At 40.0% G+C, this 144,179-nt stretch overlaps 4 protein-coding genes and 2 long non-coding RNA genes across 7 annotated transcripts; 4 read left to right on the top strand and 2 right to left on the bottom strand.

Annotated features, from left to right (window-relative positions):
- The first annotated feature begins 1,841 nt into the window (after positions 1-1,841).
- On the top strand, positions 1,842-6,614 carry ltb4r (leukotriene B4 receptor). Its single transcript, XM_039821507.1, is given in 5 exon segments — positions 1,842-2,095; positions 2,489-3,029; positions 3,825-3,994; positions 3,997-4,100; positions 5,356-6,614. Coding segments are annotated over 4 exon segments (1,143 nt in total). The 5' UTR covers positions 1,842-2,095; positions 2,489-2,550; the 3' UTR covers positions 5,746-6,614.
- A 1,430-nt stretch (positions 6,615-8,044) lies between these two features.
- On the bottom strand, positions 8,045-22,628 carry LOC120572266 (kelch-like protein 33). Of its 2 annotated transcripts, XM_039821504.1 has the most exons (8): positions 22,573-22,628; positions 21,432-22,111; positions 13,016-13,458; positions 12,287-12,529; positions 11,918-12,168; positions 10,787-10,957; positions 10,013-10,102; positions 8,045-9,454 (listed from the first exon to the last, which is right to left on the bottom strand). In XM_039821504.1, exons 2-8 carry the CDS (start codon positions 21,985-21,987, stop codon positions 8,926-8,928), a joined length of 2,283 nt encoding a protein of 760 aa, XP_039677438.1. In that variant the 5' UTR covers positions 21,988-22,111; positions 22,573-22,628; the 3' UTR covers positions 8,045-8,925. The 2 variants fall into 2 exon arrangements, with proteins under 2 accessions (XP_039677438.1, XP_039677439.1); XM_039821505.1 differs by lacking the exon at positions 10,013-10,102.
- Positions 22,629-31,638: 9,010 nt separating this feature from the next.
- LOC120572264 (solute carrier family 12 member 3-like) lies at positions 31,639-65,985 on the top strand. Its single transcript, XM_039821501.1, has 28 exons — positions 31,639-31,683; positions 33,915-34,095; positions 34,764-34,917; positions 35,461-35,592; positions 35,726-35,801; positions 37,618-37,713; positions 39,603-39,742; positions 40,326-40,436; positions 40,542-40,653; positions 40,789-40,919; positions 41,019-41,103; positions 46,238-46,395; positions 47,476-47,583; positions 47,914-48,037; positions 48,246-48,347; positions 48,960-49,115; positions 49,243-49,342; positions 49,519-49,630; positions 52,535-52,669; positions 52,997-53,103; positions 53,299-53,381; positions 53,503-53,571; positions 54,151-54,255; positions 55,515-55,626; positions 62,527-62,613; positions 63,444-63,555; positions 63,739-63,806; positions 64,478-65,985. Exons 2-28 carry the CDS (start codon positions 33,956-33,958, stop codon positions 64,614-64,616), a joined length of 3,054 nt encoding a protein of 1,017 aa, XP_039677435.1. The 5' UTR covers positions 31,639-31,683; positions 33,915-33,955; the 3' UTR covers positions 64,617-65,985.
- On the bottom strand, positions 56,222-60,683 carry LOC120572271. The gene is made up of 2 exons (XR_005641412.1): positions 60,638-60,683; positions 56,222-56,555 (listed from the first exon to the last, which is right to left on the bottom strand). It is a non-coding gene; the product is annotated as an uncharacterized LOC120572271 (long non-coding RNA).
- Positions 65,986-71,038: 5,053 nt separating the features above from the next.
- On the top strand, positions 71,039-116,419 carry LOC120572263 (solute carrier family 12 member 3-like). The gene is made up of 28 exons (XM_039821500.1): positions 71,039-71,061; positions 86,119-86,279; positions 86,637-86,790; positions 86,923-87,054; positions 87,187-87,262; positions 87,818-87,913; positions 93,620-93,759; positions 94,063-94,173; positions 94,274-94,385; positions 94,511-94,641; positions 94,735-94,819; positions 98,267-98,424; positions 102,805-102,912; positions 103,310-103,433; positions 103,525-103,626; positions 109,272-109,427; positions 109,564-109,663; positions 109,817-109,928; positions 110,119-110,247; positions 110,513-110,619; positions 110,848-110,930; positions 111,052-111,120; positions 112,239-112,349; positions 112,810-112,921; positions 114,458-114,544; positions 114,882-115,008; positions 115,195-115,262; positions 116,279-116,419. Exons 2-28 carry the CDS (start codon positions 86,137-86,139, stop codon positions 116,415-116,417), a joined length of 3,072 nt encoding a protein of 1,023 aa, XP_039677434.1. The 5' UTR covers positions 71,039-71,061; positions 86,119-86,136; the 3' UTR covers positions 116,418-116,419.
- An 18,849-nt stretch (positions 116,420-135,268) lies between these two features.
- On the top strand, positions 135,269-139,484 carry LOC120572272. The gene is made up of 4 exons (XR_005641413.1): positions 135,269-135,301; positions 137,363-137,580; positions 137,954-138,041; positions 139,159-139,484. It is a non-coding gene; the product is annotated as an uncharacterized LOC120572272 (long non-coding RNA).
- Positions 139,485-144,179: the final 4,695 nt, after the last annotated feature.

The raw sequence follows: 144,179 nt of genomic DNA on the forward strand, positions 1-144,179 counted from the left end.
TTACTCAATATATACAGTGCCTTGCGAAAGTATTCGGCCCCCTTGAACTTTTTGACCTTTTGCCACATTTCAGGCCTCAAACATAAAGATATAAAACTGTAATTTTTTGTGAAGAATCAACAACAAGTGGGACACAATCATGAAGTGGAACGAAATTTATTGGATATTTCAAACCTTTTAAACAAATAAAAAACTGAAATATTGGGCGTGCAAAATTATTCAGCCCCCTTAAGTTAATACTTTATAGCGCCACCTTTTGCTGCGATTACAGCTGTAAGTCGCTTGGGGTATGTCTCTATCAGTTTTGCACATCGAGAGACTGACATTTTTGCCCATTCCTCCTTGCAAAACAGCTCGAGCTCAGTGAGGTTGGATGGAGAGCGTTTGTGAACCGCAGTTTTCAGTTCTTTCCACAGATTCTCGATTGGATTCAGGTCTGGACTTTGACTTGGCCATTCTAACACCTGGATATGTTTATTTGTGAACCATTCCATTGTAGATTTTGCTTTATGTTTTGGATCATTGTCTTGTTGGAAGACAAATCTCCGTCCCAGTCTCAGGTCTTTTGCAGACTCCATCAGGTTTTCTTCCAGAATGGTCCTGTATTTGGCTCTATCCATCTTCCCATCAATTTTAACCATCTTCCCTGTCCCTGCTGAAGAAAAGCAGGCCCAAACCATGATGCTGCCACCACCATGTTTGACAGTGGGGATGGTGTGTTCAGGGTGATGAGCTGTGTTGCTTTTACGCCAAACATAACGTTTTGCCATTGTTGCCAAAAGTTCGATTTTGGTTTCATCTGACCACAGCACCTTCTTCCACATGTTTGGTGTGTCTCCCAGGTGGCTTTTGGCAAACTTTAAACGACACTTTTTATGGATATCTTTAAGAAATGGCTTTCTTCTTGCCACTCTTCCATAAAGGCCAGATTTGTGCAGTATACGACTGATTGTTGTCCTATGGACAGAGTCTCCCACATCAGCTGTAGATCTCTGCAGTTCATCCAGAGTGATCATGGGCCTCTTGGCTGCATCTCTGATCAGTCTTCTCATTGTATGAGCTGAAAGTTTAGAGGGACGGCCAGGTCTTCGTAGATTTGTAGTGGTCTGATACTCCTTCCATTTCAATATTATTGCTTGCACAGTGCTCCTTGGGATGTTTAAAGCTTGGGAAATCTTTTTGTATCCAAATCCAGCTTTAAACTTCTCCACAACAGTATCTCGGACCTGCCTAGTGTGTTCCTTGTTCTTCATGATGCTCTCTGCGCTTTACACGGACCTCTGAGACTATCACAGAGCAGGTGCATTTATACAGAGACTTGATTACACACAGCTGGATTCTATTTATCATCATTAGTCATTTAGGTCAACATTGGATCATTCTGAGATCCTCACTGAACTTCTGGAGAGAGTTTGCTGCACTGAAAGTAAAGGGGCTGAATAATTTTGCACGCCCACTTTTTCAGTTTTTTATTTGTTAAAAAAGTTTGAAATAGCCAATGAATTTCGTTCCACTTCATAATTGGGACCCACTTGTTGTTGATTCTTCACAAAAAATTACAGTTTTATATCTTTATGTTTGAGGCCTGAAATGTGGCAAAAGGTCGAAACGTTCAAGGGGGCCAAATACTTTCGCAAGGTACTGTATACTTTTAAGGTTTTCTCTTCACACACAGTCCTCAAAGCAAAGAGCGAAGCTTGGGAGCTAACAGTAAGGTGTACAATAGATGGAAATTGGTAAACCTTTGGAGTGGATTGATCGTTGCCGCCTTTAAAAAAAAAAAAGATCAGCAATTTAAGGTCAGTGAAGTTTTAATTTAAAAAAATAACTTTGAAAGTATACAGTGCTCCACTGCCTCTTTCGCTTCTTAGTCAGTATGTGGCATAAAGCAGAACTGTTACATTAGTTCCTATTACTTGCCACACACGTTGTGCTGCTTCATAAGACATTTACGTTCTCAGATTAATTTGGACAACTGAGGGAGAATGGACTGTATTAGAAAAGAGGGGATTTTTAAAAAATACATCAGAATTTAAATCTATCCCTTTTGTCTGGACTTATTTGGCCAAACAAATGTCAACAATGGCACAAAATAAACCATAATCAAAAGGTAGGTAAAAATACAAAAAGTACAAATATGAGTAGTGAGTTTGTTTGCCATTGCAATATTACTGTACTGTAATTTCCTATATCCTTGCTGCACAAGTCTTACACAATAAAATGTACACGTGTTTTTCACATATTAAGAAACGTACCATATCAATTCCTAACGTCTTTACAGAGACGGCTCATGACTTTTGGCCTCTCTTATGATTCTCTACTGATTCTGGCAGCTCTGCTGTAAACTACACTCTAGAAATATGTTGTGTAGAGAGACAGTGACACATATAACACAATATATTGTGCAATATTCAGCCAGCATTGACACACATGCACGTCTCACAAACCTTAATACAACATATCCTGTTTCCTGCCTGTTTGTCCGTTGAAAGGTTTTTCTCAGATTCACAGCTGCCGAAGCCAAACTCTGATTAATTAGAGGCTTTCCTGATGGCATCCAATATCACCACCACAACCACCTCCCAGCCCTCCTCTATGCCCATCAGCCACCAAGTCGGCATTGCCATCCTGACCCTGGCGTTTGTGCTGGGCTTCCCCGGGAACCTGTTTGTGGTCTGGTCGGTGTTCTGCCGAGTGAAGAAACGCTCAGTGACCTGTTTGTTGGTGCTGAATGTGGCTATGGCGGACGCTTTCGTGCTGCTCAGCGCCCCGCTTTTCCTGCGCTACCTGGCTGGCGGACGGGGCTGGGAGTTTGGCTCGGCCGCATGCAAGCTGGTGCATTACCTGTCAAGTGTGAACATGTACGTGTCCATTTACCTCATCTCCCTGATGAGCATGGACCGCTGGCTGGCCGTAAGTCGGCCTTTTCTGTCCCAGAGAATGAGAACCAAGCGCTCCCTGCTGATTCTACTGCTGGTGGTCTGGGTGTTAGCGTTCCTCCTGTCACTGCCGATGCCTTTCTACCGAAGGTGAGACTAAAGTTCTCTTTGTACATTTGGATCTATTACGTTTCTCATTTTCACCCTTTCTTAAACAAAACCTGCAAAATTGTTGGTTCTCTTCGTTATGTGTTGAAGGTGTCATTTCTAATGTTAACTTAGGTATCCTTTGTGGAACTGTTGTGACAATTTAGAACTTCATAGAGAATAGATTATAAAGATATGGCTTTTTTTCTGGCAGCGAAATTATTTTTGAGAACGATGCTATCTTATCTGAATTTCCCTTTTTTTCATAACAAAATGAACTGTAATTGGAAAGATATTGCTTGATTTTATTTCCCTCTTATTTTTTTAAAGTGTGATGCAGTGTAGCAGGCAGACAGCATGAAAGTGGAATTATATTAACAACAAAACTATTGAGTGGGGCAAATCAGTGACCATGAACGATCATTACATAAACCACAACTGTATAAAAAAGCAAACGAAAAGACTGGGAGTTAAAACAAAACAAAAACATGGCGTTTTGCGTTTGTTTGGCCTCTTGCAAGCTCAAAACTTCTGTAACACTTGTGTGTTTTTACTTCTTGATTTGTTTTAAAGTTGCTTAATAGTTTTGTCACTAATGAACTTCCATACATAAAGCTAAATTAATGGTGAAACCAATTTGATTGCTCTGTTTCTTAATTGACGCACACTAGTATTAATAAAAATGCTGATATATCTGCTATAATTTATTGAAACATAAATTACATTTTATGTATCCATATCTGGCTGGTATATCTAGTGTCATATTCAATTTGTGTATTTCTTCTTGTTCTCGGACAGTAATCTGAAGAAGACCCTATCAAACAATATCACCTTAAGTTTTTGTGTCCCGTACCACTGGAGGAGCACGGGTCACCGGGTCTTCCAGTACCTGTTTGAGACCATCATGGCCTGCCTGTTGCCTTTCTCCCTCATCAACACCTGTTATTCCTCTGTCATCTGCCGTCTTCAAGCGCCAAGTTCCAGCGCAGAGGACAAGGCAGCCGCCTCATCCTGCTAATCATCTCTGCCTTTGCAGTATTCTGGCTGCCCTATCACATCGTCAACATCATAGAGGTGATTTTGTTAAGTTCAGAGTTTGACCTACATGGGCTAGAAACTGCTACTGATTCCATTAGATACCAAAAATGTGCAAGTATTTTGGGGGTAAAATGCTCGTATAGAAGGACAGTTTAACACATGTTGACCCAGAAAGTTATGACAGGTAAATTAAGAGACATTACTGTCTTTAACCTTCCAAAATTCCTTTTGCACATGGGACTACCAATTTGTTTGTGATGAGTTTGCGATAATGTGAAACCATTATTTATCATGATATGTCAACAAACCTACTGACATTTCAGTAAAATATTGAAAATAAATGCTATGCAATGCTCTTTAAATATACATTTTCCATTTAATATGTTCCATCACTTCAGTGCTGCTTACTCTGACATATGTATCATTTATGATATCATTTTTTAAATCTTCATCTACTGTAAATGTACTGTTCTTTATCACTTTTTAATTGCAGTTGGTTCTACTTTGCTGTTTTTTGGTTCTGAGTTAAGTAACTGTCAATGAATGTCAACTCTCCCTGCAGATGTTTCACGTTAAAAGTCTACTCGAATGGCATCAAACATCACTTTCCTCACAGCTTTTAATGTGAAACTGCTGCCGGAAATGTTGACTTTCAAGGACAGTAGCTTAAAGCTTTAGTGCGTAACTTTTTGACATTAATGAACGTCTGTTACATTCAGGCCGTTGCCAAATGAGTTGCTACAAAGCTAGTTAAGACTATCAGCTCCACACAACTCTCTCTGTATTTCTCAGTATGGCTATGTTCAGAAGATTGTGTCATCCGGTGACTTTCTCAAGTGAAGATAATTACTTCTTCTGAAGAGTCCAACATGTTTTTTTAATCCTCCCTGTCTTCCTTGGTTACAAGCAAATGTGTGAAGCGGGCGTGGGGGTGGTGCACGATCACTTAAGACTTGTATCATGTGGACACACCGACATTGCTTAGAATTTCCTCATGGGGCTGGCAAAAACTATGCACTATAGCTTTACCACCAAGTGTGGCAAGTAGAACTGACTGTGATTGATTAGCAAGAGTTCCTACTAAAAGAAAAACCTCAGAGCCACAGAGTGGTGAGTTTGACACAACTCTGCTGCTGTACTGATGGAATTAGTGCTGTGGAAATGTACATACTGAACTTACCAGAACCATTATAGAGCAGGTGATTCCACCTGCAGACCTTTATTTGTGTGCACTGGTTTTGCTGTTTCCTCTCTTCCTCTAACCTCCCTCTAACCCCTCTCCCTCCTCCAGGTTGCCGGTCTGTTGCAAGGCAGTGAGCCAGTGATCAAGGCCGCCCTTGTAGCCCGTCCAAATGTCACGGCCTTCGCCTACTTCAGCAGCGCTGTCAACCCCATTCTCTACGTGTTCGCCGGCAGCTCCCACATCCGCCAGGCCGGCCTCAGCTTCATGGGCAAGCTCTTCGAGGCCACAAACTCGGAAAGCAGGAGCATGTCTACCCGTAGCGGCCGCATGAGCCGCAGCAGCTCTTCACCGGATGAAAGCTCTGTCCTGCACACGCTGTCAACCAAACTGGGAAGTCCTTTCAAAGGCAAGAACAAGTATAGGAGCAGCAGTGTGGCAGGCAAAGAGGTCGATCAGCCAGAACTCAAGACTTTGGCCAGTGTTGAGTTGATAGAATAGTGCTTAAACTCCAAACCCAAGCTTTTTTTCCTTGGCCTACTTTCCCTAACTCATTGATTAGACACAGACTGTGTTGACTCGTAATTTGCATCATCAAACTTTACTTACATGACTTTTATATCAGGGAATATTTCAACAACTATTGAATGGATTTCCATGAAATTTGGTACAAAAACTAAATAAGATGATTTGATGGATTGGCGCCCAATTTTGTACAGACATTCATGGTCCCCAGATGAGGAATCTAATGACTTTGGTGATCCCCTGACATTTCCTGTAAAGCCACCACAAGGTTTGACATTTGTGGTTGTGGATGAAATGCCTCATCAACTATTGGATTGATTGCCATGAAATTTCGTACACACAATAACATTTCCCTCAGGATAGACCGCAAGAAATGTACCCTAACTTACCCTGGTACCATTATCAGATGTAATTTAGAATTTGTCCTGTACTTTTATTGTGACCAAATACCTGCAACATTGATTCCCATCAGCTGTACTTTCTGTTTAGTGCTAAATATTGAATGCTTGCATGCTAACACGCTAAGTTAAGATCGTGAACATTAACTTAAACCACCAATGTAAGTAGTATGGCTGTGTCAAAAAAGGTGTTCACAGGTAAAAACCACCTTTTCTACATGTCAAGTCTAAAAATCAATGTTTGACTTAGCTATGGCAGTGACTTCATATACATAATAATTGATGTATATATGGCTATTTAAATGATCAGATATATTTTGGATGTGTGAGAATATTGTTTTACATTTAATAGTAACTTCTATGGCCATTAGTCAAAAAACAAAAGATGTTGTTTAAAAACATTAAAAACAATGTTTGTTAACGTAATAAAGCTTTTTTAATATTGAATCTCTTCTGTTGTGTATTTTAACAAGAGTTCTAGATGAGTACATGAAGTACTGGCTTGCAAAATGAATTGTTCACTTATGCAATGTTCAGCAGCATGAGCAGATCATTGCATAAGAAACATTTCACAAAAGCAACCTTCCTTTCATCTCTGTCCACTATTTCATAACAGAAACAGCCATGTTACAAGATTTCATGTGGTTAATCTTGCCTCACATTTTATTTGAAAATCGCTGAGCAAAAGACAAAAAGGGATTTTTCTACAGGAAACATGAGTCATATTTAAAGCAGCTGAGTGACAGAGTGAATCGACATCAAGAGATATTTTAGTATGACAACATCCTTGAAACGCAAGTATAGTACAGGATGATGACAAAATCCTGGTGGCTTAGTAACAGTGTCAACTCCTAATGTTGGCAACCAAGAGGCCAGGTGCTTTGAGAGCCACAGATGTTCAATAACAATGTCAAAAATCCCTGGATGTAAAAAGGTCAACACACACTAGGATAGACTTTATTGATCCCACACTTGGGGAATCCCCTATCCTTATATACCGTAGTTGTTATAACCCTTCAAAGACGATGATAAATCTCAACCTCAAAGGTTCATTCTTGACCATGGAAACAGCCGTTGACAACAACACATTCTCTAAACTTTGGACCTTGTTGTGTTTCTGATGCTTTCTGCCAGACAGAGGGTTTAAGATCTCCCCCACATACAGTATACAACTACTTTTAATCATCACAGTATTGAAATGTCATACTGAGGTCACTGATGACAATGAATAAACAATTTCCAAGCAACTGAACAAATTCGTCTACTGAGGAAGTTTGAATTAAGTATAGGTATATGGCTTTGAGAGCCCGTTTTGACTGGCAAAGAGCATACTGTATGGACCTGAATATCATGCAAGCCTCCTGTTTTCTAAAAGGGAACTAATCCTGTTTTTTAAAAGCCTATATGACGTCCCTTTGGACTGTGTCTTAGCCCAGCCGATTAGAGGAGTTTGACAAAGAGCTGAGGAGTTGGTGTTGGCAAAGTTGTATTCACAATTTTAAATTGACAGGAATCAAAAAATTTTACGACGTTTGAGTTTGACAATTACTTCAGACTAGAGGACAGATCCTCTGTCTAATCCCCCCTTTTTAAATAATCTTTTGTTATGATACTGCACTGAATATCTACTGTATTTAGTTTTGTGTGTCTGCAGAAGGACCAAAAGACAAAGTACGCCCATGAAGGAAAACAGAAGACTGGGTGGAGAAACACAAGGTAAAAGATTATAAACCTGTGGGCCAAAAAGCGAAAAGAAAAATAATTCTAATTCAGGATTAGAAAAGAATTGCAATTGTTCTATTGCAATTCAATTATGTGTGGGATAATAAAATTGCAATTTTATTATCACACACACACACACACACACACACACACACACACACACACACACACACACACACACACACACACACACACACACACAAACACACACACACACACACACACCATTCTAACTTTAGTCGACTGACGACAGGAAGCTGTTTATGAACAGATAAATAGGACAAAACTGTTGTGAAAATCAGAAGCCTAACCCATTGTTGTGGTTTGTGTGAACTGGTTGAGCATCATTTTGGATTGCTGTGGTTGACTGAAGTATTGGAGAGTCAACTGGTAAACATTATTTCACATACTTGGAATTTACATAAATGTAATTTGACGTTGATTGCTGCTCTGGGGCGTACATGGCCACGATATATTGTTTAACCAGGTCAAGGTCTCATTCAACATCTCCCTTTGTACTTAATTGGGGCTCTGCTGGTGTTCACATTTAGATAGCTTTGACCTAATTTTACATTTGACCAGTACAGCAAGAATGAATTATTCAGAATACAAAATAAACACAATTTAAAAATATACAAACTCACACACACAAAAGTAGCCTAACCCTTATTGTTTAAAGGGGCAGTCCAGCATTATTTTAATGTAGGGGGACCCACAAGAGACACATGGAAATCATGGTCAAAATTACCCTGACTTTTAGTATGGGTAAAACTCCAAAAACACTGGATCCTACATTTCCCATAATGCAACCATCTGCATCCGACCCTCCCAGCCTTCCTGCCCACATCTTTCAAACTCAAAGTTTGTATTGCATGATTTCTGATGACATCATGTGTCTCTGATGTAAATATAATAGGGCCTGGTTGTCCTGTAGCACCTACTATACATCTAGCTATATATTAGAGTTGCTTCAACATAATTACATCTATTAAAGCTCCTTGGGTTTACCTGAGCCAGAAACAAAATCAACCAGTGCTTAAATGAAAGACTCAGGAAATGGCATGGAACAAACTGCCAGATTTGTATATGGGTGTGGCATAGACCCCAAGTTTTCCCAGCACCCCTCCATGGGATCATAGCGATGCACCCCCTTGTTATCCCTTGATGTATCTGTGTTTGCTGAAGACCCTCCCACCACGTATAACCGTCCACCAAGCACAGTTGCCCCTGGTGACAGATGAGGGCGAGGCAGGGCGGGGATGGATGACCAGGAGTCATGCGTGGTGTTGTACAGCTCACAGAAGAGTTGGTCTCCGAAGCCCATCCAGAGCGGCTGCAGCCCTCCAGCTACCACTAAACCCCTGCCCAAGGCTAACATGATATGGCCCGCACGACCCGTTCCCACAGTCATGGGGGCTCTGGGTGAACAGCCACGGGAAGGATGGTAGTGGCACATAGAGGAAAGGCAGTGCTGATGGCGGTCACAGCCTCCAGAGATGTAAATCTGTCCATCCAGAACAGCTGCTGCGTGGCTGCACACTGCTGTGTCCAGAGAGTGCGCCCGCCTGCAGGGGAGGACAATAAGGGTTATGAGTCAGGGTGTGTTCTGTGTCAGAGAGAAGTGATAAATTACACATATTGTTTACTTGTACTAACCTCTTTCCCCCAAAGTTCCCTGTAGGTAGCTTTAAAGTGAGATATAACAGTTTTTTCTACTTTGTTTCAAACATAATCTTTATCTGAGATCTTCAAAAGATGTTTTTCATGACTGCACCTTTACGTGAAATAGGAAATTCATGTATTTAAACACTTCCCTGTAATTTAGGGTGGGTTCAATTTTACGTTCAGAAATGTCAGATTCGGCCTCGAAGTTCAAATAAAGTAATGTAGCTCAGCACAAATTCTTTCAGGAAGACCTAACAATAATCAGTTCTCTCCCTAAAGCGAATCAGCGCTGGAGGCTTTCACCTTTCTGATAAGCCAATCAGAATCGGCCACGGATTCCATAGGCCAGTCACAGCGTCACAACACTGCTTTAAAATCTGCTTCTCTCCCTGTGCTATCAGCTGTCATTTCAGGAAAGGCGTTCATCCCTCCTCCTCCCCTTCCACCTCCTGTCATACCAGTGCCTCCTCGGTCTGGTCTTCTGGCCCTTCTCCGCCACCACCGGTGTCTGGATTCCATCGGGGGGGTTACAGCATGGTTCACTACCCCTATATTAAATGTATTAATTTAACGATGGAGTTCAATCTCCAATACTCTGTACAGCTACATGCTCTTGTACATTAAACCTTTTGCATATCTGCAAAAAGTCTTTCCTGATTGAAATGTGGGTAAGTAAAGTTTCCCTTTTAAATACAGCCAGGTAATAAAGAAAATCTAACAGCATTTCATTTCAACAATTGTTTTTGCATTAGTAAAGATGTAGTATGGATGCATACTGTACAGTACAGTGCATATGCACGGTATTTGTAACTGTACTCCTTATACAATAACTTCACTTTTATGTTCACCTTTATTTGTCGCTGACGACAAGTGGTTTTGCAGCATCAAGTGCAACATACAGTACATACCGTAAAGCAAACATGAAATAACTGACTCAGCAGCACTGCATCAATAAACACGGATAATCATCGGAACAGTAATAACCAATATGACCAGCATATTATTATAATCAAGATCAGAATATGCCAAGAGAGTCGTCCAGCAGCAACAACATAACGCCAAAGATCATTTCAGTAGATTGTATGCCAATGAAGACTTAGAAAGAGGGCAGATAGCAAGAGCTGTATAACTTGTTACATCCCAGCCCAAGTTTATTAAAGTGCTAAATACAGCTCAGAAATGCGTGCCGCTTCAGGTTTTATTAGTGCAGTCTCTTTAGTGTTATACTGTACCTCCAGGTGTTCTCCTCAGGAGTGTAGTACTCCACAGCATCCAGGTATTGGCTGTCGTCACAGTTACCACCCAGAGCAAAGATCTTACCTTCCAGACACACAGCAGAAAAGTAGTCCCTTTGACACAGCATGTCAGGTAGTCGTTCCCATTTACACTGAGACAGGTCAAACCTACACAGAGAGCGAGAAACAGGACTATGAGTAAAAAATTAAATATTATTGCAATAAAAATGTATTGTCATTGCAGTTTTTCCTGACTATTTACTGTTACTGTGGAAAGTGAGGAATCTGACAATGTTGTTGTATGGGCAGAGTGTGTGTAGGAGCAGACTAGAGGATCATTAAAGGATGGTTGTCTCATAATTAGCGGCTGATAGAAAACACCTTGATCAACTGAGGAGATGTAGAGTTGTGTCAAAACGAGACGTTCCTGAAAGGGTTTATTTTTTGGTCTGTGTGACAATTTAGGAATCTCCCCTTAAGCTGTGAATTAAAACCTGACCAGCCAAAATCAAAAGAGAAGCAGGCCATATCAGCCAGAGAAACTATCACCAGTGGGTTTGCAGAAGGATGTTGCGTCACATCCGTGATCCAGATCTAATTCTGCAGCTGTGGGTGAGTCAAATCTGTCCCCCAAATCTCCTGCAGTGTCCTAGTTAATATTTTCACAAAGTAAAGCTTTCCCTGTAATTGAGAACATGTTGTCGTTCACCCTGTCTAATTAATTACAAGAACAACAATTTTGTTAGTCATTTTTTCAACAACAACATTTACTGATCTAGTTTCATAAATATTAATATTTTACTTTGCTTTGCTTTTGACTGTTGGTCAGACAAAACAAGCTGTGTAAGGATGACATTTTTCACAATTTTCCTGACTTAAATCAAAAATTTGAATTAACAAGCAGATTAATCGATAATAAGAACAACCGTTGCAGTTGTAGTCCTAGTGAAGAATATTAGTGTCAAATTATTGTCTCATTGCCCTTTTAGAGGCATGGGACATGGAATCAAATTTGAAGATACTGAAAATTTGCTGCAATATATAAACTATCAGTAGCCTCCCCCTCTCACACACACACACACACACACACACACACACACACACACACACACACACACACACACACACCTCAAGGCAGACTTAAGGATATCCAGTGCTCCGTAGTACTTGCGTCCTCCCAGGACATAAAGGTTGTTGTTGAGGAGACAGACACAGTGTCTGAACCGGGGCGGTTCAGGAAGCTTGGTGAATGGCCTCCACTCTATGCTTCTGATCAGACCATGTCCACGGTGGAACTGCTGAGCGAACCACAAGGTCTGGCTGGGAACCATCTTCATACATTCATCATCAACAGTGTCCCCACCGACCAGAACCAGAACCTTAACCAAGATATAAGGCATTTCTAAAGCATGAGTATCGAATATATTCTCAAGGAAGATTGTACTGGAAACGTGTGTGTGTGTGTGTGTGTGTGTGTGGGTGTGTGTGTGTGTGTACCTGGTTTGGGTTGCGAGGTCGGCACTCAGGCCCTGTGTAATCCTCCTCCAGGAGGCTTTGGAGAGCTTCCAGTGATACTCTGGCCCCTGGGCTCCTGTAGAGGAGCCCGCAGCTTAGGGCCTCCTGGAGCTCAGAGTAGCTGAGGAGGGGGAGACGAACACGGTGGAGCAGGTCTGGCAGAACTGGTAGTCTCTCTTTAGGGCTATCCTCCACCCAGTCAACTACTGCCCTGAACACCACTATCTAAGTATAAGGAAGAGAAATTCATAATTTACAGGTTCCCCGTCTCTGTTGAAATAGAAGATTTAAAAACTGGCCAATGGTCAGGATATACATAGTAGGCATCACATTGTTATTAGTCATAACATTATTGAGTGAACTAAATCCTGGTTCTCAAATTTGTAGATGTAACTTTTTTTATTCATGTATGGATTTTTCTTAATAAACTGATAGATTTGAAGTTTATTCTATACATTTTCATAGGTCCAAAGTTTCCTATTTCTTATTTCATCCTAAAAAGCCCAAAAGTAAAGTGCTTGCAATGTTATGAAATGAAAGGAGATCCTCTCATTTCAGATGCTGGAACCAGCGATTGTTGTTTGCCACTAGATCGTTCTTTATAAAAACCACTAGATGGAGCCAAAGTGCCATATTTTCAAAACCTAATCTGCCAAACTACAGGTATTAAGACGCAAGAGGATGATCAACAGAATAAGAAAAATATATTACCTCACTCTCTACATACAATGAGTCCTTCTCAAGCATCTTCTCCAGGAAGGAACAGGGGACATCCTTGAACTTCTCCCCAGCAGAGATGCACTGGAAGTGGGCTAGGATGTACTCCTCTGCAGCCTGCCCCAGCTGGACCAGCGCATAGGTCTCAGCTAGGACCAGCACATCCAGACAGGTGCTTTCATCCATTCTGTCCCGTAGGAAGTCGATGCACAGTGAGAGCGCCTCCTGCAGCTGGAACTGACACAGTGCATCTGTCAGCTCCCAAATCTGGCTCCAGCCCATTCTGAGCTGACCCGTGTAGATGAAGCCTAGCATGGATTCAATGACCCAGGATGCCACGCCTCGCAGGCACACAATGTCCTCACTGGTTTCCCGTAACCCTCCACAGAGGAGTGCCCGGAAATAGTCCCCACCTGCTGCTAACACCACACGGTGTGCTAAGACATAAAGGAAGGATAAACAAAAAAAAAGAGGCATTGACAAAACTACTCCAGAAATGTCAGTGGATGACTGTCTCTTACTGCAGGGCTGGACCAAGCCCCAAATTGTGATGCCACCCATGGACGGCCCCTAAATGCATTTACAACTTATTCACCAACATCTGCAGCTGTCAAATACAGTAATTGTTATTTTGCACTTACAACAGTCCATGTTGTGCCAGCATGTGTCATTAGGAAATACTAGGAGGCTTGTTTCAATCTTGTTTCAACCTAACACAAGACATCTGTTGTACTTTATACAACTGAGTCCCCTATCACTGATACTACTTTCTTCTATTAACTGGACAACAAACAGCTGATGGCAACATGCTTATGAGCTATTCTGAGAGGCATTACTGGGAAATGTCAAAATGTAAATGAGGGAAGCACGTAAGCGTTTTTAAGTAGATATGAAATGGGTCACTATCTTGTACTTTACTTGGCTATTTTCTGCTACTTTATACTTTTTACTCCACTACATTTTAGAGGGAAGCGTTGCACTTTTTATTCCACTACTGATCATTTGACATTTGATCAAACTAAGGACTTTCACCCAGGAGACTGGGGTTTGTGTCCAGTTTGAACATAAAAGTTAATGGCAAGTTTAAAAAAAAAAAACTTTACAGAACAGAGTTGCGTCATGTTCTGCATCATGTGCCTAAACTTAAATAGTATAAAAGTCTATATCCAAGACGCCACAATCTTAATGTCATCTTAGTGTTGAAGAGTTAAATAGGGAACTATTGTGGCGTTGCTTTTTGTGTAGTATATTGACGACGTTCCACTTCCGCGATTACTCAGGTGCCGCTGGATATTCCGCCGAATGTCCCTCATTTAGGCCAGATGTCCGTTACCTTGGGCATTCTTTGTGTTTGCATTTTAAACTACGGTCGATTTATGAGGACTGTGGTTAACTGCTCCTCAGATCTCTGCAGGGTAAATCCAGACAGCTAGCTGGACTAGGGTGACCATATTTTGATTTCCAAAAAAAAAGAGAGAACACTCTGCCCGGCCTCGAGACAAATCCTGACAGGCTTCTCAGAGGTTAATGAAGATGATTTATTATGCCTCAATGGTGCAAAAATAACTTCTGTAATAAAATAAAATCTGTAACAAAATAATAGCTCTCATTTAAAATAAATAATATGAAATAATGTTCTAAATATGACCTCTTCTGTGTTGGAAAATCCAGCTTCAACAAAATATCTTTTCAATGTCATAAGATAAATAATAAAGACACGAAACATATGTGCCAGCTTTGCACACGGTGCACTCCGCCTCCCACTTGTCCGGTCCCGACCGGGACAGTACGTGGGACAATTTATTTGCTGTTCAACTGTGAAGCTGCCCTAGCTGCACTAGTCTTGTTTTATGGCAGGCTCCATGCAGAGCTTTCGTCGTAGCCTACGTAAGTGGCCTGATGTTTATACTGGCATGTGCGTCAAGCCGGTATGTGTGCGTTTGTGTGTGTGGGGACTGGGTGATAGAGCGAGGGAGAAGTGAGAGTGACAGCGAGTAAATATGACTCTAGAGTCTGTTATGTCTGTCTTATTCACTCCAGAACAGACGAGACCGTCCAGCTAGCATCAACATTTTTAACTTCCTTCTTTTATTATTTTCTTCTTCTCTTTTGTTCTTACCAACATCCAGTACAATGTATTGTGGACTACAGCGCCCTCTAGTGGTTAAGCCGTAACTCAATACACAACATATTTCCCCTCTTGTTAAGGAAGCTTACCAGGTAAAATAAAAAATGAGTAAGCCGCCTCTGAACTCACTTAGACCTCGGCTGTAATATAATGCAAACTTAAGTTTTTTTTTTCTTTTTTTCTACTTAACATTAGCATCCTTTTCTTTCCAATAGTAGCATCAATTTAACTGTTACAGCATGCAACATTACGTTTATCAAACCTCTAACAGAAGCTTTAAACATAAGTGAAATTAAGCAAACAGTTTCACTAGCAAAACAGCATTCAGATATTTTCAATGTTTTTTTTTTTTTTCACAACTCACATTGTCATTATCATTCCCTCTTAGTTCCCCCCAAAGTCCATGAGCAGGATTAATGTACATAATCACTTAGCCATGCCAGCTTCTTCCTGACCCTGGCAGACATCCGCACGTCCCCATCCAGCCGTTGTGCAGGTCCCAACTCAGGTGCTGGAACATCCAGCATTTGTGCAGGTTCCGGCACCGGTACAGGAACAGGACTGTCAATGGTGTCCGTTACACTGTCAGGGACTAGCGAGAGATGAGTAGCGTTCCAGGTGCGTCCATCTTCCAGCACATATGCATTTGCACCAGCTCTCCGTACCACTCTGGCAGGTCTATGGAACTTTGACAGTCCTTTTTTACATGGAAGGGTTTTCGCATTCTCTTACTAGGCTTCCCTCTTTGATCTTTGGTACCTGTGCACCTCTCCTCACATCTGTGTAAGCTTTTGATGCATTTTGTTTAGAGGTGACACGGTTGCGCAGTTGCTTCTCTGTCAGCAGAGTAGATTTGCTTGCTGGACCGATGTTCACCTTTGTGCGCATTTTCCTGTTGAACATGAGTTCATATGGTGACACTCCTGTCGCACTGTGTGGAGTTGCACGGTACGTGAGCAAGAAGTCCTGTATAAATGGTTTCCATGGTTTCCTCTCTTGCTCGGCGGTAAGAAGTGACTCTTTGAGAACGCGGTTCCAGCGTTCAATGGCTCCGTTTGCTTGTGGATAATACAAAGACACTTTCCTGTGTGTAATGTCCCTCACTGCCAGAAATTCTGCAAACTCGTTTGAGGTAAACTGTGTCCCATTATCACTAATGAGTTCTGTGGGGTTGCCGAAGCGGGCAAACACAGTAGATAGGAAGGTGGTGACAGCCGTGGTTGTGATTGAGTGTGTGAAAGCCACCTCCGGCCACTTTGTATAATAGTTAATCAGCGTCACCGCATAGCGGCAGTCCCAGTTTGCTGACTCGAAAGGTCCGACGATGTCGATTCCCACCTTCTGCCATGGACCGTCTGGCAGGGAGACTGGCTGAAGTGGGGCAAAATGCGTCTTAGCGCTTTTATCATTCATCTGGCATGTCACACATGCACTAATGCTGTCCTGCACTGACATGTCCATGCCGGGCCACCAGTATAAGTCACGTAGCCTCTGCTTGGTGCGCACAACACCCTGGTGGGTTTCATGTGCCAGGTCCACCAGCTGTCTTCTCAGGGTCACAGGCACTAGCCGTCGGTGAGGGCCCCTGTATATTGTCACATCTTGGACTGAGAGTTCATCTCTAGTAGCAAAGTAGGGTTTGAGCACTGCCGGTAGAGACTTTGCTGTTTTAGGCCACCCTTTTTTCATCTGTGCCCTGATGGCAGTAAGCTCCGGGCATGCCTCACATGCCACAGCGAAGTCCTTCACAGAGAGAGCTTTCAGTTCTGTGTCCAGCAGAGCCACAAGTTCAGGCTCAGTCACTGGCTCTGCATTCTCTTCTGATGGGAGAGGCAGACGGGAGAGACAGTCAGCAGCATAATTTTGTGCTCCTGCACGATACACCACGTCATACGTGAAGCACAGAAGTCTGGCTGACCACCGGGCAATACGCATCCCTGCGCGTCCCAGTCCTTTTGTGTGTAGCAGTGTGGTCAGAGCCTGGTGATCTGTAGCGCGGGTAATAGTAAACTTGTCCCCCATAAGAAAGTCCTCCACTTTTCCGCTGCCCACACACAGGCTAACTCTTCCTTTTCAACAATGGAGTACTTCCGTTCAGCAGGGGTAAGTGAACGTGAGGCAAAAACAACTGTGCGCTCAGTGTTATCAGGGTGCATTTGTGTCAGTATGGCCCCCAGACCATAATCCGAAGCGTCTGTAGACACAATTGTAGGAAGGCTGGGGTCAAAGACTGATAGCGCTGAACTAGTTACAATGCGAGTCTTGACCGTGTCAAAGCTGGACTGTGCTGCTGCTGTCCACTGAAATGTGTCGCCACGCAGGCAGTCTCGCATGGGCTCTACCAGAGATGCATAGTTCTGCACAAATTTTGCATACCATGCTGTGAGCCCCAGGAATGAGCGCGCGTAGTGTGTATTGTAGGCGCTGGAGCAGCTGTAATAGCCTTGAGGTGATCTGTGTCTGGCAGCAAACCCTGGGCAGAGATGGTGTGTCCAAGGAACCGTAGGCTGGTCTGGTTGAAGTGGCATTTTTCATTGTTGAGCTGGAGGCCAGCTTTCTTTAGCGCAGCAAGCGCCATCTGCAGGTTACGATCATGCTCCTCCTTTTCTGTGCCATAAACTATGACATCATCTAGGTAGTTCTGGACCCCCTTGAGGTCTTTCAGCACCAGAGACATCATCTTGGAGAACGCACTTGGGGCAGAACACAGTCCATATGGAACCCGACAAAACCTGAAGAGCCCTTCGTGAGTTATGAATGCAGTCATATCTCTGCTTTCCTCTGCCAGTAACACCTGATGATAAGCATTTGCCAAATCAATGGTGGAGAACACAGTGGCTCCAGCGCATTTCAGAGAACAGATCATCCATATGGGGAAGTGGGTGACTGTCCATCACTACAGCCTTGTTTGGTTCACGTAAGTCCACACATTCTCACTGAACCATTTCTTTGGTCGCGTGACAACGATGGGTGATACCCATGGAGATGCGTCAATCCTCTCTATCACATCCATTTCTAACAGTCTCTCCAATTCAGCAGAGACAGCCTGTTTAACAGAGAGTGGGAGTCTCCGCAGCTTTTGTTGAACAGGCTGGACGTCTTCCTAACTTTCACACGGGTGAATGAAACCTTTAGCAAGACCTAGCTTCTCTCCAGTCACTGATCCGGCGTTGATCTCTCTGATCTCTGTCACTGGGCCCGCAGGTGAGAGCACCATGTTGTTGTCAATAGAAAGTCTCAGTGCCCTGAATAAGTCCATTCCGAGCAGAGCTGTGCCTGTCTTCACGACGCACGTGTAGCTGGTACTGTAATGGTTGCATACCTCACTGTAGCTGGCAGGCAACCCAGCACTGGAACATCAGATTTGGTGTAAGTCACTAACCTTTTTTCTGGTTCAGCAACGCGGCCCCCACTGAAGTTCGCCCTATAGAAGTGCTCAGGAATGATTGACACAGCCGATCCCGTATCCACCACTAGCTCCACAGTACGGGAAGTTGCCTTTGCATTTATGGCTACTGTGCATGTAATTTTGTCATCCAGTTGTCCATTTTCTATCATTCGCACTGTATTCATTTCCAGAATAACCACTTCTCCTACCTTGGCCGTGGTTTGCTTGGACTTACATACACGGGCAAAGTGTCCGACCTTATTGCAGTTTCGGCAAGTCACTTTCCTTGCAGGGCAGTGCTGGGCATTTGCCAGGTGAGCTGCTGATCCACATCTAAAACAGCTTTGATCCTGTTTCAGTGCTGCTGCAGGCTCGGTGGGGTAACTGCTCTTTGCTCTGTTTCTGAATGGACGTTTTGGTCTCACCTTCACCACGTGCACTGGAGCATGCGACTCCGAAGCTAGAGTCTGGGCGTGTCCGATAGCTGCTTCCACTTGAGACGCCAACTTTACTGCTTTATCCAGAGTGAGATCTGTCTCAGTTTGTACTAACAGTTTCTCACGTATTTTCACACCCCCCGCATGCTCAATCAATTGGTCCCGTATCATTTCATCGGTGTTCCCAGCAAATCCACACGTTGTAGCTAACTCACGTAGCGCGCCCACATACTCGGCTACAGTCTCATGTGGTCTCTGTACTCTCTGTCTGAACTTGTGTCGTTCCACCACAACATTTATTGCTGGACTGAAGTGTGCACGCAGTGCATCCACTGCTGAATCATAGGTTGTACCTACATTCGTGAGTGTATAAAATACACGTTGGCCTTCGGTGCCCAGGCAGTGTAGGAGAATTGCACGTTTCCTCGTGTCGGGCCAGTCGTCCCCCTCCGCGTGAATAGCGAGCAGGTAATTCCCGAACATTTTCATCCACATATCGAACGGAATAGTAGGTTGTCCGGCGCATGGTAGGAACAACGCAGGGAGAGGCACACCGGCAGTCGCCATCCTCGTCGCCAATTTGTTATGTCTCAGTCTTATTCACTCCAGAACAGACGAGACCGTCCAGCTAGCATCAACTTTTTTAACTTCCTTCTTTTATTATTTTCTTCTTCTTCTCTTTTGTTCTTACCAACATCCAGTACAATGTATTGTGGACTACAGCGCCCTCTAGTGGTTAAGCCGTAACTCAATACACAACAGAGTCATAGTGAGAGAAACAAAGTGTCTGTCAGTACCCGATCCGTTCCACCTGCACAATCCGTTCTGCGCATGTGCAAGATGACACGTATGCCATGACGTAGGCGCAGATGATAATGCTGCGTTCATTCCACCACCACCTTGGAATAATGGCACCGCTTCCACCTGCACGATCCGTTCTGCGCATGCGCAAGATGTTCACACGCTAGCCTCCAGCTAACGTTAGTTAGCTAATAGCTAATTCGGCGGACCGCTAGGTGATTATAGCGGTCTGCCGTTAGCCTCCCCCGGGAAGCTAACGTTAGTTTAGCTAACGGTTAATTCGGCGGACCGCTAGGTGATTATAGCGGTCTGCCGTTAGCCTCCACCGGGAAGCTAACGTTAGTTTAGCTAACGGTTAATTTGGCTAACCGCTAGCTGATTGCAGCGGTCTGCCGTTAGCCTCCACAGTTAAGCTAACGTTAGTTTAGCTAACAGCTAATTCGGCTAACCGCTAGCTGAGACAGCATGTAAACTTTAAAAGACCCTCAAAATAAAACTTGAAAATAAACGTTAACATATATAACAGCTGTTACGTCAGTTCTACTTTACTTGTGCTCATTTAAAATACAATCACTCAATACTTGTCTTTATTGTTATTACTGTAATGTCTTAATTTAGCTGTAGCCTGCTTTTCCCATTAAGTTTGACTTAACGTTATTTTAGACTGAATCTAGCTGCAGAAACAACGTAACCAGTGGGGCGGTGCCTGTTATTTCGAGGTGGCATGAACGCAGCATTATCATCTGCGCCAACGTCATGGCATACGTGTCATCTTGCACATGCGCAGAACGGATTGTGCAGGTGGAACGGATCAGGTACTGACAGTGTCTCCCCTGTGTTTTCTGACCACGGTGGGAAATCTTTAGCAGGAAACGCTTCGGCATTTTGCGTGCAACGCTGCTCCGCTGTCTGCTCTGGTCCCTGCCTATGTGCGCGTTGCAGAGCCGCCCACAAGGCAGCCTCTCGGGAATTACGTCACACAACAAAGTACGGTAGTATTGTGTCAATTTAAGTACATATTGTGTCAATTTAAGTACATGCTTAATGGTCCCATGAAAAACATTTTCATGAATTTATAAGCAAGATTATAAATGAGGTAACTTTGATTTGATTTTAACCCATACCACAGTCTTTTTCTAAACTTAAATAAGTAGTTTTGGTACCACAACGTGAACGTGTTAAAAGCACCGCTGTTACGTTATTTGGTTTAGACATGAGGACGGAAAACTCTCCTGCGCTCCTGCCACCGCTAGGAGTGCTAATTTATAAAACATTCCTGTGGCTCGTATTAGAAAGTAAGAATAAACTACCTTTCATCATCATCATCTTTTGGAGGATTTGTTGATTTAAAATAAGTCTTGAAAGTGCTCATTTTTAAACTGGTTCAACTTTTGCCACCATGCGTCATTACCATCATCTGGCAATGCCCTGCAGTGGCCATTCAAATTCATGTAAATGCACATTCCTGTTAGATTACTTTTGTTAAACATTGCACATTAATGTTGTCTCATAGACACCTGTAGCAGCACGCCCCCACCAACACATATTGCGTCTAATGTCACTCTACTTCCGCCTTTGACAACAATGGTAATTCACATATGGTCCTTTTGTCAGGAACAGTCTATACATGTAGGACTTCTCTTGTTTTTGTCTTACCTGAGTAGCTCTCTCCACTCTCCGCTTGTATTGTGAAGTCACAACCAAGACCTCTCTCCCACATGATCTTAATGTTAGCCAAGCTCTTCTCTCTCTCTGTGGCCGCAGAGGTTTTGACTTTTGACGTGCACCTTTGACTCAACCTCTCCATCTCTAGGAACCTGCAAGCATGCAGCACCTCCTCCATTACCCCTTTCTTACTCAAGTCTACGGCTACATTTCCACAGTACGCAAAGTCCAGAACAGCACTTAACCCAACTGGGGTCAAACAATGTGCTATATTCTCCACTCCAAGCCCACATTTGAGTTTAGAGCCAAAAAATACATCAGGGGTTTGACTGGCAGCTGCCAGAACAAGTCTGTGAGCTTGGAAAGATTTGCCTTGGAGGGGGAAAATGCAGTCCAGAAGTAGATCTTCCTCCTTGAGGCTATTTAGGCGAGTGAAGAGGGTATCAGAGTGTGAGGGAAGGGTGTAAGAGAAGAGATCTTCTGGAGAAATTAAGGGGGGATGGTGAAGAGGGTGGTTTTGATAGAGAGTTTGCCTAACATCATCCATATCTGTTTTACCTTTTCTCTCTTCCTCTTCTTTTTCCTACTTTTTATTTCTCATCATAATGTCTTGCTGTACCCACTTAGACTTGGCCCACCTGCTTGTCACGATGCGGACAACCAGACATTTCCTGTCAGAGGGCATAAAGGGAGAGCTGTGATAACAAAAGAACAGGGAAAGTAGGGAATGCTGCATTGCTGGAATTGTCACATACATAGTCATTGTACTTATTTACTTTGTCAGCAGACACACATCACTTGTCCTTGTGACCCCAAAGGTGTCTTCTTATGCTCTCTAAATATAACCTCACCTTCAAAATGTAACTGTAAACAATGTCATGACCAACCCAAGTTCACAAAAGGGTTCAGAGCATTCAGTCAGTCACTCGCTTTAGCAATGCTGCAAGATAATGTGTCAGTAAACAAATGTTGCTCTGTTGCGCAGTCCTAATGTTGATTTGAAAAGCACTTTGTATTTCTACAATTTGCGACATGATACACCAGCATCACACTAACTATTGTGAGTTGAATCTTCACTTTTAACAAATGGTTAATATCCCATTTTAGAACAAGAGTCTGCATAGACACTTACCTTAGTAATTCCTCTACCAGTGTGGGTGTAGCAAGTGACTTTGACCAGGGCACAATAGCATTGAGAGCATGTGGGTGCATGTTTAATAATAGCTGGGTACTGGCACTATGACGAATACACTGCAAGAAGTATTCTACTTTACATAAGTCAGTCAGTATAAAATCTAAAAGCTTGATCTTTTTAGTTCAAACGGAAAGCAGGTAGACCTAGAGTAACTTTTTCCTTTTTTCAATGCAAATACAAAATTTATACTTTTTTTTTTTTTAATTAAAGGAGTAGCATGTAGCAGGATCTGTTAATAAACCTACATAATTAAGGTTAAGTGTAACCTTATCAACCTTTATTAATTCTTTATTGAATTTTCTTGCAGTGTATAAGCGTCAGTGTCAACAACACAAGTCTGCTTCTACTGTTATTCCTCACTAGTACCCTATTCTCTTCAGCTCTGTTGGATATTTTAAAGCATAAAAAACAGTTTAAACTTGTGTGGATGTAAGGAGCCAAGTTCTTATTGTACTGCACGATCTGTTTAGTACACAATATGTTTAAAATTATTTGTTAATGGATGTTGATTGACATTGTTGGGTGTCTTTTAGAGAGACATTTGACTAATGAAATAGTAAAAGCAAAAGGTAAGACATAGAATAGAAGAATATATTCATTCCATCATACTTTTTTAGCATGCATCTTGTAAAAGCAGAGGAGGAGTTGGCTCCTGTTTATTGGGAAAACATTACTGTTGTGTATTGTCAACAAAAACTGAAGAAAAAACAACCACTAAACAGATCAGCAAACAGCTGTTATCTCCGGACATCTAAAAATGTGCATTATTCATGATAATTGTATTTACTTTTTTTTTTGAAGCAGTTAGAAATCATGTATCGCTTGGCAAACATTTGAATAATACTAGTTTTACGAGCATCTTTTTGAGTGCCAGAATAAATGGAAATAAAATATTCTGAACAGAAATGAGTAAATGATGAGTAAAGACACCAAAACATTATAAAAATGTTCATTTTAATGTCATTTTAGTGTTGAAGAGTTAAATAGGGAACTTGTGGCGTTACTTTTTGTGTAGTCTAAACAAAAAGTAATGTTGAAGAATATACTGTAGATAGACTCTATATCAACGATGTTCCTCTTCCAGAATTGCTCAGGTGCCGCCGGAAATTCCGCAGAATGTCCCTCATTTAGGCCGGATGTCCGTTACCTTGGGCTTTCTTTGTGTTGGAATTTGGCATCCGGTCGATTTATGAGGACTATGGTTAACTGCAGGTCAGATCTCTGTAGGGTAAATCCAGACAGCTAGCTAGACTAATTGTCCTTTCTGAGTTTTCTGTTGCATGACTAAAACTTTTGAACGTACACATGTACACATGTTCCACCCAAACAAGTTCCTTCCTGAAGCTCTTTTGCTTCTTTTTTTTTTTCGCGCCACCCAAGACGATTGTGATTGATTTAAAGAAATGCCACTAAAGCACGTTTTTCTCCCATCCCAAAATGCTGTGTTGACTAGCCAGACCTTGCTTCGCAGCGCTGTGGAGGAGGGTCTGGCAATGCAAGACTACTTTTTGTGTTGCTGGTTTTTCTTGCCAAGAGTTTTGTGTTAAACTATAATTAATGTAACTTTTGCCAGGCGCTTAAAATAAAATCCAAGACAGGGTTGTACTTTGAGTTTACAGTACATATCTTTTTTTTCTTTTTGAAATCTGGAACCACCCACTTGCTCGTCTGTTTCCTGCAAACTTTGCTGTTGTGGCCGCCACAGAACAGCTACCAGAAACTAGATATGGCAAACCTAAAATACAGTGCCTTGCGAAAGTATTCGGCCCCCTTGAACTTTTCGACCTTTTGCCACATTTCAGGCCTCACACATAAAGATATAAAACTGTAATTTTTTGTGAAGAATCAACAACAAGTGGGACACAATCATGAAGTGGAACGAAATTTATTGGATATTTCAAACCTTTTAAACAAATAAAAAACTAAAATATTGGGCGTGCAAAATTATTCAGCCCCCTTAAGTTAATACTTTGTAGCGCCACCTTTTGCTGCGATTACAGCTGTAAGTCGCTTGGGGTATGTCTCTATCAGTTTAGCACATCGAGAGACTGACATTTATGCCCATTCCTCCTTGCAAAACAGCTCGAGCTCAGTGAGGTTGGATGGAGAGCGTTTGTGAACAGCAGTTTTCAGTTCTTTCCACAGATTCTCGATTGGATTCAGGTCTGGACTTTGACTTGGCCATTCTAACTCCTGGATATGTTTATTTGTGAACCATTCCATTGTAGATTTTGCTTTATGTTTTGGATCATTGTCTTGTTGGAAGACAAATCTCCGTCCCAGTCTCAGGTCTTTTGCAGACTCCATCAGGTTTTCTTCCAGAATGGTCCTGTATTTGGCTCCATCCATCTTCCCATCAATTTTAACCATCTTCCCTGTCCCTGCTGAAGAAAAGCAGACCCAAACCATGATGCTGCCACCACCATGTTTGACAGTGGGGATGGTGTGTTCAGGGTGATGAGCTGTGTTGCTTTTACGCCAAACATAACGTTTTGCATTGTTGCCAAAAAGTTCGATTTTGGTTTCATCTGACCACAGCACCTTCTTCCACATGTTTGGTGTGTCTCCCAGGTGGCTTTTGGCAAACTTTAAACGACACTTTTTATGGATATCTTTAAGAAATGGCTTTCTTCTTGCCACTCTTCCATAAAGGCCAGATTTGTGCAGTATACGACTGATTGTTGTCCTATGGACAGAGTCTCCCACCTCAGCTGTAGATCTCTGCAGTTCATCCAGAGTGATCATGGGCCTCTTGGCTGCATCTCTGATCAGTCTTCTCATTGTATGAGCTGAAAGTTTAGAGGGACGGCCGGGTCTTCGTAGATTTGTAGTGGTCTGATACTCCTTCCATTTCAATATTATCGCTTGCACAGTGCTCCTTGGGATGTTTAAAGCTTGGGAAATCTTTTTGTATCCAAATCCGGCTTTAAACTTCTCCACAACAGTATCTCGGACCTGCCTGGTGTGTTCCTTGTTCTTCATGATGCTCTCTGCGCTTTACACGGACCTGTGAGACTATCACAGAGCAGGTGCATTTATACGGAGACTTGATTACACACAGCTGGATTCTATTTATCATCATTAGTCATTTAGGTCAACATTGGATCATTCAGAGATCCTCACTGAACTTCTGGAGAGAGTTTGCTGCACTGAAAGTAATGGGGCTGAATAATTTTGCACGCCCACTTTTTCAGTTTTTTATTTGTTAAAAAAGTTTGAAATAGCCAATGAATTTCGTTCCACTTCATGATGGTGTCCCACTTGTTGTTGATTCTTCACAAAAAATTACAGTTTTATATCTTTATGTTTGAGGCCTGAAATGTGGCAAAAGGTCGAAACGTTCAAGGGGGCCGAATACTTTCGCAAGGCACTGTATATTAGGTTACCTTGACATAAATAAGAAAATATATTGCCAATGAAAACTGCTAAAATATTAAGCATTTTCACTCAAAGGCAATCTTTATTCACATACAGTATGTGAACATGATAAGGTAAAGGTGTGTGTGTGTGTGTGTGTGTGTGTGTGTGTGTGTGTGTGTGTGCAAAAGGGGGCTCAGTTTTTTTAAAGTTTACAATCATTTGTAGTTTGGCCAATAAAGTGTTTGTTTGTCTGACCTTCATCTTTTTCTTAAGAACGAGCCAACTTGTAACGCCATACATTAAGAAATATGCATTATTTATGTTTTAAAAAGAACAAATTCAATTTATGTTCATACTAAACAAAAACAACTGTATATATAAAAAAAATACCAGATAAAACATTTCTCTTGGAATCTTTTTTTGAATAGTACTAGTTTTACAAGCATTTTGAGGGTCAAAATAAGTGGAAGTAACACATTTTGAACAGAAATCCCAGGCTAAATAATATATACGAATAAAGACACTAAAATGTAATAAAAACGTCGATCTGTCATCTCATATTAGTGTTGAGTTAAATAGGGAAATATTGTGGTGTTACTCTTGTGTCTTGCTGTGTCTTGTGTCTTGCAGCATAGATGCAGGGCAATGAATAAAGAATAATACAGGTTTGTAGTTGAAATACTAGTCAGCCTTGGGGGAAGATGCAGAGAGGTTTAAACATGACTTTGTGGACGTGTTCACACAGTACCCATGAAAGTACATGTGCACTTAGACAACAAATCAGAATGAATTTATACAGTCAGACTTTTCCTACTGAATTCCTAGGTTAACAGCAGAGCTGGAGTCATTTCAAAACCATATTTTGATGTATGTCAGTAAGTACTTCAGCTTCAGCCCTCCAGTCTATGAAGCACAAATCTTACTGGCTGCCCTGGACTACAACCACCATGTTCACAGACAACCAAAGAGAAGACCTGACGGCTCCATAGAGTAAGTTATGAACATGTTATCAAGATGTGAATATATAATGGGGTGTGAACTTCTTCAAAGTTGCATTGTGATCATCATGTAGTAAAAGCATGATGCACAAAACAGGAATTTGCAGGCTACAAATGCCAATGCCAGTGTTGGTTCCATTTTCCCCTTTATATTATCCTACAACAAGATTATCAAAAACTCGTCATGTTTGTTTTTTTGTATTTCTGTCCCATGTCAGATATCGGAAGCTCTTCAATAATAAGTCTAAGAAGTGGAGCTGGTACGCTATAAAAGACGACAAGGACTATAAATACATTGCAGATCTTCAGAGGGCTGTAGTGAGAAAACTGCTGTCCTCAGGACGTGGTCTATCTCAACGGACAACAAAAAGGCCAGATGACCCATGTCGTCATGGAGTGCTGTCTGGTGTGCCAGCTCCAACTATATCCAGGATCTCTTGGAGACACAAGTCAGCCGGGGTGATGGTAAGACCTACATACCTTATGGCTGTATCATTGGAAAAACAATCGCTAGTATTATTACTTTATGTTTTTGACTGCAGTCAATTGGTCAGAGTATGACAGAAAGATACCGCCTTCCCTATTCACCCTCAAAAACTAGTATTTCCACCAGGGAGATCATTTCTAAGTTCTAAATTCTTCATGCTCTTTCCACAGGTCACAGATTGCCACAGACATGCAGACACCAAATGGACCTTGGTGTTTTCAAAGATGATCAATGCAATTTATATTATAATTTGTGAAATGAACAGTGCTATTTCAAAATGTCTATAATTTCCTTGTTTTGACCATGAAGGTTTATTTCCAGTCCTGAAGCATTCTAATTGCCCACAAATTAAACTTGCATTGTTATTGGATTGGTCCTACAGGTATCCTCATAATAGTGCATACTGAAGTGATGAATTTGTTTCAACATCGATGTAAGAAGACACAAAGCACTTCAGAAAAGACTCTTTATTGATTTGTAAATAATTACTTTCTATATAAATATATCATAACTATAAACATAATATGATATATAAATTATATTGCACAGCACACAAACTAGTTACATGGTGACTGCAGTTACACTCTTCTGGGAACAAACCCCTTGCACTGTCCATGCGGATCTGGGAAACGGTCCCGAACTGCCCACACACAGAAGCTGGGAATAACAACTCTGTGTCCAGCACCTAGAGCCCCGCACTGCCAAGCAACAAATTGTCTGTAAGCTCCATGCCTAAATTGTCTGTTGTCTTCCCCTTCATCTGGAAGATCAGCCACTGCACGCAGGTCATTCCAGAGCCTTCTCGCGAGGCGAAACACTCCTTCATGTAAGACATAGGCGTCCATGTGTGGCAGTGTTGCTATGCAGTTAGTTGGCTGTTGCTGGCAGCATTTCCTCTCGACCACTGTTGGCATTTCTCTGCACCTCTGGCAGACGCACCATGATGTTTGGCCTGGGACAGGAGGTACAGGTGTAGGAGAGGCAGGCAACTGGCTAATTACATCAAAGATGAGGCTGGGGTCCCATGTCAGACACTGCTCCAACACTTGGTGTGCCTGACATGCATCCAATTCTTGAATTTGGCCCTGGTAACAAAATGCAAATGTAAGAAAAACATTTCATACATATATATATCTATAAAGGTCCAAACATCCACTGCTGAAACAACTATTATGTGCAATTGTGAATACTTTGTATTGAAACAAGGTCATGTACCACATAACAAATGGATAATGTCGAATAAAACGCCCCCATAAAACTGTTATTGATAGCAAACATCACCTAAATAAACAGTACTTTCGGAAACATCCCAACCTTGGTTTTATCCTAAAGTTGACTATTGCTAAATAATTTCACCTAAAGTATTACCAAGCAACGGTAATATAAAACATATTTTATACAGTCTCACTGTTACATCTGGCTAGTTCTTATATCGGTGTGTTCCATGCTTGGCTGTTTATTACAAACTTTCTGACTTAACCCTTGTATTGTCCTTTGTGTCATGGGGACTTGGTTAGTTTATTTACATTTTGTATTAGCCTGTCCAAACGCGTTCGATCACAGCACGGGTCTCTGGGACCCCCCCGTGCCAGTTCATGTGAAATGACATCACATAGTACGCAAGGGTCACCGGGGGAACCGAAGCTCAACGGCAGGCCAATGCAAAAATGTCAAATAAACTGAACGGGTTCCGGGGACCTGAAGGACAACACAATTAAATGCATGATATTTTGTTTGGGCACTTGTACTGAGGGCCTTTGCCCTCTTGGGGAACTTTTCATCTACTGAGCTGGAGCTCAAGAAGAAGGAAAATGTGACAGGCTATGCAGGCTTCCTTCAGCACACACTTAGTAAAGTGTTCAAAGGTTGGATATTCTCCAGATGCATCAAGCTGCTCTACTACAATTTGGCTCCATTTGCGTACAATCCAGTCCGGTAATTTTTTCAAGAGCTTATGATTTTTTTCCTTTCCTTCATTTAAAATGGCCAACCCTTTGACGCTGGGCATAGCTTCCACACAGCTCTTTAAAAAGGCAGCAAAATCTCTAAGTGCCAGAGAATCATTAGGACCAATCTTAGACCATTCCATCAGCTTATCTCAAAATTCTTTTCTGCACGATAAATGGATTTCCACACCTGTCCTTTAAAACTGCCCAAGCACCTTCATATGCATCCTCAGAGCTCCTGTGAGGTAGCTTTTCAAGTAAAGCATTTTTTTTTGCTAGCAAAGATAGGTTTCCTTTCAATTAGAGTTGTGAATGACATCCAGAAGTCAACAAATTTCAAAGGATCACCTTTGGTTAGGATCAAAGGATCATGGTTGGTTCAGGAACAGGCAGACGATTTAGACTTAATGAGCTTGCAATTGCTTCAGCTTGGCTGTTACACTCAGAGATGATGGTTGCGATTGGAACAGGGAGACTCCTGTATCTAGTTGTCTGTTTGAATACATAGCCGGAGTGGTTCTGAAAACAGAGGCTGTATTAGGTTCTCCCACTAAGTTCTCCACATCACCTTCCAGTTTATTGTAGTTTCTGACTCGACTCGAGCTGCAGCCACTTTCACATACATGCTTGCTCGCAACATTCTTAGCTTTGTTTTCTCCGCCTCTAACTTCAGCTCCACTTCTGCTTTTTTCTGCTTAATTTCTATCAACATTTGTGACTCATGGAGTTTCCATTCACTTTCCAGCTTAATAAGTTTGGTCTGTTGAACATGTATCTCTTCTATAGACTTTGCCTGTTCTAATTTAGCTGCAAGATCTGCTTCCGCATCTGCTTGCCTACTAGAAGCCTTAAAGCTTGTGATTGACAGGTTATCTAATTTTATGGATTCTTCTGAAATAACACTTTCAGTGTTTGTCCCACCAAAGACAGATTTATATTCATCACAATTTAAAATCATTCGGACTCTTTATTTTTAAAGGTCTCTTGAACTAGGCCTACTTTCAGCCATTTACTTACAAGGTCACATATTTCTGTTGTCAGTATGTTACAAGCATCCAATTTCTGCACAATATCTGGTGTGCTAAGAGAATTGCGTTGAAGTGGCTCATAATTTTGATTTACACGGTCGTATCCACTCTGAATGTGTTGGTTTATTTTGTTAAGATCCTCCTTCAAACTGAATTTCTTAAGCCTAGTTCTAGCTTCTTGTGCTATCTGCTTCGAAGATTCATAAGATCTCAAAAATGCTTTTACGTGCCTTTTAGCTTCCTCTTCACACATATATTTGCCTTTTTCTGTAAGCTTTCGTTCACAAGAGACTGTTTCTTCTGGGCCTCTAGATTTCTGTTGAAAGTTCATCATCAGGGCTTAAATCTTTCTCTTCAGTGGACTTTTCCTTTCCTCCTGACACAGACATGTTTGTATCGCTAATTGATCTATGACTAGATTGTATTCCTTTACAAGGTAAAACGTTTCTCGAGTGCCAGAATAAAGGATGAATAAACATCCTAAGACATTATAAAAATGTTCATGGTGTTAATGTTTTGTCTTGCTGTTTTTTTCTTGGCAAACGTTTTGTGCTAAACTATAATTAATGGAACATTTTTGCAAAGCGCTTCCAATAAAATCAAAGATAAATCAAAGACAGGGTTGTACTACAGCACATAGTACATACCCTTTACTCTTTGAAATCTGTTCAGATGAAACCACCCACTGGCTCTTCTGTTTACTCCAAACGTTGCTGTGTGGTCGCCGGAAACCTGCTTCCCCTCATTTATTTTCACAGATAATTAATTTTCACGGATAACATAAAATATAAGAGGTTACCTTGGAAAAAATATTGTCAATTGGCATGGTGTTAAAATGTTCTGCATTTTCATTTAAATGTAATCTTTATTCTCATATGTGAAAATGATATTAATAAAGATGAGTGTGTGAACCAATTAGTTTAACACCAAAAGAGTCTTTATTTCATCATAAAATGAGTCATATGCTTTATTTGAAATATCAGAATTTATGGCATAAACTAAAATCACATCAGAAAGAAGCATAATTATCATTGATGAAATTATCTTACATTCCTTTCAGTGCACAATAATGTGTGTGTCTATGATGGGGAGGAAGCTGAGATAAATGGGGCGTGAATGTCCGCTACCTTAGTGAAGGTATAAATACAAAGGGTGCCAGTGTAAAATGAAAGAGGGAACATATTCATCCATCGACAACAGTTTATTCATCTGGAATAAAAAGAACCTTTGTGAGTATACTTAAGCCTTGTTTTTTTATTGTATTTACTAAATAGTATAGTCAAGTTGATTTATTTATATTGCACATTTTTTATGCAATGTTATCTAAATGTGCTGGTCGGTGGGGACACTGTTAAGGGTTACACATGCAACCCTTTGTAAGAAAGTATTTTTGTTTATTCGTTGATTGACTGATTGTTTGAAATTAATTTCAAACATGTAAAATAAGACAGAAAAGATCATGCAGAAAATAATGATATGACAAACACTTGATACTATTTTTTGACATGCCTGAAAAAGTGGGAAGAAGTATGCACGTATTTAATCCCACACCTTCTCCATTCGTCCGTCATCGTTGTTAATTAATTAACAAGCTTCCTCAGTCATTTTCTTTTACTCATCCAAATATTTAACTTACTTTAGATACCAACTATCTTAGAAAATATCAAATATATATTGTAATTGCTTGCACATTCATTTATTTGCTCAAAAATGATAAATTAATGATATATTTTAATATCAAAATATGAATTCATTCAGAAATTCAAAAAATAAGTAAATAAATAAAATGAAAAAGGGAACCAAAGAATGAATAAATAATCTCAAAACTTAACAATAAACCAATAATGATAATCCAACACCTTTATTCCTGTACCCTGTGAGAAATATTTTACTTATATCTCTTTTTCAAATGTTTCATGTTTGGACATGGATTAATGGTGATGAATATGACTTGCACATTCATGAAGGTGCTTCATAGATAAGCTAAGTATCTAGTAGAAAAGAAGACTCCCACACACTGCCCTGCATTCAAGACTTATTTATTTATTGAATTAGTAATTAGTCAAATAAGTTCCTTTAAACAGTATTTACAATGTACTTAAAGCTGCACTGATAATTAGGGTTGGGTACCAAATTCTGTACTTTTTTGGTTACCGATCGAATTACATCACGTTAAATCAAACGGTGCCAAATTTCGGTACCTGAGAGCTGACACACTAACATGCAGAGGTGCGCCTCTGCAGTTTGTATAAGTCACAGTGAGTCACGGCAATGCTGGTAAAGCGGTTACAGTTTTTTAAAACTCAAAATATAATATAATAGCGTCATTGTGTGAATGTGCCGGCTGGCAAGTAGTTATCTGTCTGTGAATCTGGGGGCGGAGCTTCTGAGGGGGGCATAATATGCAAAATACAAGAATAAACGTTACAGTGCAGTGTAATTATAAAATTATTAATAAAATGTTATTACAGAGGGAAAGTACAGAAAAATTTACCGTTGGGTACCAGAACTGAATTTGAGAATTTGTGAACAGTACCCAACCCTACTGACAATTGTTTGTAAAAGGGGAACTCAATTCACACATCAAAGTCTGTTTACAGGTCTTATGGGGAGTGCTACTCCGTATTGGAAAATTATTCTATAAAGCCTTTTGAGCTCCAGGGGTAGCAATGCAAAGTCTGACAAATTGCGTCAAGGGACGTGACTTGAGTCAGCATCAGCTGGGGCTGAAGATAACAAATATGAAAAGAATTCTGGGGGTTGTGTAGTTAGAAAGAAGTGAGTTAGCCAGACCTAGACCTATAGTCTGCTCCTCATGTCTGCTTGGGGGTAGCAGCTTGAGGCCACATTAGCCACTACTGGCATAACACACCCATATCTTAATCAGTGGTTGGGTAATGTGGCTGCCAGGTTTGAACAAAGAAGAAGAATGTGTGGAATAAAAAAAAGATGATATCTCTGCTGCTGCTGCATTGGTTTTGATATTTTTAACTGTCCATCGTGAGTCAGACAATGTTGTAGAAGTGCAAAGCTCAATCAGTAGAGTTGTCTTTTACCAATTGGTCAAATGACTGCACTTATGTGTAGTGTGAAAGGAGCTGCTCTTAGTGGCAAACCCCCAGAAAAACTACCAACCATTATACAGCGCAGCTTGAAGTGTACACACTCGCCATAAATAATGATAATATGACAAATGTGTTCAACCTGTTCAGCTGCCAGTTGCCCCATACTTCTACTTGACCTCTTGAGAGATGCCAAGAGCACTTCTGACTTTGGAGTCCAGTCTAGTCAGGATTGAACTAAAACCACCTTATTAGGGTCCAAGTGAGGCTGCATGACTTGGTAACAGTTAGATGCACATGTGGTCACTGTTAGAGGACAAATGTGGCATCTTTTAGGACAAATGTCAATAATTTCTGTAAAAACAAGCTTTTTCATAAATTCTTTATCATCTTGTCAGCCCTTTTTCCCATACTGCACAGGAGTAAGTAAGACGTGTCAATGGGGCAGTTAAAATCCAAACGGGGTGGGCTGGACCCAGGCGTCCCCAATGTCCAATTCTCAACCAATGACGAAGGACCTCCCAGGTACTTTTCACACGGGATTCCTCCAACCATCGTCGTCTCGGACGTTGAGTCAAGGTTTGTGTTGTTAACTTTTTGTGTCCACTTTTACCTTACAAATCAACTGGTGTAACCTTTATTCCATATTGGTGATAGTTTAAGGGTTAACTGTAATTTCAGTAATTCTGATTGTCTTACACTACAAAGTGATGTTTTCAGTTAATTATTTTCATTTTAGTCAAAGTAATTGATAACTTTTGTATGTTATGATGTCCTGAGAAAGTTAACCTAAAACCATACAAATAGTATTGCTAAAGCATCATTAGTTAGGCTGCTGTAGGTAAGTGGACCATTACTATATATCTACGACCTTCCACTTCCGGGATTGCCCCGTTTCCACCAGAAATTACGCGGCATGTCCTTTTTTTCTCTGCAGGGTAAATACAGGCAGCTAGCTAGACTATCTGTCCAATCTGAGTTTTCTGTTGCACGACTAAAACAACTTTTGTGCAACGTACACACCGGTCTCTGTAAGGAGCTTAGCACCGCCTATGAAGATATTGATTGGTTTAAAGAAATGCCAATAAATCAGAGCACGTTTTTCTCCCATCCAGGAATGTTGTGTGGACTAGCCAGACCCTGCTCATGACAATTACTAATAACCTTCAGTATTTACTGCAATATATCCTCTTATTTCTTTCTGTTTGTTTAAAATAACACCTTTACTTGGAACTCCTAATTAACAGTGCATCAGAGCGCCGCGGCTCGAGGGTGGAGCTGCGGAGATCTTCCGTCTACAGCACGTTAGACCAGATACCACAACTGGGGCATTACACCCGCACTCTGCACCAGCAGACGGGGAGCCGACCATCTCTTGAGGCTCTCCGCAAGGCATTTCAGGTAAGTTTTCCCCCTCTGGGAACTAAGTCTCACAGCACCTTGCATTATCTAACTTGTGAATAATCATCTCAATCCCACCATCAGTATCATTAAAGGTGCTCCAAGCGATGTTGGGTGACGGCACTTCTTGTTGACGTTCGAAGTATTTTCAAACAAAACGAGGCTAGCTCGCTCCTTCCTCCTCCTCCTCCTCATCCCATCCCCTCACCCTCCCTTCTTTACTTCCAGCGCACTAACCCCCCAACCCCCACCCCCAAATCCTTCTTGACGGTTATTGGCTGGAACGCTGGAACACTGTTTGTTATGTTTCGTGGTGCAGGTTGGCATAGCTTGTTTTTGTTGCCGTTTGTGGAGCCTGGGCTGTCTACAGAGACCACGTTTTTTTTTTACAGTGTGTTCAGGGGACAGGCAGCTAGCGGATAGTGAAGAGATGTTTGCTGTATGTGACAAAAAATGTTGTAGACTAAAAAGCACGTGACATCGCTTAGAGCACCTTTAAGCTATTTAAAATAGTGATCTTTGTAAAAAAAATATTTTACTCAGGAGAAGGAGGCAGGAGTAAAAATCCCCACCACAGACTCAGGAGGTAGTAGTCTGCCAGACAGTGGAACTGAAGAGTCAAAAGCTCCACAGGAGAAAGCTCCTGTTAGATTTGGCTGGATTATTGGAGTCATGGTGAGCAAAACGTCCGTGTATTTGAGTGTACATACAGACTTCATACACTAATTATTTCAATTCTGTTAAAAATTGATATGGACCAATCTTACAAACATCTTGCTGAGCTGTTTTTATTGAACTTTTGTCACAGATGCGTTGCATGCTGAATATTTGGGGAGTCATCCTGTTTCTCCGCCTAACGTTGATCACTTCTCAGGCAGGCATTGGTGAGTTCATTCACCCCTCCATACCATACATTAGTGTTATGGTTCTGGTATTTTGCTTTGTATTTTGTGGTATTTTGCTTTGTATTTTGCTCTATTTCTGTCTGGTATTTTGGTCCTGTTTTGTCTTATTGTGATTGTGCACCTTTCTGTGTTATATTTCTGTTTCCTGTTTTCTGTCTTGTCTAGTTTTACTTCCTGTTTTCCCGCCTTGTCTGTATCCAACCCGTTCTCATTCCGAACTCGTAAAATAAGTACGTTTGGTCAGTGTCCTTCAGCGTGTGATGCGACGAAAAAGGCACCCTTCGGCGTATTTGTGTAACGTACTGGGGAGAGCCGCAGTTGGATGAGATTTAGTGAGTGGTATGTAAGGGGAAATTGCTGGGTAAGGACAGTGGTTGGGGTGGCGGATGAGTAAAACATCAGACTTTCACTCAGGACACTCGGGTTCGCGCCCCGCGTGTGGCATTTTGTTTCCCGTCTCCGGCGTGTGTTTCCCGGCTTTTGAGGCGTCCTTTCTCCTTTGTTTTTCTTTTTTTTTCCCCGTCTACGGCGTGTGTTTCCCGGCTTTTGAGGCGTCCTTTCCCCGTTGTTTTTCTCCTAAACCCAACCTCCGCGATTCTGTTATTGTCGCGCTTCACCCACGGTGTGTTTCCTGGCTTTTGAGGCGTCCTTTCCCTGTTGTTTTTCTCCTAAACCTCTGCGATTCCGTTCACCCGTCCCGACCAAGCGCGTCAAAAGGGACGAAAAAGGGACGGCAATAGTGGCGACCAAGCACGTTTACATGAGACGCTAAAGGAGACTTTTAACGTCAAATAAGAACGAGAAAGGCTCCTGACCGAACGTCCTTTTTTTACGAGTTGGGTGTGAGAATGTGTTGCTGCATCACCTGTCCCTCACTTGCTCATTACCTCATGTATTTAACCTCTGTGTTCCCTTTGTCTCTTGTCACACCATTTTGTGTCCTTGTTAGTTTTTTTGTGTTTGTGTCTCCCAGTGTCAGCTCTCGTCAGTTTCCCTGCTTCCCGTTTCTTCCTGTTTTTTGTACCTCCTTGGTTTTTTGGATTCCTTTGGATGTTTCTAGAATTGGTTTTTGCCTGCTGCAGCTCACAGGACTCCCTTGGTTTGTTTTTGTGTTTAACTCAATAAATCCCACTTCAACCTTCTCCTGCCTGCCTGCCTCTCTCTGCATTTGGGTCCACTATCCCCTGCTCCACATAACACATTAGTCCCTTTCCATCCTCTGTTTTGTGGCTGTAACACTCCATTGCATCACTCTCGCCCTCTGATGTAGGACTTTATTCGATTTACCTTTACATCATTACATTTACATTATGTTGCATGAGAATGGTATGTGCAGATGCACATTGCTGACACAGCTTTACCTCAGATGCCGGTGCAGATGTTGTGCTCTACACTGATCAAAAACTTCTATAAGATTTTTGATATGTCTTTAAACCTTGTTTTCTCTGTTTTTGTCTCTGACTATATGTGATTCACAAACTTGTGCATGTACACTACCTACTGTTCTTGCTTTCCTTCTCACAAAACATCCTACCACCAACATATGGTACAATAGGCCCATGAAAGCTTGATATAAATGCTGTTTTTGATAACTATTGCTCAACTGTATACAATATCCAAATCCATGTATTATTGAGAAAATAATGCATGTACAGTGCAGCCCTGTGATCATGAAGGGGTAAAAGAATAGGCAAAGATGAAGAGACAGGCCTTGAAACCAAAACATCAATACCCATCTATTGTCTATATCTACTATGTCTGTAGTATCATGAATACTTTTAATGTCTCTTATCAGTGTTGACCTGCGTTATTATCCTGATGTCTGTTATGGTGACCACGATAACTGGCCTCTCCATCTCTGCCATCGCCACCAACGGGAGAGTGATCTCAGGTCAGTCACTTCCTGTGTCTCAAAATGGGTGAAAAGTCATGCACTTGAATTGAGTGCTAAATGTAGCCCACATGTACCCAGTTTAATTGGGGAAGGCCCTGAGTTTGTCAATTCAGCTTCATTTACAATAAAGAATACTTAGAGTTTACCCACTTTAGTCAGGGAAAGCATTGGGTTTGTTGATTCAGTTAACATAATTTACAATAAAGTAAATAAAGCGGCTATTTGTAACTTTCATTTTGTGTTGATTCAGGACTTGTACTTGTAATATAGTATTTTCTACAGTGTGGTATTAGTGCTTTTACTTAAGTAAAGGATCGGAATACTTCTTCCACCACTGCTTATTTAACACATATTCCAACCTTTAGCACTTTGGCTTGTGTAATAGCCATTTTTGGTTTATGTTTTTGTTTGTTTGTTTTCAACCTACCGCCACATAGGGCAGTCATCCGCTGTAAATTAGACATGGTATGATAATCAAGAGGTAACTGCACCCAGGTGTTGCATTGTATAGAGAAGTAAACAGTTTTTTGACCGTGCGGTAGATGCGTATTACATGTTATGTTTTTGTTTATTCATGAGTGAAAAGTAGTACAATAGGAACAAAGAGGCTGCATTTTGTTTTTAGAAAATGTTAAGAAATTATGTTATTGGAAACAATGGACATTTTTGGCATTCATCACAACCGTCTAAAACAAATCGAGGATGCAGCCGTGGTGGCATTATTTTGAATGTCAACGGGGTCATTACATTTAAATCACAAAACTGTGTCACTGAGGACATCGTTGGATGTTTGTTGCTGAAACTATGGCTGCGCGCATCCTCATCTGTTGTACAACGGAGCTATTGGAGCTGCAGTTGGTCAGCGACGTCAGACATGAGCTGTATGCAGTATGGGTGGTATGATCCAATACAACAAACATTTCAACAGAAATGGGACAAGTGGTTGGAACATCTTGAAAGAGTTGTAAGTTTCAAGGTCAGCAGATGTTTCACATATAATGATTATGATGATGATGATGATGATGATAACTTTTATTGTTAGACTCAAGGCCCATATAAAAACATACAATGCAATTAAGACAGACACAAGAGTACAGACACAAATTAAAGAAGACAGCTATACCAGTGTACCTGCCTTCAGGCAGAGAGATACTTGTCTCTCTTCGAGAGACTTGAAAATAGTTTTATTTTTAATATTGCGATGCTGGTATGAGTTTTTTTGTCTTGTTTAAATAGTTTATTTAGTGGTTGTATTTTTATGGCTGTTATTTTGGAGCACTGCAGCTAGCCTCCATGCTGGGGGTGTTGCGCAATAAGAGCATGACAGAAAGAATCATCGTCTCAAACTGTCAACAGCATTCTGTGTGCTTATTAACTTGCGAGTTTGTTCTTCCAAGAACAACTAGCAAGAACAAAGAACGTTCTCCCCGAGAACGCAAGTCCATACTTTACATTCTTGGTATTGAAAAATGCCCTCTGTCGCCGCTCCCTGGGCTCAGCTCCACACCTGCTTTTAAATACTGTAGGTCCTTCACACCTGGTCCTCATTGCGTTGATTAGTATTGATTTGCTGCCTGAGTGGTGGGTGTGCAGTTCAGGGGTTGTAGGAAAACTGATATTGTTAAAAGCATTACACATTAACATATTAAAAACACAGCAAACTATCTTAAAACATGCCAAAAAATGATGCAAAGTAAACAAACTTAAAACTTGCCAATAAAACCATGCAAACAAATCATGCATCACCACATCTAAGATAAAAATGCCCTTTTGCACTGTGACAAATATGTAAATCCATTGCTTAGTGCTTAATTTGCCGCTATTAAAACTATAGATCTATGGTCTTCTATGATAACAACCTTGTCTCTGTTATACATAATTTTCAGGTGGGACGTATTTCATGATCTCCCGCTCTCTGGGTCCTGAAATTGGTGCCCCAATTGGGATGCTCTTTTCCTTCGCCAACGCTCTGGCCTGTGCGCTCAACACCGTTGGCTTTTCAGAGGTGGTCCGGGATCTAATGCGGGTACATAATACACTTCAACTCAAGAAATAGATGTATAATTGTTTGTTTTAAAAACCCTTGGGAATATAGGTAATCTAAGGCAAGAATCCCTGATAACGAACATTCATTTTGTTTAACTATTTTAGCTCTCTGCTGAGCTCTTGGGCATAACATACCTCTTATCAAGTTTAGGAATCATTTAAGGTTCTTGTTCTTTGAAGTGGTGGTTCAAACACTTTGAAACGCCCTTACTATAGTTAAAGTATATACAATCTGACACCATTAAAAAGCAGCTAAAGAGACTATTTAAACTGGCCTTTGTCTCATGTTTGTAATTTTTTTTAAAGTTGTATTTTACTGTTTTATTGCTTCATTTTACTATTTTTGAAGCCCTTTGTGATTCTACTCTCTAAAAGGTGCTTTATATTATTTCTTCTTTTGTAAACTGTCAAAAACAATTTCAAAACCTGAAATGACTGAATTAGTATTTATTAAAGGTAGTCAAAAACATTTTAAATGGCCTGATGTTTACCCAAGATGTACTTACATACATTTTATATTTCTTTGTACCTTGTTTGTGAATACTTTGGTAATATTATTGTAGGAGTTTGATGTTGTCATTGTCGATGACTTGAATGACGTCCGTATTGTGGGCGTGATCACAGTGACTATTCTTCTGCTCATTTCATTGGCTGGAATGGAGTGGGAGTCCAAGGTGAGCACATCCTGATACCTCTCACTTTATTTGATCACTACCTTTTACTTTTTATTGTATGTTATTCCCATATGTTATTCTCTCTCATTTGTCTCTGTTTCTCAGACCCAGATTTTGTTCTTTATAGTTCTCTTGGTCTCGTTTGCCAACTACTTTGTGGGCACAATCATCCCACCCACTAAAGTGAAACAGGCCCAAGGCATCTTTGGATACAACAGTGAGTTTGATTTCTTAGGACAAACCACTGCCTTTTATTACAGCATGTCATCACTTTTATATATATAATATACTGTGCATTATATAGTTTTTCAGAGGACAGTAGAGTGTTTTTTTTGTTGTTGCCTGTCATCAGGTGAGATCTTCATATCAAACCTGACACCAGATTGGAGGGGGCCTGACGGAAGCTTTTTCCGGATGTTTTCTATTTTCTTTCCCGCTGCCACTGGCATCCTGTCTGGAGTCAACATCTGTGGTGACCTCAAAGTATGATGAAGAAGGCAGAGAGATAGTTCTTACATCACAACCACTAATAAAGACTAGATGAATGCAATGTAATGTAATGTTGACAATTTTGTTTTGCAGGACCCTGCTATTGCTATACCCAAAGGCACCCTAGGGGCCATTTTCTGGACTACACTCTCCTATCTAGCCGTTTCTATAACTGCTGGTAAGCTAATCATTAAACATGCATTTATTTTGGATTGTGATACGTCCCCTTCGATGTTACCGGGGATGATAACACAACAATTAAAATTAGTGACAGAGTCAGTTTGGAAGTGAAATTTTTTTTTTTTATGTAATCAAAACTTTTACAAAAGCTGGAGGTGCTAAACCAATTAAATTAATATAACAAATCTAGGCCTAACTCATCTTTAGCTCTTAAAGCAAAACACAAACCAAAAGACCTAGCGCCTAACAAAAGTGCTTAACAAAACCTACAGGCGCCGACCACTAAACCTGTGTATCTAGACAAAGTTAATCCTGAACGTAAAATGTACAGGGTACCCCTAACTTACTTACAGTCCTCAACCTCTAACCACATACAAGTTTGAACATAAATCAGCCACAGCTCAGCCATCAGATAGTTTGTAGAGTAAAATCCTCAGGTGTGCTCCTTTTTATTGACAGCCTCAAATGCAGATTGGCTAACTCAGTTTAGTTCCTATTCATTTTCCCAATCTTTCTTAAAATAAGACAACACCAATATCCAGGGGCGTAGGACTGGGGGGAAAAAGGGGACTGAGTACTAAAAGATGCTAAAATGAATAGCTGTGGATGCGTTGAGGGGCCCATAGAAAATGCCTTTCTACAGAGCCCAGATTTTTGTGCTATGCCCCTGCCAATGTCTATTATAAGATTAAGGGGAACCTGTGGTTGTCTGCCTTTTCCGGGTCAAAAAGCTCCACTAAAGATAATGGGCATAAGGTTAACAAGCTCGCTGGCAGGCTGTCACTTACACAAACAACGGCCACAGAGCAGGCAGAGGCGAGGGAGAGCAGCGTCTGATAGGGCTGAGAGATACCCGTCTCCCTTTGAAAGACTTAAATTATAATATTTTAGTTCATAATTATTGTTTGTTGTATTTGATTATTTCATATGAATAATTATTTAAGAAATAAAGTTGCAGTTGTATGGTAGATAAGTAAACTGTTTTAGCAACATAAGTAACATGCTGTGGCAAATATGTAGACTTAGGGGTACACCAACGCATATAATTTGTATTCATTTATTGGAGAGGCATTATCTTGTCATGGGATATTATCATTATTAATGACAACATTTCTCTTTGTTTAACATTAGTTTTAAATGTACTGCCTAACTGAAAAAGGTTGAGCAAATGAACAATGCTTTATATAACAGTTTCCCCTGAATATCTTGTTTGTCTTATGTCACCATGAGCTGTTAGAATAAATAGTTTAAGGTGTGGGGAAGCTAAACCAGCATCTTATAAAGTAAAGAAAACAAAAACATTCAAAGCTCAATAAGTTATATTTTTCATTTGCAATAGTGGTGTGAATTAATTTTTTTGTCCAGTGCTTTAAGAGCTTGTTCAAAGGTGCAGCCTGACCTAGCATACCGCAGAATAAACCAATTTAACTGTTTCATACTGCATACTACTGATTAAATCAGTATGGCGTAGCTACTGCATACTGCATTTGTCTGTAGTATGTAGTAGGGTATTTCAAAAATGGCCATTGTGTCGTGTACCTCGATGACTTGCTGGTGCACGCCAACAGCTTCGACAGAACACTGCCCAATCAGCATGAGTTCTTCGCTGCCATCAGTTAAGCCGGGCTGTGGGCCATGTGATCAATGCTTGTGGTGTAGCCACTGACCCAGAGAAGGTGGCTGCCATCCGAAATTGGCCAACCCCACTTAATGCCAATGAACTAAAGATACAGTGCCTTGCGAAAGTATTCGGCCCCCTTGAACGTTTCGACCTTTTGCCACATTTCAGGCCTCAAACATAAAGATATAAAACTGTAATTTTTTGTGAAGAATCAACAACAAGTGGGTCCCAATTATGAAGTGGAACGAAATTCATTGGCTATTTCAAACTTTTTTAACAAATAAAAAACTGAAAAAGTGGGCGTGCAAAATTATTCAGCCCCTTTACTTTCAGTGCAGCAAACTCTCTCCAGAAGTTTAGTGAGGATCTCTGAATGATCCAATGTTGACCTAAATGACTAATGATGATAAATAGAATCCAGCTGTGTGTAATCAAGTCTCCGTATAAATGCACCTGCTCTGTGATAGTCTCAGAGGTCCGTGTAAAGCGCAGAGAGCATCATGAAGAACAAGGAACACACCAGGCAGGTCCGAGATACTGTTGTGGAGAAGTTTAAAGCCGGATTTGGATACAAAAAGATTTCCCAAGCTTTAAACATCCCAAGGAGCACTGTGCAAGCGATAATATTGAAATGGAAGGAGTATCAGACCACTACAAATCTACGAAGACCCGGGCGCCCTCTAAACTTTCAGCTCATACAATGAGAAGACTGATCAGAGATGCAGCCAAGAGGCCCATGATCACTCTGGATGAACTGCAGAGATCTACAGCTGAGGTGGGAGACTCTGTCCATAGGACAACAATCAGTCGTATACTGCACAAATCTGGCCTTTATGGAAGAGTGGCAAGAAGAAAGCCATTTCTTAAAGATATCCATAAAAAGTGTCGTTTAAAGTTTGCCAAAAGCCACCTGGGAGACACACCAAACATGTGGAAGAAGGTGCTGTGGTCAGATGAAACCAAAATCGAACTTTTGGCAACAATGCAAAACGTTATGTTTGGCGGGAAAAGCAACACAGCTCATCACCCTGAACACACCATCCCCACTGTCAAACATGGTGGTGGCAGCATCATGGTTTGGGCCTGCTTTTCTTCAGCAGGGACAGGGAAGATGGTTAAAATTGATGGGAAGATGGATGGAGCCAAATACAGGACCATTCTGGAAGAAAACCTGATGGAGTCTGCAAAAGACCTGAGACTGGGACGGAGATTTGTCTTCCAACAAGACAATGATCCAAAACATAAAGCAAAATCTACAATGGAATGGTTCACAAATAAACATATCCAGGTGTTAGAATGGCCAAGTCAAAGTCCAGACCTGAATCCAATCGAGAATCTGTGGAAAGAACTGAAAACTGCTGTTCACAAACGCTCTCCATCCAACCTCACTGAGCTCGAGCTGTTTTGGCAGAGGAATGGGCAAAAATGTCAGTCTCGATGTGCAAAACTGATAGAGACATACCCCAGCGGACTTACAGCTGTAATCGCAGCAACAGGTGGCGCTACAAAGTATTAACTTAAGGGGGCTGAATAATTTTGCACGCCCAATATTTCAGTTTTTTATTTGTTTAAAAGGTTTGAAATATCCAATAAATTTCGTTCCACTTCATGATTGTGTCCCACTTGTTGTTGATTCTTCACAAAAAATTACAGTTTTATATCTTTATGTTTGAGGCCTGAAATGTGGCAAAAGGTCGAAAAGTTCAAGGGGGCCGAATACTTTCGCAAGGCACTGTATTCCTGGGTCTGGCATCATACTACCGCCGTTTTGTCAGAGACTTCGCCAGCCCACTCAACCGCCTGACTGACCTGGGCCGTCCATTCATCTGGGATGAGGCATGTACTGCAGCCTTCACTAGACTCAGGATGTCCCTCACCGAAACCCCCATTCTAGCCTACTCCAATGCCCAGCAGCCCTTTTTTGTCCCTGAGTAGGGCAGAAAATAACTACTATGTCACACAACGTGAGCTGCTGGCCGTGGTCCAGGCAGTACAGAACTTCCATCCGTATTTGCATGGTAGCCACTTCGTCATCTGCACCGACAATGCTTCTCTTACCTGGCTCCTGAACTTCAATCACCCTAAGGGCCAAGTGGCCCGTTGCCTTGAGGCCCTGCAAGAGTACGACTTTGACATCCAGCATCGGGCAACGCCAATACACTCTTCCAATGTCTCTGTGTGGCATTAGAGTGTCGCTACAGCCTGTGGCAAGAGGCATTGGACCATATGTGCCAACAGTGATGAGGAGGGGTGGCTTCCACTGACTGACTGGGGGCTGACTGGGGGCTGGCTGGAGACAGGACATCGACCTGAGTGGTCAGAGGTGTCTGCGCTGGGGCCTGAGGTAAAGGTTTACCACTCTCAGTGGGGCAACTTTGAACTACGTGATGGGCGGATGTACCAGACATGGCAGGCTCCCGTAAAGTGGAACAACATATTGCAGCTACTGGTGCCTTGTGTGCTCCGTCCCCAAGTCCTTTGAATCATCCACAGCTCAGTGTGTGTAAGGCACTACAGAAATGCCAAGACCCTCCAGCACCTCAGGGGTGATTCTACTGGCCTGGCTGTCGACAAGACGTGGAGTTCCACATGCACTGCCCAGAAGGGACCTACCCACTGCAGCAGTATTTGGTAGGGGCCCCTATGGAGCTCTTCCCTGTTACAGACTCTGACAACCATTACATCATCGTGGCCATGGACTACTTCACAAAGTGAAAACATATGCGGTGCCAGATCAGAGTGCCACCACAACAACAGAGAAGCTGGTTGAGTAGTCACCAAACCCCGCTTTGGGGTCCCTTCTGATCTCCACAGTGATCAAGAGCGGAACTTTGAGGTCCATGTCTTCGGTGAGGTCTGCCAGAGGCTAGGAGTGAGCAAGATGAGGACCACACCACTTTATCTCTAAAGTGATGGGCTGGTGGAATGCTTTAACCGCACTCTAGCCACTCAGCTCGTCATTCTCACCAGCCATCATCAGTGGGACTGGGATCGCCACCTGCCCCTGGTCCTGTGGTCCTAGCGGACTGCTGTCCAGAAGTCGAGGCAGTGCACACATGCTGCCCTCATGTTTGGACAGGAACTTGGTGTCCTGGGCCCCTCCTGTGCTTGAGTTGTATTGATTGTTCTGCACTGCTGTGCAAAGGATGATGGGACTGTGTTCTGAACTGTTCCTGTCCTAGTTTAAGAGTGTTAATGATGTTTTGTTAGTGTTTTTGGTGTGCATTGATGTTATCTGGGCTTTAGTGTTTGCGTAATTTAGTGTTAATGTGTATTTACATTTGTCGGGTTACCATGATTGAGAAATGGGTAGATTAAGGGCCTCTGTGCATCGAGTGTGCGTAGAGCTACAATAGGAGGTTAGGTTAGTTTGGGTGGAGGGGGCAGGAGGCATGGAGCCGGAGGAGTTATCACTCATGTTAAGGGCAGTGTCATCAGTGTTCTGGTTAGCATGAGAGGGTTGATGGGCTCAAAATGGTAGAAAAATATATACCTCTTTATCTCTCTCCAGCGTCGTGTGTGGTGCGGGACGCCTCTGGTAATATAGGTGACATTCTGACTGGAAACATCACTGGTGACTGTGTGGGTTTGGGATGTAACTTCGGTGGGAACTTCACAGAGTGCATCGTGTCACAGTCTTGTCAATATGGTCTGGCCAACACTACAAAGGTACCACTCAATCCTTCTGCCTATCATGGAATAAAAATATAACAGCCTTTATTAGCCAAAACTTACTGGGTTTGTAAATGAGGCAGTTTTCCTTAAAGTAGCTATGAGGAACTTGTAGTTTGTGTTGTTTCCAGTGGCCCTTTTGGACAAAAGTGTTTTTTACCACCCCTGCTGTCTTAAAGATCTTTTCTAGCGCATGCCGGCTGGAAAACAGTATTTCCACGTTTAAACCTTTATACATGAATATTGTGGATAAATACTACACAAGATGCACAAATCTACCATTATTTAGGGATAGTAACAACAATAACAAACGCAACAATAATGTGCCCCATGCAGCAAAACATATGTAAGGTCCATGGGAGGTAGGCATGTATTACTCACTGTATTACTGAGTTAGCTTTACCTGGAGGTCACATAATTGCAAATGTTTTGCTCAGGCAGAAAATTATTCCTTTAAGATAAGTGAATTTGTACCGATGCCTAGCCTACTTTAGATGTATCGTCAGCTCCATGTGTCACGAGCCAAAGCATTAGCAAGGGTTTGTCTGTCTAGGAGGAAGAGGTCCAATTCAGGGTCAGTTTTAAATCCTTTACAAGCCACTACTTGTCTCCATCTGTTGAAAGCCCAACCAAGGTTGACTGTTGTCTTTCTGTGATGGCCCTGCCTCAGTATCAGTCATAACTATAACTTCTAAAATATAATTAAATTACAATTACAAAGAAATTTCCTGCTACCTTTTACCTGGCTTGATACTCAAACACAGGCTTTTCTGGTGTTACAGAGAAATCTGTGACCCATCAAAATGAGTAACTGTAGAGGCAGTCTGCCTGCTGTAAATAATTTTGTGACTTCACAGGCAAAATTGGACCAGGGCAAAGGCATTATTAAAAACTATATATAAATAGCAATCTTTTCACTGTTTGTCTTGTTTGCTGTTACAGGTATTTATGATCATCATATATAATTAAAAAGTTTCAGAAAAACTTTAATGTTCCTCGTAGCTACTTTAAATCACAAGTGTTGAAGTGTAAAATATCAAAACGTAAATATTATTTCTTAATTACTATTCCAACCAGACCCTGGGCCAACTATCAGGTTGGTACTACCTCATTACTGCTGGTGTCTTTGCAGCTAGCTTGTCGTCTGCTCTTGGTTTCCTCGTCTCCGCTCCTAAAATCTTTCAGGTGAGAAACCACAGCCAAACCCTGATGTAAATAGGCCTGTTAAATCTATTTTAGTCTGCCTCACAGGATGTACATTGCTGGGATAAAGTTTGTGATGAACAAGGTTTTCAAGGATGTATTAAATTGTTGAACTGCCAGACGTTGCCCACAATGACAGAAAAAGCAAGAGTCGAATCTGATCCATATATTAAAATGTCAAACTGTGAAAGTTGTCTCTCAAAAGGGTAACATCATAATAAAAACAAGCTATAAAATGCTTCATATCTATACTAATGTATGAAAAAATGTAGCAGATATTAAATAGCTTCTACTTTCTGCTTTATCTGCCAGTGTCTGTGCAAAGACAAGATATACCCATACATCGGAGTCTTTGCAAAGGGCTATGGGAAAAATGATGAGCCACTCCGTGCCTATATACTCTGCTTCATCATTGCTGTGGCCTTCATTCTCATTGGTGGGTTTCATCTAATACTGTAGCTGTTTTGTTATTGGAACTATTGATTCCCATATTTTTTATATGTTAAAAATGTGTTTTGGTTCAGTTATGATTACATATTTCAACTAAGAGAAAAAGGAGTTTCCATAATGTTTTAATTGTTTTTATAGATTTTAGATTTGTAATGTGTATTGATTGAATTACTTTCTCTCCTGTATCGTTACAGGTGAGCTGAACACCATCGCAGCCTTGAACTCCAACTTATTCATGTGTTCCTACTCCCTCATCAACTTCAGCTGCTTTCACGCTTCATTCACAAACTCTCCCGGTGAGTTACTAGTTTGTCTTTGACTTCTAAAACGACTGATTTGAGGTTTTCTGTTGGAAGCTAAAATAAACCTGAAAGCAAACAGTGGTCATTTTGCTGACTCATCCATGCTCCTTTTTTTTTGGATTTGGATTCAAACATTCCCGAGGAACGAAAAAGCATTTACTGGGTGAAAGTATTTTGTTTTCGCAGCATATAGTGAACTCTGCTCCCTGGCTTTAACACATTGTGTTTTATGTTGACAGCATGTTGTGCTATCCCATTTTGAGATTATTTTCCATTGGATATTGAAGTTTATAAGTGTTTTGGCATGGTTGGCTGAGTACGTGGCACCATGGTATTGAGAAATCGCACCCTGAGTATAACGTTACCGTGTGTCCCCCCTTTAAGTCCCAGTCTATAGACTCTAAGATATAGAAGATATAGAAGATAAGTCTGGCTCCTATATAATATATAGGAGCCAGACTGTGACCAATTCCAAGTTAATACATGACTAGAAACAGACATTTGCTCTTCTGGCTGCCATATTGGACAGATGTGTAGCTATGTCAGATTAAAGGTTATGTGTCATTTCACCTAAAAGTCATCTATTTCTCTGTTGTCCCCCTTTAGGTTGGAGGCCGGAGTTTCATTACTACAGTAAATGGATAGCTTTATTTGGAGCAGTGGTTGCTGTGGTACTGATGTTCCTGTTTACCTGGTGGGCTGCTCTCTTCACCATTAGCGTCCTTATCCTCCTGTGTCTATACATCAACTACAACAAGCCAAGTAATTCCAAAACAGATGTTTTGAAATGCAACTATGTTCTGATGGGAATACCCTGACCTATATTAAATAGTGATGATGTCAGAACTGTGTGATATTACCTTAGTTATGTGTGTTTTCATTTCCACAGAGGTGAACTGGGGTTCATCAGTCCAGGCAGGTTCATACAACATGGCTTTGTCAGCCTCTGTCGCTCTATCTGGTGTAGAGGATCATGTCAAGAATTTTAGGTGAGTGACCGAAAGCCTCACTTATATCATGTAATAATATTCTTAATCAGCCTATAGACTTCTCTCTGTAGTATTTGTCTAATCCATTTTTAACTGGAATTTGATCTCATACTTCAAATGAGATTAAATTAAAAAAGTTAGAGAAGTATTGTATTTACACTCATGTGTTCCTTCAGACCGCAATGTCTAGTCCTGACTGGGCCACCGACCCAGCGACCAGCCCTGGTGGACTTTGTTGACTCCTTTACCAAATACACAAGCCTCATGATCTGTGGAGACATAATCATGGTTAGTCATTTAATTTCAACAGTTTTTTTACTGAAAGGAAAATGAGATGATTAATCAAACAACTTTATTTATCTCAAAATAGTACAATCATCTTGTAAGAAAAAAGGGGTGAATTTCCCACAAATTGCAACAGAAAATCGGACAAATGTGTATTACTCATAAAAGTCTTCTTTATAACATATAAAAAGTCCTAAGAAATCCAAGTGGTGGAAAGTATTGAAAAATATTGAAATTGGTCATGCCAATTATCCATTGCAGCCCATGTTGATAGGAGACACTACAGGTGAATAGGGAAAATATTTTAACAGAAATCACCATGAAACGTCCGCAGTTGAATACTTACATTAAGACAGTAATGTTAGACAAATCTGTAAGCTAAATAATGGTGTTTCAGTACTTTTCTACTTGGACCATATTTTCCCATGCATTGGTGTCTAAGTAACTAATGTGAAAAAAAATCATTGACATCTTTTGAAATCTTTCAAAATCTGTAGTCCAGTATTGAGTGACAATGCTGTAACCAGCAGTTACGATCCGGGCTGCAATGTAAAATGCACATGGTCAGTTTGCGTCCACTAAAAGTGCTGTTTTTGCCACTGACAGGTTCAGATTATTGATGGCGATTTCGGGGCTATTTTATGTTAAGCAAAAGGATCTTACTCTTTAACAAAAAGAGTAAGATCCTTCTAAGATCATCTTTCTCTGTATGAGATCCTTTCCATAATGTTGTCAGACACTCTGAATAATAATCTGAGCCTGTCATTGGCAACAGCACTTTTAGTGGAAACTGACAGTGGATATTTTCCGGTTCGTGGCTACTGGTTACAGTGTTCTCACTCAGCTGTAGTGTCTCCCCTCAACATGGGCTGCAATGGGTAATTGGCATCACCAATTTCAGTTTTTTTTTAATACTTTCCGTGACTTGGATTTCTAAGGAGTTTTATGTTATATAGAGTTTCTTTTGCAATTTGTGTGGGGTCAAGTTGCATAATCCTGTACTAAAAGGGCCATTCAATTGTGCAGTCAATCAGTCACATAAAAAGCAATCGCAATCATTCAATCAAGCTCTGAATGTTACAGGTTGCTGCTGCCGCCAGCCTAAGAGCTTAATATATGAAAGTAAATCTGTTTCATTGGATTTTGAAATTAAAAATACATTGAATTCCTAGCACTGAATATTTATGCATTGACATTATGTATCTGAATTGTTTACTTCTGAATATTACTAATATATAACATTTTCAGCAACTTGCTTTCACCTTTATTTTTTGAATGTTCACAAATTCAGTCTTGTATAAAGTACTTGAAAGCAATACTTGAGTAAAAGTACAAGTATCTCACCAGAAAATAACTTTGGTAGAAGTTAAAGTCATTTTTTACAATATTACTTGAGTGAAAGTCTTTTAAGTATCTGATGTTTACTGTACTTAAGCATCAAAAGTAATTGTCTGACATTAAATGTACTTAAGTATTAGAAGTACAAGTAAAAGTAAAAACAACTTTGATTATGAACTTCATGGCCAAAGGTGTGTTACGTTATCTTCATCATAATTGTCGTCGGGGTGGTCATCATCTGTTACCAGGCAGAGCCTGCACCAGGTGCTTCCATGACACTATCAGTTATTATGCTTCCTCCCTTTCTTCTTTAGTTTTGGTCTATGTTTTCTTTTGTGCTTTGCAACAAACAGGCATTAGGTCACCAACTGGAATGGAAGGTGCATCAACTTCTAGGAACAATGATTCCACAAACCTGCTTTTTTCCAGAGTAACAAATTTCTTCTGATTTTATTTTGTAGTAACGAATAAAAGATGCTTAGGGGAAATATAGTGGAGTAAAAGTATACATTTTATTTAGGAAATGTAGTGGAATAAAAGTACAAGTTTCCGGAGATATAAATAACAAATTAAATTACAGATATGTGAAAATTCTACTTAAGTACAGCAACGAAGCATTTGAACTTAGTTACATTACAACACTGCACAAATTCAGAATAAAAATTCAACATTAAACATTTTAACATGCCAAATTCAGATGCAAAATACAATGTATAAAATTCAACTAATATATTTTCATCTTGCTCAAATTCAAAAGGGCATATTCAGCTTCAAAATGTAATGTATAAAATTCAGTGCTCACATCCGGGAACCCAAGGAAAAGCAATCAATTCTAGTTTCAGAGCAGCAGTCAGAGGAGAGGGAGAGCAGCGTCTGACAGGGCAGAGAGATACATCTCTTAGAGCAGATATTTACAATGTTGTTGAGGATATTCTTGCTTTTACGGGGCAACCCATAAAACCAACAAATGAATGACAAAGTTAAAAGACTTCCAAAAAAGGAATGATAAAAGCTACATAAAATTTCCTCAGAGGCATTAATGGAGTTCAGCTTTCGCATCAAGTGGATTCTTTGCTGTCCTCTTGACAATTAACTCATTGTTTTTATCAAGCTAAAGGTTAGAGTTAGAGAGAATATGGTTCAGGTATTTATATAAGACAACGATTTCAACATTTTCACCATGGATAATGCTGGAGTTGGGCTCAAAACAATTCTTCCTAAAATAATTAATTCTTTAGTTTTTGTCACATTGAGGTCTAGGTAGTTGTCATCCCACCATTGTTCAAATGCTGATAAGGTGCAACCATGCCCTGAATCTGACCCCTGAAGAAGAGACAGTAGGGCAGTGTCATCAGAAATTTTTGGTAGCTGCCCTCCTAAGAAATCCTTCACCTGTTTGTGTACATAATGAAAAGCAAGGGGGAAAGTAGACAGCCCCATTTATATCCCTGTATTGGAAAACTACGCAATCCTCCTTAGAGTAGCTTTTCATTAGACCTGTTTTACTGGTCACGTTCAATGTCTTCATTTTGCTTTTATATCTTTATTTGAATCTCTTTGTCCTTTAAGGATAAGGACAGACAGACCCGGCTACAGGAGGCCACAGATCGGTTGGTAAAGTGGATGAACAAGAGGAAGGTGCGCTCCTTTTATTCTCCTTTCACTGCTGACAGCCTCAGAGTTGGAGCTCGGAACTTGCTACAGGTAAAACATCTGCATGTGTTTATCTGTGGGAAATCAATACAGCTCCAATCGTATTAACATTTGCTGGGGATTAATCTGGCTTTAGGTTCTGTTTTAAGATGACAACCTGTTAAACACAATTTATACTGTCCTCACAATGTTGGCTTTTTCGTATTTGTATCTTTTCTCATTAGAGGAGGAATCATCTATTGGGTGCTAAATATGACTTTCATTAGAACATTTAAACATCCTGTTACTCGCATAGTAAAATATTTCTACGTACTGTATGTTTTTATTTGTATTTTATGAAACCTTAAATATAATTTATGTTTTTAACATTTTCTCAAGGCTTCTGGTCTTGGCAAGCTGAAGCCCAACATTCTGGTCCTGGGCTTCAAGTCAAACTGGAGGGAGAGTTCTCCTGAAAGCATTGAAGATTATATTAAAACTATAAAGTAAGTGTAGTTAAAGAAATGATTGAAAAACAATGTTGACCTTTTTGATTTTACTGTCCTTGAAGGATTAGATAGCTCTTTTATATTGAATTTACGAAGTCTTTGTCACTATAGGTGCCTAAAGGTGCAGTAAGAAAAATATCATTTCTACTTTAAAACTTCCATTTTAACTTACTTTTCTTCTCTTTTCTCTAGTGATACCTTCGACACTAACTACTCTTTATGTATCTTGAGGATGATGGAAGGACTGGATGTCTCTGACCAGTTTGATTTTGAAGGTTAGAAATCCAGACTTTATAATCCTTTTGTCTTTATTTTATCTGTGTGCTTTCCTACAACATGAAATATTTGTATAATATTGAAAACAAAATGGTTAAGGATACAATGTCTGTCTTCCAGTGAACCAGGGTTTTGAGCCTGATGAATCTGTTGAAAAAGACGACCAGCAATCTCCTGAGAAGGAACCATGTGAGCACACAGACACATTAGAATACAATATTTTGAGGACATTGTATTGACTTGCATCCACTAGTGAAGAATGATCTGTACCATAAAATCCTAACCAATCCGCATCTAACTCTGACTTAAAAAGAATACCATGAAAGGAGTCCCTCGTAGTGATGAACCTACCGGAATTATCACCGGAATTTGTTGCACTTTATGGTGCACTTTATGGTGCTTTATAGAGTTTCAGCTCATGTTCAGTTCACTCTCACGGCTCTCATATTGCCCTTTTCAGCTGCAGCAGGCAGCTGTCTTACATGAAAATGCTCTGAAATTCCACTCTACACCTGAGCAGACACAGGTAGCAACTACATGGTGAACATTGTGGCGCATCTAGCAGCTAAGGAGCCAGATATTTCCCTAAGGAGTTGGTAGAGACCAAAAACAGAGCTAAAACTGCCACCACCTCGTAAATATATTACAGTATTCATTATATTGGGACACCTCGTAGTGCATTATTGCTTCGTAATACTCCTTTAGACTACTAATGGACTTTTTTAATTTTGCCCCTGGACCTCATTCTTCCTCCTTTTGCTGTTCCAGCTGACAACATCTCAGATAAAGGCGACAGTGATCAGATCAAGACAGTGTTTCAGAATGACCAGGGGAAGAAGACCATCGACGTCTACTGGATAGCAGATGATGGAGGTTAGATCTGATGAAACAAGTACAATACACTAGTTTTATGCTGACGACTTGTTGGTAATCTCTGACAATCAATACAGTTATATTATATGGGTGAAATGGGAACCTCTGGTGGAGTCCTCCAACAGAGCTTTTCTGTCATCCCTGTGAATGTTGGGGGCATTAAACCCGATTGGGCAATGCTCAAATCTTCCCTTGCTGAAGCTGTGGCAGGAAGCTGTGGTCCACGAACACTGTGGTGGACACCGGTGGACAGGGAAGCCGTCTGACCGAAGGAGTCTTTCTGGGATATGTTATCCCGGAGGACTCCGGAGGCAGTTGAAGGGTATTGACAGGCCCAAAGGGCTGCAGCCTGTGCCGTATAAGAGACAAAGCAGTGGGTGTGGGAAAAGTTCGGAGAAGACATGGAAATGGACTTTCAGTCAGCACCAAGATGGTTCTGGAAAACCATTCGCCACCTCAGGAGGGGGAAACGGGAAACCATCTAAGCTGTCTACAGTAAGGATGGGACGCTGTTGACCTCAACTGAGAAGGTAATTGGGCGGTGGAAGGAGAAGGTAATTGGGCGGTGGAAGGAGCACTTTGAGGGACTCCTGAATCCAAATAACACACCTTCTATGGTAGAGGCAGAGCTGGAGGTTGATGGGGTATCGTCATCAATTTCCCTGATAGATGTGAATGAGGTAGTCAAACAACCAAGCCCTGGGGATTGATGAGATCTGTCCAGAAATGCTGAATGCTTTGGGTGTGGAGGATTTGTCTGGGATGACACGCCTCTTCAACATTTCATGGAAGTCCGGGACAGTGCCTAAGGATTGACAGACTTGGGTGGTGGTTCCCCTGTTCAAAAAGGAGGCCCAGAGAACTGTTTGCCAGATACAGGGTTATCACTAGAGAACTAGAGCTGTTGCTCTTTTGCCCCACCTTCGCCCCCCTAGGGAGGTTTTCCAGGGGCCTGGGAATGCCTCAGGATCCCCCAGAGCAAGTTAATGTGGCTCAGGAAAGGAAAGTTTTGGGTACTCTGCTGGAGCTGCTACCCCTGCAATCCGGATAAGCGGATGACGATGGATGGATGGATGAATGGATGGATATAATAATTTTTTTTTAACGGTATAGTTTTAGTACAATAATGGTCAGTGAACACAAGGTGGAGCCACCTTTATGTCGGACAGTGGGCTTGATACAGAGGCATGCAAAAATATACACATTTTTCATAAATGCTCTTTCTTAGCTGCAGTATTTCTACTTTCTACTCTTTTAAGGTCTGACTCTGCTGGTGCCTTACCTGCTCACCAGGAGGAAACGCTGGAGCCGCTGTAAAGTCAGGGTCTTCATCATAGGAGACGAACAAAACATGGAGGAAAGCCGCAACGAGTATGTATGCTCTATTTTACCTTCTGGTATAAGTGAATAATAATGAATAATAATAATTAAACTTTCCATATAACCCATCCAACATTTTTATGTGGGGCACATGTGGGTAAAAAGTGGGCAGAATCATGGGCCCCACGTGGGATTGTCAGATCACACCCATATGGGATTGTCCGCGGGTTCCATGTTGGCCCCAAGCCAATTGCCCATGTGGGTTTAAGGCAGGATTACACCAGGTTTTGGATGGGCCCCAGCTGGGCAAAACAGACAAGACCCATCTTGGTCCCAGCTTTAAGTCCTACGTGGGGCCTACATGGGGACAGTATGGGCTGAAATATGGGTTGCAAGTGGGATTGTCCGCGGGTTCCATGTTGGCCCCGAGCCAATTGCCCATGTGGGTTTAAGGCAGGATTACACCAGGTTTTAGGTAGGCCCCAGCTGGGCAAGATATGCTTTAAAAACAATTCTAATTGAGTACTGAGTACAGTTTGAATAAACATCCAACCTAGAGCTGCAACAGTTAATCAAAGAAATAAATTATTAATCACCAACCAGTTTGAGTCAGGCTCTCTCTAATTTAAAAAATGGCCACATTCTCTGATTTCAACTTTTTATTTACGAATATTTTTCTGATAACAGACAAAATGATCAACAGATTCATTGGTAATGAAAATAATTGTTCCAGAAAAACAATGTAACAGTGTGTCAACGTTTTGTCTGTAACTGAAAATATTTTAACAGTTTAACTGTACTTGTACCTGAATACAAATTTTCTGCACTCACTCATATTCCACCACTGCTCAGTACTTTTTAATTTGGCACTGGCTGTCTGGATGCCCTTCGTCCTCCTCTGTCTCTTGCCCCAATGAGCCATTTCGACAGTGCCCTCTCTGCCTCCTGCTGGTTCACCAACGAATTCTTCTTAAGAGCCTCTGTAAAAAAGAATTGGTTGACAGTATGAGCTAGCATTAAAAACATATTCTCTTTAAACACCATTTACAATTAAACAAGGGCCAACTTCAGGGCCATATTGGCAAAAGTATAAAGGATATGATGGATCATCGTTATGGATTTTAGAACAAGAAAATATTTATGAAGTACTTGAACTTAATACATTTTATTACTCCCTCATAATCATAATTAATACGGTTGGGCATCGAGAATTTCAAATCTGATCATGGGTTCCAAATTTAACATGCGCAAGTTTAGGTTTCCGTAGCAGCCAGGCGCTTGTTGTGTTGCAGCCATGGAGCACAGTAAGCAGTGCTCTAGCGTGGCTTTATTTTGCATTGAAAAAGCCCCGTCAAACTGCAACCCACCATTGAATCTAAATAAATCTTTCCTCTTATTTGTGAAATAAACATGTGACCCGTTTCAACTCCACCCCTCAAAGAATCAGAATCAAGAATCGATAAGAACCGGAATCGAAAGGAAGAATTGGAATCAGAATCGTTAAAATCCAAACGATGCCCAACCCTACTAATTAATATATAATAGCTTTGTGAGGTGTGTACACGTTATCATAAAATAAAATGATGCACATTTTTTCACATTAAAATGCCAAAATGCACTAAAAGCAATAACTGATGAACGAGGCTTCAATGGTACAATGCAGGCTTCAGATTTGAAATGCAAATAGAACCAGCATTATTTGGGTAAAAAAAGTTGTTATTTATATGTTGATTTAAGCTTATTTAGTATTAAAAAAATTAGATGAGCAGTTTTCAAAATCGTGCAGTCCAGGACAAAGAGATTCCTTGCATTTTTCCTCTAATTTACTTTAATTTGAAAATGCCAAGGTGCTCAATACCTTACTGGTGCGTAGTCAAAAAAAAAAAGATACACAGATACAGGGATTAAAGCAAGAAAAAATAATTTCACAGAAAAAAAATGTCAGGCCATATCACACTTTATTTCTGCCGTAAAGGTTGCTTCCCATAGGTTTTCATGGGCTGCTCAGCCCAACAGCTCTTCTGTTCTCTAACACAGCATTCAAGTTGTAAGAAGGCTTTAACCTACACAGTCTAAATACTTGAGACAAAGAGCATTTTTAAAGGAAAAAAGAGTGATTTTGAACAGCTTTTCTATTGTCAGTTTGCTTTTATGTAAAGTTTTCAATCTATTAAGCTTAAGACTTATAAAAAATAAACCATCTACTAACTGCTGAGAGGGAATCTAACATTATGATATAGTCTATCCAATGTCTATCCAACTTAAAAAAATAACATTTCTATTCTGCCCCTCAGCAGGTAGCATTTGTGCTTTGTCCTCCGGTTGATTCAGTAGCACACAATAGACTGTGCAGGTTAGGCTACAGGTTAAATTTAAGTTTACTTAAACTTACTTTACTTAACGACAATTATGAGATACTTGTACTTTACTTGAGTATTCCTATGTGATGCTACTTTATTTTTCCACTCCACTAAATCTCAGACGGAAATATTGTACTTTCTACTCCACTACATTTATTTGACAGCTTTAGTTACTTTTCAGATGAAGATTTGACATAAAAGAATATATTTTAATATTCTATTCTTTTGTTTAAATTCTCTGCTCTTTCCTTTTCTTTTTTAAGATTTTCTATGCACTTGAAATGTGCGTTATAAATAGTGTATTATTATTTAAAAAAAAACATTTGATACAATGGTATGATGCAGTAGTTAATAACTTACCCAAAGTATATATAAAGGGCCCAACACTAATGAAGAACATTCAAATCTCTCATGTTTGTTAGTGACACAAGCAAAAAATAAAATATACTTTAATAATATAACACTGCTGCACAATGAGTACTTTTACTTTTGTTACTTTATGTACATTTTGCTGCTATACTAATGTATTTTTACTCTTGTAACATTTTGAATTCAGGACGTTTACTTAATTGAGTATTTTCAGACAGCAGTATTTTTCTGCTTTTACTTAAGAACATGGTTCAAAATTAGCACCATCTACTAGCCAAATGCTGGTAAAATATGTAAGTGGCTGGTAGATTTGCTTCACTCATATGTCGAAAAAACAATGGTAATCTATTGAGTGGCTCGTCAAATTTGAACATTCATTCGCCATTTGGCTGGTGGGAGAAAAAGTAAATTTTGAACCCTGCTTAAGTAGCCTAAAAAGGATCTGAGAAACTGTTACTTTCACCACTCTGTGACCGAAATCACTGCAGTGTGGTCAACGGTCATCTCGGGGTTTAGTAGGAATGCATCCATAGATCTCTTTTTGTGTCACGTTTCTTGTGAGACTCACATGTACTGTGTCGCAACTCACATCACATCGTATTCCTGCACTTTTCTGAAAACAGGCCGGTGGGCGTAGCAAAAGTGGAGACAGGTTCACCTCATAGACAGTATATATAAGAATAGACCAACAGAACCCGTTGCTCTGGACGGAGACCAGCGAAGGATATTAGAAGCACTTTTCCGGTGAGCGCTGAGCGTTACTGAGCAGCCTCCAACTGAGAGAGACAAAGTAAATGTGATGTGAGCAACCTGTCTGAAAGTTGGAAGTCTTATGCAGGCATGAAAACGGGTGAGGGGTGAAAAAGGTGAGAAGGATATTACCCCTCTAGGGGGTTCCGGGGGCATGCTCCCCCGGAAGAAAATATTAAATATTCCATATTTTAAAGCATCAATCTGATGCATTTTGAGATGCATTTTTTGCCAACCAACAGTGTAATATTTCAATATGCACTCATTTAAGTTAATTTGACTGGCAAAACAATAATAAAAGTCATAATGTTTAAAGACTAAAACGTTTTGGATACATTTTTACTTCTTCCAACCATATGTTAAATTAAGAGTCAATGTAGATTTACATATTACAATAATATCATAATCCTACAATGAATCATTGTGAAAACTAAACTTTACTACTTTGGCCAGATAATCATCAAAAGAGTGAATTAGTACATTCAAGATTTTGTCCATGTTGATATATAGCTGCTTTATTTACATTTATTAAAAACGTGGCATTGTTTATCTTTTCATATAGCTAGAAGTCTAAACTCTGGGACAAGGCCGTTATGTTTAAATACCTGCCATGCTGATTCCAAACAGACAGCTTTGTCAAGGCAGTTTGGGCTTCAGATAGCTTTTACAAATCATGTTCCGCTATGAACGTGCACACACGTATTGTTTGTATCACGGTTGGTCAGTAAAGGTGCAGTCGCAGTCTTAAAGGTAGCGGTCGTTGCCGGTAACATACTCATATGACAGAGTGCACGGACCGAAGCTTTGTGACTAGCATCTAATGACTAGCAAGCACCGTCTTACCGCTGCTGCCGTCCAAATCATGCGCTGCAGAAGCACCCGGCTCCCTCAGTTTGAGACACCAAGTGCTAAACAGCTTCCCGTCTACATCCTTTTCCTCTTGTCCTCTATTCATGCCCAGCGCCATTTGTTTTAACTCCTTTCTCAACTAAAGCTGCCTCTATCTACCTCTATGGTATCTACATGCTCCAAGTATGATAAAATTGGCCTCCATTTATTTTAGCCGCGTTAACATTTCGGCAAAGACCCGCCCTACTTTGCATCTGATTGGCTAGAACTCGTTTCATTGGTTGGTGGAAGTTCGATGATTGGTTAAATACATAGACAGTATGGTTAAATCCAGCGCATCAAAACAAATCCCATGTGGAATTTTTAATTTATTTATTTTTCTCAAATAGTCATACGCCAGAAATCGGGCACCAGGCCCGAGTACTTATACACCCCCCCCCCCCCCCACCACTTAAACATTTCTCATCAAATCTACACGATTCATGTAGGTCACCTATTTTGGTTTCAAAACGGCAAATTTCGCCGAAAGGGGAGTGATTTTCATGTCTGCATTTTACAGTTCGCACACATCTATTTTTAGTCTCAAATACATGTGAAACACCTGCACAACAAAAGCGCACATTGTAATTTTTTTCCTCTCATTTTCGGGGTGACAGAGTACTTTAATCCCTGCAAATGGAATGCTCTTTAACAAATGATTTTCATTAGTTGAAGAACTTCTCCAATTTACTTACCATACACAACGTTGAAAAGACACAAGTCCTTAAACTTCTTTTTCCCGTGATATAGCCTGTAGATTTTAATCAGGGTTTATACCCTGTTTTATTCTGAACTGAGAATGCTTCACATGTCCATGTATCATCATTTCTGTATTTACGTTAATTATGATTATAAATGATAGTCCACCAATGTTTAACTGGGATTTTGATGTTTTTAAGATGCAAACAATAAATGCAACAGAGTTCAGCAGAAAAAAAAAAACACATAAAAAAAACACAGCATTAGAAAGCTGTCTAACCTTTGGCCAGTACTGCTTGAACACCCTTTATGCTCTAAAAAAAAGAGGAAAATGTTTCCCCAATATGTACATGCATCAAATTTGGTTTGTCAAATCTTGGGGCCAAGTGTGTACCCAATATTTGGGGTCCGAACTGCAGCCCTTTAAATGTTTACAAAATGTGTGCAAATTTGGGGTGAGCATACAGTAACTGTAGAAAATACAAAAAATAAAATTACTAAAGCAACATGGGTCCCAAAAATTATTACCAAGGTCCACCCCAATGCCGACTTTGCCCAATTAGGTCCCTTGTGGGGCCCATAGAGTAGGCCCACATAGGCTTACCATGTGGGGCACATGTTACTGGAACAACATGGGCCCCAAATATTATTACCAAGTTCCACCCCATGCCGATTTTGCCCAATTAGGTCCCTTGTGGGGCCCATATAGTAGACCCACATGGGCTTCCCATGTGGGGCACATAGAACCCACATGGGGTCCACATTACTTGCCTACTTCCAGCCACTGCCCACTTAGCCCAATCTTATCCCTTACAGGGCCCACATGGTCAATCCACATGGGCTTCCCATGTGGGCCCATGTTGAAGGAACCATATGGGGCCTAAGAAAGGATACCCAGTTCCACCCCATGCCCACCCTGCCCACTTATATCCCCTATAGGGCCCCTAGAGTTGGCCCACATGGGCTTACCATGTGGGGCCCATGTTACTGGAACAACATGGGCCCCAAATAGTATTACTAAGTTCCACCCCATGCCGATTTTGCCCAATTAGGTCCCTTGTGGGGCCCATATAGTAGACCCACATGGGCTTCCCATGTGGGGCACATGTTACAGAACCCACATGGGGTCCACATAACTTGCCTACTTCCAGCCACTGCCCACTTAGCCCAATCTTATCCCTTACAGGGCCCACATGGTCAGCCCACATGGGCTTCCCATGTGGGCCCATGTTGAAGGAACCATATGGGGCCCAAGAAATGATACCCAGTTCCACCCCATGCCCACCCTGCCCACTTATATCCCCTATGGGGCCCTTAGAGTTGGCCCACATGGGCTTTCCATGTGGGGCTCATGTTAGGTAACCCATATGGGGCCCACACAACTCGCCTACTTCCATCCCATGCCCACTCTGTCCACTTATATCCCCTATGGGGCCCTTAGAGTTGGCCCACATGGGCTTTCCATGTGGGGCTCATGTTAGGTAACCCACATGGGGCCCACATAAATTGCCTACTTCCATCCCATGCCCACTTTGCCCGCTCATATCCCATACGGGGCCCAGACAATTTGCCCAGTTCAAGCCCATGCCCACTTGGTACCCATGCAGCCCCTTTGTAACCCATATGGGGCCCACATGTACATGTTGGCTGGGAAGTAATTAGTGAGCACAAGATAGCTTCCCATCCTCGTGCACACCATGAACACTAAAATAAAAAAGGTCTTGATCTGAATTCATATAATTGTATCTTTTTTTAAGCCACATAGTTTTATAAAAAAAAAAAATATTTAGACTAATTTGATTAAGATTGTATAAAATGCATTATGGTAATGCATTATGGTCTGAAGAAACTGATGTGCTGAGACTTTGACTGGTGTTTCTTTTAGGATGCTTGCTCTTCTGAAACGGTTTCGTTTGGATTTTAATGAGGTTACAGTCATGACGGACAGCGAGAAGCGTCCACAGGCCAAGAAGTATGTATGGGAAACCTCTGCACAACACACACTAAAATTGGAACAGTTGTACTGAAACAGGAAGGGATCAGTCTAATTCAGTCTAATTTAAGTATAGCTTTATTTTGAACAAACAAACTTTTTTACTCTTGCGCCCTGAGTTGTACTTTCCAGGGTTGACATCCCCTTGGATATTTCCATACACAAACACATATGATCACGTAAAGATGTTTGTTCAAAGACAAATAAACCACAATGTGCTTTTAATGCACTTTTAATCGTTTTACTCTGTGGTATTAAAAAGAAACGCCCCTGGAAATTTCACTGAAACTTGTCCATCATAAATGACCGATAGACACTTAGTTTTGTAAAAATGTTAAAGCTATAGTGCATAGTTTGTTGCCCCCATGAGGAATTTCCAAGTAATGACAACAACACTATTGGCACATTCACGTGACGAAAGCCTTCGGTGATTGTGCCACCCCCACCCCTTCTTCACACAGTTGCTAGTAGTTTATCCCGTGGAATCAAGGAGGACACGGAGGATTTTAAAAAACATGATGGATTATCTAGTAATTGTTATGTCCTCTTTGTCTCCAAAGCTGAATGCTACTGTCCCTTCTCGAGCTGTTGCGCGCGAATGTCGCCGGATTGCAGAGAGAGTTTTGTGAAGCTGAATTAGCTTGGTATCAACTCATTTGGCAATGGCTTGAATGTAATTGACGTTCATTAACATAAAATAGTTGCACACTATAACATTATGAACCTTCAAAGACCAAGACTCTGTTTTTCTCTGTCCTCCCTCACAAACTGACTTCTGTCCTTTTTTTCTTCTTCTTGCTGCTTTTAAGCCTTGATAGGTTTGTGGATAGTCTCGCCCCCTTCAGGCTATATGATGAACAGTATGAAGGTGTCGCCTCATCGAAAATATCAGACAAAGAGTTTGAGGCCTTCAGACTTAAGGTGTGTGTGTGTGTGTGTGTGTGTGTGTGTGTGTGTGTGTGTGTGTGTGTGTGTGTGTGTGTGTGTGTGTGTGTGTGTGTGTGAGCGCGCTCCAACATAAGCAACAACATGCTGTCCATGTTAATGTCATTCACTGTCAACAAACTCAGTCAGATGTCTGAAATTAATTTCCCTCCTTCCCAGTCTGAGACCAAAGTGAGGCTGAATGAAATCATCCGGAGGAATTCAATATACGCTGCTCTCATAGTTGTGTGAGTACTCATTTTACATTATCACTTCAGGTTAATGAAAATAGGCTGTTTTCCACAAAAAAGGAGACGCATACTGTATATAAGGACATTTGAAGTCTTAATGTATAGCATTTGTTACTAAAATGTAAGTTCTCCCATGAAGACAGTTTATATACTCACAACTGTCTTTTACAGTATTGTCATTCATTAGACTGTTTTTAACCAGCATGCAATGGGTGCCCCCAGGAGGAGTTATAGAGGTTGAAAAGGATGTTAATAAACAATGATGTGCTATTAACCCTACATTATAGTGAGTTATAAACCATTTAGTAAATGTTTATATAGTCTGTATAAATGCCGAAGCATTACAATTTCTCTTGATTGGAACTATACTATATTATAATATAATAATGATTGTTTAACTTCTTTCGATATTTTCAACCACAACCATAATTTTTTGTTTAATTGAGCCAGTGTCTGAATACAGCATGTTCTCTTCTAGTTTAGTCTTAGGCTTTGTAATATAGATATTTGCCATACTGTAGGTGAAACATGCATACAGGCCTTTCTATCAGCTTTAGGAGATGAAAATAGTACATCGTCTGATATTTTCCCCATAAGTCAAGTTGGAGCAGTCTCTGTTCTTGTCGTGCAGTTTTGGTATGCTCATATAAATATTATGCTTTATCCAGGAGCCTTCCTGTGCCACACAGTGATTGCACTAGTGCTCTGTACATGGCCTGGCTGGATACTCTGACCTGTGGCCTCCACTGCCCTGTGGTGCTGATACGAGGAAACCAGGAGGATGTGCTTACTTTCTACTGCCAGTGAATGAAAAAATTCGACACTAAATTAAGCCACACTAACCTAAAGTCAGGGGGGGAAATGAAAATATCCATGCAATGGTGCCAAGGGTTAAAAGAACTATTATATTTGAACATAAAGAACATTTATGGAATTTACAGAGTAAGAGCTCTTAGAGGCTGTGATGGAGGATAACACCATGTTGTTACTTGCATCACTGTCATCAAGATCATATTCAGGGTGATGTGGATTCCAACATCATCTTAGTCAGGCGCCCCTCTGACGCTAACTCCGACGAAGCCATAACCGCTCCTGACTCTTTGTTTATAACAAACTGATTAATTCCGACACCTTTAGCTTTTTAGATACAATCAAATTGATGGGTATAAAAAGGCATGCCATCATCATGCCTAATGACGCCCAATGGCTGAAAAAGACTTGCTGGTAAATGAGGAAAAGTGGCTCATAAGCCGGTTCCAACTTCCTCGAGCTGTCCTGTTGAATCTCTGTGCTGTTTGGGGCCCAGCGTTACAGAGAGGAGCACTCTGAGAAACCATGGCATTCCAGTCCCACTTCAAGGGGGCTAGGCTCCGGTGGTCCCTTTCTCGCCCGTGGCCAAAACACTTTCTCTATGTAGCGCTTTTTTGCATCAACTTTAATACTGGACCATTTATTTTTAATTTCGGCCACGGTCCGACCTTCCAAAGGCTGTGGCATTAACTGCATCTGTAACATGTTGCCACTCTACAGCCTTTTTGGCATTAGTAATGCCCACATTGTGCCCTCCAAACATATTAACCTCTTTTCCACCTCCCCAAAAAGAACTACAACTTCACATTGAGTGAAATTCCTTTGTCTTGATTGTTTGATTCATTTACTCACTTTGTTTGCAGTGGTGTGATGTTGACATTATGTAGGAATCTGGGTTAATTGAAAGGCATTCTGGGAAATGTAGGAATCACAACCTAAGGGGGAAACATATGAAATTACTAACAGACTTTCTAACAGCAGATTTTAAATTCAGGGAAGATTACTGAGGATGTGATCCTGTAACAGGTTTTTATGTCTGCAGATTCTGATTCAGCTGAATGATCACTATTTTGTGTGTTTCTCTTAAAGTGTGGATCCTCTTTTCATCTTTTGAGGTTATATTTAGTTTACTGTATAATTCAAAATTTGTAGTTTTCACCTGTATTTAAGGCAGGAAAAGGAATAAATGCAGCGATCTACAGTATAGAGGTTTGATTTTACTTTCCTGTATTCAATATGGAACATTTTATTCCTTTTTATTAAGTTTTGGTTTGTGCTGAGGCGGCTCAGTTTTTTTACCCAGCTTGCAGAGTGTCACAGACTTGTACTTCACAATTTTTGAGTTGTAACCATTTTGTCACAACAGTGTTTTACTTTACTTACTTAATGAACAATAAAAAAAGATAAAAAATGAAAAGATTGTCCTGGGATATATTAACTTTTAATTACATATTACAATTGGAGAAATAGAAGTGTGTGTACACTTAAGGCTACCTAAAAACACTTTCCTCTGTGGTGGACTGCTAATACAAAATTTTTATTTTAATATTTATTATCATATTAATAAGTGATATTAATAATGGATGTTATGTGTTTATGTCACCAAATTACTGCTAAATAAACAATACAATCCATCAACATATCAAATCTGGTGAAACAACATCACGCCTCAAAGCTATGATGTTGGAACCATACCAACCAACCATAATACCAATAAGAACTTCTTTTTCCTAAATCTATAGTCTATTTAGCTTTCTTTGGTCTCTGGATCTGCAATGTGAACGCTCTAGCTCCGTCTTCTCAGACTCCTCCTGGCTGGGCGTGCCTGCAGAGTAATCTGAGCCAATAGCTCCTGTACTCTCGTCCTGTGCACTTGGCTGTCTCTCTGTCGTACCTCTACGTTTTAATCTTTCTGCTTCATACATCTGCATCTTTCCTAGGTCTTCTCTTGTCTAGTCTGTCTGGCACTTCCTGGTTTCCCCTATGACAGTTGCTTGCTCTTCTACCTGATTTAGCTTGTAAAGCAGCCTCCAAAATCGGCAATCTACACTCAGCAACACACCTAGCAAACAGTTCAGTAATTTCTTTCAGCTCATTAGATACCCAATTGCAAACTTTCTCACTCATAGCCACTCCTAACTTCATACATATTTGCATATTTACAGCTGTTTCTGCCAGCTGTTGTCAGCTCTTTTTAAATGACATTAGAAAACACAAGATGTGACCGGAAAAAAAATATTTCCATCCATCTTTTCTACCAATAATTCGTGCTGCCATTTGCAGAGAGGAAAATGTTTTGAAATGTGATTTGGTGTTAAGGACACTGCAAGCTTGTGTCTGTGTCCCTGTTTGCTTGCTGCTAGGAGATTTGTCTTTTTGTTCTTCATTTTTAATTCCTGTCAATTTATGCTACGGCTTCAATTTTAGCCTCTGTTGTGGATTGATGGTTACCCACTTTACAACATAGGCTCACATTCCCAAAGGGCACAACCGCTTTTGTAGAGTCTTGACTTATATAAAAATGGCACTTTAAAACGTCTTCTTTAAAGATATAATCTCACTACCAGCTCTTTGTGCCGAGCTCAAACCTTAGTTGGCCCAGATAAACAATCAGCTCTCTCTCAGCTGTCTTTTCAAATCACAACTGACCGTACAAACAAGGACATCAAAAGTCATGTCACTTTTAACCATTACAAGGTAAGGCTCTGCTGCTCTTTTTCTCTCTTTTTGTTATTAATTTAGGTCTAAATCTGCTGAACATTTTCAGCAGGAGATCAGACCTTTCTCGGGCCTTAAGCCCTATTCGCACGGGATAAGTATTACCTGGTGACCTCCAGTCATTTGTAATAATTGCGGAGGTTATCTGTGATCTTAATCCCGTGCGAATCGGTCATGTCTGTAATTTGTAAAGTAATAATTCCCCCGCAAATGACCTACCATATTTCGCCGAAAACAGAGGTCCTGTGATAATATTAGTCCCGTGCGAATTGGCATCTCTGCTTTGTCCAGGATTTGGCGGGGCTTTTTTGTTTTTTCAAGGTACTTATTTCCTTCTTTTGGGCCTTTTTATCCATCTTTCGCGAAGAATGGAGGGTGCGTTGGAGTGTTTTGACAGTGTTTTGGGTGATGGGTCATGTCGCTATACATCATATACAATTTGCAGAAAGAGAAAGATGAAAACCACCACAAGTGCGAAGACAAAAATAATGATTAGGCTAGATGGCGATGGATGACAAGTATAGCAGCATGCGGTTAGTATATTTTTTATGTTTGTATCATACATCTAGAGATAACGACAAGACATCTCCAAACAATAGATTTTAACCTGGTGAAATGTTTGGTTTTATCCATCTAACCGGACCCTGCTTGACACCACTCGGAGAAAAAAGTGAGAGAAAGAAAAAGGAGAGGTCGCAGTTCGGACGATGACTGACTACCCGGTTGAGATTGTGTGTGTCCTCGAGATCTGACCACACACAAACACACGTAGCAGAGCTACCCACACCCATGTTTCTACTGTTGCTTAATGTCAGTAAATTCGAGTAAAATCACAGGCTTCGCTTATCCTGTTCGAATGCGCCAGATGAAAATCAGACGTGGGTGGGTAATTTATAATTCACACGAGGTCCCTAGATAATACTTATCCCGTGCAAATAGGGCTTTAGATGTTTTATAACCAAATTACAGTTTAAACAGTTTCTTTTTGATTCCGTCAAAACTCAGACATACGCAAAAGAAAATGGGATTAACCAGTTCTGCATTTTATTTTGGAATCCTTTTCTTTGATGCCAGTTGTTAAGGAAAAACTCAGGAGCAGCACAAGTCATTTTACATATTTACGATTTTGAAGATTTTGATGACTTACACAGGAGCATTTAATGAACACTCAATTGAGAAGAGAATTAAGCAGGCAATTCAGTTTAAAAACATGTGTTTTTGTGCAGTGCCAACCCAACTCTCTGAAGTTCCTGTCTTCCTGAAGGTGTATTTAAACTCATGCTGAAGGGCGTCACGTTTCACTGAACCTTTAAGGTGAACAACGATATTGCAGGCACTGTAAACACAGATGTTCAGTCTCTCTCTCTCTCTCTCTCTCTCTCTCTCTCTCTCTCTCTCTGAAGTGTGGATCTCCTGTTCATCTTTAGAGGTTGTATTTTGTTGATTGTACAATTCATGAACTCATCACTTTCTGTTGTGTTATTGTTTTTTTTTTTTTTCAGGAATTGATTACCTTGGAGCTTAAATGTTACTGAGGAATGATTTAAGTGTTTTGGATTCAAAGAAGTACTTTAAAACAGCGTGACTTAATGTTTTGCTTTTATAGTACATATTTGCGTGAATATTTCCTTGCAAAATGATTGACTGATTGACTGTTCACATTATCTGTGAGTTAGTGCTTATTCATGCTGACCATTAAATGTGAATGAAATTTAAAACCTAATAAAATCAATTAAATAATAAAAATAGGTCAACGCCGGGTGTAAGATTATCTTTGGATTTTTAATTAGTTTCATTTAATTTAGGATCCCAAAATCCGTAACTTCAGCTCATTGAGTCATAGGGCGCCTGACTAAGTCATTTGTGCAGGCTGCATTTTGTATAAAGCATATTCTATTATGTTTGCTTTCTATAATATTAAATCATCTGAAAGATGCATATATAAATTGCTTATATAATGTGTACGTTTAACTCTTGGTTTAACCCTAGGGGAATTTTCTTCACAGTATTTGTTATTTTTTTTACACACAGGAAATATACACACACAGGCACATGCAGGTGAGTGGATGTTAGGAGCCAAATTAGTATTGTTCTTCACAATCTGTTGTGTATACAATGTGTTTTAATATGAGACAATTATTTGGTAATGGATGTTGATTGACATTGCTGGGTGTCTTTAGAGAGACATTTGACCAATGAAATGGTGTTTTAGACTGACTAACGTCTATGCTGAAGAGCTGGCAAAGGTAAGACATTGAATAGAATACTATATTTATCCCCTCATGCTGTTTTAGCATGCATCTTGTGAAAGCAGAGGATGACCTGGAATTTCCTCCTGTGTATTGGAAAAACATTACTGTTGTGTATAGTCAACAAACAAATAACAAACAGCTGTAGACTCATCTCCAGACATTTAAAAATATGCATTATTGTACAGCCGGGTAGCTCAGTTAGTAGAGTGCGTGCACATATATACGGGTTTATTCCTTGACCCAGAGGTCCCGAATATGTATCCGACTTGTAACAGTTTCCTGCATGTCTTCCCCTACTATCTCCCCTTTCATATCTAAGCTGTCCTAATATTTAATGTCAGAAATGCCCGAAAAAAATAATCATAATAATAAATAAAAAGTTTTATTTGCCTCCCCAGTTTTCCCCAGTTTTTGGGGTGGCTATGTCTCAAAAGGTAAAGTGGGTCATCCTTTAACCAAAAGGTTAACAGTTCGATCCCCAGCTCTTCCTGTCCGCATGTCGAAGTGTCCTGGAGCAAGACACTGAACCCCAAGTTGCTCTCGACAGCAGGTTAGTGTCTTGCGACAGCTTTGCAACCATCAGTGTATGAATGTGTTTGTGAATCGGTGAATAAGAAGCTTATTGTAAAGAGCTTTGTCCGGTAAGATGCTAAAAAATGCTATATAAATGCAGACCATTTACCATTTATGTAAATGTAAAACATTTCTCTTGGAAACAATTGTGTAGTTCTGAAGAGTTAAATAGGGAAATAGTGTGGTGTTACTCTTTTGTCTTGCTAAACTGTAAGTAATTTGACATTTTTGCTGTGTGCTTTCAATACACTCAAAGAAGATAATAATACAGGTAAAAACGCTCCTCGGACCCTAATAAATCAAAGACAGGGTTGTACTTTAAGTTTACAGTACATAGTAAATACCTTTTACTTTTTAAAATCTGTTCAGCTATCATGGAACCACCACTTCCTCTTCTGTTTACTCCAAACATGCTTCCTGTCATTTATTTTCACATAGAACAGCTACCAGAAACTCGATATGGCAAACAAAAAATATAATGGGTTACCTTGGCATAGACTGAAAAAAATATTGTCAATGGGCACAGTTAAAATGTTCTGCATTGTCACTCAAATGTTATCTTTATTATCATGTTTGAAAATGATAATAATTGAAAGACCAATTAGTTTAACACCAAAAATATTTTTTTCATCCTAAATTTAGTCATTTGCTTTATTTTAAATATCAGATTTTTTGGCATAAACCAAAATCACATCAGAAAGAAGCAAAATTATCTTTTATGAAAATTATCTTATATTCCTTTCAGTGTTACACAATAATAAAGTGTGTGTCTGTGAGAGGGAGGAAGGAAGCTGAGAAAGATGGGCGTGAACGTCTGCTACCTTGGTGAAGGTATAAATACAAAGGGTCCCAGTGTAAAATGAAAGGACAGTTTATTCATCTGGAATAAAATTACCTGTGTGAGTATACTTAAGCTTCTTTTTTATTCTTTACTAAATAGTATAGTCAAGTCGATTTATTTACATTGCACATTTTTTATACAATGCGGATTTTGAAATTGAAAAGCCATTCCATTTCTAGCACTGAATATTAATGCATTGAAATTTTTTATCAGATTTTTTTGCCTCTGAATTTTACTCTTCAAATTTTCTGATTTCACCTTTATTTTCAATGTTCACAAATTCAGAATCAAAAATGCAGTATGTTTTTCTTAGCTATTGTGTAAACAGAGTGTTGATGCTCTAGCAGCCTTATTGCATTAAAAGCCTAAAACGAGAGCATAACTACAAGTCATAGTTTATTAATTTTACTTTAATGCTTGATTTATTTATTTTGTACACTTATTGTGTTGCACACATGCAGTGTAGCTTTATCATTGTGCACTGTTGGTATTGATATCAATATGTAGCATGTTTGGGAAGACAAATTGAACATGTGTACTTTAAATTATTGAACGTGAATGTTAGTTATGAGTTATTTGATCTGCTGTTGTTTAGGTTAGTTTATGACCTAAAAGAAATACAATATATAATCACAATTTAAGGTGAAAAGAGTGTTTGAAAATTAGTTAATTGCTACTAAGCACAATAGTAATTTGAAAGTTTGTTATGACATTCACCATGGCCATGACGTAAGAGAGTAACAGCCTTGTTTTGTACAGGCTAGTTTTTTTCTCCTGGAAACGCTTGGATCTAGATTCTGAATTGTCCTTGACGAAGGAGATGGTGAGCCACCCACGGACTCAGTCAAAGATCGTGGTTGGGCATCAACAACTAGTGTTAATTTCCGATTTTTGTGCCTGATAATGTTGCTTTAACATTAAGTGTGGGGTCCCCCAGAACATTTTGAGTGTCAAACACTTCATTTCCTGCATTCTGATACATTTTATGCACCAATCTATGGCGGAAACGTCTTATTTATGTAAAGGAAAATACTGTACAGGTGACAATTCAAAATATTAAAATATAGCCTAATGGCAAAGGCTTTATAGTGCAGTAAGGGGGTCTATTTACCGTGACTACAAGACATTTTTAAACGGTTATTAAACTGTCTCAATTGTATAGCCTACTGATGTCAGACCCACACCCACACCCACTTCGCTGCCTCAGTACCACCTTCGACCTGCAGGTGTCCAACATCAGCAGCTCCTCCTGCCGCAAGAGCTCCACTCGCTAAATCCCTTTTCTTTCTCCAGTGCAGTTTTCCCAATTATTAAATATTTTCCTGGTGAACACCATAGTTCTCTGTCATTACAGTAAATGTGCCCAATTTGCAACAGGGGGAACTGAAACACGAAACTTTATAGATGTAGTGCCTACCATAGACAGTGAAAGACTTCAACAGAGACCAGTGAAGTCAATTATAAGCACTTTTCCTGTGATGGCTGCGCAGCTGCTGTACAGCCTCAAACTGAGCTTGACAATGTAGATGTGACGTGAGCAACCTGTCTGAAATTTGTTAAGTCTTCTGGTAGCTGTGCCAAGAGAAATCTGAATCATTCCAAATCTTGCAGAGACGGAGAGCATGTTTTCATGGACTCTCTATAGGCTTCTCCCTTGACTGTATGCCTCCACGTCCCCCCGATTGCCTGCAAGCTTCTCCTGAGTATATGGTAATTTCTCTACTGTGCGACAGAAAGTTGCGTGGTTATGACATAATAGTTAGGTATTATAGGTAGGATAATAGTTACAAAAACGACTGCTACGTGAGATACAAGGTAATGTAATGGAGCCTTTTATATATTGTCGTGTTTCTTTAGAAATAAACAATGGACAAATAGAGTCTTTAAACACTTCAGATGTAAAGTTATTTGCTGTCAAAATGAATGGCAGTCAATGGAATGCTAACCTAAGGTGGCAAATGGCTTGTTAGCCTCAGAATCTCCCCATAGGAGGTACGCTTTCCGCATGCTCGCTTACCCCCTTGGTGCCTACTCCAGCCACAGTCTCCCACCGAACCTGCTCTGGTTTATGCGCGTGCAGTCCAGCCAAAGTTCCATTTTAGAGAAAACCTACTGATCAGAAAAGTGTCCCGCTCTCTCGTTGTGTCTCCATGTTTTATAGCCTACAAGAAAAACATATTATCTCCATATGGCAGTTTTATGATGGGTTGAACTAAATACTAAGGCAATTTTTTTTATTTGGGTTGAAGGGATGATTGTGGGGTTAGTGGGGCAGGTGGAGCCCTGTGCCCCTGCCTGTTATCCTTAACTTCCATCTGACTGGTTTTGTGCAGTATGTAGACTGTCCCACACGAGAGAATAAGACTCCAAATATGTACCTCTACCACCACTTGGCAGATCAGATCATAGTTTAGTCTTTCTCCAGCCAACATACAAACCTTGTGTACAAAAGCTGCCTGTTACTACCTGCTCTTTTAGGACATGTTCACCAGAGGCCAGCGATGCTCTGAGGGACATTCTCAGATGCGAGTGGGATGTGCTGTTGGAGAGGCAGGGAAGCAGCATGGACATTGATGGGAGGGTCGACACCATCACAGACACTGTAGGGACACTGTGATACCTGTGAATACCTTACACTGCTTTCCTAATAATAAACCATGGATTACCAGTAACATCAAACATCCTGAACCAGAAAAAGCAGGCATTCAGGGATTGAGACAAGAAGAGGCTCAGAGGGGTACAACATGAGCTGAGGAGGAGACTGAATCAGGCAAAGATTATAAAAACAAAGTGGAAGGTAAGCTGCGGCATAATAACATCAAAAAGGTGTTGAAGGGGAATACAAAATATCACTGGCTTTAAAAAGAAGAATGGCCAGGCTTCTGAGGGAGATGTGGACAAGACCAATAACCATTTTTACGACAGGTTCAACAGGGTGGCTGGGGTCTGTCCTGCCCCATCTTGGACCGTCACACCCACTCTCACCTCCATCACATCAGACACCCCTTTTTCATCATCTTCTCCAGTGTCTCCTCCATGTGGCCACATAACCGGTATCTGCTGCAGCCCTCACTACATCTGTTGCTTCTACTCGACCTTCACATAAAACCACAGGTTGCACAGGAATTAGACACCCTTCAGTTTGCCTACCAGGAACATTTAGGAGTCGAGGATGCGGTCCTCTGCATGTTGCACCGGGCGTACGCCTACCTGGATGTGCTTGGCTCCTGTGTTAGGATCATGTTCTTTGATTTTTCTAGTGCGTTTACACCATCCAGCCACTCATACTGAGAGACAAGCTCGACAGTTTGGGGGTTGCCCCCTCCTTGACCTCCTGGATTATGGACTACTTAACGGCAAGGCTGCAGTTTGTCAGACTGGGGATGTGTGTTTCTGGGTTGCTACAATGCAGTATGGGGGCTCCACAGGGGACGGTCCTGGCTCAGTTTCTGTTTACTAGTTTCTGTGTACACATTTGATTTTAAGTACAACTCTCTTGCCACATTCAAAAGTACTCGGATGATACAGCTGTTGTGGCGTGTGTGCGAAGTGGACAAGAGGAGGAGTACAGAGACCTTGCTGTGGCCTTCTGTGACTGGAGCAATAAGAACCTGGTTCAATTGAAACATGCCCCATAATCACAGCCCAATGGAGCAGTATGAGATTCAAAATACTGACAAGAATCTGAGTATGACGACGTCAGGCTAGGTATATTCTATTAACTTTTGATTGGGTGGGCAAGACGCCCATTGCTGCCGCTGGCCCCGCTTGGCTGACAAAATCAATTGATAAAGATGTTTGTATTGATGGTTACGATGTGTATCGTGCTGACAGACCAGAGAATGGTGGTTGCTATTTATGTAAAATCAAAAATGTATGCTAAGGTAATTTTTTCCAGCAATTGGAATTTCTGGCAGTGAATGTGGAAATGGTTAGGGACTGTTCGGTATTTATGGAATGGACCACCGGAGGAAAATAGGGGAGGGTCATGTCTTTTTATTATTTATTGAGGGGAGGGTCACCCAACTTTTGTATTCATGAAAAGAGCAAAATTTCAAAGTGGCTTGTTTGGTGCATATTTTTCCATGTAGCTCTCAGGCTAGGCCCACCATCAGCACCCTAGCGGATGGGTCTGACCACATATGTGGAGTTTGCTGGGGGCAGGGGAGCATTGCCCCCCTGGTAGCTGAAACGGGTAATTGCATTGTGTAAAAAATGAGTGGAATAATTATGTCTGGCATGACCAGATATTTCATAAATATTTCAAATAACACAAAACAACTAAATGGTGGTACATAATACATCTGATTTCATATACTGCTTTAGTAAAATAATATTACCTGGCTGACAATGGGAGCAGCAGGACGCAAAAAACTAAAATTACTGTTGCACTATCTGGACATCTTGCCGTGCCAACGTTGCAATAAAGGTTTCCTAAATGCCATGTATATAAATTTGATGTCAGCTTGATTGTGCGTTTTGTGTAGATTTGGACTTGTATACGTTTATTCCACTTTGTTTAAATGGCGAAGGGGAGAGGCCTCGTTCACCTGTTTGGAGCTGGCTGGTGAATGTGACGCGCATTGGATACATCGTGACACTTTTTGTGGATCTACTGATCGCTGTGGATTACTTTTTTTTTGTGTCATTGGATTACGGCCAAAATACGGATGTTTTTTCTTAACGTGTCTTAAAGGGGTGATAGAATGCAAAACCGATTTTACCCTGTCATAGTTGAATAACGACAGTTCGGTGGGTAAATAGGACATACATAGAAGCTCAAAGTCCCACTGACACCCCTTTACTATGAAAATCTCATATTTTGAAACTGCCGCTGAAAACGGGCAAATCCCAACAAAGCTGGAAGTTGAAGTCAACCTCCCAAAAACCGGAACCTTTGTCAGCCCATGGGTGTATTAAGAGAACGGTCACGCCCCAAACATTTACATAGGCTACACAACTGACCTGAGATCAGGTAGTCTTCTGAATCTAGGTCACGCAGATCTCTGCTATTCCATTACAAAATTCAGTTCTGAAACCTTTTTATGCGAGAAATCAACTATGTAAAGCTCAAATATGGGCCGTTTTACAAAAGTGGATGGCTTATTGCAAATTTTGTCCGACTGTGTGTCGGAGTGCAGCGCCGGTGCTGCCTGTGTTACTGCCTTGCCGCCCAGCCTGCCTTCCTTCACACACCCCGGCCTGCTCTGAGCTCGATTGAGCTCCGTTACGACTGCAGCCCACAGCACTCCATACCCGCGCAAAGTCACCGTTTTTTTCGGATAATGGACTACTACACGCTGGGGCTCTGACAGAGCTCCAGGGCCTGCAGTTCCCCTCTTCCTAATAACAGGTGTGTGTGAGTGAGAGCGCGGTCAGAGAGCTTGTCACGCCAGCAATCTCTTACCACAGGTTCCAGTTAATCTTATAATGTGTGTAATTATAATGTGTTGAGTTATTTAAACAAATGATCGGTGAAATACACGCCTCTTGTCCGTGAGTCTCATTGATAGAGCCTGCGGCTGGATGGAGCTATAGCTACAGGAGGCTAGCTATAGCTAGCCTCTTCTTAGAATTCCTCTGGAATTCACAAAAATGCATTAACTTGAAATCGGACACCGTTGTTAGCTTTATAAAACATTTAGTTAGATGTTGTATTACTGGCTTGACGAAATTCAAACTGTAAATATACTCGGAATTACGCCGAAAATGAAGCTAACTATCCATGATTTGTAGCTACACACAGCTAGGATTGAAGGGACAGTCGCAGCTAACGAAACCCTTACAGCTCACAAATATTCATTAACTTGAAATCGGACACCGTTGTTAGCTTTATAAAACATTTAGTTAGATGTGTAAGTGGCGTGGCGAAATTCAAACTGTAAATATACTCGAATTATGAACATAAATGAAGCTAACTAGCCGCAATCTTGTACACCTAGGATTGTAGGGACAGTTGCAGCTAACGAAACCCTTACAGCTCACAAATATTCATTAACTTGAAATGGACACAGTTGTTATCTTTATAAAACATTTAGTTAATGTTGTATAACTGGCGTGACGAAATTCAAACTGTAAATATACTTGAATTACGACCGAAAATGAAGCTAGCTAACTAGCCGCAATCTTGTACACATAGGATTGTACCCTTACAGCTCACAAATATTCATTAACTTGAAATCGGACACCGTTGTTAGCTTTATAATACATTTAGTTATGTTGTATAACTGGCGTGACGAAATTCAAACTGTAAATATACTCGAATTACGACCAAAAATGAAGCTAACTATCTGTGATTTGTAGCTACACATAGATAGGATTGAAGGGACAGTCGCAGCTAACGAAACACCTAGCTAAACTTCACAAATATTAATTAACTTGAAATCGGACACCGTTGTAAGCTTTATAAAACATTTAGGTATATGTTGTACAGCTAAGTGGCGTGACATTGTGTGTAACATGTGGTAAGAGATTGCTGGTCTAACAAGCTCGCTGACTGCGCACTCACTATCACACAACGGGCCATTTGGCTAGCAGGAAGAGGGGAGTTACAGGCCCTGGAGCTCTGTCAGGGCTGCCAGCCTAACTGAGCTCACAGCAGGCCGGGGTCTGTGAAGGAAAGCAAGCCGGGCGGCGAGGCGGCAGCACCGCCGCTGAAGTCCGACACACAGTCTTACCATATTTGCAATTAGCCATACATTTTCGTAAAACGGCCCATATTTGAGCTTTATATAGTTGATTTCTCACATAAAAAAGTCTCAGAAGTGAATTTGGTAATGAAACCTTGCAGTGTCTGGAATATGAGATTCTGTCGCTTCTCTAATGGTTGTGTGTTGGGGATTCGCTCAACCAATCAGCGCGCATCTCTAATGTCTGCCTATGGCAATTCGCTCAACCAATCAGCGCGCAGCTCATCTAAATATTCACAAGCATACCATATTTGGAAGAAAAGCTCTTGTTACAAATAGGGCCAAAACACAGGGATGCATAAGGGCCAATAATGACATGACTAGGAACCGGGAAGCACACCAAACAAAGGCGAAACACAACAACAAGAAAAAAAACAGGCAACTATTTCAGAATTTCATGAAAAAGAGTTTCGTCAGAATTTCATCTCTATTTCTACACAACACCCACTATTGACTACATCGACCCACCCCTACCAAATCACCTCCCGCGAATGCAAATAGAAAAAACTGTTTGGGGGGAGAGTAGTTAGTAGATTTGCTTAGAAGTGGACTTCTCCTATAACTACGTTCCTGTAACTACTTGGTCGGAAAGCGACTATTAATCTTGTTTCCTTCTTGCACAGCAGTCGTTTAGTTGGTGGTTCAGTTACCGCAGAATAGGTGACTGTGGGCTGGGTACAGAGCCCTGCGAGCTGCTGAACGTGGTGCTCCGTCAGTTGAGCGGGAGTTGGTGGTCTGGTTACCCCAGAATAGGTGACTGTGGGCTGGGTACAGAGCACCGCGAACTGCCGGTTGTGGTGCTCCGTTCTGAATGTGAGCGATAGCCACGCCCCCTGATTTGCATATAAGAAGTGGAATTACAGTAAATAGAAAAGGAAATAAATAAATGTGGCATTAGGAAATAAAAGTCTCTTGAAATAAATAAATGTGGCATTAGGAAATAAAGGTCTCTTGAAATAACTAAATGTGGACTTATGAAATAAAAGTACCAGGAAATAATTAAAAGTAATACCTTTTAATATATTTAACTAATTGATTCATTTGTATATATTACATTTGATATTGAATATTTATATTTATTTAATTATTTATGTATTTATTGCCTCATTTATTTATTTCATGATGTATTTCAAAGGCATATTTATTTATTTATTCTTGTATTTATGTAATTATTCATTTATTTATGTATTTATTGATTTATTAAATATTGAATAAAACGGCATTCCATAAAACTCCTCTGGTGGCCCCTTAAATAAATAACAAACAATCCATTATGGGCCTCTGTATAACTGTTGTCAGGTGTGATAGGCCTTCATCTGCCTAAAGTGATGTTTTGCAGTCCCTGATGCATTTTTTATCCAGATTGGACTACACTGAAATTCTTTTAGCTGGTGATCTAAACTGGGACTGGTTTATGCCAGCATCGGATAATTTTAAATCTTTTTGTGATTCTGTAAATCTAACTCAGTTAATTAATTCATCCACTCATCCAAATCTCAAATACCCTGAAAAGTCTACCTTAATTGACTTGATTGTAACTAATCTTCCCCATAAATTCTCTGCTGTTGGTGTTTTATGACTTAAGTGACCACTGTGTTGTTGCTGCTTTCAGGAACACAAAGATCCCTAAATATAAACCATATGTCATCTGTAAGAGAAATTTAAAAAAATTTAATGAGCAGGGTTTTATCATGATTTGTTTTATTTTAATTGGAGGAGAATTTAGCTAATCCCTGACGTGGCGTAAGCCTGGACCTTTTTTAATGATCATTTTACTCATCATAAATAGACATGCCCTATTCAAGAGATTAAAAATAAAGGGACTTGATAATCTCTGGTTTTCCTCTGAGCTAGCAGACATTATTCATGAATGTAACTTGGCTTGGGCTAAGGCAAGGAAAACTCGTTTTTCCTCCGATTGGCTTGTTGTTAGACAATTAAGATCTAAATGACCCGAGAAAATTTTGGAAAGCCATAAAATCCCTCTCTGTGAGTAAAGATTCTCAAGTTGTACCATCTTTTGTTATGAAGGATTCTATTGCTGTTCATTACAAAATGGAGATATTGAATTGCTTTAATAATCATTTTATATCATCTGGCTCTCTGTTTGATTCTGCTTGCTGTTCAACTGTGAAGCCCTGTCATTCCAGTTTCATATTAGGCTTTTTACCTTTCCTTTGTTGTGTTATCTTTTTTGTGGATGTTATAGGTTTACAAAGTCAAAAAGCCCAAAGTCCACCCCAAAGGGTCTTATCATCTTCCAGAGAAAACACTGTTCATAAACTGCTCCTAACAGCTCAATTGTAGTCCAGCCTTTACTTCCGTGACGAACGTACGTCACTTTGTAACACTAATGCTCGCCTAGCTGCTAGCATGGCACTCCCTCATGCTCTGCAACTGACAAACTAGCAGTACTTATGTGCGACTCCCAACAAAGATAGTACAGAAGTGAGATGCCTCACTGACTACGTTTACATGCAGCCAATAACCCGTTCAAAACCGGAATATTAGCAATAACCCGGTCGCGCACGGCCATGTAAACATCGGCAAAAACCCGAATATGCTCATATTCCGGTTTTTAAAAACCCGAATATGCTACCTGGGTTACCCCTTTTCTAACCCGAAATTTTGGTCATGTAAACACGTATCGGCATATCCCCATCAAAAGGAACATTGATTTGTGTTCTGCGCATGTTCTATTTGCAAGGAATCTTGGTCTTTTGAGTAGAGGAACGTCTTGTATGCGCCAGAAAACATAGTTATAATAATAATTATATACTATAATAATATAGTTATATATATATATATATATATATATATATATATGTCAATGCAGAAAACCTGCGCGGAAGTAAACAAGAAGTAGAGGTAAATATGGCGAGACGCAGCACAGCACCACACTTTTGGAGCAAGGAGGAAACCAATTTCTTTATTAGTGTGGTGAAAACCATGAATATAATGTCTTTTGTTGACGGCAGAAAGTACCGAGATAGTGAGATTTATAAGAAGGTGACCGAAAAATGATTGCGTCTTAAGGTTGTCGGTACGTCCAGACGCTAACCGTGCGTCGCCGTTTACGTCGGGATATTGCCAATTGATTTCAAATTCCATGTATACAGGAGTAACTCTCTCTGCTCACGCATGTAAACGGGTTATTCCGAACGTTTCAGAAACCCGAATAGTGACCTTAACCCGAAAATGTACAGCTTGTAAACGTAGTCACTCTGTAGCTAAAATAGAGAACTCAACAGACAGGGTGAAAAGAGTAACTGCAGCAATTGCAGTACAACAAATATATGTTTTCTTAAAATTAAACCACAAAAACCTATTCTGGTACAACCTCTAAATACAATTATGAACCTAAAAATTTGCATAATATGAGCACTTTAAATTCTGGAAAACCTCTAGGACCTGATGGTATTGAGCCTTACTTTTTGAAAAGTGCAGCTGATTTCGTAGTGGGCCCCCTTACATATCTTTTTAACCTCATATTAGAAAACAATTAAATTCCAAGGAAATGGAAATCTGCTTTCATTCTATCTTTATTAAAATGAGGTTACCCATCTATTTAAAATAACTACAGGCCAATATCTAAACTGTTAGTACTTGCCAAAATTCTAGAATCTCTGGTAAAGCAGGGTGCCCATTATGTCGATCACGATCTACCAGTCGATCGCGATCTACCAGTCGATCGCAAAGGTAGTGTGGGTAGATCGCATGGCATTAAAAAAAAAATAGATGTCAGCCTATCATCCATCCGCACTATGACATTTGTCACTTGATTGACATACAGGACAACCAGTCTAACGTCTGATCTTTTCTGACACACGGGTCAGCACATGCATGTGCATACAACAGCTACCAGCAAGCTAGCAAGTTGCCCAGTTGACCTAAGTTATTTCTACCAAACTTAAAGGGTACATGTACAAATACCAAGTAGACCAAGTAAGAAGCCAAAAACGTACCACTTCCATACAGAATGGGAGGAGGATTTGTTTTTCTTCACAATGTCCTATTCAATGTGCATTTGCCTCTTCTGCAAATCTACCATCGCTATTCTGAAGAAGGGAAATGTGGAGCGGCATTTTCGGACTGTTCATAGAAGCTACAACACTGACTTCCCTCCGAAAAGCGAATGTTAGGTTCAGCAGGGAGGAGTAGGGAATGGCGGACCCAAAATGCAGAGACAAGGCAGGTAGCAGGTTGCGGTGGAGGATTTATTGAAAGCAGGAGTCCAAACAACAAAAAAGGGAGTCCAAAAATCCAGCAACAGAAACAAAAGACAAAAACTCACAGACGAGGAGACTGGACTGAACACAGTTGGGTACAAACAAACACACGAACAAACAATGATCTGACACTGGACAAGGGGAACACCAAGACTAAATACAGAGGGTAACGAGATAACACAAGACAGGTGACACAAGGGCTGGGAAACAGGTGAAACACATTAGGCTGGGCAGAGTAATCAAAAAAGGCGGGAAGACACAAGACAGGAAGTAAAACCAACAAGACAAGACAGAAAACAGGACCGTCAAAATAAAACAGGAAACAGAGCACAAAACAGACTACCAAAATAAGACAAGACACCAAAACCATAACAGCGAGCTCAGAAGGAGAAAGGTGAAAGAACTAAAATTCCAGTTTTCCGGACAGCAGGCCTTTTTCTCACAGCTTACCACAAAAGCAAACGCCACCAAAGCATTGTTCTGGGTGAGTCACGTCACATCATCGTTGAACACAAGAAATCCTTTCAAGACGGAGCGATGATAAAAGAGGCATTTGTTGAAGCGGCTGAATCGTTGTTTCAAGACTTTATAAACAAACCAGACATATTATCTTCAATCAAATCTCTCCAGCTGTCAAGAAGTATGTTTACATAGCGCTGTGAAGCAATGGCCGAGGATGTGACCGAGAAACTTAGGAGGGATATCGCCGACTGCAAATGTTTCTCACTGCAATTGGACGAGTGTGACACAGCCGAGTTGTGCATTTTTATTTGTATGGTGTTTACTGATATGACTGCAAAAGAGGAGCTGTTAACAGTACTGCCTGAAAGAACAAACGTGGTGAGAGGATCTGTGCTCAAACTTCAGAACCTTGTATCAGAACTATAGACGAAAGGGAAGGCATGTGCACAACTTGACAGTGGACGCTACACAGAGCAGATTGAAAACTGTCTCTCAGACTTTAACAAATGGTTTCAAGACTTTGCTTTATTGGAGCCAGTCGCTACATTCATGTGCTACCCTTTTCGGGAAGATGCTGAGGTTGATTTACTTGCATCAAAAATTGCAACACTGTTTCACTTGAACTCATTTCTTCTGTCTTTTAGCAGCCCATTTAAAGATGCTGTTGTGTCTCATCATCATTGCGGTAAATCATTGGACATTTTTGTTGTTACATAGCAACTCCAAGACACAACAGCTCTGACAGGAAGTCTTTTTATGGACATCAGCCATCTTATGTCGCAAATGCTCTCTGAGAGGTTATTTTTTTTATTCAAAAGCTGGGTTCCTTCATTGTGCGTTAAATGTTTATAATTAATATACCCACCAAATTTATAATTATTTTTTTGAAAATAATTTTAGTCGGGAGGCCGTTCCAGTCTATTTGAAGGTTTTGATGTTATATATAAAATCACCATAAATCAAGTTGTATTCTGGACCTTGTCTGGCTCTCCCTCTCCTTTTTCTCCTTTTATAAACAATTTCTCTTTCGGTTACTTCTCTGGTTGTACCCCAAAGTTCACACCCTGTTTACTATGGAGGAAATATTTATTCATAATTCAAATTGAAAGTCCAAAGAGAAATTGAAAGTCCAAAGGGAAAACAAAGCGAGATCAAATTAAAAATATTATTATTTTTTAAATTTTCCATTTGGCTTTGGCTTTTGAATTTAATATTTGGCTTTTGAGTTTCAATTTAACATTGGATTTTAATTTTCATTTGGCTTTTGAATTTCAATTTAACATTGGATTTTAATTTTCATTTAATATTTGGCTTTTGAATTTCCATTTAACATTGCCTTTTCATTTGGACTTGACACATGTCAATGTAAATGAGGAGGCGTTGCCCAAAGGCTGGTGGGAGGGTCTGAAACGAAAGGGGTGCAGAGGCCCCTTATGAGCAGCAGGGGGAGCTTACTGCTGAGGAGCACACTGTTAAGCAGCTGTCTGCAGATTCACCACTAGGCTGGGTCTTGTTTCACATGATAGAAAATTATGATGTAGGCTAAACACAAACGACATTTCATGCAACAACTGTGAAGTTTTCATGTAGTTACTATAATTGGGCCCGTGTTAGTGAGGACTAGATTAGGACTGGATTTAAAGCTGATTCTGGTTCCCAACTTTGCCCCAGGTGTGTCTGTTTAAAACACGGACTCAGACAACTTCTCTCTTTTGATGTTATATTTAATTAAGCAACAGTAGAAACATGGGTGTTACGTGTGTTTGTGTGTGGTCAGATGGACGCACACACACACAATCTCAACTGGATAGGCATCGTCCGAACTGCAACCTCTGCTTTTTCTTTCTCTCACTTTTTTCTCCGGGTGGTGCGCGTGGTGTGAGGTGCGTGTCCGCACTATTCTCCAACATGGAGCCTCCTCACAACTATCATAAAAAAGCAATCGATTCTATAATCTAGATCGGGAGTTTGCCGTATTAGCAGCAGCAAACAACTGGAAACTTTTTACAATTTTCATCTGCTATTCCACCACTAAGTTCACTATTGAGACTTTTTTATGCGATAAATTAATTGTTTAGAGTTTGAATATGGGCAGTTTTACAAACGTTGATGGCCAACTGCACATTTTCTCCGATGTTGTCAGAAGCTTCAGTCTGACGGGAGCCAGCTGGTGGCGGCCGGGATCGCCTCCCTGCTGGCCGGCCAGTGATGCTCACAGACACCGCTGTTAGCTGGAAGTCTGAAAAGGTAGCCTACACGGGCTGTACAAAAGGCCGTCAATCAGGAGTGATTGTTGTGAGTAGGCTCCATGTTGGAGAATAGCGCGGACACGCACCTCACACCGCGCGCACCACCCGGAGAAAAAAGTGAGAGAAAGAAAAAGGAGAGGTCGCAGTTCAGACGATGACTATCCGGTTGAGATTGTGTGTGTGTGTGTGTGTGTGTGTGTGTGTGTGTGCGTCCTCGAGATCTGACCACACACAAACACACGTAAGCAGAGCTACCCACACCCATGTTTCTACTGTTGCTTAATTAAATATGACATCAAAAGAGAGAAGTTGTCTGAGTCGTGTTTTAAACAGACACACCTGGGGCGAAGTTGGGAACCAGAATCAGCTTTAAATCCAGCCTAATCTAGTCCTCACTAACACGGGCCCAATTATAGTAACTACATGAAAACTTCACGGTTGTTGCATGAAATGTCGTTTGTGTTTAGCCTACATCATAATTTTCTATCATGTGAAACAAGACCCAGCCTAGTGGTGAAGCTGCAGACAGATGCTTAACAGTGTGGTCCTCACCAGTAAGCTCCCCCTGCTCATAAGGGGCCTCTGCACCCCTTTCGTTTCAGACCCTCCCACCAGCCTTTGGGCCACGCCTCCTCATTTACATTGACATGTGTCAAGTCCAAATGAAAAGGAAATGTTAAATGGAAATTCAAAAGCCAAATATTAAATCCAAATGAAAATCCAATGTTAAATTGAAATTGAAAAGCCAAATGAAAATTAAAATCCAATGTTAAATTGAAATTAAAAAGCCAAATATTAAATGAAAATTAAAATCCAATGTTAAATTGAAATTCAAAAGCCAAATGAAAATTAAAATCCAATGTTAAATTGAAATTCAAAAGCCAAATATTAAATGAAAATTAAAATCCAATGTTAAATTGAAATTCAAAAGCCAAATGAAAATTAAAATCCAATGTTAAATTGAAATTCAAAAGCCAAATATTAAATGAAAATTAAAATCCAATGTTAAATTGAAATTCAAAAGCCAAATATTAAATGAAAATTAAAAGCCAATGATAAATTGAAATTCAAAAGCCAAAGTCAAATGGAAAATTTAAAAAATAATAATATTTTTAATTTGATCTCGCTTTGTTTTCCCTTTGGACTTTCAATTTGAATTATGAATAAATATTTCCTCCATAGTTTACTTCTTTAACGTCACTACAGTTTCTATTACATATGGTCAGACCCAACATTTTAATTTCATCCTTTACTTTAATGTTGATATTACTTCTGTTACATTCCATTCCACTCCAATCCTAACTCCTTCTGTTTTATTATGATTTATAACTTGGCACCAGAATCCAGTTATACAAGATTAAATGGTTAGTTAACCATCCATCTCCATCTGATTTTTTTTATAACAACAGTGACATTGTCTGCATATCATGGCAGTTGGAGTTGATGGTTGATGGTTGACAGCCCTTTTTCCCATACTGTTGCACAGGAGTCAGTAATACATGCCATGGGGCAGTTCAAATCCAAACGTGGTGGGTTGGACCCGGGCGTTGTCCCCAATGTCCACATCTCAACCAATGATGAAGGACCTCCCAGGTACTCTTCACATGGTATTCCTTCAACCATCATCATCTCGGATGTCGAGTCAAGGTTTGTATTGTTAACTTTGAGTGTCCACTTTTACTTTGCAAGTCAACTAGTGTATCCTGTATTCCATATTATCCATAGCTTTAGGTTAACTGTAATTTCAGTAATTCCTGGTTGCATTACACTACAGACTGATTATTTCATTTAGTTATTAGTTAAATTATTTAGTATAATTTCATGATTTCTAATATTGCTGTATTTTTAAGCATGTGTCATTAGTTAGGCTACTGGACCATTAAAGGAACTGCAGCTAATGACAATTACAGATTGCCTTATGCATTTATTGCAATATGTGCTGTATTTGTTATTTTTTGTGTTAGTTTAAAGTAACACCTTTGCTTGGACCTCCTAAATTAACAGTGCATTAGAAGGTGGCTCGAAGGCGGAGCTACAGAGATTTTCCATCTACAGCACGTTAGACAAGGTGCCACAACAGGGGCATTATGCCAACACACTGCCGCAAAAGCAGCTGAGGGCCCGACCATCTCTTGAGGCTCTCCGCAGGGCATTTAAGGTAAGTTTTCCACCTCAGAAGTCTCACAGCATTGTACATCATCTAACTCAGGAAGCATTTCTCATTCAAACCATCATTATCTATAAACTATTTTATTATTTTAATCTATTTAAAAAAAAATATTTTACTCAGGAGGCGGAGGCGGGAGTAGAGGTCCCCACCACAGACTCAGGAGTTAGCAGTCTCCCAGACAGTGGAACTGAAGAGTCAAAAGCTCCACCAAAGAATGCTCCTGTTAGATTTGGCTGGATTCTTGGAGTCCTGGTGAGCAAAACTTGTGTGTATTTGAGCGTACACTACAGACTTCTTACGCTAATTATTTCAATTCTGTTAACACTTAATATGAAGCAATCTTACAAACATCTTACTGAGCTTTTTTTTAAATGTTTGTCACAGATACGTACCATGCTGAATATTTGGGGAGTCATCCTGTTTCTCCGCCTAACGTTGATCACTTCTCAGGCAGGCATTGGTGAGTTCAGTCATCCCTCCATACCATACATTAGTCCCTTTCATTCCTCTGTTTTGTGGCTGTAACACTCTATTGCATCACTCTCGCCCTCTTATGTATGTCTTTATATCAATTTACATTTACATCATTACATTTACATTATGTTGCATGATAGTAGTATGTGCAGATGTACATTGCTGATAGAGCTTTACCTCAGATGCAAGTGCAGATGTGCTCTACACCGATTAAAACTGATTTAATGTGTTTAAACCTTGTTTTCTCTGTTTTTAGTGATGACTATAAGTAATTCAAAAACTTGTGCATGTACACTACCTACTGTTCTTGTTTTTCTTCTCACAAAACATCCTACCACCAATATATGGTACAATAGAGGCCCATGAAAGCATGTATGATTGAGAAGAAATATGGGTGTATGGTGCATACCTGTGGTCATACAGAGGCAAAAACTAGGCAAAGATGGAGAGACAGCTCTTGAAACCAAAACATTAATACCCATGTTGTAGTCTATGTGTGCTATGTCTGCAGTATCATTAATACCTTTATTTTTCTCATCAGTGTTGACCTGGGTTATTATCCTGATATCTGTTGCGATTACCACAGTAACTGGCATCTCCATCTCTGCCATCGCCACCAACGGGAAGGTGCTCGCAGGTCAGTCACTTACTGTGTCTCAAAATGGGTAGTCTTGCATTGCCAGACATTCCTCCACTGCGCTGCGGAGGAGGGTCTGGCTAGTCTATACAGCATTCTGGGGTGGGAGAAGGATGAGCTGTGATTTATTGGCATTTCTTTAAACCAATCACAATCATCTTGGGCGGCGCTAAGCTCCGGATGGAGCCTTCGTTTAAAAGTTGTTCTAGTTTAGCAAGAGAAGAAAAAAAAAGATAGCTAGCTGTCTTGATTAAACACTTAAAAATCTGAGGCCATTTTTACAATTCATTGTCCATCTGGTTTTATTTTCTAAAAAAGCTTGTAAAACATCAACCTTGTTGTCTACAGCCAATCTATCTCATAACCTTTTTTGATGTAAAAAGAAATAATAAATAAAATGGAACATGAATCTCACAGATATGTATTGATATCACACAGAGCAATAAAAGCTAAGCCAATCTCCTGTCTAAAACACTTATCATATGTCTTGGGTGTCAAACTGTGAAGAAATAAACATAACTTATACAGTTGACAAAATATGTAATATTTTTCAAAAAAAGTCCACATGCTTTTGCCCTCAAGACATTCACTTATAGCCAGTGTTGGGAACGTTACTTTAAAAAAGTAATTAGTTATAGTTACTCACTACTTGTTCCAAAAAGTAACTGAATTAGTAACTGAATTACTCTATAATAAAAGTAACTCGTTACCAGGGAAAGTAACTATTTGCGTTACTGTTAAAAAAAAGTTGCTCCATATAAACTTATATGACACACATAGGCCAACTTTTAACAACATACCTGCCTATCATACGGTTGACTTCAGCCTGTGTCATAGGTTTTTGTTGTGAGGCTTTTGCTGCTTGGAGGACTTTGCTCCGAGTCCTTCTTTGCTAGTGGACGGCGAGCTATCATCTGTGGTGGAGGTATCGGTGTTTTGGCCACTAGCTTTGTAGATGCGTGTGTCGTTGTGAGATGCTTCATTAAATTAGAGTTGCTTACAACGGATGTAGACAAAGTCTTCGCTCCTGGACATAATGTACACATTACATGCACATTCTTGCCTTTGACCACAATGAATTTGAAGTAGTGCTTATATCTCCACCTTGAAAATGCCAACTTGCCATCGAATTGCTCCTGACGCGCCATCTCTGCTGCTTCATCGTATCTCTGTTTAGCTGTTGTGTGTGTGCGTGTGCTGGCGTGTGTGTAAAAACACTGGCTCTGATTGGCTACCATGAAACATGACTCTGCCTTAGCCAATCATAATCGCTTACCTCGTTATTAACCCACCTCCTCACTATCTGCAAGCCAGGGGTGCGTTCGGATTACACAGTTTATTCAATCTATGCATAGTAACACGCCGCATTTAACGTCCAGTAACGTTAACGGCGTTGTAATGACGGGAAAAGTAATTAGTTAGATTACCCCGTTACTGAAAAAATAACGTCGTTACCTAACGCCGTTCTTTTAAACGGCGTTATTCCAAACACTGCTTATAGCCTCGTCAGACCGTCCTGATCTCGCGAGCTCCAGTTTTCCACTCGCAGATCAGTCTGGCATCTTGAGATAGAGAAAATTTGGAGCCGTTCGCCAAACAACCGACCAATCAGTGTTGGCTTTGATGCTGGTCTATAGGTGGTGATAGACAGATGGTTTATCCAATCAGCTAACCAGTATTTTTAGACAGCGGTAGCCCTAATTCTGTTAGCCACTCGCTAATGTTTTTTTCTCTTGGATCCTTCTTTTGAAATATGGACTGGGAACCTGGAATGGTGCCTTTTATTTATAAATTCTTGTTACACAAACAGCAAATATCCTTTACTGACATGTTGCTTGCTTGCTGAGCTAACGAGTTATGCTTTGTCTGCAGCAGCAGGGGCTTGTGGTTGTATTTTCATACACTTCGTTGATCTGATTGGTTGATTTGGCCCATCTATCACTAACAAAGTGGTAATAGACAGATGGTTTAACCAATCAGCTAACCAGTATTTTTGCCCCTTCCCAAAAGTTCTCCAACGGTAAGTTCCCAGATGGATATGCCGAGCAAATGTGAAGCAGTCCGTCTGGCGGAGTCAGGTTATTTCACTTATGCCAATAATCAAAATAATAATGTCATATTTATTGATATCACACACACACACAGCAATGCTACACAAGCATTTGTGTTGTCTAAAACAGTTGTCATATATATTTGGGAGTCCTGCAGTGCAAAAAGAAACATAATGAACATTATAACGCATATAAAGGACAAACTATTTACATTTCTTCAAAAAAGGCCCAAATGTATCCCAAATCTCTAAAAAGTGACACCATACTTCTTTGTAGAACGGTAATAGACCAGAGTGATCTATCTTTTCCACTATATACTCTTTATTCTCGCTCGGATTCCCTGGAGTGATCTATCTTTTCCACTATGTATACTCTTTGTGTGACGGACAGATCCCGTGTCTCTGGACGGAGACCAGTGAAGGATATTAGAAGCTCTTTTCCGGTGAACGCTGAGCGTTACTGCACAGCCTCCAACTGCGAGAGAAAGTAAATGTGACGTGAACAACCTGTCTGAAAGTTGTAAGTCTTCTGGTAGCTGTGCCAAGAGAAATCTCAATCATTCCCAATCTTGCAGAGACAGAGAGTCTAGGTATATGTAAGGAGATAACATGGGCACAGGCTAATTATTGCTAACTAAAATGCTAGTTAACATCAGTAATTAAACCTAAACAGCTCATGTAAGTCCAAACTGCCGAGCTTCTCCTGTACTATACGGTAATTCCTCTACTATGCGACAGTAAGTCACTTGGTTATGACACAATTGTTAGCCTGTTTTTACAAAAACGTCTGCTACAGAGCCATAACGTGAGATACAAGGTAATGGAGCCTTTTATACATTGTCGTTTCTTTAGAAATAAACAATGAACAAATAGAGTCTTTAAACGCTTCAGATGTAAAGTTATTCGCTGTCAAAGTGACTTCAAAATAAATGGCAGTCAATGGAATGCTAACAGGAGGTGATCGCTTTGTAGCATCAAAAATCTTTTTACACTTGACAATCTCCACTTGAGTGCCTCAATGTATGTATTTAACTTTCTGTAGGCTATGTATTAACTCCTTTTGCAGATATGAACTAAATTTATAATTAAACATTAAGACAATATATAAAATGCTGCTTCTTTTTACACACCATTTCATGTACACAACACTCATAAATAGGCAGGCAACACCAGCTACAGGCCAATATGGGGACATGCTAATGCTAGCTTAATTTGCAAGTACTCTCCTATTTGGCAAAACCATAAAACAGCACAATACAAAGTTACACAAAATTAAGAATGTTAAAGAATAAAGAATATTAAATGTAACACTGACATACCTTGTGTCCCTAACAGCCTGGTGCTAAACAATATACACATGCCATGCCTTGCTTCATTCTTTAGGGACAGCTTACCACTTTTCTCTTTTGCGTCTCGTTTTTACTTCCAGTTTTGGACTTTTCAATGTGAAAGCACTAGCTTTAGAAAACGACTATGAATGACTGACTAAATCAGAAAAAAACGAACAATATTTGAGTTATTTAGACACTCACCAAAATATGAATGCTTTGCATAACAATATGGGATGTAAACACGAAACATTTCCTGAAATGACTAAAGACAAAAGGGGCAATATTGTCTCATATCATGTGTATTTATTAGGGCTGTCATCCCTAACACGTTAATCACGATGCGATTAAGGGCCGAGCATAACGCGTAATTTTTTAAATCGCATTAATCGCATGCCGGCATTTATTCATTTATTTTACACTTCACTCGGTTTCGCGTCGTGGGTGATGCTACCCACTAGCATGCTACCCACTCAGACAAAGCAGTATTTTGGATTTGAAACCAAATCCAAAAAAATTACTACAGTCGTCGAGGGGGACAGTAGTTACACAGCCTGTAATGACACGGAGAAAGCAGCAAAAACTGGAGGTGCTGCAAACGCTGTGTTATTAACCGGTGATCACTGGACGTCAGTGAGTAATCAAAATTATTTAGGATTTACTTCACACTATATTGACTCTGGTGAAGATATGGATTTTTAGTTTATTAGTTAGGTACTTGGAGGAATTGTGCAATAATGACAGATTCACACATTTTTCTTTTGTTCACAGTGAATAAATAATAAACAAATACAAATCTTAAAGTCAAGTTCATAAAGTAACTTTCTTTGCATTCATTTAATTCCCAATCAAGATACACTGGTAAAAATTGCTTTCCATTGTTAATATGTACTTAAAAACAGTTCTGAAATGCAAAATAATAGAATTTTAATCATAAAAATGTGATTATTTGCGATTAACTATAGAAATTCAGAGATTAATTGCAATTATTGTTTGACAGCCCTAGTATTTATCCCTGAGTCTTTGACTTCAATTCTTTATATCGGAAAAGGATATGGTTGTAAGGTCTTCAAACTGTCTCTAGGAGCAGGATCAGCTTCTGAACTGGACGTTTGATGGTGGATGGCCTCATGGGCATCAGACCCATTGTATGTGGGTGGGACAAGACCTACCCACTTTTTGGGATCAATGATGACTCACTTTTCAGCCCATGTGTCTGTTTTACTTTTCAGAGCACCGTCAGTCAAATCCATTCCACGCTACTGCTTCCTCAAATCTATTCCACTTGGCTCATTCAGAGTCCATATAAATTAAACTCCATTCCAAGTTTTCACTTCTTGCCACAGCGAGGTAAAGAAATCATCTCATTATACCTACTGCTCAGGTGGCTCTGGCTTTAAGCTCACATACTGTCACTAAACAAGGGTTTTTCCTGCAAAGAGAAAGTGTTGGTGCCCCCCAGAGAGGTTTTAGCCAGTGTCACAGGAAAATCACGACAACAAAACATCTGATTTCAGCAGCCAGCCTCCTTCTTGTCCACAGCCACTACTGTATGTATACACATGCGGCTGGCGCTCATTTGACTGGATCTGAACACTCAGCTGTATAGCACTAGTGGTATCTCTAAGGGAGTAACCCTCTGTTCACATGCATGCCAAACAGGGGGGGGTCTGTTACACTACTGTAGGCCTATAGGCTATTCAACAATCACTGAACATTTTTTGGATCAATATTTCAAAATAGAAAACTTACACTTCATAATGTTTTGTAATCATAACTGTTATGTTACATTATATTCCATTACATTTATGTTAATTGTTACAGTGCAGAATTTTGTATTTTCCTTGACAGAAATTAAAAAGTTTTCACCATAAATTTGTGCCTGGAAATGTATTAGAATGCAGGAAATTAATTAGTTGACGCTCGAAATTTCCTAAATAATAATGTAAAGTTTGGTACCTTGGTGAAGAGTTCAAAATCCTATCTGCAAGTTTTACCAGTCTCTCGGCCTCCGGAGAAGAATGGGATGGCATGCAGGTGTTCAAAGACAATGTGGTCTCTCTTTCATATTCTGATGTGTTTCTTCAGGGTTTCTACTTTGAAAACGTTGGACTGGAGCCAATAGTGTTAGTTGGGTTAGCTACGGTGGCTAAGAGTCAATTCACTTTGATAATGAATGCTAAAAAAATACACTCAAGGATATAGGAAATATAAATAAATGTTTAACTTTATAAATCATTGCTTAGTGCTTAATTTACCCCCACTCAAAACTACAGATCTATAGTCTTCTATGATAACAACCTTGTCTCGGTTCCATATCATTTTCAGGTGGGCCGTATTTCCTGGTCTCCCGCTCTCTGGGTCCTGAAATTGGTGCCCCAATTGGGTTGATCCTTTCCTTCGCCAATGCTCAGGCCTCTGCGCTCAATGCCGTTGGCTTTGGAGAGGTGGTCGTGACTCTGATGCAGGTACTTAATATGCTTCAACTCAGAAAATAGATGCGTAAGAGTTTGTTTGCCAAAAAACTTGGGAATATAGGTAATCAAAAAGGCAAGAATCCGTATGAACTATCAAAAAGAATAAAAAAAACTGAACTGAATAAATTTGTATTCATAAGGTGTATTTCAACATGACTGTGAACTCATCGTCAAAATGTTAACAAACTGTTAAGCAAAGGTCCAATGATGTTTACCTAAAATGTACTTACATATACATTTTCATATTTCATTATTTTTTTCTCATGAGTGAATAATTTTGTTATATTATTGTAGGATTCTGGTGTTGTCATTGTCGATTACTTGAATAACGTCCGTCTTGTGGGCGTGCTCACAATAGTGGTTCTTCTGCTCATCTCATTGGCTGGAATGGAGTGGGAGACCAAGGTGAGCACATCCTGACACCATTCACTTTATTTGCTCACTACCTTTTACTATTTATCATATTTCTTTCCTTTTTCTTCTCCCTCATTTGTCTTGGTCTCAGGCCCAGGTTGTATTCTTTGTATGTCTCATGTCCTCGTTTATCAGCTACATCGTGGGAACCCTCATTCCGCCCACTCAAGAGAAACAGGCCCAAGGCATCTTTGGATACAACAGTGAGATTAGGCTTCTCAGAACAAACTACTGCCTTTTATTACAGCATATCATCATCATGTTTAAAATATGCATTATATAGTTTTTCAGCAGACAGTACAGTGTTTTTGTTGTTGCCTGTGACCAGGTGAGATCTTTATAGCAAACCTGGCACCAAATTGGAGTGGACCTGATGGCAACTTTTTCCAGATGTTTGGCCTTTTCTTCCCCGCTGTCTCTGGCATCCTGTATGGAGTCAGCATCTGTGGAGACCTCAAAGTATGATGAAGAAGGCAGAGAGATAATTCTTACATCACATCCGCTATAAAAAAACTACATGAATGTTGACTTCTGTATGATTTCCTTTTGCAGGACCCTAATATTGCTGTCCCCAAAGGCACCTTGCATGCCATTTTCTGGACTACACTCTCCTATCTAGTTATTTCTATAACTTCTGGTAAGCTAATCATTTAACATGCTTTTATTACATCCACTACGGTGATACCGCGGACAATAACGCAACAATTAAAATGAGTGACGGAGTCAGTGTGGAAGTGAAAATTGTTTATTTTTATTTACAATGTTATCAAAAAGTTAACAAAAGGTGGAAGACGATGACCTGGAGGTCATGCCAAACCAATTAAATCAAATTAATACAACAGCTCTAGGCCTAACTCATCTTTAGCTCTTAAAACAAAACACAAACCAAAAGACTTAGCCTGCTTCTCTAACAAAAGTGTTGAACAAAAAATACAGGGTGGTACCGACCACTTAACCTGAGGCCTATACTATGAAGCAAGGTTAACAAGCCCTGGATTGATTTCCGTTACCCAGCTTCACCAAACCTAACATCCGCAGTCCCGCAAGGCGGGACACGATGGGGGTTATCAACTTGTTCAGTCAACCTAGGTTTTCCCAAATCCAGCAGTGAGCGCGTTCACATAAAAGGGGCGGTGTTTGCACCATATGATCATTCGCAAATAGTCTACTGGAGCCGCATATTTTACACAACAAGAGCAAATGATAATCCTATCTAAATATGACAAACACCGACATGTAATAGAGGCAAAAAGCAATACAGTCGCTGCTGCTAAATCCAGGAAGGAAAGCCTGCAATAAATTGTCGATGCTGTAAATGCATAAATTACAAGGCTTAGACTAGTGGAGTCTGCGACGGCAGTGAGGCAAACCTCAGGAAATATTGCAATCGTGAGCTGCAAGATCTGTAGTAAATTGCATTAATTGTATACAGACCAAAATGCATCTACCCTAATTACAGCGCCTCACCAGATTTGGCATATTGCCTCAGAGCAGCAGGCCAAAAAAGCATCTTATGTTGATAGCATTTACTGTGGCCGAGAAAATGCAATTGCAAATTTACCATTCATATTCATTGAGTTGTAGGCCAAAACGTGTCTACATTGATTATAGCACCGCCTAATGGCTGATCTTCGCCAAATGTGGTACAGAGCCTCGAAGTTTTGCATTCATAGCATTTACTTAGGCCGAGATATGCTAAAGTTTTCGCATATTTTTAAAATTATTTTGCTAACTTTTGGATAGGTCCTTCTGGAGATATGTGCCAAGTTTCATGCAGATCAGACACACAGCCTAGGAGGAGTTTGAAAAAGTAGTTTTACAATAAATCACGACTGCAATAAAAGTCAGGGCGGAATGAGTGTGGCCTATATCAGAAGATTCATCTTCATTCAGGGAATGCATGGATATAGGTCTTTTAAATTTGGGATGTACGGTAGTTATAGGGTAAAAGGTGTTTTTTTTTCCTGCTATGATGGCAGCTAGTGGCAGAAGTGTGTCAATTTATGTGTCAGAGTTTCTTGCAGGGTTCTGAACCAGTCCTCAAAATTGCATTGGCTGCAGCGACACTTTTAGCTATGGAAAAATGATAAAAAGCTTAAATGTGATTACATTAGGGTTCCCAGCACCGCTGGTACTGGGATCCGCGTTGCCTTGCATACATGGGATCCCAGCCCCCTCAGGCTTTGACCCCTGTAAACATAATTAAAATGTTGATGCTGTGGAATTACTTGTGATTTATAGTAAAATTGCCTTCATTCTCACCCAGCAATTCTGCTATGGGAATATTGGTACAATCTATGACACCGATCACTTTCAGGAACCCTATGAAAGCAATATGATGCATTTCGCAGTAGTAAACGATGAAGTAGTCAACTAATGTTCTTTATCTGCTATTTCATAAAAGCCCTCTTTAATGGACTGCATGGGCAAGTTCCCTTGGAACACAACAGATGTTTCCAGTATTGTGTGGCAGACCGTGTTCTTGCTTAGGTTTTCTGCATCACCCACCCAGCACACGTGAAACTACCCATTGCAAAAAAACGCAATGCTTTGCATATAGTCTGTGAAACTGTAAGGGCATGGCTTTGATGTGTCGCATAGGCTACATACAGCTCAATAAGCTGACAAAGATATGTAATTCGGGTATTGTCAGCCTCTAAATGTTTGTTTTAGCTTTTCTGAGCGCACCTCTCACTATCTGCGCAACGAGTTCCACCGGGTCTTCTAAGAATGGTGACGCCATTATCAATCAAGTATTGATTGGTCAGTAGGCGGTGCTTTTATACCGGTTGATCTCTAATCTCGAACATAACCTGCTCCCGAGCAGGTTAGGTGTTCAGCATAAGTTACCATCACGATGCAACCCTGTAACAAGTGGCCCACCGTCGTGATAGACAAAACCCTGGGTTGTACTTGAAGTTACCTCGGTCACCCCCAATCTTGCTTCGTAGTATGGCCTCTGGTGTATCTGAACAAAGTTAAACCAGTAAAAGTGTAAAATGTCCAGGGTACCCCCAACTTACCTTCTGTTCCTCAACCTCCAACCACATACAAGTTTAAAGTTTAAACACAAATCTATATATGCATACTATATTAGCAGTGCATACTGATTTGGCCAAAATGTAGCATTTAGAATGCATAATGGCAAAATCTGCGGTATGTTAAAAATACTCGGATGTCATATGCCTCGCACTTCTCTATCACGCCTACTGTATCCCACAATGCAAATTGCCACAACAATCACAACAACCGCGGTTTACCATTGTGGCCAACAACTGGAAACGTTTTGCAATTTTTGTCTGCTGTCACATCACTACATTCACTTCTCAGACCTTTATGCAAGAAATCAACTGTCTAGAGCTTGAATATGGGCAGTTTTATAAAAATTGATGGCAAATTGCAAATTTGCTCCAGTGTTTTCAATCTTTCAATGTTTTTTTATATTACAGTCTCCCCTAATTAAATATCTTGTTTGTCTTATGCCACCATGAGCTGTTAGAATAAATGGGTTAAGGGGTGGGGGAGCTAAAGCATGCAGCATCTTATAAAGTAAACAAAAAAAATTCTAAGCTCAATTAGTTATATTTTTCATTTGCATTAGTGGTGTGAGTTTGTGAGTTTTATTTTTTTCTTCAGTGCTTTTAAGAGCTTGTTCAAAGGCTCCGCCTGGCCTAGCATACTGGAGAATAAAACAATTTAACTGTTTCTTACTACATACTGCTGATTAACACAGTATGCAGTAGGTACTGTATACTGCATACTGCATTGGTATATAGTATGTTGTTGGCAATTTTGAAAATGGCCAGAGTAGGAAAGAGAAAGAAAAAGAGGAGACATAAATGCATACAACAGGCACTTTGCTACTCTGCCTGGCACAGAACATATGTATTTGCTTCTCATTTGATTACCTAAACTAGTAGGGATTGTTTAAGAGGTTAGGTTATTTTGGGTGATGCGACAGGAGGCAGTGGGCCTGATGATATATCATTCATGTTAAGGGCAGTGTCATCAGTGATCTGCATGAGCATGAGAGGGTTGATGGGCTCAAAATGTAGAAAATATTCACATCTTCATCTTCCTCCAGCATCGTGTGTGGTGCAGAACGCCTCTGGTAATATAAGTGACTTTATGACTGGAAATACCACTGGTGTCTGTCTGGGTCAAGGATGTCAGTTCGGCTGGAACTTCACAGAATGCATCGTGTCACAGTCTTGTCAACATGGCATGGCCAACACTCAAAAGGTACCACTCAATACCTTCTGCCTATCATGGAATGAAAATATGATTCTTTATCCAAATTTTACTGGGTTTGTAAAATGAGCCAGGGACAAGGAACTTAAGTTTGTAAATACAGCCTACTTTGGATGTATCCTGAGCTAAACCGGTTGTAACTAGCTATGTTCACACCGCAAGTCTTAATGCTTAATTCAGATTTTTTTGATCAGATCTGATTTTTTTGTTTGGCTGTTCACATTACCTTTTAAAATGTGGCCAATATCAGATTCCAGTGTGAACTGTTTGTGGTTTTGAACTGACCTGCATGCGCAAAAGAACAATAACAATGACAACAGACGCAGCACGTTGTTCCACTAAAGTTACGGAGGTTATGGAGGAAGTAAGCATTTTTGCTTTTATTTCAAAATGTTTATGATATGGCAGCTGTAACATTAATGAGCAGATGCTGAGGAGGAGAAGAATGAAGAGAAAGAGAGCTGAATTGGCTATTTTGGCCTTTTGCAGGGTTATGACTGCAAATTCACTACAGAGGTCTGTGTGACCGGATGACCGATTTGCACGTCAGGACCGCTACAGGCCTCCACCAGAGTTTCCTCTGGCTTCACCTTGCCCAGGCATAGTTCACCATCTTTCGGGTCCTATCGCACACGCTCACACTCCTCCTCCCCGACAGTGCGGGCAAGACGGGTCAGTGATGCGTCCCACCCCGAGGAGCCAATATCCCACCTCAGCCAGCGCGCACCGGCCCTCACTTTTATTGCACCACGGGGTGACCCTCTGACTGGCGCGTGCACGTAGACTCCTTGGTCCGTGTTTCAGGATGGGTGGGTTGTCGACATCGCCGCAGACCCCTGATGCCTTTTACATGAGCCGATCCCCACCTTGGCACGGCGACACGGTTGAGGTGCACTGAGGACAGTCCACCCCGGCTGACAGCCGCACTGGGAGCAGGGGGCCCCGTCACTCCCAAACCGCCTTAGTTGTTCACACTGCGGCCGCATTGAAAAACATCTGACCTGGGTCTGATTCAGGACCACATATAGAAGTGGCCTGGGCCACTTTTGCCTTCAGTCTGAACGTAACCACTGTGTCACGAGCCAAAGTATTGGCAAGAGTTTCTTGTAGCAACCAACGTAATAGCACCTTTCATGAAACCCAAGGACCCTTTACACAAGAACAGGGGGACAATAAGTAAATAGTAGGCAAAAATAAATAAAACCTGGTAAATTTCATGTAACTTTAGGCTACTAACAGAGAAGCACGTCTCACGTTTTAAATTAGGTAGCACTTTATATTACAGATCGGTAATAAGATTGCAGGTTTGTCGGTTGCAAGGGAAAGTATATAATAATAAATAACTAAAGTAAAACTTGGAGGAGCAGTTTGGTCACTAAAATGAGAAAAGCTGGTCCACCTTAAAGCCAGCCCACCTTAAAGGTCTTATGGCATGCTTTTTCGATGCTTTTATATAGGCCTTAGTGGTCCCCTAATACTGTATCTGAAGTCTCTTTTCCAAAATTCTGCCTTGGAGCAGAATTACAGCCACTAGAGCCAGTCCCACAATGAGCTTTCCTTAGGATGTGCCATTTCTGTGTCTGTAGCTTTAAATGCTATTGAGGAGGAGCGAGGGGGGCTAGGTGGAGGGTTGGGGTGTGTCCTTGACCAACTGCCATGCTTCGCTGGTTTGTAAGCCATGATGTCTCTCTCTTTCTCATGGGCGGGCCAAATTATCTGGGCGGGCAAAGCAGAGAAAGGGGAGGTAACCTTTCCCCCTTATAACAACATAAGGGGAAGATTCCAGATTGGCCCATCTGAAGTTTCACTTTCTCAAAAGCGTAGCAGGATACCCAGTGCTCAGTTTACACCTATCGCCATTTCTATCCACTGGGGAACCATAGGCAGGCTGGGGGAACTCATATTAATGTTAAAAAACCTCATAAAGTGAAATTTTCATGCCATGGGACCTTTAAGTCAGTGAGCCTGTACTGAAGTTGTTGCCTGCTCCGTGGCTTAACTTTAACTTTAGCAGGTAGCAAGCAAGACACTGGAACTTGGCTTGCGTCTTGAGGAGTTGTAGCATAAATTCACTAACAGCGACAGATAAACTAGACAGACTGGACTGCTACGTTCACAGGCAGAGCTATAACGTTGCTGCTATTTCATACTCATTGACACACACACACACTCTCTCTTTTTTAATATCTCTCCAACGTACACTTGCCAATGTGACGGGTTAAAATTGTGGATGGTAGTGATGTGCGGATCGATACTAAAGTATCGATATTTACGATACCAAAGTCTCCTGCTCTAGTATCGATTTTCATATAAAAAGATCGATATTTAAACTCAGTAATTTGGAGTGAGTGTTTATGTTATCATAAGTCACTTGTTGTCACCTGAAAAGTCTAATTATATCCGGTTAGGGGAAGGAACTACTTCTCCTTCCGCCGGTCAGTTGTGTGTGCACTGCGGCTCTGTGACGGAGCCAGCCGCTGCAACAGCCCTTCTTTAATTTCCCGCTACGCAGACTGCAGAGTGACTATGGCTGACCGCAAAAGGAGTCATATCTGGCTGTGTTTTAGCTGTAAAGACAGCAGTGACGCTGTGTGTGGACATTTTTTTATTTGTGTGTAATTTTCAACCTGTTTTACTATAAAAGTCTCTGTACAAGATTTTCTTTATAATTAAATAATAGGAGAGTAGTTTATTGTCTTGTCATTATGCAGCTATAGCCTACTTTGGAATTGGTAGGCCTACAGCCTACTTTTTTACTTTACTTTAAACTATTTGTCACATCACACTACAAATAAAATACGTAAAAAGTATTGGTATTGGTATTGGTATCGGTATCGGCAATACCAGCCTGGGTATTACTTGGTATCGGATCGAATAGGAATTAAGTGGTATCGCACATCACTAGTGGATGGTATAGCCAAGGAAAAAAGAAATCTGCATCGGCTGCTCCTTACTCTATCAGTTGGGTCCTGCAGTCTGAACATGCCATCCAATACAGACTAATATCTAAACTAAAAATGTCAGAAGGGCATTTTTTTAAAGCCTCAAACAAGGTTGAATATTTTAAAACGTATTAATGAGATTTGAAAGTTGAACACTACCCTGAATGTATGAAAGATGTGGAACATTTTAAAGTTTGAGTGGAGTTTCTCAGTGAATGTATGAATGTGTGTCATATTTGAACATTCTGTCCATCCACTTTAATGGGGCAAATTTGCCAGCAAAACGTTAAATATTTCAAATTCCAACTCCTCCTGCTATCATGGAGACTCTTTACTGTAGGCCATGTTACCGTCTCTTTTCAGGATATGTCAAACAGCAGATTTACTGTTAGCCAGTGTTATTGGGATGTGCACCAAGTAGTAGACACACTGTCAAAATTTCAGTTAGTTACCATAATATAATGCTGAAACACATCCAACCTTTATGTTCCACACATTTCCCTTTGTTTCAAGGTAATACCCTACTGACTTCTTACCTGGAAACACTTCTGGTAGTTTGTGTAATAACCATGAATCAGTGCTGAAAAATGCTAAACTACCTGTTTATTTTTATTTCATGGTAATATTAGACTAAAGTACACGTCCAGAGGTGTAGAGATTACCTAGAAACACTGGTAGTTTCTCAGTAATAACCATAAACAGCTCTACAGTCACACATTGTAATGGGTCACAGATTTCTGTGTAACACCAAAAAAGCCTATTTGAGTATCAGGTAAAAGGTAGCAGGATATTTCTTTATATCAACCTAATTGTATTTTAATTATATTTTAGAAGTTATCTGTTGTAGTTATAGCTGATACTGGGGCAGGGCCATCACAGAAAAAAAGGAAATTAAAGCTGCAAGCAGCGATGAACGGGCCCTAGTCCCTCTCAGCATAGGGGGATGCATAATGCATAGAATGCATAGAATAATAATAGGAAAAAGAAAATAAGAAAGAGAAAAGAAAAAGATTTGAATTTCACAGGGCCTGGATGTTGGTGTACGGGCCCTATTTAGAATTTCAAAAGGGCCTTCGCCCCAGACAATGTTGGCGCTCAGGCCCTAATAATCACAAGCGATTTCAATAGGGCCTTCGGCAACAAGCGATTTCAATAGGGCCTTCGGCAACCAATGTTATCGGTGCTTGGGCCCTAATGAAAACAAAAGAAGAAACATTTGAATTTCAATAGGGCCTTCGCCCCAGACGATGTCGGTGCTCGAGCCCTAAAATCTTTTCACTGTTAGTCTTATTTGCTGTTACAGGTATTTATAATCATCATATGGAAATTGAAACGTTTCAGAAACATTTAAAAGTTCCTCATAGCTACTTTAATTCACAAGTTTTATATGAAATGATAATGTAAATCTCTTTATGACTTTTCCAACTAGGTAATGGGCCAACTATCAGGTTGGTACTACCTCATCATTATTGGTGCCTTTGCAGCCACCTTGTCGTCTGCTCTTGGCTACCTCGTCTCTGCTCCTAAAATCTTTCAGGTGACAAACAACAGCCACACTGTGATGTTAATCTGCCTGTGACATCTATTTTTTTCTGGCTCAGCGGATGTACATTGTTAGGATAAAGCTTTGTGATGAATTTAGACACAAGATTTTCAAGTATGTAATAAATTGTTGAACTGCCAGACCATGACCACAATGACAGAAAAGACAAGAGTCGAATCTGAGACATAACTAAAATTATTATTATTGCTTTATGTGATACTGCCAAAACTGTGATATTTATCTTTCAAAAGGGGCAACATCATAATAAAAACATAATACATTTGTAAAAGTTATTAAATGCTTCATATCTATACTAACGTATTTATAAAAGTAGCCAAATCTAACATGATGCACATATTAATACATTTCTACTCTCTGCTTTATCTGCCAGTGTTTGTGCAGAGACAATATATACCCATACATTGGAATCTTTGCCAAGGGCTATGGGAAAAATGATGAGCCACTCCGGGCCTATGGGCTCTCCTTCATCATTGCTGTGGCCTTCACTCTCATTGGTGGGGGTGATCTAATGCTGCACTTTGTAATTATCTTTATAGCTATTGATTTGTTGTCAATGATTGATTATTCTCTCTTGTATCATTACAGGTAGCCTGGACACCATTGCAATCTTGAACTCGAGCTTATTCATGTGTGTCTACACCCTCATCAACTTTAGTTGCTTTCACGCTTCATTCACAAACGCTCCAGGTGAGTTAACTGTTTGTCATTGCCTTCTAAAGCGACTAATTTGAGCTTTTCTGTCTGGCCACTGCTATGGCTAAGGTTTAGGGTTACGGAAACATTGCGTTCAAAGCTAAAAGAAAACCTAAAGCAAACTGTGGCCTCCTGCTTCAGTCACTTTGCTGACTCATCCATGCTCCTCCCAGTGGCCTCCTGCTTCAGTCACTTTGCTGACTCATCAATGCTCCTCCCAGTGGCCTCCTGCTTCAGTCACTTTGCTGACTCATCCATGCTCCTCCCAGTGGCCTCCTGCTTCAGTCACTTTGCTGACTCATCAATGCTCCTCCCAGCCTCCCTTATAAGATGTTGTTTTTATTTAGTATAATGTTACCCGAGTGTCTCCCCTTTAGGGCCCAGAATATAGACTCTAAGATACCATAGAAATATAAGATTTTGTTATGTTCTACAATTGTTTTAAGTAGACCCACAATGCAGACACATTCATTTCAAAAGACAAAGTCAAAATTGTTCATTGTCCATAACCCTCCCAGTCCACCAAGTACTGAAGCCCCGTTCCCCGGCGCTGCACATCTATGAAGCGGTGAACAGATAAGGCAGGGAGGTCATCAATGAGCCGGGCGGGTCGTGGAAGACACAGATCACTTGAATGAACAGGCTGGGAGAAATGGAAAGTGGTATGAAACTTCATACTCCTGGGGAGTTTTAATCTGACTGCAGAGGGATTTATGACCTTGTCAATGACAAAAGGGCAGCAGCTTCCTGGATTCAGGAGATTCTGGAGGATAACCCGTCTGTTCATATTGTGGGGCCAGGCTTCTGTGCAGATTGGCAGACTGTTGGTTGTTGTCACAAGTCCAAAGCAAAGCTCCCCAGGTTTTCATCCAGATCTTTTTGCACCATTGGATGTGATGATGGACTGAGGGGATGCCAGCTCAACCTTCTATCAAACCTTCCATTTTGAAGTAAAATCATTGAAAAAGCGTTTTTTCAACAACTCAACCTTTTCTTGCGACCAAACTGTTTTGATGCCTTCCAGTCGGGTTTTCAACCACAGCACTGAGATGGCACCTGTTAAAGTCTTTAATGACATCCACTTAAACACAGATAGTGGCAAAACTTCAGTCTTAGTATTACTTGACCTCAGTGCTACATTTTACACAATCGACCATGAGATATTATTGGACTGATTGGAAAACTGGGTAGGACTTTCTGGCACAGTACTAAAACTACTACTACTACTTAAAGTGCCCATATTATGAAAAAATCACTTTTTCTGGGATTTGGGTTGTGCTTTTTTGTGTCTCTGGTGCTTCCACATGCATACAAACTTGAGAAAAACCCATCCATGCTGTTTTGAATGAGATACGGGTTTCTGAATGTGTCCTGCCTTCAGTCTCCGGGTGAGCTGTTCAAAATCTGCACGGTTTTCTACGTCAGTAGCCAAGACAAGGTGGCTAGCCGCTAGCACAACACACACAAGTTCACCATAATCTACAAAAGAACTACTTACATGTCCCTGTTCTGCAGGTATTCCATGCTAAATTGGAAGTGTGCCCTCGTTTAGAAGAAGTCTCCCGGCTAATCCTGCCTTGTAACTGGCCGAAGTTGTTTTGACAGTTACCTAGGTAATATGATCCTTACCTAGCTACTGCGCATGTGCGACTGCCAACAAAGATGGTAAAAAAAGTCTCACTCTGTATCTAAAACAGAGAGGAGGTGCAGCAATGTTCAGTACAACAAAAATATGGTATTTTTTGAAAATTAAACGATGTAAACCTATTCTGGTACAACCTCAAAATACAATTATGAACCTGAAAATGAGCATAATATGTCTGCTTTAAAGAATAGGGACTACTTTGTGTCTATAGGTAATTATGCCTCTGAGCATACAAATATGATGTGCAGAGTTCCCCAAGGCTCCATTCTGGGGTCTCTTCTGTTTGACATCTACATGCTTCCACTGGCTCAGATAATGGAAAACAACAAAATAAGTTATCATAGTTACGTGCAAAACACACAAATTGACATAAATGTATCGCCAGGGGACTATAGTCCAATACAAAAACTGAGTAAATGCATTGAACAAATTAAGGACCAGATGTGCCAGAACTTTTTTTTAAATAAATGACGAAAAAATTGAGGTGGTTGTTTTTGGAGCAAAAGAGGAACTATTAAAAGTGAGAGCTCAGCTTCAAACGACAATGTAAAAGACAAAAGACAAAGCCAGAAATGTTGGTGTAGTCATGGACTCAGACCTGAATTTCAACAGCCACATTAAGATAATTTCAAAGTCACCTTATTATCACTTTAACCCTTGTAATGTGTTAGAATATAACAATTAACCCCAATTTTTTTATTGAAATTTTAGCAGTTCAAGTCCAATGAATAGCTTGAAATGTAACAAAGGTAAGTTGTGAACTGCCTGAGGTTAAAAAAAGTAAGGTTACCCAAAACTGAAAAATAATGTACATTTCAGAATTTTACAAAAAGGCCTTTTTCAGGGACCAAGAAATAGGTTAACAATGTAAAACTGTTCTGCAGCAATGGAGGTTGATCAAGCTTTGAAAGTTGGTGCTACCAATTTCCACAGGTGTTACAACTTGTCTGGATTACTTACAACCCCCTCTGTTTGTATAAAAGTGTTGTTGGAACGAACTGTGGTACCATACACTCGTGAGCTTTATTTGAAGTATTATACTGCAGAAAGTAGTGTATTGCTATAAAAATGGCAGGAAAGGGGCAATTAACAATGGAAGAGAGACAGGCCATCATAACACTTAAGAATGTTGGTCTTTCCTACCGAGAAATTGCGAAGAAAGTCAAGGTATCAGTGAGTACAGTATTCTTCACCATCGAAAGGCACTTGGAAACTGGGGAAAATTCTGAGAGGAAGAGGTTTGGCAGACCCAAAGCCACAACAGAATCAGAAGACAAGTTTCTGAGAGTCAACAGCTAGCGTGATAGGCGGCTCACAGGACAACAGCTTCAAGCTCAGCTTAATATTGATCATAATAAGCAAGTCTCAGTTTCAAGACTTCGAGCTGCAGGTTTGATAGGTTGAGTTGCAGCAAGAAAGCCATTGCTAAGACGTCAGAATAAGAAAAAGAGGCTTGCCTGGGCCGAGAAACACTGCCAATGGACTACTTAAGACTGGAAGAATTTGTTATGGACTGATGAATCAAAAAATTGAAATCTTTGGTTTATCACGCAGGATTTTTGTACGCCGTTGAGTAGGCGAAAGGATGGTTCCTCAGTGTGTGACATCAACTGTCAAACATGGAGGAGGAAGCATGATGGTCTGGGTCTGTTTTCCTGGATCCAGGGTCGGCGATTTGTACAGAGTGAAAGGCACCCTGAACCAAAGCTGTTTTGATTCAGCGCCATGCAGTACCCTCTGGTATGCGCCTAGTTGGTCAGGGGTTCATCCTACAGCAAGATAATGACCAAGCTATGCCAGAACTACCGTAGCAAAAAACATGGAGTGGCCAGCACAGTCACCAGACTTAAAGTGATGGTTCGGAGCAAAAAAGAGTAGCGTTAGCAGCTGAATAGCTTAGCGCAGGGGCTAATAGACCCACGTTTGTATCTCGTAAATGACCCCACTAATAATGCCCGAAATGATACCAAAGGTCTACACTAGTACATATAGGTTATGCACTCATAAAACGATGGATTGGAAAGTTTGTAAGTACACCAGAAGTTTATGTAAATAACACTTGCCTGCTGGCTTCTGCTCTCTGCTGTTGTTGTTGCTGCTGTGAGATGAGTGCTTAGGGCCGTCTACAAATTACAACACTGAAAAGAGATGCAACAAAAATATTTTTTAATTTAACTTATTTTTTAAAGTAAGTGCTGTAATATAACTAGCAGGAGACAAGTAATAAGTTTGGAGACATTACCTTATTTAATCATTAAATTAATAAATATTTTTGTTGTATCTCTTTTCGGTGTAGTAATTTGTAGACAGCCCTAAGCACTCGTCTAACTGCAGGTAGCAGCAGCAGCAGCAACAGAGAGCAGAAGAGAGCAGGCAAGTGTTCATAAACTTCTGGTCTACTTACAAACTTTCCAATCCATCGTTTTATGAGTGCATAACCTATATGTACTAGTGTAGACCTTTGGTATCATTTCGGGCATTATTAGTGGGGTCATTTATGAGATACAAACGTGGGTCCATTAGCCCCTGCACTAAGCTATTCAGTTGCTAACGCTACTCTACGCTACTCTACGCTAACTCGCCCAATGTTAGACCCAGGTGAAAAAAGCTTCTGGGGGGGTGTTTGGCTCGAGGTCATGGTGCAAAGGATCCTAGGGTAAATTACTCCGAACCATCACTTTAAATCCCATTGAGCTGGTTTGGGATGAACTGGACAGAAAAGTGAAAGCAAAGCAACGTACAATTGCCACACATTTATGGGAACTTCTGCAACAGAACTTCTGCTTCAGTAGACTTGACTCAGGTAACGGTGTCTTTACAGGTCTCCCTAAAAAATCTATCAGACAGCTGCAGCTGATTCAGAACCCTGCTGCTTGAGTCCTCACTAAGACCAAGAAAGTGAATCACATCACTCCATTTCCATTTGGCATTGGCTTCCTGTCCCTCAAAGAATTGATTTAAAAATACTTTTGTTGGTTTATAAGTCACTAAAGGCCAAAGGGCCAAAATATATTTCTGATCTGCTGCTACACTATGTACCACCCAGACCTTTCAGGTCGTCTGGGATAGGTCTGCTTTCTTTCCCCAGAGTCAGAACTAAACCGGGGGAAGCAGCGTTCAGTTTTTATGCTGGAACAAACTCCCAGAAAACTGCAGGTCCATCGCAACTCTGTTGTTTTAAATCAAGGCTGAAGACCTTTCTTTTTGATGCTGCCTTTCTTTAAATAATTGTTAATTTCTTATACTGCACTGTAACTTTAATTCTCATATTTTATCTGTTTTTAATTTTGTTATTGTTTTGAACTGCTCGTTAATGTTTTATGTAAAGCACTTTGATGACATGTGCTATACAAATAAGGCTGCCTTGTCTTGCCTGGCTCTCTTCTCCCTGTCTGCCCATCTCGGGTGCTCCTGATCCTCATTGTCAATGTGGCCTCACAGTGTCACAATGTGGCCCCTGTCAATAAGGAAGGCTGGGAGACGGGGATCGCTCTCTGAGATTGAAGCAGCCTTTGACCACTGTGTCTTATTCTGTTGTGTTCTTTCTTATGTGTTTATTTCTTTTGAAGGTGGATGTCTGGCTCTGTTAGTTTTGTCACTATTCTGGAGTTCTGGGTCCAATGGCCCTTGGTCGGTTGGCCCAGGCTTCTTCTCTTCTTTTGTTCTTGTTGGCCAGACCTCCAGACTCCCATAGTTTTGGTTAAATCACTGATAGTTAATGTGTGATTTTTTTTTAAATTTACTTTAGCTTATCCTCAGGTTTGGGGTTCTTCAATGTGTGGATTATGTTGAAGTAACCAAGGGTGAGCCCAAACCAAGGGATTGTCAGGAGATATAGGAGCCAGACTGTAACCAATGCAAAGTCATTACATGTCAAGAAACAGACATTTGCCCTCTGGCTGCTATATTGGACAGAGGTGTGGATATGTAAGATTAAAGGTTATGTGTTATTTCACCTGAAAGTCATCTATTTGTCATTGTCACCCCCCTTTAGGTTGGAGGCCGCAGTTTATTTACTACAATAAATGGGTATCTTTTGTTGGAGCATTGGTCTCTTTCATACTGATGTTCCTACTTAGCTGGTGGGCTGGTCTCATCACTTTGATCGTCTACATCCTCCTGTATCTATACATCTACTACAAAAAGCCAAGTAAGTCCAAAAGAAAGAATATGTTTTGAAATGAAACTATGTTCTGATGAAAATAGCCTGGCCTACATTAATGTATTGAACAGAACAAGTCAGAACATTGTGATTTCACCTCACATGTGTGATTTGATATCCACAGATGTGAACTGGGGTTCATCAATCCAGGCAGGTTCATACAACATGGCTTTGTCAGCCTCTGTCGCTCTATCTGGTGTAGAGGATCATGTCAAAAATTTTAGGTGAGTGACCCAAAGCCTTGGTTATATCATGCATCAATATTCCTAATAAGCATTTAGACTTCTCTCTATAGTATTTGTCCAATACATTTTTAACTATAAATTGATCTCATACTTAAAAAACGTAGTGTGTTAACATTTTATGTGTTCCTTCAGACCGCAATGTCTGGTCCTAACTGGGCCACCAACTCAGCGACCAGCCCTGGTGGACTTTGTTGACTCCTTTACCAAACATGCAAGCCTCATGATCTGTGGCGACATAATCATGGTTTGTCATTTAATCTCAAAAGTTTTGTTAGCGAAAGCAAAATAAGAGAGATGATTGATATTCTTGTAGTAGAAAACTACCCAATCCTCCTTACAGTAGCTTTTCATCAGACATGTTTTACTGGTCGTATTCAATGTTTTCATTTTGCTTTTATGTCTTTTATTGAACCTCCTTGTCCTTTATGGACCAGGACAGACAGACTCAGCCACAGGAGGCCACAGATCGATTGGTAAAGTGGATGAACAAGAGGAAGGTGCGCTCCTTTTATTCTCCTTTCACGGCTGACAGCCTCAGAGTTGGAGCTCGACACTTGCTACAGGTAAAACATCTGCATGTGTTTATCTGTGGGAAATAACTACAGTTTCAATCATATTAACAACATTTGCTGGGGATTAATCTGGCTTTAGATTCTGTTAGATGACAACCTGTTAAACACAATTTATGCTGTCTTATCCTTGCAATTTTGGCTTTTTTCATATTTGTATCTTTTCTCATAGTACAGTATTTCTACCTACTTTATGTTTTTATTTGCATTTTATGAAACGTTAAATATAATTTATCTTCTCATTTAACATTTTCTCAAGGCTTCTGGTATAGGCAAGCTGAAGCCCAACACTCTGGTCCTGGGCTTCAAGTCAAACTGGAGAGAAAGTTCTCCTGAAAGCATTGAAGATTATGTCAACACCATAAAGTGAGTTTAGTTAAAGAAAAGATTAAAAAAAAACTGTGTTGACTTTTCGGTTTTAGTGTCATTGAAGTATTAAACAGCTCTCTACAGTCTGAGGAAAATTGCACATTTAAAAAATTATAAAACTCTATAGGTGCTTACAGGTGCAGTAAAAATAACATATCATTATTTTTATCATCATTACTACTTTATAACTTATATTTTAACTTCCTTTTCTTCTCTTTTCTCTAGCGATACCTTCGACTACAAATACGGTCTATGTATCTTGAGGATGATGGAAGGATTGGATACCTCTGACCAGTTTGATTTTGAAGGTTAGAAATCCAGACTTCATAACCCTTTTGTCTTTAGTTTATCTGTGTGATTTCCTACAACATGACATATTTGAATATTATTGAATACAAAATGGTTAAGGATGCAATGTCTGTCTTTCAGTGAACCAGGGTTTTGAGCCTGATGAATCTGCTGAAAAAGTGGACCAGCAATCTTCTGAGGGTGAACCCGGTGAGCAAACATATACAGTACATTGGAATAAAATATTTTGAGGACATTGTATTGACTTTGAATTCCACTCCTGAATAATGATCTGTACCATGAAATCCTAACCAATCCACATTCTAACTGTAACTTAAATAGAAAACCATGAAAAGTGTCTCTCGTAGTGATGAACCTACAGTGAATTATCTCTGTTTTTCCCTGCCAATAATATTACTTTCCTTAGTAGCGAATAGTGTAAGGGATTACAATTTTCAAAACAGTAATTTTATTACAGTTACTAATCCAAGTAACACTGTTTGTATTTTTTTACAACGTGACGTGTTCGCTTTTCGTAATGTAGCCTGCGGCACGTCAGGGCCAGGTCAGCTAACTTCACGTTGGCTACTAGCCAAAAAGCTATACAAAGGATGACAGAGAGGGGAATACTGCTGGAACAGCTGGCAGTATTGTCATCATATAAAAGGCTTTGATCAGAGTGGGAACATTGATGACATCCAAAATCTCTAGCCTTGTGCACGCAGGCGGAGCGAGTTACAATGGTTATGGAAATTTGCGTCGCCAGGTCCTTTTCATAATGTAAGCCTTGTGAAACTCAACAAAAAACTTAGTAGGCCTATGTAAATTTGCGATAGTCTTCGAAACATACAGTAACGTCCTGAATGCACAATGTTGAGTCCTCCTGTAAGGTTAATTATTGTTCCAATAAAGTAGAATGTGGTCTAAAGGTGCTGGCAGGTTGTGCATTTGTTTTGAGTTTTGTTTTCATTTCTTAGCTGTCCGACCACACATTTACTGGGTTCACTCTTACAGCTCCCATAGTGTCATTTTGGCTGCAGCGGGCAGCTGTTTTAAGAGAAAATGCTCAAAAAATCCACTGTACACCTGAGTGTACAAGCTGGTTAACATTGTGGAGCCTCTAGCAACTAAGAAGCCAGATATTTCTCTGAAGAGTTGGTAAAGACCAAAAACAGAGCTAAAAGTGCCACCACTTCGTAAATATATTACAGTATTTTATTATATTTGGACACATTAGAGTGCATTTTTGTTTCCTACTACTCTAGACTACTAATTATAACTAGTAATTATAAATATTGCCCCGCCTCTCAATCTTCCTTCTTTTGCAGCTCCAACTGATAATATGACCAATGAAGGCGATAGTGGTGAGATGGAGACAGTGTTTCAGGATGACCAGGGGAAGAAGACCATTGACATCTACTGGATAGCAGATGATGGAGGTTAGAACTGATGTAACCAGCCCAATACACTAGTTTTTTGCTGATGACTTCTTGGTTATCTGTGATAATCAATATAATTATAATATATTATTAAATGGGTTAACTGGGGACTTCTGGAGAATGCCCTTTCCGACAGATCTTCAACTCACACTGCCGGCGGAACTTTTCTGGCATCCGTCTGGAGGTTGAGGGCATTGAACCTGTGATCTCAGGGTCTTAGGTGCCTTAAGGGGTGGTATCCCTGAACACTGTGGCGGACACCAATGGTCAGGGAATAGTAGGATAGTTTTAGTACAATAATGGTCGGTGGACACAAGGAGGAGCCACCTCTATGTCTGACAGTATGGGCTGGATACATCCATCCATCCATCCATCCATGGATACAGAGGCATGCAAAAAAATACACATTTTCATAGATCATCTTTCTTAGCTGCAGTATTTCTCTTTCTTCTCTTTTAAGGTCTGACTCTGCTGGTGCCTTACCTGCTCACCAGGAGGAAACGCTGGAGCCGCTGTAAGGTCAGAGTCTTCATCGTAGGAGAGGAACAAAACATGGAGGAAAGCCGCAACGAGTATGTATTCTCTTATTTTATTATATATCTTTTTATTCTTCTGGGATAAGTGAGTAATAATGAAAAATAATATGTTTTTAGTGAGCACAGGATAGCTTCCCATCCTGGTGCACATCAAGAACGGTAAAATAAAAAAGGTCTTGGTCCTGCCCCTTTAATTTTTTCACTTTTATAAATAATTGATTCTCAATGCACCAATTTGAAATTAAATATTAATAGTCCATGTTCATTCAAGTGATGTTGGAAAAGTAAGAAGGGATTTGGTAAGAATGCAAACATACAATTATGAACTGTTTTCCCATGCAAAACTCCATATATATATTAGGGCCAGGACTTTAACGCGTTAATTAAGATTAATTAATTACAGACTTTAATGCGTTAATTAATTACACAAAAAAATTTATTTTTTACACATTTTAATCACACTTATTTTTGCACCGCGGGACATTTCTCACTTGATGAGTTTCGGCGGAACGATTATACTGGCGCACCAACTAGCATTAATGACTTCAGACAACAACAAACCACAGTGAACATGAACCAAGAAGCTGACGAGACCGTTTTGGTTGGCCCCGCGGATGGGAAATTTTGTTATAAAAAACAAACAGATGAAAGCGTCGATAAGAGAGCATGGTTGTGTGCAAGCTATGCAACAAGGAATTCGCATATCACCGCAGCACATTGAGCCATTTAGCAGCTAGCGTGGACGTTAGCCCGACTCCGAGTACAAAGATCCACACCCAACCTACACTCCACCAGATGACTGGTTTAAGGACCAGGGTAACTAAGTCTGAATGGACTTGAAAGTATTGTGTTTTACTAAAGAAGGTCTACCTACCTATAGGCTACCTGAATTTTTGAAATGTACTATATTTCTAAATATGCTATTGCTACACTTAATGGCAAAAATTGCACTAGTCTGCTGGACTTGGTTGAACAAAAATAAACAATATTTTGTTGCTTAAGCTTATGTATTCAGTCATTCAATGGTATACTAAAAATCCATGTGAAAAAAATACTTCTCACTGTTCTCAGGTCAAATATTTATGCATTTAAAATACGATTAATTAATTACAAAGCCTGTAATTAATTAGATACATTTTTTTAATCGAGTCCCGGCCCTAATATATATATATATATATATATATATATATATATATATATATATATTAGGGCCGGGACTCGACGGTTAAAAATGACTTTCTGCTGGACTTATTTTATATATATATATATATATATAGTCCAGCAGAAAATTTTATTTGGACTTATAATGAGCTGCATTTTCTTTTAAACCATGTAGTTTTATATTAAATTACATTTTTATTTAGAGTAACAGATTATTCCCTCAGGTCGTCAGCCCATGGGATGTCTGAACTATTGTCTGCAATACATTTACATTTCATACAGAAAAATTCTGATTTCTTTAAAATTCAGATTTCATGGACACTGTTGGTTTGCCATATACAATGCATTATGGTAATGCCTTATGGTCTGAGGAAACTGATGTGCTGAGACTTTGACTGTTGTTTCTTCTAGGATGCTTGCTCTTCTGAAACGGTTTCGTTTGGATTTTAACAACGTTACAGTCATGACGGACTGCGAGAAGCGTCCACAGGCCAAGTAGTATGTCCATGATAACTCTGCATTCACTGACAACATACACTGAAATTGGAACAGTTGTACTGAAAAAGGAAGGGCTCTGTCTATAAGAACAGGCTTTCATGTTCAATGTTAATGTATAGCTTTATTTTGAACAAACAAAACATTAAAGCCACTATGTTCAGTACTTTTTTACTCTGGCGCCACAAGTTATACTTTCCAGGGTCTAGCCATACTATTGTATTGTAATCGTAAAGGATATTAGGGGTCAAAGCCTGAGGGGGCTAGGAACCATTGTTTTTCTTTGTCCTTCTTCACACACTGACTTCTGTCCTTTTTTCTTTCTATTGCTGCTTTTAAGCCTTGATAGGTTTGTGGACAGTGTCGCCCCGTTCAGGCTATATGATGAACCGCAGGAAGGTGTCTCAGTCTCTCAAAACGCTCCATGGAAAATATCAGACAGAGAGTTTGAGGCCTTCAAACTTAAGGTGTGTGTGTGTGTGTGTGTTTGTGTGTGTGTGTGTGTGTGTGTGTGTGTGTGTGTGTGTGTGTGTGTGTGTGTGTGTGTGTGTGTGTGTGTGTGTGTGTGTAAACATAATTAATGTCCAACAACATGCTGTCCATGTTAATGCCATTCACTGTCAATAAACTCGGTCAAACGTCTTCCTTCCCAGTCTGAGGCAAAAGTGAGACTGAATGAAATCATCCGGAGGAATTCAAAACGGGCTGCTCTTGTGGTTGTGTGAGTACACAGTTTACATTATCACTTCAGGTTAATGAAAATATTACAGCAAGGCAGTTTCCCCACGAGACCCTGCTGTCTCTAAAAGACAGTGGTCAGTGTTTTTAAAAAAAAAAAATATTTTTGGGATGCTCCAACTCTTTGTTTTTAAGGGAAGTGATTAAAACTAAAAAGTAGTAGTAGTAGTAGTAGTAGTAGTAGTAGTAGTAGTAGTAGTAGTAGTAGTCTTTAATAATGTATAGCATTTCTTAATCAAATTTAACTTCTCTTATGAAGACATCGTTTATATTCTTGTAACTAACTATGTTTTACATTATTGCCATTTATTAGCCTGTTTTTAACAAGCATCCACTGGGTGCCCATAGGAGGAGTTACAGTGGTTGAAAAGTATGTTAATAAACAATTATATGTTAACCCTACATTCTAGTGTAAATACACAATTTAGTAAATGTTTATATAGTGTGTATAAATGCTGAAGCATTAAGATTTATCTTGATTGGAACTATGGGGCCTAACCGTGTGTAATATAATATAATAATGATAGTTTATCTTATTTGGAGATTTCCAAACATAACCATATTTTTTTGTTTAATTGAGCCAGTGTCTGAATACAATACAGCTAAAAAGTATGAAACTGTGAGAGGTCTTGATCATGTTCTCTTTTAGTTTAGTCTTATTAATATAGATATGTATGCCATACAGCAGGTGAAACATACATACAGGCCTTTATTTTTTTTTATTAAAGATTATTTTTAGGCATTATTAACCTTTATTAGATGTCTGTCCACAGGGATCCAAAATTATGCACAAAAACACACCAGACCTTGGCTAATTCCACGGCAGTATGATTTACATAACACAAAGAGATGGGAGAGATTAGGTCTCTTTAGGTTCACTGCAAACCCCAGCGTGCACACATTTGACTGTACATATTTTCCCCGTAAGTCAAGTAAGACCAGTCTCTGTTCTTGTCTTGCAGTTTTGTTATGTTCATGTAAATGTTATGCTTTTTCCAGGAGCCTTCCTGTGCCACACAGCGACTGCACTAGTGCTCTGTACATGGCCTGGCTGGATACTCTGACCTGTGGCCTCCACTGCCCTGTGGTGCTGATACGAGGAAACCAGGAGGATGTGCTCACTTTCTACTGCCAGTGAATTAATAAATGGTCTTACAGGGATGGACACTAAATTAAGACACAGAAACCTAACAGTAAAGCGTTAAAAAGTATTATTAAATAATATTAACTATAACTAATATTTCAACATAAAGAAAATGAGTGGAATTTACAGAGTAACAGCAAAAAAACACCGGCGCATAAGCGTTGTGTATAGCCACGTAGCGCAGCTAGTTTTATTTCGCCGCCCATGTTATCCAATCTGTGTGTTCATACCGGGCTTGTAGCATCCATGTCGGCCTGCACGGTCTAGCAATCATTTCGGCGTCTACTATATGTCTTGCGTGTAAAAATGAAACACTACGTTCATGGTGATTTTGGCTGTCTTGACTTCTCACAGCGAGACACGCAATCAGGCACACGGAGAGAGAGACGGACGGACCGACAGAGTGACACACAGAGAGAGAGAGAGAGAGAGAGAGAGAGAGAGAGAGGGGTAGGAACCAGCCTATGCAAGGCAATGCGGTCCCCATTACCAGCAGAGCTGGGAACTCTAATGAAATCGCTCAGGTTTTTATTAGGGGTCCAAGCCTGAGGGGGCTGGGGTCCGTGTTTGCAAGGCAACGCGGTATATGCAAAATCACGATATATGCAAAATCACGATATATGCAAAACCTAGTTTTTCTAACTCCTGTTAGATCAAGAGTCCTATCTACATGAAGATTAGCATGTATAATCTATGGACCCCTGTGACAAAAAAAAGACTTCCTGCAGGTTGCAGTCAAAACAGAGTTGCATAACTTGTGAATAATTAACTTGCGCCAGAGGGCTTTGACCCCGTTCACAACTGCTTGCTGTTCTAGTTATTATTCTTCCTTCAATAAAACTCATACTGCAGCCTACACTGTACTGTACTTACGCAAGTGAAACTTTCAGGGGTGGAACAGACTGTGACACGTAACTCAGGCACCAAATGGTACCACAGCCATTTCTGCCTAGATTGTTATCAAAGTAAAATCGCAATTTATCGTAAACCAACATTTTTTTTAACCCCTCCTGCCCCGATCTGCACGAAACTTGGCGCATAGCATTTCCAGATGAAGCTGACAAATATATATCAAAAGAATTTTGGTAGCTTTAAAGATGCATAAACTACAAACAAACAAATATTTGTAGTTAGCAACCATAACGCAAACCTTTACATATATTGGCCAAATTAAATGCTATCAACACAAAAGTTAAAGCAACACTAAAGAACTTTTAGCCCTACATGTTGTCTCATTGGAACTACAACTTGCGTCGGTAGCGATAGTGTTGCTTTAAGATCCTCATTTGGCATGACCCTCAAATGCACTGGAACAAATTTAGCGAATATTGGCCACTAGGGGCGTTAGTGAATGCCTCATCCAATTTTTACGAGAGAGAGAGTGAGAGGGAGATTGAGAGAGAGAGACAGAGAGAGACAGAGAGAGACAGAGAGAGGGCTTTGTGACCGTTGTGTGGAAATAACATGTCAGGTATGAATGGCCAGGCACGATCAGGGACGCATCTACACTTTGCGGGCTATATATACGCTATGTTAAACGCCCGGTGTGTTTTCGCTGTAAGAGCTCTTAGAGGCAGGGATGGAAGATAACACCATGTAGTTACTTACATCACTCTCATCAATATCATCTTTAGGATAGTCTATATCGACAACGTTTCATGCCGCCGGATATTTCGTCAATGGCCAGATGTCCTTCACTTTCTACTTTTATTGTGTTGGCATTCTTAACTCTTGTCGATTTTTGAGGGCTATGGTTAACCGCTCCTCAGATCTTTGCAGGGTAAATCGAGACAGATAGCTAGAATCAGTCCAATATGAGTTTTCTGTTGCACGACTAAAACAACTTTTGAACACGTTCCACCAAAATAAGTTCCTTCATGAGGCTATTTTTGCAGCGGCTCCATTATTGCGTCAGGTGCTCAGCGCCGCCCAAGACAATTGTGATTGGTTTAAAGAAATGCCAATAAACCAGAGCACATTTTCTCCTATCCCAGAGTCTTGTGTGGACAGAGCTGTGGAGGAAGGTCTGGCAATGTGAGACTATCTTCTAATCTTAGTCAGCGCCCCTGGCCAAAGGCTGCCGGTAAAAGCAAAGACGCACCCAGACCCAAACACTACCTTGTGGGCGAACACCTTTATATTGGTGAAAAGTGATCCTGAATAATCAGAACAAAATCTGAGAGGATGCCTTATATTACTGCAGAGAGCACCACTGTGACCTGGTCTCCATCACCAACCTCGACCAGCAGAGATGGGTCCAAGAGAGAGCCAAGAAGGCCGACAGTCCTTATGTCTAGCTGGGACCGCGCTACACCTGCACTCTGCAGTTCTAGTTCTGGGTCAGTGATGAGGTGGTCTGCTGTAAGAACTGGGACTCGCATAAGACGGATAATGATTGTGACATGTCTGGAGTCATGGACAGAGGAGGACAACATAAGTGGTTCAAAAAGACTGACAATGAGGAGTTTAATTTGATCTGTTCTAAGTAAAAACCCTCTACTCACTGGTAGCTGGCGTTTTAATTATTGTTTTCATTTTGTTTGTAGTGCTGTGACGTTGACACTATTGAATGGCACTCTGGCAAATGTAGGAATTACAACCTAAGGGGGAGAAATATGACATAACTAACAGACTTTCTAACAGCAGATTTTAAATTGAGGGAAGATTACTGAGGATTACAGGTTTTTCTATCTCCTGATTCACCGAAATGATCACTAATTGTTATTTTCTGAGGTTGTTATATTTTTTCTATATGATTCAAAACTCGTAGTTTTAACCTATATTTATGGCAGGAAAAGGAAGAAATGCACCAATCTACAGTATAGAGGTTTGATTTTGCCTTCCCGTGTTCAACATGGAACATTTTTGGTGAAATTCTGGTGATGGTGAGATTATGTAAAATGTGTGCATGCCATTTTAAAAGTTTAATGTAAACAAATAATTGCTTAATAAACTGTTAAACTACAAATTGGTTGCAGTGCTTATTTTAACCCAAATCCTACTTTCCCTACACCTAACCAAGGATTAACCATAGAGTTGTCTCATCATGAAACTGGCTTGTATGGTATGGATAAATGATCACATCATCAGATCAGAAAATATGTTGTCCAAGAGCAGTTACAAAACTGCTGATGCTGCTTATTACATGAACTGATCAATTTCTGTTTTTATTTTTATTTTACAAGGTAAGGCCGAACAGACACTGGATGTTCAGATTAGCAACATTAAATGCTTTTAAATGCATGTGCAATAAAAGAGTATATGTAATTCATTAATTTTATTTACTATTCAACTTTGTAGACTTAGATGAGTGGCTTCACATGCTGTACTGCATTATTCCAGCAGGTAGTCCACACGTTTGACCTCTGACACCACGGCCAAACATTTTCATTGGTCTTTTAAAGTTTTCCTGCTCATGGAAAGTTTTCTGTTCCTGTAGATAACAGAGGCTGCATGATCAATGCACTTTAATATTCTGTTGTGTTATGTAGAAACGGATGTATTGAGACTTAAACTGTTGATGTTTTAGCATTACTATTTTTCCTATTAGAAAGAAAAGATTTGCATTCACTTTTCAGTCACAGAATACACTACAAGCTACGTTTTCTAAACAGTTTGTGGCAAGAGTCTTCTGTTTAGGTCAAATTGACATATGCCACAGCTATCACAATGTGATGTGATTATTGTCTGTTGTGCTGAGGCAGCTCAGTTTTTCTACCCAGCTTGCAGAGTAACAGGGATTTGAACTTTACAACGTTTGAGTTATAACCTGTCACAACAAGAAAAAAATGTTTCCTTGTTTAAGGGTGAGTACAGGTTTGCTTCAATTATTGTTTTTGCATTGACAGGAGGTTTTACTGGTTTATCTGCCAAAGCATGTGAGACAACAAGAAAAGTGTCAGCAATTGTCTTTTACTTTACTTATTTAATAAAAAAAAATTAAAAAAGATAAAGAATGAAAATATTGTCCTGGAAACTATTTACTTTTATTGTATTTTCTAATTACAAATTGAGAAATCTTGAGAAGTCTTTGTACAGTTATGGCTACTTAAAAACACTCTTCCTTTAGTGGCCTAATATTTCTGACATGTTAGTGTGATTATTGGCAGTGGAGATGGACCTTTTTCACAGCAGACATTTTGACTTGTCGTAGTAGGAAAAGCACAACTGAAATTGACAACCTTAACAATGCCTCAATTCCATCAAGTGTCCCAGTAAGCTATTTCAGTGAGTCAGCATGCACAATACCAGGACCTCTCCTAAGTGGATTGCAGCCATCATTAATGGTTTTGAATACACCTGTGCATTTCCTACTATGACATGTCAACATGTCTGCCGTGAAAAAGGTATATTAACACCAGAGTTTGCATTTAACACAGCCACTCTGTGACCTAAGAGTAGTCTAGATGTTGTTCTGTGGACTTGTAAGGATGCCTCTTTATGAAGGACATATACTGCCCTCAAGTGGAAAGAACAGATTGAAGAGCATGGACAGGGTTTTTCTATGGAAAGTAACTTTGACTAAGTGCTATGCTCACTTCTTCTTTCCCCAATCTACCTTTAATGAAGAAAATCGATTCCTGTTGTGTGGGGCAAGAAACACAAGCATTTGGACAATCATTCAGACCTCAATAATTTGTTCGATGAGTGCATTCTAAGTGATAGACATGACCACCAAAATGACAATAATAACAAATTATCATTGTATATTGCGGTGGGAGAGATATTCCTCTCTTAAATGGACTTTTAGAAAGTACCATATGTTTCTATAAAATATACCTTATTACAGCAGGTATTTTGACTTATGAAAGTACACATCTTGCTAATTATTGATGATCAACGATCTAGTCTAATGTCCCAGTAAGCCATAAACAGTATGACAGTGAACCAGTGTGCACAACACAAGGACCTTGAAAGGACATAAATGGAATTCATCATTCATTTTATTACAGTATTTACACCTGGGCTGTTACGTGACATGTCAAAATGTCTTCTGTGAAAAAGCAACACCAGTGTCTTTATATAGCACTACTGTAACTTAATCCTGTTCTCATGTTGTGAGGAGAGGCCTCTTTATCAGTATCAGAAACTTTCCCTTTGTGGTGTGAAAAAATTCTGACACAGCCTGTGTCGTAAAAACGAAAGTTCTCATTTCCTGGAACAACCGAAAATCCTCGAAACCCAAAAAGTCTGGAAACCCTGGGCCTCTAGGAACACCTGGCACGCCTGCCTTAACCATTGTGTGCTCGATCCTACTTAGCAGAAGGACGAAAAGGAAGAGCCTTCCTCTCAGTCACAATCACTTTTCACCTCCTTGTTGATAGTTGGGGGAGTTGGCCTGCACCTTGAAGAATCGACCCATTCTACTCTCCCCTCAACCTTAACCCATTCAAACCTGATCACACATCTGTGTGTGTTTACCTTTAAGACCTGAATACGCATCTGCGTCATTTTTGAGTAGAGTAGTTTTTTTTAAATAAAGTTGAGGATTATGGCCAAGAAAGTCAGTCAAGTAGAAAGCCAAAGAAGTAAGCTCTCAAATGCTTTTTATTTTATGTTTTTATCTGCTATAGAGACTGAGAAATTAAGATTTTAGTAGGCTTTTTACAAATATTTCTGGAAACCCTTAGGTTTTGGGAGGGGGTTTACACAAAAGTACTCAGGCATAAAAAGGCCTTTTTTAGCAGGCGTTTTAGGCCTAAATGGGTTAAGTACGGTGGCCGAAAGGGGGAAACGCAAGTAAATTAAGAAAGCATGCAATTAGACAAAACACAAGCAAATTAAGAAAACATCTTCATTAATTTGACAACACATGCGCAGCATTAAGCAGACGCGCTGCAAATACACACAACACAACCAAATACACAAATGCAGAGCAAATAAAAAACGATGGAAAAAAAAACACAGAAACCCCGAAAAAAGAAGTGATGCAAAAAGAAAAACAACTTCATTAATTTGACAACAAATGTGCAGCATTCTGCAGACGCGCTACAAATACCACAACACAACCAAATACATAATTGCGCTGCAAATAAAAAATCCTGCAAAAAGAAAAGCACACAAACCCCGAAAACAAATGCAACAAAAAAACGCTGCATCCAGATTACAATACGGAAGTTCTCCAGGCTTATAGAGGGAGCACAAAGTGGAACAGCCTGTTTTTGACCCCACTGGGAGAGAGAGAGAGAGAGAGAGAGAGAGTGAGAGCCAGGACCGTTCTGAGTTCAATCTCAAAACGGTCCCTCGATCCCTGTTTAGTAAACCAGCCAATTTTCCGTGGGATTTATCATACTGAATAAATCCCACACGCACCTATACACACAAAACTGCTTTACTAACTGCATTGTGCTGTCAGTAAGACATCTGCTGAAAAAGTTATTGTATACATTAGCATGATTGCTGTACGTTTAGTTCAAAAACATCCAAAACACTAAAGTACGACCAGACGCAAGCTTTTATTTTGAAAAGTCAAAGCTCAGGGATGGCACCAGCCGGGAGGTCATGAGGAGGGAGCATAGACTTTATATTATTAATATATTATGTTATAGATAATAATAATGATATGAATTTAATATACAGTCTTTGGACGGGAGTTCATGAGATGGGAGTTCTCTTTTTACTCCAGGCTGCAGTCATACCCGACTCTGTTAAAAAGGCAGAGAGCTCTATCACCGTGGGGTCAAATATCAAGCTGTTCCACTTTGCGTTTCCTCTAGAAGCCTGGAGAACTACCGTTGTGTAATCTGGATGCAGCGTTTATTTTGTTGCATTTTTTTTCGGGGTTTGTGTGCTTTTCTTTTTGTCTCGTTTTTTATTTGCAGCACGTTTTTGTATTAGTTTGGCTAGTGTGTATTTGCAGCCCGTTTGCTGAATGCTGAGCATGTGTTGTCAAATTAATGAAGATGTTTTCTTAATTTGCTTGTGTTTGTCTATTTGCATGTGTTGCAGGGCGTTTGCCCCTGTCGGCCACCGTACTTAAGGTTTGCCTTGTTGGCTGCATCACCTGGTATGGATCTTTCTACCTTGGATAAAGACAACTATATATATATATATATATATATATATATATATATATATATATCATATATCATATACTCATCAGTCCATAACAGAGTACTTTTATGCCATTTTAATGGGCGGCTTGTCCAAGTGGACATACTGTAGGCCTCCCCATTAAAGGAGAACTCCGGGCAATTTTTCCGTTAATCTTGATTGCTATATGTATATGAGTACTGCCGATAGCAAAAAAAACGAGCCGAATCGGTGCTAGCAATACGGAGCTGCTGCAGCTAATGCCGAGAGCTCCCACTCAGCTAACGACAGTTATGGGGGCATAAGATAAAGAGTACCTTTGTGCCTCTTAACAGACACAAAATGCAATTAGAATGTCTGTGCAACATGAACAGGGCCCTTACATGACAACAAGATACATTTAGCAACTTAGCCATTGTTTAAATTCACCTACCCTCTTAGCTGCTAGCAGCCGTCTGGGATGAGTGAGTGTGTTCAGCCAGGCTCCGGTAATAATCATCACGCAGCAGTTCCATGTGTATTTGTAGCATATATATCCATTTTGTGTGCTGTCGTTAGTGAATATGAGTCTCTGCAGTGGCGAATTGTGTGGTAGTTTACTTAGCCAGGCTAGCAGCCCTGACCGGCATCCTTCTCCTTCCTAGCCGCCTCCCTTGCCTGCTGAGCCCGATAACAAACCAACAAGCGCCCGCTGGTCTGGTGGAGGTCTTCCACAAGACCGTTCAAGCCTTCGCGGTGAAAAATTGTATTTTATTTCACCCTCACAAATAGGTAATTGAGCACTGTGGTGGTTATGACCATAACTAAAAACTCAAAAGCCTCTTCGATGTGTTCAATATCTTCAATATCTGTATTCTCCATAGTTACGTTACTCTAAGCTTCTTCCCTTGTGAACACCTCCGACCGTCACTTTTCACACACTACGCTCCTCCAACCTGCAGTGTGCTATTTACCTTTTTCACGCTACAGCTGAATTCACACGGGACTTCAGCACGAGACTACAGCTAGCAGTCTAAAACACTATTTTACTGTACAGGGCATAAACATAATTTGGTCCGTTTCCATGTAGTTACATAGTCACTAATATGGTCATAACCACTATAGTGCCAATTACCTATTTGTGAGGGTGAAATAAAATTAACATTTTCGCCGCGAAGGCTTGAACGGTCTTGTGGAAGACCTCCACCAGACCAGCGGGCGCTTGTTGGTTTGTTATCGGGCTCAGCAGGCGAGGGAGGCGGCTAGGAAGGAGAAGGATGCCAGTCAGGGCTGCTAGCCTGGCTAAGGAAACTACCACACAATTCGCCACTGCAGAGACTCATATTCACCAACGACAGCACACAAAATGGATATATATGCTACAAATACACATGGAACTGCTGCGTGATGATTATCGTTAGCCTGGCTGAACACACTCACTCATCCCCCAGAAGATGCTAGCAGATAAGAGGGTAGGTGCAATTTATAACAATGGCTAAGTTGATAAATGCATGTTGTATAATGTAAGGCTGTTCATGTTACCGGTAAATCCTTTTTTTTATATATTTTATTTTAACTTTTTTAAACTTTTACAAAAAATAGAAAAAACCTACATACAAGATGGGTATACAGCATCTGTCATTGTTACATGAATTAAAGAAAGAGGCTATATGAGAATACACACAATAACCAGTGGTAGCCCGGTGCTTCCTGTCTCATGATACCGTCATGTATGTATAAATAGAAAATAAAACAAAAAGAACACACACACACAAAAAAATAAAAAAATTAAAAAAAAGCCCAGAGAGGAGAATCAAACCCTTAGTCAGTACCAAAAAATACAAAAGAAAGAGATAAAACCGGTACAAATACATAAAAGCCTGTTTCATACATTGGTCATTTAGGTCTCATCAAGTAAAAGCCAAAATGGTTTCCACACTTTCTCACAATAGTTTGGTGCATCCCCTCTGCTAAGGCGAATCTGTTCCATTCTAGAAACACAAACCATTTCGTTGAGCCACCTCTTAAAGCAAGGAGAACGATGGAGACTTCCAGTTAAGTAAAATCAATTTCTTGGCCGCTACCATGCCTGTTTTTGAGGACCGGCTTACATATGGGAAGGGAGGTGTTGTTGTCCCTTCAGAGGAGCCAAAGATTGCCAGGTTACAGTCTGGTTGAATGTTTACTCTGTATTGCTTAGAGAACCAATTAAATATGTCCCTCCAAAAGTTGTCCAGCACTGGGCAGTACCAGAATAAATGTGAAAGTGAACCTTCCGCTCCGCCACATCTATCACACATGGGAGACACTGAATCAAATATTTTATGAAGTTTAGTTTTGGAATAATGCAGTCTATGTATGACTTTAAATTGAATTAACCGAAATCTAGAGTTTATAGAACACTTCTGTATACCGGACAGGCCCTCGTTCCATAATTCCTCTGACAGTGTGACTCCCAGTTCTTTTGCCCATGCCTCCTTGAGATGACTGGTGTTTGCTGGTGTCTCAAAGGCAGTGATAAAGTGGGAAATCAAGTGTTTGGAGTTTGGTTGTAAGAGAAATGTATCATAAAAATTATAATTGTGTGGTCTATTTGGGAAATTAGCAACGTTCTCCCTAACAAAATGTCTCACCTGTAAATATCGATAAAAATGTGACTGAGGGAGGTGATATCTAGCCTGGAGCATAGGGAAAGAAGCAAAATTGTTATCTATATAAAAATCTGAAATGCAACATAGGCCCCTCTCCCTCCAATCCAAAAAAACCCCATCCGTCAATCCTGGTTTGAACAAGTGATTGCCTGTTATTGGGGCATTTACTGAAACATTTGGTAATCCAAGGAATTTTCTTATTTGATTAAATATCTTCAAAGAGTTACTAAGAACATAATTGTGGCTAAACAACTTGTGAGACGGTTGTGCCTTTGAAAAGAGCAACGCTGGGAGTGAGGTCTGTGACACAGACATGGATTCAATCTTTAACCAGAGCGGAGAGGAACCGTCATCGTAAGGGGGACCCCACTGCCAGAAAATGAGAGCCCTTGCATTTGCAGCCCAGTAATAATGCCTAAAAACAGGGAGGCCTAGACCCCCACTCTTTAAATCTTTCTGCAAATGGGCTTTAGAAATACGAGGGGGTTTATCTGCCCAGACAAATGACAGGACGGCTACATCTAGTTGTTTAAAAAAAGATAATGGCAAATAAATAGGGAGGTTTTGAAAAAGATACAAGAATCTTGGAAGTGCAACCATTTTAACAGCATTGATGCGGCCGATCATTGACAGAGGGAGCAACTTCCAGTTCCTAATATTAGCTTTTAGTTTATCCATCATATCCAAAAAATTCAATTTCAGTAAAAGTTTGGGGTTCCTGGAGATCTTGAGGCCAAGATACGTAATGTGGGTAGTAACTAATTTAAATGGCAAAGATTTCAAAAAAGTAGGACAAATGTTTGTCAATGGCATGAACTCACATTTGTCCCAGTTAATTGTATACCCAGACAATTTACTAAATGAGTTTATATAATTCAAAAGGTTGGGAACTGAGACCACTGGGTCTGATAAACAGATCAATAAATCATCAGCATACAGATTAACAAGGCTTTCAACAGTACCAAACTTTACCCCATGAATGCCTGGGTGACTCCTTATGCCTATTGCAAGTGGTTCCAAGGTAATATCAAAAAGAAGAGGAGAAAGAGGGTCGCCCTGCCTTACACCCCTCTTCAACTCAAAAGATTGGGATCTATCTGAATTTGTGAGAATAGAGGATACTGGTTTAAGATAAATTATATTCACCCATTCAATGAAATTTTCACCAAATCCAAATTGTTTTAGTGTCTTTGGCGCAAGTAAGGCCATTCGATCTGATCGAATGCCTTCTGAGGCGTCGAGGGATAAAGCAGCAGCCTGTGTATCCTTCCCCTGCACTGAAATATTGTATTTAAAAGCAAACGGACATTACTAAAAGAAAACCCAACCGGATAAATCCAGTCTGATTAGGGTGTACAATTGTGGAAATATGCCTACCCAATTTTGTCGCCAAAACTTTAGTTAGTATTTTTAAGTCACAGTTTAAAGAGAGCAACAGGTCTGTAACTTGCGGATCAACCTCATCCCTTCCCCTTTCAAAAGCAAGCAAATATTTGCTTCATATAATGAACTGGGAAGCGTCTTATTTCTCATAGAATCGTTCACCATTCTCAGCATGAGTGGAACTATTTTGTCATGAAATGATTTATAAAATTCACAGCCAAAGCCATCAGGACCGGATGTTTTTCCGGGAGGGAAGGCTTGAATAGCATTCAAAAGGTCAGTTTTAGAAATTGGGGCCTCCATGTCATCTCTTGCTGCACTATCTAATTGGGGAACGTTTAAATTGGCAAAAAAGTTACAGAAATCTGATTCAGTGGCCTTTACTTTACTAGAATACAGTTCCTTATAGAAGTCCCTGAAGCAAACATTTATCTCTCTCGGATTGGTTAGGAGCCTGCCTGATTTGGATTTTATCCTGTGAATGGCCTGTTTGGCCCTTCTCCCTAAGTTGGCTAGCTAACAGTTTCTCCGGTTTATCTCCAAGTTCAAAATGTTTCTGTTTAATTTTCAATAGAAGACTACTAACACGCTTATTAAGAATGGTATTGTATTCATATTTTAATTTCAAGATCTTGTTGTAATCAGCGGCTAAGAGGGAAGATCTATAGGTCTCTTCCAGTACTGGAGAACCATTTTTCAATGTCCTTGAGGCGGCTGTTAAGTTTTCTTTTCTTGGCTGATTCAAATGAAATAACGTGGCCCCTCATAACTACTTTAAAGGTCTCCCACAAAATAGAATCAGAGACCTCTCCGTTATCATTTGTAACAAGAAACTCGTCTATACGTGCATTCATGTGCTCAATAAAAGACTGGTCTTCAAGAAGAAGAGGGTTGAGGCGCCAGCTATATTTTGGGCTTGACAGGATATTTTTGAAATTAAGAGAGACTGGACTGTGATCTGATATTAAAATATTATGATAAGTAGAAGTAGTAACACTAGGCAGTAATTCAGAAGCTATCAGAAAGTAATCGATTCTAGTGTAAGACTTATGGACATGAAAAAATAAAAAGAAAATTCCCCTATCTGTAGGATGCTGCAGTCGCCATATTTCAACCATATTCCTTGTTTTAATTAAATCATTCAGGATTCCCACTGAGGTTATTGCAGGAGGCGGTTTTGTAGAAAGTCTATCTAGGACCGGGTCAAGATAACAATTGAAGTCGCCTCCAATAATAACATTAGAGGCAGAAGCTGGTATCAAATCAAATGCTTTACGGAAGAAGTCAGGATTGTCAATATTCGGACCGTAGATGTTAAGCATCGTTATCGGAAGGGAGTTAATATGCCCAGATATCATCAAATACCTGCCATATGGGTCTGCTGTCATACAATCAAGGTGAAATGGTACATTTTTCCGAAAAAGAATAGCAACCCCCCTAGACTTGCGGGTAAAAGGTGCTTGATAGACTTGGGAGATCCAATTCGCTCTCAACCTGCGCTGCTCATTTACACTAATGTGCGTTTCCTGAAGAAAAATTACGTCTGGCTTTAGTGACTTGAGATGCGAGAAGACTCGACCCCTTTTAACCACATTTACATTCCATGTGACCAATGTAAACTTATCATTTATACTGCTATGGGTTATTCTATCGGATACTGACATCATCTCTGGAATAAAAGCAATCTGGTATCCTCTCAAAAATGCACAAAACACAATAAAACAAGACACATAAAGAATCTACCTTGTAATCTGAGGTAACACACTCAGACAAACCCATGAACCTGAACATGTCCCCTACCCGCCCCCAAGCACTTCCCCAAACGAAGCACAGACATCCCTTCATGCCCGGGACCGCTACACGCACGACTGAAACCCGCTTTCAAACCTGTAACTCGCTATTAAAGCTGTGATAGCTAACTTAGCCCGGCTCCCTTGCCTAGCATACCTGACCGAAGTCAGAGAAAACAAAATGACAGTCTCTCAAAATGTTGAACACAGTTATCTAAATGAGAAAAGCAGCATCAAAATGATGCTATTAGCCCTCTGTGTAAGTATACACTAAGGGATCACAACCGCCTTAAGATCAGTTCTTTAAGTCAGTGTTCACAAAAGTCATTGCCTCACTCGGTGTGCTGAAAACCTTAAACCGATCCTTGTGTTTTATCCGGAGCCTCGCAGGGAAGAGTAGGCTGTGCTCCACCTTCAGCTCCCGCAGCATCCTCAGGACCTCGGTGTATTCACGCCGTTGCCGCATCACCTCTGGCGTGTAGTCCGGGAAAATAAGCACCTTGTTGCCTTTGTACTCCAGTTGTCGTTCCCTCCGGAGGCGAAGTATGCGCTCCTTCTCCCGATAAAAGTGGACCCTGGCAATGATGGCGCGAGGTTTAGCTCCGACTGCGGGCGGCGGCCGCAGGGTCCGGTGCGCCCGGTCGATAACCACCGGCGACCGAAACCCGTCGTCGCCGAAAAGCTTCGGAATCAATGCCTCGACAAATTCTGTTGGTTTGCCCCCTTCTTCCTGCTCAGGTATGCCGATAATCTTAATATTATTGCGACGCGACCGGCCTTCGAGGTCGTCCACTTTTAGTTTGAGTGCGTCATTCTCGTTTTTCAGGCTAGCGACCGTCTTCTCCAAGCAGGTCATGCGGTTCTCATGGTCCAGCACTTGCTCTTCCACCGACTCTACCTTCTCCAATAGTTCCCTTTGCGAGCTTTGTACCTCCTTAAGCGTCTGCTCTAATTTATCAAACCTGCCGTTGATGTGGTCAAGGATCTTGTCGGAAACTTTCTCCCAGATTAAAGGCAGATGCTCCGTGTCGCTGTCGTCATGACCTGGTGAGCTACCGCTGGCACTGTTAGCATTAGCGCCAGCAGAAGCTGAGGGTGGTCGAGATAACTCGACGTTTTTGACCGGCTTCTTCGGCATATCGTTGCATACACTTAACTGGTTAAGCCCCTCGTATGTAAAGTTATTCCTGAGGCTGATAAAATTAAGTACGAGACTGTCAAAATAACGATTTTAAATATTGGCAAGGAGGAGCCCCTGAAAGCACGTCTACTCCATGCGCTGCTCACTAGCGCCCCCCCATGTTGCACAGACATTTTAATTGCATTTTGTGTCTGTTAAGAGGCACAAAGGTACTCTTTATCTTATGCCCCCATAACTGTCGTTTTAGCTGAGTGGGAGCTCTCGGCATTAGCTGCAGCAGCTCCGTGTTGCTAGCACCGATTCCGCTCATTTTTTTTGCTATCGGCAGTACTCATATACATATAGCAATCAAGATTTACGGAAAAATTGCCCGGAGTTCTCCTTTAAGACTTCGTCCTGTAGTTGCATTAATTGCACTTTGAATAGAACACAGAACATTAGGCTATGTGTCAACCCATTTCAGGCCTGACCATACATGGAAAAATAAGTGTAAAACTAGTTGTGATGAGTTGGAATGAAGTTGGAAAAGAAGTAACACAGAATTGAGTGATTAAGTATAATTGTCTATGCTTTTTAAACAGGTCACTTTTTATCTGGGAAGATTATTGGCTGCCATTGAAAATAATAATATGGTTTCAGTATCATGACTAATCACTAACATATACCAGTCAGTGATAATCGATATACATAGATTAATTTGATCTTAACGATAATGAAAATATTTCATAATTTATCCTTATTTTACTCCAAAAATTAGGTATTATTTCATGTAAATTAAGTTTATTCACCATAAAATCCATAAATAAGTATAAAACTAGAGGTAATGAGTTGGAATGAAGTTGTCTAGAAGGTGCAAAATAGAATTGGGAATTTATACTTTATGCTTTATGAATAGGCAAAAAAGGAGTGTGATTATTTGCTGCCATTCAATTTTTCAAAAGAGTATCCTGACTATACTGTGACTTATACCAGTCTGTGATAACCCATCAACATATCGTCACCTTCCTAAAATAATTGCCTAAGTCATTTTTTAACAAAAATGATTTTGTTGCCTAAATCATCTCCTCATGGTGCAGGCCACCTCTGGTAAAATTGCTTACATCCTCGGTTGAACAGGTCATGTGATTCTACACCTTTAGTAAAATTGCCTATGTCAAGCATGTGACTTAAGCAGTTTTATTTTTTGTGTTTTCTGAAAAACCTGAAAAAATGACTTAGGCAATTATTTTAGGAAGGTGACGATATGTTCCTGTTGATCTCAACTGTTAGTCAAAATAATTCATAATTTTAGTTTTTTTGAACTCAGAAATTAGGTATACTTTTATATAGATGAGGTTCTCTGACCATATATTACAAAAATAAGTGTAAAACTAGTGGTAATAGGTTGGAAAGAAGTTGGCTGAGAAGATGTAACAAAGAATTGGGTTATAATTTATACTTCATGCTTTATAAACTGGCAAAACAGACAGGGTCAATTTTGACCCGGGAGGACAACAAGTGCATGTTCGACGGGAAGACAACACAAAGGCTAATGTGCATGGTGTAAAGTGGGTAATCATCAGTCCACAACAGAAAAAGAACAAAAAGGCAAATCTCCTAGCAATAAGCAAACAGGGACACAAACACAAGTTCGCAGTGTCCTTAACACCAAATCTCATTTGAAGCAAATAGGGGAAGTCAGGAAGGGCTAGACAGACTAGACATGAGAAGAGCTAGAAAAGATGCCAAAAGTAAGAAGCAGAAAGATTAAAAACGAATGGGGGACAGAGAAACAACTATGGAGGATATATTTATTCAAAATTAAAATTGAAAGTCCAACGAGAAAACAAAAGGTATCAAATTAAAAAGGTTATTACTTTACTACGCTACTAGAAATAATCAGGCCGTAATTTAATTTAAAATAGAGAAAGGAAACTGAAAAAGCCAATTGTAAAATGATCATTTAAAAAATTTAAAGTGACAATGTAAAAAGTAAAAGGCAAATCTTAAATATAAATTCTCAAACTGAAATCTTAAATTGAAAGATGGCATTGAAAATCCCAACAGAAATAAGAAAAGATAAACATCAAAACTTGACAAAGCTTGAATAAATAAATACTTTATTTTTATTATTTTTATTTATTATTATTAAAATCTCAAATAAAAAAATGTATATTAACCTTTGCAACTTATAATTTTCAATTTGAAATGTTATCTTTTTAATTTTACATTTGGCAATTGACCCTTGACATTTTAAGATTCACCTTTTCCATTTTGATTTACTGTTTAATTTCAAACCTGTATTTAACTGAGGAGGCGTGGCCCAGGGTTAGGGTTAGGCTGTTAGGAGAGTTTGAAATGGAAAGGGTGCAGAGGCACCTTATGGACAGCAGGGGGCACTGACTGCTGGGGAGCACACTGTCTGCAACCTGAAAACTGTGCCAACAGAGCAGGCTGAGGGAGCAGGGTTCGTAGGGAGGCGTTATTATGGATTCCATGTAACTTCTAGGCAAGTCCCTCCTACGAAACAGCTCGATTGGTTGGGGTTAGGCATTGACCTTGAGTGGTTGGGGTTAGGCATTGACCTCGAGTGGTTAAGGTTAGGATAGCCGATTGGTATGGGGATAGGACCTGAACAAATCGGGTTACATTACCTTGTGTAAGAATGGACGCCTGGCCAATAGTAGTGTGTGTAATAACGCTGTAGGGAGGACTGTTGTATATAAGGCAATGGCTTCAACTTGGTAAACATTTTCTTACATGTCTGTGCATGTGGCTCACACACAAAATCACTAGGGTGTGTCTAGATTTCCAGGCTATTTAGGTGCAATACTGCAGATGAAAAAGTATGTCTACTAATCCCATTCTGATGCTGCAGCACCATCAGATCTCATCTCATCTCATAAACATCTTTTATTTCAAAGGGTCTACATCATATACCTGCAATACTGTGGAACTCCTTTTTAATGGCTCTTACTGGTTTGTGTACAGGGAACACTACAAAAAGAGCGAGTCACACTCTTCTGACGGCGCTTTGCAAGTGGCTTTCTTACTGCTCTGCATCAACTGCTGTTTGCAAGAAAAACGATTCCGCTCAAATAGGAAGTAATCTGAATATTAAAATGTCAGGGTTTCAATATCATCCCCCGACATATAACACCCTGTGAAGTAAAGCAGAAGTGGGCCTAAAGCAGCTTCTTCATCAACGGGATTGTCGACAAAAGGAAATGCTATGTTTTTAGAAAAAAAAAACGTTTTATAGTCTGCCTAAACCAACGCCATTTTTTTACGGAGTGTCTATTTGCACCCCCGGCACGAATAGCCTCGGCCACACAGCTGAGCTATTTACACCCTGTGACGTAACAACAAAAAAACGTTGCTCGCGTGCACGGAAATCATGGCGTACGTTCATCTTCCATGACCGCAGAAACTGGCATATTAGGAAAGTTTTGACTCTAAAGTTTATAACAATTGAATTTCTAGCGGAAAATGGATACTACAATTCCCCTGTGTGGTGATCTTATTTTTTTTAAATTTGGATTGGATAATTTGCATGCAATTTTTTTTTGCAGGGTGGTAGGGGAAGACTCATCAATATGCCTGCTAATTGTACCAGGGGTACAAATAGCATACACTGCTAATTGTACCAGGGGTACAAATAGCATACACTTCTAATTGTACCAGGAGTGCAAATAGCATACACTGCTAATTGTACCAGGGGTACAAATAGCATACACTGCTAATTGTACCAGGGGTGCAAATAGCATACACTGCTAATTGTACCAGGGGTGCAAATAGCCTCACCCTTTTTTTTATTCATGCCGATAAACTCTGCTAAAATGCACCTGATACAGACTGAATGAATGAATGAGGAAGTGAATGAGGGCTGTGTCAGCAGGCTGGGTTGGCGTCAGAGGGAGAAAGAAACCCGAGGTTTATTGAAGAAAACCTGCTCCTGACCAGGTAGGTTGATAGGGTCAGTTACCATAGTAACTGACTCTGAGGTGAAGTTACCTCTCTTTCTGAAACGGAAAAACCAGAGTTGCCCTCATCTCAGGGTTAACAAACTCAGAGTTTTCACTAAACCTGCTTTCTGAAATGGGGCCCAGCCAGGACTAAAAAGGAGCTTAAACAACTCCACAGCAGTTCCCTAACCCAACATTTCCTGATCACACTGCTTCATATTAAAAGCATTTATAAAACAAAATAGTGTGAGTTTTTTGAAAAATTTAATGAAAAGGAGTTTTCAGCCACTGCTAAAAAAAATTCAGAAATGGTATCACTGCCATGCTGCTCACAACACAGAGGTTAAGCATGAAGTATAGTCAGAAAGAAGATGCTTCTTTCAAAAAAGAGAAAGATAATACATTGTCATGTGCAGTGATGCCACGTAACGCGTTACTAGTAACGCCTTACTCTAATCTGAGCACTTTTTTCAGTAACAAGTAGGCTAATCTAACACGTTACTATTTCCAAACCAGTAATCAGATTAGAGTTACTTATACAAGTCACTGTGTGTTACTATTTGTCATTTTCCTTAGTAAAAATATATATTTTTGCTTTCTTCTTGCGTCTCGGGGAGTGAAGTCATGTATGCGACAAGTCACGTTTTCAGCATGTGGACAGTTGACGTGTACCACGTAGCGACACAAACGTAAACAACAATGGAGGGAGGAGAGAGATGCGCGTTTTCAATCTGGAAATACAGTCACTATTTCGAGTTTGTGTCAGCTAAAGACGATATTAAGGTTCGTTTAACACTCTGTGCTTGTGGCGACTACGTCAAATTTGAAGAAACATTTGGACTCGCAGCACTGCAGTCAAACTTACAGAGTAGCCTAAGTCCCAGCAGGTGGAGCGAAGCAGAGAGCAGGAGGTCCACCACCACCCAAACAACAAAAGCTGGACTTTGGTGCAAAACCAGTAAGTGGGGGAGAGTTGAAGAAGTTGGTCGGGCAGTAGGCCTATGTTGTAGCGGAAATGCTGCCCTTAAACACGGTTGACTCGCTCTCTTTCGTGCCATAATAAACCAGATCCCTACTACTGGCAACGGCGAGCTGCCTCACAGTAAACCGGTTGTCATTTTTATGTTGAGGCTGTGGGGGTGTTGTTGGCAGTTGCTGAATGTAACTAATAAAGTAACTTGTAATCTAACTTCGTTACTTTTAAAATCAAGTAATCTGTAAAGTAACTAAGTTACTTTTTCAAAGTAACTGTGGCAACACTGGTCATGTGAAATAAAACTTCCCAGTTCAGGACTCGTAGCGAGGGGACATCACTAAAGATCTGTATGTTATGATGGAGCTGAGGCATGGTTTGGTTGAGTGATTAGCAAAAATGGCCATTGTCTGGGAGACCAGATTTTAAGAAGGGTGAACCTTTCATTGCCACAGTAGTTTATTTAAGAACACTTATTTTAACATTTTGTTATAATTTGAAGCGTATTGAAAAACAAAAAAGTATTGTTACACCTATTTATAAAAAAAATAATTAACTACATAATCATAACTGAAGCCAAGGAGGACACAAAAACATGATGGACTTGAGGTTCTGCGTGGGAAAGTCACCGGACTCACTCCTGTTCTCTTAATACTTACATCCATGCATTTGTGCCGTTGTGTGTAGCTGGTATTCTTCTGCTACTGTGTGTGTAGTAATCTAGCTCATTAGCGCCTCTACTGCTATATGGTAGTTAGACTGTCACGAGGAGACCGCGCACCAGGCTACCGAATGTAACCATGGCCAGTGCGTGAGTCTAGTGGTAAATAGTATGTCGAGACCGAATGTAACCGCAACCGCTCAAGTCTAATGTAATCAAGCGATGTCTTGGTTCCTGGCGGGGGAAGTAAACGGGCGTGCTGGCGGAGTGAGGCAGGCAGACCGGAGTGTGCTAGCTGGCTAAATTAACATTAGATTAATCATCTATCTATACAGCTAAAATTAACGTTACTAGTGAACTTATTCGTGGGTTAGCGTAGTGTTGCTTTTATTCATGGTCAAAGCAATCATACCACTTATAACTTTATGAGTGTGTTGAATGATGTTGTAACCCTATAATGTTATCCACCAAGTATTAGCTAGCATTAATGTTGGAATTTGATGGATGATTTGAAGATGGATTCATATTTATATGTATCCATAAATAAGGTTTCTGCTGTATTACTGTGTTGCAAAGTGGCATTAATTAATCACAAAATGATGCCTTTTGACAGAAAAAGCAGTGTTACCAGTATTTTTTTCTGTGACATTGTATGACTTACAATTACTCTCAAACGTAGCATCTGGGTGCCATGTTTTGAGGGAAGTTACGAGTAACTAGATGGTGAAAGGTTATATGATGCCACTGACAGGCGACTAAATAAAACGTGACGTGTCTGAAAATAAAATAACAGATTTCTCTGGGTTTGCAACTTGATGGAAACATTTGGGATAGTGTAACTACACAACTCAAAAAAATATAGGCATTTTTAGACATTAATGCAGAAAAGTTACATATTGTACCTGTAAGTATTTCCATTTCAGCTTTTCCATTTCACATTTTGAGTTTATATGATGTTTCTATTTTCTTATATACACTGAGATTTTCAATGTCATCTTTCAATTTAAGATTTCAGTTTGAGCATTTACATTTAAGCTTTGCAGTTTAAATTTGACTTTCTACATTGTCACTTTACATTTTCAAATTTTCATTTTACATTTCAACTTGACTTTTTCAGTTTCCTTTTCTTTTTTAAATTCAATTATGGCCTTATTATTCCTAGTATCGTAGTAAAGTAATAACATTTTTAATTTGATCCCTTTTCGTTTTCTCGTTGGACTTTCAATTTTAATTGTGAATAAATATATCCTCCATAGCTGTTTCTCTGTCCCCCCTCTCCTTTTTAATCTTTCTGCTTCTTACTTTCGGCATCTTTTCTAGCTCTTCTCCTGTCTAGTCTGTCTAGCCCTTCCTGATTTTTCTTGTCCTTTTACTTTATATTTCAGTGGTGGCACTGAAAAAAATAGAGTGGTGCACGCGCTCTGGTCGTGCACTCAAAATCCTGGCACACCAGCGAGATCTACGTCAGCTCGGCTGCGGCGACTGTAAAAAGGCCCTTAGTTGGTCCAGGAAAACAATCCGCTCTCTCTCAGCTGTCATTTTAAATCACAACCAACCATACAACAAGGACATCAAAAGTCATGTCACTTTTAACCATTGAAAGGTAAGGCTTTGCTGCTCTTTTTCTCTCTTTTTGTTATTAATTTAGGTCTAAATCTCTGCTGAACATTTTCAGGGAGATCAGACTTTTCTCTGATGTTTTATAACCAAATTACAGTTTGAACAGTTTCTTTTTGATTCTGTCAAAACTCAGACATAGGCAAAAGGAAATGGGATTAACCAGTTCTGCATTTTATTTTGGAATCCTTTTTGTTTGACGCCAGTTGTTAAGGAAAAACTCAGGAGCAGCACAACTAATTTTACATATTTACAATTTTGGAGATTTTTATGATTTACACAGGAGCATTTAATGAACACTCAATTGAGAAGAGAATTAAGCCGGCAGTTCAGTTTAACCACAATGTGTTTTTTTGCAGTGCCAACCCAACTCTCTGAAGTTCCTGTCTTCCTGAAGGTGTATTTAAACTCATGCTGAAGGACGTTACGTTTTACTGACCCTTTAAGGTAAACAACGATATTGCAGGCACCGTAAACACAGTCACTCTCTCTCGCTCTCTCTTTCTCTCTCTCTCTTTCTGGAAAGTATGCACAGGTGTGGCAGGCCCACCGACTTGAAAGGAGATGAGACAAAACATTCCCTTATCATGCAGGTCTCTACATTCCTTGAATCTGTAGAGAGACAAACATAATTATAAATGAACAGGTTTGGTTATTTGAGACTGGTCGAATATTCTCGTCCCCTGACCTATGACCTATGAATGACCTGATCTTATCTAAGCTTTCCCTCTTCATACCAAAACATGGTGTTTCTGGAAATTCCACCACAGAGATGTCCACAGGGATGCACATTGCACACAAACATGGAAACACTGGAAATATAGAAAAGAGAACATCTCCTTGTTCTGAGAATCAGTAGAAGACAAAACAGCAAAGCACAGTGTTCTTTGTAGTGTTTGATGCAAATACAGCATTATCAAAAAGTATTGTAAAGAAAACTACAAATGATTCAAGATCAGTGCATCAACAATACAGTTGTTTCCATTTTTATTATACTACCATACCAATTTTATCCAATTTCTTTATAACACTTAAATAAATAATTAGTTGTGTGAACCATGGTGAAAAGATCCTAAATGAGAAAATAAAATGATGAAATAATAAGACTTTGGAAACACACATGTACACTGTAAACCTTTGATGTAAATGTACAGCTAAAATTTCACCGTATCTTACTGTTTTCATGTTATACAATATCATACTTTAAATGGCAATGCATTCTGGGAGAAAATAATAATATTACAGCACTGCCTGTGAATGTTAAAAATTACAGGTATTTACTGTTGATGCCAATGCATCTTGGGAAAATAAAGGAAACACTACAACCAGTATATACATTCAAATAATACAGTAAGAAACTTTATGTCTATTTACAGTAAAATATCTTAAACTTTAAAGGTCCAATATGTAGGAATTTTTTCCATCTAGCGTTGAGATCGTATATTGCAATCAACTTTCTCGCACCATGCAGTTTGAATTATGTATTACAGCTATGGTAGCCTTCACGCTTCAAAAAGCTGGTCTTTTGCTTTTTTCAATATCCTTTTTCTTTTCCTGGGCAAAGAAGAAGACTCCTGAGGCGGAGTGGCAATCAGGAGAGTCAGGAATTTTTCCAGTGGGCCGGTCATGTTTCGAGGCCGCTCTGGCCGATCTGATCGCCTGCTCCGGCTGCCGCTGCCCGCTCTGGCCGCCGCTGCCCACTGGTCCACCTAACCTGTACGGCGGGCCACAGCAGCCTCTTATTTGCGAACATTCATCTCTCCCCCGCCCCCCGAGGGCCGGTGGTCTACAAAATTTTGTTTATCAAGTAACAGCGAAAACGCAAAAGGCGGAGCAGTATGTCCTGTATGTCCCTTACCGGCTAACGTATTTCAAGATGGCGCATGATTATGGAGCGTCTACCCCAGTTCATGTGAATGCAAATGTAAAATTTCAAGCCAAAAGCAATACTTGGAATTGATGGTGGAGGTAAATATTCATGAAAAAGGACAAGTTTGTGAACGGGAAAAAAAGATTTTGATAATAAACAACTAAACACGTTAGACACTGGACCTTTAAAAACAGTATGCATACTGTAAATAAAGAGTAGTTTACTGGTGAAGCTGCTGCCTGTATATTACTGTAAATTGAAGGTTAAAAGTTTTACAGTGTAAGGTAAGGGCAAAGTTTAAAAACAACTATGGGTTTAGTGTCTTTCTTTTCTCTTGTTGTTCTGTATGTATTTATGCACAGTATTTATCTGTCTACTACTTACAAGGACTTCCTATTGTCATTCAAGATTGATGTTCAGGTAATAAAAAATTGTTTCATATTCAAATGCTGACATTAAGGTGGCTGTTAGTAGAGCATATTATATGTCATTAAACGCAGTCTTCATCAGCACACCAAGGCGAGAAGAAATCTCCAGATGTAAGTTGTGTCATTTGATATTTTATGGTTGTCTGCATTTGTACTACGTCTTTATTGAGTACATCTATACAACAGTATTTACAATAAAAAATTCAGTATTTTACAAGACAGGGCACAGTAATAGGAGCAATCACATCTGGAATAAATTTGACCTGTGTGAAACGTGCTTGTTTTTTTCTTGACATGGATTCAAAAAGTGCCTTTTGAATGAATCATAATATTCAGGTTTGATTACATGACCTTCTCTTTTACGTAACAGGATCTCTTCTTACATTGTTTTTTATTTTCACATAGTTGTTTTTGCCACTTGTACATACAGAGTAGTATTACAAAGAGTATGACTTTTACTTACTATTGTTGATTCTGGTATGATTATCAATTGCATATTTGCCACTATCCTTTATTATTCGTCCTTATTAGACCGCTGCAGAAACTTTTGAGTATTTTGTGTATTTCATTAAAGTGAGAATCATTGTGTTTAATTGTGCTTTTGATCTTGATCTTTGATTTGGTTGTTTTATATGTGGATGGAGGGATAAGTGTCCATCTTCTATTTTGTTAAGTCCCCTTTATGTTGGCGAGCCTGTGTTGGGCTACAGGGACGGAGTAGAAATAAAAGTTGTCTTTACATTTTACATTTAACCCACCCAGAGACACACCACAACACTTAAAATGAATTATGCTGTAAATCAAGATTTTATATCTTGAATAGAAAAACAAATATGAAACATGTACAAATTGATACAATATTTATAACAATGCTAATAAAAAATGTATTCTTATGTTACATGTGACATGTCTGGAGTCATGGACAGAGGAGGACAACATAAGTGGTTCAAAAAGATTGACAATGAGGAGTTTAATTTCATCTGTTCTAAGTAAAAACCCTGTACTCACTGGTAGCTGGCATTTGATTCATTTACTTACTTTGTTTGCAGTGGTGTGACATTGACACTATATATGTCTGCTGGGTTTATTGAATGGCAGTGTGGCAAATGTAGGAATTACAACATGAGGGGGAGAGATATGAAATTACTAACATTTTTCTAACAGCAGATTTTATGTGAGGCAAGATTACTGAGGATGTGATATCTGATTCTGATTCAGCTGAATGATCACTATTTGTTATTTTGTAAAGTTGTTATATTTTCTTTCTCTTGAAGTGTGGATCTTTTATTTATCCTGTATTTGAAAAACAACGGTGTGTATAGTCAACACTTCTGAAAGAGCTGTTGCCTCAACTCCGGACATTTAAAAATATGCATTATTCATTTTTTTGGAATAATACTAGTTTTACAAGCATTTTTTGGAGTCCCAGAATAAGTGGAAATACAATATTTTAAACAGAAATCCCAGAGTCAATGATGCATAAAGCCCCCAACATATAAAAGTGTTCATTTTTATGTGATCTTAGTGTTGAAGAGTTACATAGGGAAATATTGTGGTGTTACTCTTTCATCTTGCTGTTTTTACTTGGCAAGATTTTTGTGCTAAACCATAATTAATGTCACATTTTTGCTGTGCGCTTCCAAGAAAATCAAAGACAGGGTTGTACTTTGAGTTTACAGTACATAGTACATACCTTTTTACTTTTTAAAATCTGTTCAGCTATCATGGAACCACCCACTTGCTCTTCTGTTTACTGCAAAACATTGCAGTGGAAAGCAAAAACATGCTTCCTGTCATTTATTTTCACAGAGAATACCAGAAACTAGATATGGCAAACATAAACTATAATAAGTATGTAAATAAATAATAATGTCATATATTGGAAAAACATATTGTCAATTGACACTGTGTTAAAATTTTATGCATTCTCACTCAAATGTAATCTTTATTCTCATATGTGAAAATAATCATTTAAAGATGAGTGTGTGAACCAATTAGTTTTCAGACCAAAATAATCTTTTTTTCATCATAAATAGAGTTATTGGCTTTATTTCAAAAATCTGAATTTTAGGCATACACTAATATAACATGACAAAGAGGCAACATTATATTTAATTAATTATTTGTACATTCCTTTCAGTGTACACAATAATAAGGTGTGTTTCCACAAGGGGGAGGAAGCTGAGAAAGATGGGCGTGAATGTCCGCTACCTTGGTGAAGGTATAAATACAAAGGGTCTGAGTGTAAAATGAAAGAAGGAACATATTCATCCATTGACAACAGCTTATTCATCTGGAATAAAAAGAACCTGTGTGAGTATAGTTAAGCCTTGTTTTTTTTATTCTTTACTAAATAGCAAAATGGAAAATAGACAAAGGTTTATGTAGGTGGAAAGTATTAAAAAGTACTGAAATTGGTGATGCCACGATTGCAGCCCATGTTCAGGGGAGACACTAAATGTGAATGGGGAAAATATTTTACTTAACAGATATCTCCATGAAACTTCCCCAGTTGATTATGTAAATTAGGACAATATTTTTTATTTAATATTTATATTTTTTTGTATTACAAGTTTTCTGAATTGTTATGTTTAATTATGCAAAAGACACATTATCTTATTAAATATGTGCTATAAATAAAGGTGTTTCTTAACCATACCCTTGCACCACTTTTTTGCTTTTTGAAATGACATTTTAAAGGGTAATTTAGAGGTTATTTCAAACCGGACCCTATTGTCCCATGTTTTTGTGTCTTATGTGACTGATAAATGGAGTCTTGTCGGTTTGGGTGATGATGATTTTGGCTGTTTCATGTTAAACAAACTTAGTCTTTAACAAAAAGGTCTATCTATGTAGGGATCCTTTCCATAACGTTGTCAGACACCTAGAATAATAATCTGAGCCTGTCAATGGCAAAAAACATTTTCCATTGCAGCCAGGTTCATGGCTGCTGGTTACAGCGTTCTCTCTCAATACTGGACCACAGATTTCAAGATTTTCAAGATTTTGTTCATATTAGTCACTATGTCACATGTTGGAAATACGAAATACTTTATGGCAATTAAAAAATATTTAATTAGATAATGTCTGTTTTGATAAATTAAACATAAAAGTTCAGAAAACTTGTAATATAAACAAATATTGTCTTGATGTAAATAATCAGTTGGGAAAGTTTCATAGTGATATCTGTTAGTTCAAATATTTTCCCTATTCACCTAAAGTGTCTCCCCTCAACATGGGCTGCAATGGATTGTTGGCATCACCAATTTCCGTATTGTTCAATAATTTCCACCACTTGGTTCTCTTAAGACTTTTTATATGTTATGCAGAAGACTTTTATGAGACTAGATCAGTTCTGTTGCAATTTGTGTGAAGTCATGTTGCATAATGACTGCACTACTGGCCGGTGGGGACACTGTTAAGGGTTGAACACATATGCAACCCTTTGTAACAATGTATTTTGGTTGATTCATGTATTGACTGAACGATTTAAATTAATTTAATGTAAAAAAACAACAGAAAAGGTCATGCAGAAAATAATGATATCATACAAAATAGAAAGCATAGAGATAAATAACAAACACTTGATGTTTTTTTTTGACATGTTCGAAAAAGAGTGGGAAGAAGTATACACTTATTTAATCCCACGCCTTCTCTAGTCATTCATCATCATTGTTGATTAGTTAACAAGCTTCCTCATTCATTTTTTGAAAACTCATCCAAATATTTAGCTTTACTTACTTAAAAAATACAATTTATCTCTCATGTATTATTATCAAATAAACACTTCAATCAATCAATCAATCAATCAATCAAATATCTTATAATTTCTTGCACATGTATTTAATTTATTCAAAGCATAAACTTATTAATGATCTATTTTAGTATCAAGTTGCCAAGAGCACTTCTGACTTTGGAGTCCATTGACCTACATGTCTAGTCAGGATTGAACTAAAAACACCTTAATAAGGTCCAAGTGAGGCTGCATGACTTGGTAAACAGTTAGATACACACGTGGTTGCTGTTTGAGGACAAATGTGGCATCTTTTAGGACACATGCCAATAATTTCTGTAAAAACAAGCTTTTTTTTAATAAATTCTTTGTCATCTTGTCAGCCCTTTTTTCCCATACTGCACAGGAGTAAGTAAAACGTGCCGATGGGGCAGTTAACATCTAAACGGGGTGGGTTGGACCCGGGCGTTGTCCCCAACGTCCAATTCTCAACCAATGATGAAGGACCTCCCAGGTACTCTTCACACGGGATTCCTCCAACCATCGTCATCTCA

Source organism: Perca fluviatilis, chromosome 14, assembly GCF_010015445.1.
Source record: "Perca fluviatilis chromosome 14, GENO_Pfluv_1.0, whole genome shotgun sequence".
NCBI classification, from domain to species: Eukaryota; Metazoa; Chordata; class Actinopteri; order Perciformes; family Percidae; genus Perca; species Perca fluviatilis.

What these genes read in the sequence shown, in the direction of transcription:
- LOC120572266 (XM_039821504.1), bottom strand. Translation starts at nt 21,987, where the DNA reads ATGGATGATGTTAGGCAAACTCTCTATCAAAACCACCCTCTTCACCAT. An exon ending in CATTGTATGTAGAGAGTGAG is followed by an intron (nt 12,530 to 13,015) that starts GTAATATATTTT and finishes CCTTATACTTAG; the next exon opens with ATAGTGGTGTTCAGGGCAGT. An exon ending in CCTGAGGAGAACACCTGGAG is followed by an intron (nt 10,103 to 10,786) that starts GTACAGTATAAC and finishes CATTTAATATAG; the next exon opens with GGGTAGTGAACCATGCTGTA.
- LOC120572264 (XM_039821501.1), top strand. Translation starts at nt 33,956, where the DNA reads ATGGGGCAGTTAAAATCCAAACGGGGTGGGCTGGACCCAGGCGTCCCC. An exon ending in TGGTCCGGGATCTAATGCGG is followed by an intron (nt 39,743 to 40,325) that starts GTACATAATACA and finishes ATATTATTGTAG; the next exon opens with GAGTTTGATGTTGTCATTGT. An exon ending in ATGGAGGAAAGCCGCAACGA is followed by an intron (nt 55,627 to 62,526) that starts GTATGTATGCTC and finishes TGTTTCTTTTAG; the next exon opens with GATGCTTGCTCTTCTGAAAC.
- LOC120572263 (XM_039821500.1), top strand. Translation starts at nt 86,137, where the DNA reads ATGGGGCAGTTCAAATCCAAACGTGGTGGGTTGGACCCGGGCGTTGTC. An exon ending in GATCATGTCAAAAATTTTAG is followed by an intron (nt 109,664 to 109,816) that starts GTGAGTGACCCA and finishes GTGTTCCTTCAG; the next exon opens with ACCGCAATGTCTGGTCCTAA. An exon ending in TGACCAGTTTGATTTTGAAG is followed by an intron (nt 110,931 to 111,051) that starts GTTAGAAATCCA and finishes TCTGTCTTTCAG; the next exon opens with TGAACCAGGGTTTTGAGCCT.